Genomic DNA, 144179 nt, shown 5'->3' with positions numbered 1-144179 from the left:
CGTTTACGCGATCGTTCTCGTGTGTTATCTCCGTGATCTGTACTTGTTTAGAATTGCGAAGGGTTTAAAAAGTGGGTCGTTTTTATCGCACATTAGTATGGTTGCTATGTCCATTGTCTCAGTATAATAACTTAATAGTGACAATTTATATTGTTTAATTATGCGTGAAAGGACGTGCCCATTGACAGTAGCAGATGATGGATATAGGTCATCATAGGCGTAGGGGCTCGATGACAGTTAGGGGGGCAGAACCCGAAATGCCCGAAAAAATTTCGGGTTTACAGACAGCAGCGACCTTGTATACCACCCCCCCCCCCCCAAAGACAATTTTGGAATATTTGACGGCTGCAAACACGTTTTCCTGCTATTGCAGCCGTTGAACAAAGCAACTTCAAAGTGGTCTAATATAGCCTAATTAAGGTGGCTGACTCGGAATTCCAATCAATCGTTTACAGTCCTCGAAGACGGGACCGTTAGGAGTAAATTTTGAAAATTTAACTGCCGCAAACGCGTTTTACCGATATTTCAGCCAGTGAACAAAGCAACTTCAAGCGGTCTAATATAGCCTAATTAAGGTGGCTGACACGGAATTCCAATCAATCGTTTACAGTCCTCGAAGACGGGACCGTTAGGAGAAAATTTTGAAAATTTAACTGTCGCAAACGCGTTTTCCTGCTATTTCAGCCGGTGAACAAAGCAACTTCAAAGTGGTCGAATATATATTATAGCCTTATTAAGGTAGCTGACTCGAATTCCAATCAATCGTTTACAGTCAACGAAGACGGGACCGTTGGGAGAAAATTTTGAAAATGTAACTGCCGCAAACGCGTTTTCCTGTTATTCCAGTCTGTGAATACAGCAACTTCAATTTGGTCCAATATAGCCTACCTGGCTGACCCGAATTCCAAACAACCAATCAATCGTCGCGCGGTATATGGAGGCCTCACCCTCCCGGAGAAAAATTTGAAAATTTAATCACCTTAAATGCGTTTTCTGCTATTCTAGCCCGTGTAAGCAACTCCAAAAGTATCCAATGGTTTTGTAACTGAAATCCCACTCTGAATTCTAACCATCCAATCAGACTGTTGCATCTGCATTCACATATAATAATTGATGCCTGAAAAATGTCGCACAAAGTAGAGTGGCTCCAGACAAAATGTTTTAATCCATAGTCAATTCAGTACAAATTCGTGATATTCCATTACAAGAAAAGTAAAATTAGTGTTTTATTAGGGGTCGATGACAGTTAGGGAAGCAAAACTAGAAATGCCCGAAAAATTTCGGATTTATAGACAGCGGCGCCGGTTTTCTTTGAGAGGCGAATGACCCGCCAAGAAAATTTTGGAATATTTGACGGTCGCAAACGCGTTTTACTGCTAGTTTCCTCTGCCGATTTCCGGCCCGATGCCCTTTTTTCGGGCAATACCGTTTTTTCGGGCATACCTATCATAAGAGAGCTTCGGGCATATTTTCGGGCATATGCAGTGGACAAGAAAAAGACGAGAAAATACTTTTCGGGCAGTGTGGATCTCATAGAAATAAGTTAGTTATATTTTTTCTCTAAACGTTAATAGAAAAAAAAATTCGTCGAATTTTTCATTGCCCGAAAATAATTTTTTTGGGGGGCATCCTACGCCTATGTAGGTCATTTCGCAACCTTCGAAGGAAAATGTGCTACTAGAAAGTTGAGGTCTAGGTGTAGTCGACGCGAGCAGTGAGAGAGTCGAAGCTTTTGTTGTTTAATCGGAGATTTTACGCCCGCTTCCATCTAGTCCAGACTGTCACAGGAAAGCCATTTTATGTTATCTTGGCTGCCTAGACATGGACTGACAAGATATTGCTATTTGTGTGATATAACCAATAGATAATCTTACTGAGCTGCACCTTTGTTCCTTGTATAATAAATAGATTACATATATTGTCCCTGTAAAGGGTCGTTGGGGTTTGCAAGCATATACTTTCCACTATATTACATTCAATTGCCTTTATACAATGGTAAGTTATATAATGAAATAAAACAATGGAAAACAGTCAATGCGTGTTCCGAAGTCTAAACTTTGGTTAAACAATATAATGTACGTAATATTACCCAGGACAATAGGGAGACAATCACACAGACGGGGAATATGTAATAATAATGTTTTAATGAAAAATCTCCGAGATATGTAAGCAAGTATACTTTTAAAATATCAGTTATTTCCCCTGGGATGAGCAATAATAATAGAGGCAATTTGGTTTACTTTCAGGCCCGTAGCTAAGGGCGGGTGGGGGGCAGCTGCCGAGTGACTAAAAGAGAACGACCTGTCTTGCATCCGACCATTTCCTCGTTGGGTGACCGATTAGCACGGAGACGACCGTTTCTAAAGCGCGTAGGGTGCTTACTGGCTTGTTAGAGTGCACGGGGCAGTCATCTCCAGCAATCACCTGTTTTATTGCCGAATCCCGAATAACGTGCTGGCTCGTTATTCGTGATTCGTCAATAACGAATAACGAGCCAGCACGTTATTCGGGATTTGCCACTAAAACAGATCGACCTACGTTGCATCCGACCATTTCCTCGCTACCCCCGACCGTAGGGGTAAGTGAACGTTGGGTGACCGACTAACCAGGAGACGACCGTTTGTACCTATTATCAGTGGTGGCAACAGCCGCCGGTGGTTAGAGGGGCAAAGCTGGGGCAAAGTCCAAGTTTAAGGGGGCAAAGGCGCCAGTTTCAGCTATGGGTATCGGGGACTCCCCCAGAATTTTTTTAAAAACAGACTGCCGTGTTTCAGTATTTCAGGCATTGATCGTCGTGATAAACATAGCTTACCAGATACCACCTGTCGCCAAATCACTAGTTTATCCCACCAGAGAGGAAGTTGTCAAATGAACGAAGTGCGAGAATCAAAGTGAATGAAATTTTTGCCACGATGTTTTGAGAAATAGAGTGCCGGAATTTCAAACATTGGTCGAGCTAATAGAGCTGACCAGAAATTGTCTGTCGCCAAACGAACGGCGTGAGTGAATCAAAGTGAATGTATATTCTTGCCGTGTTGAACTTACACCCAAAAACTTTGAGGATCGTAGAAAGCACTTCTCAAGTGGTTCACTTGTTACTGCTTATAGTAGGTTTACAGCAGGAAGGATTCGGTAAGAAATCACTCGGACTCTACAACATGCAAGTTTGTGACTGGGTGGGAATGTGGGATTTAATCACCATAGAAGGTACTGATTACCGAAAGATATCACAAATATTGTTTTTATATTTTTTAAAATTATTGGGGGGAGGGAAGCAAACATATGTATTGCGTTTGAGAGAGAGGGAGAGAGAGAGAGAGGAGTTTATCGTCAACTCGACACAAACTAGGTCATTTCGGGACCTACGCATGCGCGGAAGGGTCTTTAGCAGCGGGAGAAACTGGAGGACCTGGAGAAAACACTCGACGTTGGACAGGCGACCCTACTACTTGTCACGTGCAACCGGGGAATCGAAACCACGCCAGTTGACTAAATGACAAACCGTATATACAACGCGCACCCGCTAACAATTCGGCCATCGTAGATTCGATTGTCTACCTAGCGACATTTAGCGAGTATTGCCACTGGTTGGCGGAATCTAGAGTAATGAACTCTGATTCCAATTATTTAATTCCAATCCGTTTCTCACCTTGGTATTATTATATCTACAAAAAGATAATCGGTTTCAGACGAGTTATTTGCCCCTGAGTAAGAAATTGGAATCAGACCAGTTATTTGATAATCTCGCTTACGAACACGGACGTAACAGATATTAGACATATACTTAGTCATAGTTTGAAGTTATTTTTGAAATATTGTCTACGTTGCAGGCGCCTGTGGCGTAACTTATGTTATGTGCATTCTAGAGATGCGTAGGAAATTGATACATGCTCATGCACCGTTCTTATTCCTAGATATATCGATTATATAAGTTTATTACACCACACTGTTAAACATACATTATGCTAGAGTTAATCTGCCTCTTGCAGGTCATTCTTTAGGCCTGAAATGTTATCTAAATTATTATTTAGACAGTAATTAACTTATCCAGACCATAATAACTTACGATGTCATCACTAGCCTGCGGTGTTTATTGGATTAGGTTCCGGTCTGCTGTTCGAATTCTATTCCTGATTTAATCAGGAAATGGATAATCGAGACTATGATTTTTATCGTACCGACTTTGATAATGGTGACAGAGGCTAGGCCGAAAATTCAATCGCTAAAATCTCGATTCAGAGTGGATCAGTTTCAGCAAATTCCCTTTAAATTATCTAGTTTTTAACAATTATAGTGAGAACTGCCATTCCTTTATCTAATCTCGCATAATGTATCTTTAACATGTACCGTTCAATTGTTCCCGCCCGTTCGCAAATATTGTAAGAGTATGTAATATAATATCCCAAAGATCTCGGTGTGTCCATTTTGATATTCGCGCATATCGGATCGTAACTTCCTGGATTATGGCCTCTGATTATCGGATTTAAAAGACTAACCGTTTAAATATATCATCGTTAGTGACAAAATGGCTGTATGTAATACCAAGGTTGTGGACCCTCTAAAATATGTTTACATCCCAAAGATCTCGGTTCCTTTTGATACTTGTTTAAGGACTCAATATCTTTATGATACAATAAATTCTTTAATTTAATGAAGAAAGAAAAATAGCTTCAATGCATCCTTTGACATTTATCAACCTAAAACCAAAACGACTCGGTGACTTAATATCTTTATGAAACAATAAAATCTTTAATTCAATGAACAAAGAAAAATAATTTGAATGCATCCTTTGACGTTTATCGATCTAAAACCAAACTGATGTTCCACATAAGTAGATACACTTACACATCAGAATCCTTTCTTTGAGAACAATAACCAGTATTGACTAGAAATCAAACAGGACTTGAGCAATATTTTTTAAATCTTGAAGACTTGATTTAACATGTATAAAGTGGTAGAATTGTGAACATGAAACGCAGCCTAATAATACAGTATGTCTATTAAGAACTGAGTTAAAACGAAGATTGGTGTGTCTGGTGTTTTAAAGTCAATAACAGAGAATCTATACATTTTTTTTATTATGTCTTTGTAGAGAGAGAGAGAGGGAGAGAAAGAGAGTGTGTGTGTGTGTTTTAAAGTCAATAACAGAGAATCTATACATTTTTTTTCTAATGTCTTTGTAGAGAGAGAGAGAGAGAGAGAGAGAGAGTGTGTGTGTGTGTGAGTGGGGGGGGGCGTCCACTCGACACAAACTAGGTCATTTCGGGACAAACATATGGTTCAATTTTATTTCAATAATACGATTGCGCGTAGGGGTCTTTAGCAGTGGGAGGAAATTGGAGGACCCGGAGAAAACCGGGGAATGGAAACCATGCTAATTGAATCATTGACAGACCTTATGATACAGGCATGATTGTAGGCGAATAATAAGATACGTCTTTATGTTAAAGCGATACACAATGTTAAACCCCATTTCTTTCTCTCTCACCTCATTTCGTACCCATTTCACCCCATCTCATTTGTGTCTAAGTTAACTGGACGCAATTCCCATTGCTCTTTATCATAATTCTTTATCCAATTCCCGGCGCGGATCCAAAGGGGGGGGGGGGGCTCACCCGGCGCACGCCCCCCCCCCATTTTTGCGGGGGCGAACAATTTTTTGCCCCATATATTCTCGCGGGTGAGGCGAACAAAAATACTTAACAAGCGGCTGCCAGGCAGGATACGCCCACATTTTCGAGAGATGGATAGAGAACAAGCTAAAAAGAAAGTGATTTTTCCTACAATCAAGGGCCATAATTCAGGAAATTACAATTCGATATGCGCAAATATCGAAAGGAACCGAGATCTTTGGGTTATAAACTTACATTTCAAGTTAGCCGTCCTTAGGGTGTAACGGTGATATAATAATACGTTTTTTTTAAATCGGATAAAAATTATGACCTCTATAGGGTCCAAAAGCTAAAAACGCGATTTTTCGCAAAATCAGGGGCCATAATTCAGGATATGCGCGAATATCGAAAGGAACCAAGATCTTTGGGTTATAAACTTATATTTCAAGTTTCAACAAAATCGGATAAAAATTCGAACTCAGCCGTCCTTAGGGTGTTACGGTGATATAATAATAAGAATTTTGAAATCGGATAAAAATTATGACCTCAATAGGATCCACAAGATAAAAAACGCGATTTTTGGTACAATCAGGGGCCATAATTCAGGAAGTTAAGGTCCGATATGCGCGAATATCGAAAGGAACTGAGATCTTTGGGTTATAAACTTACATTTCAAGTTTCAACAAAATCGGATACAAATTGTGACCTCTATAGGGTCCACAACCTTGATATACCATATTTTTACGCTATTTGAGAACGAACGGCGGCCATTTTGTCTGTCAATTTTGGGCCGTTTTTAAATCAGATAAAAATTATGACCTCTATAGGGTCCACAAGCTAAAAACTCGATTTTTCGTACAATCGGGGGCCATAATTCAGGAAGTTATGGTCCGATATGCGCGAATATCGAAAGGAACCGAGATCTTTGTGTTATAAACTTACATTTCAAGCTTCAACAAAATCGGATAAAAATTGTGACCTCTATAGGGTCCACAACCTTGATATACCATATTTTTACGCTATTTGAGAATGAAGGGCGGCCATTTTGTCTGTCAGTTTTGGGCCGATTTTCACGAAATTCGAACTCAGTCGTCCTTAGGGTGTAACGGTGATATAATAATACGTTTTTTTTAAATTGGATAAAAATTATGACCTCTATAGGGTCCACAAGATAAAAACGCGATTTTTCGTACAACCAGGGGCCATAATTCAGGAAAGTTACGTTCCGATATGCGCGAATAGCGAATGGAACCGAGATCATTGGGTGTAACGGTGATATAATAATACGTTTTTTTAAGTCGGATAAAAATTGTGACCTCTACAGTGTTCACAAGCTAAAAACGTGATTTTTCGTACAATCAGGGGCCATAATCCATGAAGTTACAGTCCGATACATGCCAATATCGACAGGAACCTAGATCTTAGGGTGATAAACCTATATTTCAAGTTTCGTTGAAATCGGATAAAAATTATTACCTGTAGACTGTTCACAAACAATTGTAGACGGACAGACGGGCGGACACGGGCCACGACAATATACGTCCACATGAAAATGTGGGCGTATAAAAATGATAGTGATCCCCGTCGTAATTTACTCCGAAACGAGTAGTCCGGTGGCTGAAGGGTGGGGGGGTAGGGGAATCGCCACCCGAGCTGTGAATTTATGAGACCAAGTTTTTCTAGACCAATTTTTTGCGTAGATTCGGAATTTGGGTGGTGATCAGGCGTTTGAGGGGGCGTTTTCGAGATATGGGGCGTCCAATGTCCACAATTGGCGGGGGGGGGGGGGCAATGTCATTATGTTGACATAAATGATTATTATGTTATATATTAATAAAACATAAATTTCTAGGACTGTCCATCTCTGAAGAAGTGTGTATGATGCCCCTTGACAACTGTTTTGATTTGTGGGGAGGTGGGGTTGGGGTAGCAGTGAGCATGTTTGGGGGGGGGGGGGAGTAAACTGGCGGGAAATGATGATTTTCTTAGAACTTGATAAAAACATTACTTTTTAATTCCGCTGCACACCTCTATATATGGGTGTAAGATTTCCATTGTATCGGGCGGGGCGGGGCGGGGCGAGGCGGGGCGAGGCCCGTGTGTGGCTGTGTGGGTGTGTGTGGGCGTGTGTGTGTGTGTGTGGGTGGGTGGGGGTGGGCTGGTGTGTGTGTGTGTGTGTGTGGGTGTGTGTGTGTGTGTGTGTGGGGGGGGGGTAATCTTGGGGACAGAAGGCACTTGGTTCAAAATTGTTTTCTCGTTAGCGTTTTCATTCAATCTGATTAAAACACAGATGCTATTTCGTTTCATTTTTCAGTTCAAAATTTCGTTTTACTTGTCTTCATAACACTAGGATCTGGAAGAGTTGTCATACAATAGGCGAACTAGTTGATGTGAGGAATTAGCCAATGAAGCGGTCTGTTACTGCAGGTCCTTGGCGTGCTCTGCACGAAACTATGGGAAAACCCCCAGAAACGTCAACGCTGATTAATAATGTCTGACGTCATAGGGTCAAACACCGCTCGTATGACCCCTGACGCGACCTCCAGTACAACTGGCCAGATCTTCATATAGTGTAGGCCATCGAAAGTATAAAAAAAACCGAAACGAAATGTACATCTGTCTTTTAATCAGATTGCTTTTTCGTTCAGTACGAATTTCGTCATTCCAAATATTAAATTATAATGGTACTTTTCAAGAGATCTGGAAATGTACATAAAAACACAGTAAATCAGAAACATGTTTAGATATTAGTTTATTCTTAGTCTTCATCAGAAATTCTAAATCAAAGTTCATAATATGAGCGGGATAGATATCTTCTGGATGGCTAATCAACAGCTCGCATATATCCTTTGGATATGCTTCAGATACCCATTCACATTGTAAATCTTATTCCAGCCTTGTATCGCAGGATCATCGTTTTCGATCATTGGTTTTGCAGCCTGTCTCCATATTGTTGCAACATAATGTTGCGTTTAATGTGCAGCAAAAGACTACCCAGGCAAGATGATAATAAAGAAAGAAAGGTTTGATATTTTTCATCACAATTAAAATTCCTCATGAAAATCTTTCTTCTTGTGTCATCTACTAATGTAAATCGTCTTTCGCCGGACATGGTACAAACATTTTTTTCTAAACCAGCAATTACGTCATCAGAAACATCATTTGCCTGTCCCAGCTCTTTAAAAATTGTTAGAGAGTTGGAAAAAGAAAGACAGTCATTACCACCGAAAGCATGTGCCGTAGGCCAAGATATTCTTGACACTTCAATACTAATCTTGATTGACAGTAGGTGTGTCTCCTTTTTTTTTTGTCGATAGCTGTAACTCTCGTGCATACCGTATTTATCCTTCGCACAAAGGACCCAATTTCTAACAGACCATTCTTTCAGCCCGAATGTGTTAAGAAACATTTTTTTACACACATTAATCAGGGCATCATTAATTCTTAAATTGTACTTAAAAGTCCCGGCCCTGCGCCCTCGGTGAGGAACATGATAATATGTAACAAGGGAAGCTATGTATACTTTCCTTTGTCCCCAATCCATTGTATTCCAAAATTCACCAAAACGATTTTGCCGATCTTCTTCTGAAACAGTACCACATTTTTTTGTCTTGAAATAATCCAGGTTATGATCACATCGCTTACCAAGCTTTCATTCCCCTCTCTTAGTGTCATGTTTACCGGTTTCATGATTTTTCCCTGTTTCCTTAGTAATGCTTGCCTCCCATCCGTAGTCTCTTATTTTTATTTTTTTTTAATTGTTTTCCAGTTATCTCTATCCACTATACCCTTCCTCTTCTTTGTTAGATTATCATCGGTATTAAGGTCTTCATCCATATGTTCCTGATGTCTACCATCTTCACGATGCCTCACGTCTTCATCTTCTTCTATTCCCTGCTCTCCATCTGTACCATTGTCTTTTCCATATTCATCACTTTCGTCTCCATATTCCATATGATCACTTTAATTCTGTTGTCCTTTCTGTTCTTCTTCTTTATCCCTTTTTACTCTGTAACAATTATCGCCGCGTCCTCCTTGGTCATGAGCACTTTGCAACATCTTAAAATTTCTCGCTGTGTTCTACAAATTCAACTCTCTGCTGATCAACTTCGCGGAAGGCGACTTACATCAGTAGATGACGCTAGAGGAAAGAATTTATGGGTGAAAAAATAACAGACTTTTCTTTATTACCACCTTGCCGTAGTGGTCTTTTGCTGCATTGCTGGGCGCTGTTTCACAAAGACTTAAACTAAAATCACTAAAATAGATTTTAACTAAAATCAAAATGAAATCTTAAATTTTATGCGTTTCACGAAGATCGATTGTAACTTAAAATTGCTTGCGCCCGCGCAGTACACAATTCCGGCGATGGCACTTAGGGTGTAAGCATAAGGGCTTCCACTCGGCAAACCTCGGCAGATTCCGTTACTCTACATCTAGTCTCGGCTGTATGACGGTAAGTGATATGTACCTACGCCTATACAATTGCGATGCGGCATCGGTTTACTTATTAGGAAAACTTGCCGCTTTTAAAAAGAAGTTATCAAAATTGCGTCGTTCGAAGCGTGTTTCGCATTTTCAGTGCAAAGTTGTCCTTGTTTGAAGACATTCGGATAAACTTGAAAGAACAACAGCTTCAGACTTTGAAATATTTGTATGATAAAAAATTCTTTAAAGGCGTCGTCATACAGCCGAGGCTTGATGTAGGGTATTGGAATCTGATAAGATTTGCCGAGTGAAGCGCTTCGGAACTGAAACTGTTACAAGGTTGAACAACTAACCGTTACAATACCAATGAGGAGAGTTTCATACGTTGTAGCAATATCTGCACATGGTCAGACAGTCGCAGAGAGATGAGAGAGAGAGAGAGAGAAATGGGATTTAACGTCCACTCGACACAAACTAGGTCATTTCGGGACTAACATATGGTTTAATTTTATTTACATAATTCGCTTGCGCGTAGGGGTCTTTAGCAGTGGGAGGAAACCGGAGGACCCGGAGAAAACCCACGAGGTTGGACAGGCGACCCTACTCCTTGCCACGTACAACCGGGGATTCGAAATCACGCCAGTCGACTCAATGACAGACTTTATGATACAGCGCTCGCACGCTAACCATTCAGCCATCCAACCCCCCGCAGAGAGATGAAATAAATAAGTTTATTGCGTATTATTCGTCGTGAAATGTATCAGTAAATCGGCATTTGATTTACTCGCAGGCTTCAATGGAAATAATGCGTATGTATAAACTAAATCGCTTGAATTTCGTAGTTTTATGGTATTTTGGATAACAGAAACTATTGAGAATTTTCACAAACATGTGCTATTTCTGACTCAAACCATTAATCTACACTAAAGTATTGTCGAATTTTAAAAGTACATGTATTTAACAACTTTTATACTAATATACAGAATAACCAATGTTCCGATGCCTAGATTTGAAATGTCAGTCCCATGGTCCCTTTCAATAATACTTTGATAATGTCACACTCCTTATTGGATTATGCCTATCTGTGTTACTAAATAAAATGATTTTTTCCCAATATAAAATACCCTTAGCTCCTATATAAATCATCATAATTCCCAAACCATAAATAATTTGCATGTGGCGTATCTAGTATTATAGAACTGGCGGGGTTTCGATTCCCCAGCTGTACGTGACAGGACAGGGAGTAGGGTCGACCGTCCATCCTCATGGGTTTTCCCCGGGTCCTCCGGTTTCCTCCCACTACTAAAGACCCCTACGCGCAAGCGAATTATTGAAATAAAATTGAACCATGTGTTAGTCCCGAAATGACTTTTGTCTATTAATTATCTGAAAATAGTATAATTTATACTTGAATCATATGGTAATATATAAAATAGTAACAAAGAGTTTTGTTTACTGGAGTTTTGTGGTGTTTTTTGTTCTTGGGGTTTTAATTTGGGGCGTCATATAATTGCTTATATTACCTTACAATAAAATAAACGGGAGGGCCGCAGTTTTATTTCCCATGCAATGAAAAGAAATTGAATGAAAATTATTTTTGTGAATGATAGTATGTTTAAATTATATGACCCGGGCTATTGGCAATATTATCATTATTCCAAATATAGCTATGTGCCGCAATAGACCTAACAACGCAGCTCTCTAATCAATGTTTGTTAATGTCGTGATTTTAAGTTAAGAGAGGGTTTCGGCTTTCCTAAGTTAAAATTGATTTTAGTTAAAATTGTCCCTAAAATAGTTTTGTGAAACGCCACTATTTTAAGTTAAGATAAAATTTTAACTTACAATATTATTTTAGTGGATTTTATCTAAAATGCTTAAATCGTTTTGTGAAACGCATCTATATTAAGTTAGGATGGAATTTTAGTTTAAGGCGATTTTAAGGAGATTTAAAGTTTTTGTGAAACAGAGCCCTGGAATGAAGATTTATAATGTGAATTGGTATCTGAAGCATAAGGATATATGCGAGCTGTTGGTCAGCAACCACGAAGATATTTATCCTGCTCATATTATGACCCCTGATTTTGAATCTTCTGATGAAGACTAAGAATAAACTAATATCTAAACATGTCTCTGATTTACTGTGTTTTTTATGTACATTTCCAGATCTCTTGAAAAGTACCTTTATAATTTAATATATTTAATGACGAAATAGGTACTGAACGAAAGGGCTAACGAGAAACCACTTTTAAACCTGTAAGGTCAATTTTGAACCAAATGATTTCTGTCCACAAAAACACATGCTGCCTCCGCCCCTTCTGGCACCCACCCCGGAGCCCATCACCACACAATGGGAATCTTATAAACATATTTACAGATGTTTCATCAAGCTCTAAGAAAATCATCATTTAAATCGACGTGAGCTCATTTCCCGCCAATTTTACCCCCACCCCCGCCACACACGCAAACCTGCAACCACCCACCCCACCTCGCCAAAAATCAAAACAGTTGTCCATGGTCATCATAAACACTTATTTAGAGATGGAAAGTCCTAGAAATTTATGTTTTATTAATATATAACATGGTCATCATTTATGTCAACATAATCACATTTCCCCCAATTGTAGACATATTGGACCCCCCCCCCCCCATATCCCTCAAACGCCCCCTCAAACGCATGATAACCACCCAGATTCGGAATCTACGCAAAAAACTAGTCTAGAAAAACTTGGTCTCATAAATTAACAGCTCGGGTGGCGATTCCCCCGCCCCCCTTCAGCCACCGGACTAGAGCCGGTTGGTGATTTGGTTGATTGCCCGTCAGTCCGAACACCGAGAGCCGGGCTTCGCACTCCCCCCCCCCTTCTCAAAATCCTGGATCCGTCCCTGAATACTCCCACCATCTAGCGGCAATCGAGCCCATGATGAATTGCCTCCATGCCAAAACAAAACCATGTTCCTGCAGCAACGACCGCAAGGTTTACGATAAGATGTGCGGAGTTAACGCGAGATCAACCTTCTATTGATGTGTGCTCTGTCAATTATACCGCTGTAACTTTTAATAACACGCCTTTGTCCAAATTGAACGTTTTGTTTGTCCTTCTTGACTTTCGTCACCGTTAGTCCCCTTTATAAGACTTCTTGTTCCCCAAATATCATAGAAACCGTACTAGTTGATGAGCACGTGTCGTCATTGACAATAACTTCAAGTCACAATTCGATTCTCATGTTACTCGTTGTCTTTTTCATCCAGGCCTATCCCAAGGTGATAATCCACTTTTGAAAATCTCAAAAATATTACTGGTCTTTAATTAATAAATCCCCGATACATGTTCATATGTCAAATAATAGGGGATATAAACCCAATTTCCAGCTCATGTTAAGGGTAAATTTAGGCCATGCCATTAATATGTTACATACTATAAATATTCAGGCTTGTCGTTCTGATAATAAGTGTCTGGTGGATCAAGACTGGGATAACTCCATGCTCATTACAGCGGAAAACATATAAGTTGGAAGCATGGGGTAATATGAGTATAGATTGTTTTTCACAGGAAATTATAAAACCTTTCAATAAATAAGTCCTCGTAGATGATAGAATATATGCGAGAATATTTAATATAGTGAGTGTTTTTCTTTCAAGTAAATCTATACCCAGAATGGTCAATAACTATACATGATAAAAACACCGGCTTCGTAGAAATGAAATGAAATGGGGTTTAACGTCCTACTGTTCTGCTCCTATACTGGGCTAATGAAGACGGGCATACGCCATACAGTGTGCTATGAGGGAAATTTTGCCCGAGCAGCGGCACTATCGCCTACTCTTATATCGAATTCCAATTGCCAAGGGATCTTTTACGTGCATTCCAATGTATACACGGGACCTCGGTTTTTCGTCACATCCGAAGGACTAGACAGCTGTCCTTGCCAGGCCCTCCGTTCTGCACCACTGACAAGGGGAAACCACGTCGGAAAATCGGGATGAACTTTCTCGGCCAATGCATGGATCGAACACCCGTAGAAGTCACGACAAAAACAGATCTGAGTAAACAAACCCACCGAAAATACAAACCGAAATGTAATTTTATCAGATGGTTGTATCTATAAGTATCAAACGAAATCTCTTGAGGATTACAATCAAATTAAAATTTGATCTTTCCATTCCAATCTTAATTAAGGTTAGCTTAAACCAGATCTACACCATTTCTTTTTCAATTCTCTGTTCTAATAGCAGAAACTGTTAATGGTTAAAACCATTCTAAGCCAAAGTGTCTATTCAATGGTTAAAATCATTCAGGTCAATTGGAACACACACGCTTTATAAATCGATATGAATAAAATGAATGTGGTATGTTCGCCCATCACGCTTCGTCGCCGCGATCCACCCCCCATATAATTATAACAGCATGATCCCCGGAATGTTTTATGATTATGAAAGTTATGATCGTTTATTAGTTTAACACAGCCAAGAATCAATGTTGGGGTGTGTCTGTAGTCGAACTGTTTTACTGCAATGTAAGGTTAACGTGAGATAACTCTTTTTATTATGGTAATTAAAGGAGCTAAATCGCTAATATTTGGGATCCAGTAATTGACACAAATGGGTCGCAACGCATATAATAATGTAATATTAATGTATATAAACTGATTTACATCAATCGTTTCTGGTTTTACTCTAATTTTAAATCAGTGTCAATCGAATGGAAATCCCTAGCGTCTGGTTATTCCAGTGTACACTGATAGTAATTATTATGCATGCTCTCTAGATAAGGATATGGCCTCACCGTTTGACATGAGTTGTGGAATATGTCTAGCCTCGTTCTTCGAGACCCTTGTTACAAATACGCATTATGGTACACGATCCGTGCACCAATAGTTAAAATATTTTTTTTGTCTTAAATATTGGATATCAGAAGCCCATATTTTCCCGGTAAGATCACAACATCAATGGTGATTTAAATTGACACATAATTCGTATTTTCAATGTCGAAGACTTTGGATGATATTGAGTTAGAGACTTAGCTACTTTAAGTTTAATAATAGTAACGAAAGATGTAAGCTAGCGCGAAGGCGTGCAAGAAAGGAAGATGGCGAGTAAGCAGATTTTGGGGCCTCGGACGAAGCCGGGTATCGAGCCAGTATAAAATAAATTGTGGGTGGAATTCATTAATTTTTCTCTTAATGTCTCCATCTTGAATGCTTCTGCTGCAAACTTCAATAGCTATGTTTAAATCTGTTGCAAGATTAAAGAAGCAGGATGACCAAGGCCAATGATGCATTACTGTTGATTGTGCATCGCCATTAAGAGGCATTATCACCCACGTCAAGAAAAAAAAATATACTTAGGCTTGAATAATATCATATTCAAATGATTTTTGAAAATCACGAAAAGAGACATAAATTGAAAGCTTACGTATACATCTTGACGATGATTATGCAGATCCGTCTCAAATTTGGTATACAATCTAAGTGTGTTATGAGGTTATATAACGTTAAAACGCAAGTTATTACTTTTATCAAGCGGCGAAAACATCCAAAGCGATAGTTGCTCTTTGAATTCTCTTTTCAGAAATGTATTCTGGCTTGACGTCGGATTAGAATATGTTGAACATTATAATATTAAATTGAAAATTCAAAAAGGGGGATTTTATTTTCTTGTCTCGTTAACAGCTCCTTTTAAAAATATGGTAATATCGGTGCTGAAAACCACTTGGCTTCAAATCGTTATTACTGTAGTACGGTCACGCCTTTGAAGTTATACGTTTTCAAAAGATTTCCGTAATTATAGCTTGGTACTTTTTATGACGACAAATATTAGTTTTTTTATATGTATGTCGCGGTGTTACATTTTACTTTTTATCGATTTGTTTATCCATTCGGAACGACAAAATACACTATTCTCTTGCCCTGCTTCATCGACCAGGGCCCTGTTTCTCGAAATCTTAACTAAAGATAAAATCCAAATTTTAGTAGATACTTCAATTTTGATTGGCTAAGCACTAAAATCAATCTAATATTATTCAATCAAATTACTAAAATTTGGATTTTATCTTAGTTAAAATTTCGTGAAACAGGCCCCAGATTGGAAAATCCCGACCAGCACGGAAATATATAGAACACGGGTCCAGTAAGACGATGATACGCATCTTCATTTCTAAAGTAGACACATTCGATTTTAAAAGTAATCTATGGTCACAATATTGTTAGATCATACTACCATAAAAAATAAGAGTCTTCCAGACTAGAATGAAAAAAAAGAGTGGAATTTGGACAAGCTAAGTGATAAAAATACACTGAAACAATCACGAATGACATTATAGGGGCGTGACTGGACAAAGTAGGAAAGAAATCAGGGCCAAACACTTACTAAAGCAAATAAAATTCCCTCTAAACCGGTTGTAGTCTGACATTGAATGGCTATTGAATTTTTATATACTAGTATATAAGGCCAGAAAAAGCAATTGCCGTTTTCTGCAACCTTATAGTGAACATACATGCCCATTGCCCGAAGATTATTTTTATAGTCTATTTAGTGACATGTGTCGTGAAAAAGGTGGGTATGATATATCTTTCAGCTTTTTTTTTATTAATACGGCCCATTTATGCAAGCTGTAGACAGCCATAAACATGATATATAGGCCGAAATGCATATTCCTTTGCTATGTTGCTCCGTCACCTTGCCAGTTAAGCAAGACTGGATTTGTGTGCAGTGTTTTAATTGTAAATTGATACTGAAGATGGGAACCATTCAAAGTTTCATATCAATCCAACTGTCACAACATTATTAAAAAGGGTCTGTGTGTGGATGTTAACGTTGGGAAAACAAAGGAATATCAGCTGAAGAAGTCATCCAACTGCCAAATTTTGGATCCTGAAAACTTTATGTAAAAACTTATGTACCAATGTCTCAACTTCTAAACACCTTTCTATCGCTAATATAATCCCACATTGTCAGGGTCAAGAAATACAATTATACCATCTAGAAGTGGATCAGATTGAATTAACACGAAAAAAGACAATTTTTTTTTAAGTTGAACAGAGCAACACATTTTAAATCTTAGATTCTGAACCAGTGAGGTCGATCGCAAAACGTTTGCCCTTGGTTTGGGGAAGTGTCGACATTGTCCTTCCCTACAGACATAACGATCACTCGTCTTAACATACAGAATTACAGTTCTGTAGCAATCTCTACTTTTGTGTAAGGTGCAATCAGGGCTGGATTAACCGTTAAGCAAAATAATGTGGGAGGGGGGGCACATAATTTCTGCTTTGTTAGATAACGAATTCAAAATATTAAATTTAAAAATTATTTAAGAACTTTTTTTTTATCTTTTCTTGCTTTTACTTTCTTTGTCTCAAAATATAATGACGTGTATAAAACCTCAGAAAACTTTTAACTATGGTTTATCATTGTTTACATTTTGAATTGTATACTATATGGGATGGCTGAATGGTTAGCGCGTGCGCGTTGTATTATAAGGTCTGTCATTAAGTCAATTGGCGTGGTTTCGATTCCCCGGTTGTACGTGACAAGGAGTAGGATCGCCTGTCCAACCTTGTGGGTTTTCTCGCGTGCCCCGGTTTACTTCAACTAAGTAAAGACCGCTAACGCCCAAGCGAATGATTGAAAAAATATTGAACAATATGTTAGTCCCGAAATGACCAAGTTTGTGTGTAGTAGACGTTACCCCCCCCCCCCCCTCTCTCTGTTGGACTTAATCCGGCACTGAATGGAATTTGAGGAAAGACAAGTGTCCCGTCCATGCCTCCCATAACGTGGTTCTGTCTCTTCTATAAAATGTAGACACTATAGTACACCCAGTAACACGGCGAAAGACGGGAGAGGCAAAGTATTTCTCCCTACCCACAGTAAGATCTTGCTGCGAAAAGAACGTAAACATGCTTAAAGTACATGTACAGCGGGTGATGACAATATATTCTCATACACATTCCAGTCCAGAATATGCTTTCAGTCCAAATATACATGTATCATCAAATCACACAGTTTGTACGCGGGAAAGTATCTTTAATGTGTTTCCCAATTGCTAAATGCCAATTAAGGATTATTTAAATTCTAGTTGATTGTTACATAGTTTTCCGTTTCCGTTTGATTAATTTTTATTTCCTCAATCCGTTACCATTAACATTAGTTTATTAACTCAATGTAAACATCGCCATCGGATACAATGGAAACTTTAGTAAAATTACGATTTTTCGGTACATTTGGCTTGTATTAATCATTTGTCCAAGCAAACAAATTGGGATATCTTTGATGTCAGCACAAATCATGCGATGTAATGTGTAATTAATGAGCATTCAAATTCATTAATTCTTGGGAAAGCCTTTTGCATTTTGTCAAGCATGAAAATCCATAACCACTTCCTTATAATTGTTATTTATATTGGAAATAAATTAACTCTTTTGTACCATAACCGGTATCAAAACCAAAATCGACATCTGTGTCAGACACGTACTTGTCTTGGAAATAAAAGAAAAATGCAATATAAAATGGACACAAATCAATATCAAATTTTAGAAGTCATTAAGGTAGAGTGCAGCGTAAGTACGTTATCATATGCTGCAGTGTAAAACAATGACTACGAAAACCCTATATATACTATTCAAAAAAAGTAGGGGATATTTGATTTTTAAGTGTTATTAAAGTCACCTAATGAAACTGACGAAGAAACAAATGACAAAATGAAATGAAGTTCACATTCATCGATTTATTCCAAATGATCGTTAGACTAAGTAAGGCACAGACTGACCATTATAAGGGTAAAATGATACCCGGGGTCAAACAGCAAAGTTACCACAGCATCACAACCAAGTCAGTAACGGGTAAATCCTCCTCTGTTTGCCAAACAAGCATTGATCCGACGTGGCATACTCCTAATGAGACGTCTATGGTCATTTTGGTCCAGATTGTCCCATTCCTGTTGCAACGCAGCAGCAAGTTCTTGGACATTGGCAGGACGTTGTTGACGTTGACGTAACCTCTGTCCAAGCATGTCCCAGACATGCTCGATGGGGAAGATGTTCTGTTGTTGGAGGTAACCTGTAACGATCCTGGCCCTGTGACATCTTGCGTTGTCATCCTGGAAGATGAAACGGCGGCCATGACGTCGTGCGAACGGAACAACATGGACTGCCAAGATGTTGTCCCGGTAGTACTGGCCTGTAACACGCCCTGCAACAACATGTAAAGCCGTTCTTCCAGCAACAGTGATGCCTCCCCACACCATAACAGAACCACCCCCAAATCGATCATGTCTGATGACGTTAACGTCTTGGAAGCGCTCGTTTCGACGACGCCACACCCTCCTACGTCTGTCCAAAAAATCAACAGTGAACCTTGACTCATCTGAAAACATCACATTGCTCCAGCGTCGATTATCCCAGTGTTGACGATCCCTACACCAACGACGTCTTGCCTGAATGTGATAATCTCTCAAACAAGGGATCACGCGAGGACGTCGGGCGCGAAGGTGACCCCTATGCAGTCGATTCCGAATCGTCTGGCCACTCACTCTCACACCAGTGTCTGTTTGAAGACGAGCGCTCATCTGATTTGCTGTGATGACACGATTTCTCAAGGCCAAGGTACGGATAAATCGATCCTGGGCTTGAGTTGTCGCCCTTGGTCGACCTGAGCGTGGTCTGTCCTGTACAGATTGTGTATCACGGTATCTGGACCATAGCCTGCTTATGACAGACTGAGAAACATTCATCGTCCGCGCCACAACCGCCTGTGTTGTGCCGATCTGTAGCATGCCAAGGGCACGTAACCTTTCATTTTGGGTAAGCCGACGCATATCAAAATTTGTTTTCTGGTCACTAAAACAATTAAACTGATGTTTCCACCCTGGAATTCAATGCCACAATGACTGTAACATTCAAAGTCAGAGTCGTGCAAATCTTGGGTTGGACCCCCATGATGATCCCAAGCATCACCTGCATTCCATGCGGTAGCTATTGGTGCGTTTGGGCGTCACATGTAACTGGAAATGTTTCTTCTGTTAGGTTCTATAGTGACTTTTTTCGTAGTCATTTGCATATTTTAGTATTATGCCCCCAAAATCAAATATCCCCTACTTTTTTTTAATAGTATATTATATATCACAAACTTTATCTTGCGTGGTACGCATCCATCCTAACAAGAAATTCATTTTTCGTCAAATTTTGGCGGCCATTTTGGAAATCGGAGAGACCTCAACCAAAAATGACGTCACAGAAGTGACACAGTATCAAAATCGTCTTCAGTGACAAATTTTGTCTCAGAAACAAGCGGTTCCCAAATATCGTTCCGATTGTGACAACCTTAGCTAAACGTTCACTAAGTTGGTACCCTACCTCGCCAACGTTCGACATTTTAAAATTGACAGCCTACTCAAGACTTTTGTTGAGGTTGCGGCCACCGCAGCTGTACAGAGAGGGACACTGGGCGTATTTATTTATGCCAAATGAATAATTTAAGAAGACCACATACATAATTTGGTTAAATTTACTCTGAACATGATTTGGCAGTAAAATTATAAAATAAATCTTGTAAAAAAAATTGCCAAAACTTTGCTTTTTTAAGGATAATCTGTTGATTTCGAAAATATATGATTCGTTCACCAACATGAACAGCAGATGTAGAATTTCATTACGAACACTTTGAGCCATATTCCATATCAATAGGTCAATCTGTGGAGAAGTTATGAAGGTTTCCATGACACACTCAATTTCAATAAAATAACGGCGACCATTTTTAAAGATGGTCGCCAAAATGGCATTTAGCAAAGTGACCCGGAAGTCCATCAACCAAATTTGAACACTTCAAGTACCAGGCTAACTGAAAATCATGGTTGAATTTATTCATCAAATTGGTAATGATACTCCAAAATCCGAGGTCTGTCACATGGACTAAATATAGTTTTCCAGAGAAGGTATCATATCCCCCGCCCTACCGCATGGACCCAGCAGTTAATATTGATGTGTATCTCTTGAGTGTTCCATTGGTACCGGACGCAATATAACCTGGTTGGTGATGACGTGCATGAAACACCATTTCCTGTCATTTGGTACGGTCGTGTCGCCACTTTAAGATTAAGGGTTATCTGAGAAAACCGGCATAGCCGCATCCCATATTTAGGTAGGGTTTTCACACTGCGTTATTGTTCGAATTATATCGTTCTAAGCTAATTAAAGCATAAATATATTTTGATACTTCTGTTATAGTGTAACTTTGTATATATATTTTATTATTATTATAAAGTATCAATTGATTAATGTACGAATGTGTTTATTGTTTTTCATGTATTTTTAATGCATTTTTGACGGTGCTCCCTTGTTTTAACGATTTCCTAAATCCATATATTTGCTATTTGTCGAAGTGGAAGGGTGTTGTTATGCTGTTTCTTTGTATATATATTATTATTAAATTTCAGTTAAATATTTTGTGCAAGGGGTTCTCACACCACACACAAACAATTACACAACTTACAGACACCACAAACAACAAACGCACCTTTAAATCACGTGAATGGATCCGGGGGCTAGCCGTAAAGTAGTAATTGGCCAATGCCCGAATCTGTCAAGTCTGTTCGAGTTAGTACTTATATTAATATACTCTTCGATATTAATATCGCCTCGTTACAACAGGAACCGCGACTCGTTGCTGAACCAAACTGTTCTCCAGCGTTGCTGTGGCCATACCCTGTGTGTCTGAACCCATTGAAGTCGGATTGGTCACGTACAACCAGGGATTCGAAACCACGCCAGTTGACTCAATGACAGACCTTATGATACAGCGCTCACGTGCTAACCATTCAGCCATCCAACCGCCCACAACAGCTCTGGGACGTCTGACTTGTAATACGGTTTCATGTAGGCGTTTATGGACTGTCTGGTCTGAGATCCTTTGTCGTCCAGGAATTGCTGCTGCAGTAGAGGTCGCTGTTGGGAACCGTTCCCGCAAATAACGTAACCGGATGTGACGATCCGGCTTTAGGGGGGGTGGGGGCACAGTCTACAGTAGGTATTTTAGAGCGATGGTCGGCCACTTTTTTTCGGGGGGGGGGGGGCGCACCCCCTGGCTACGGGCTTTTTGTTAGGCCTGAACTTGGGCGGTCACGTGTTTAACTTCGCTGTCGGTACCTATCCCAAAGGCGAGATATGGTACTCTGGGAAACATTCAGCAGCCTGTCTGGTATTCACCTGCTTGTAACCAACCGATAACGTTGTTGCGTTAATCTTCGTTCAGATATGGCATCACTTGGGTCGTTGCGTGTTTACATATGCGACTGATTTTGAAACCGAGAACCCTGGATTTTAAAGGCCTTAGATTTAGGTTTAATTCGAAGAGCTTGCAAAATTGTTAAACTCATGTGTCTTGGTGCAATCAAGCGAAAAACATTTCGGCAAAAGGTATGACCAGTCACAATTAGTGACCGTACATTTAAAATCAAAAATGAATTTCTTATATCCTTACATAATGACATTAAGATTTATGGAAACAACGTATCCCGTACCCCTTTGAGGTGTTCACACTTTTGTCAAGTATGTTGCAAGGCCTGGATACCTGTCAGGAAGAACTTTTCCTCAGCCACCCCAAAGGTCGAGTTTATGATCATGAAGTAACCGATGTTGAAGAAACCCTGCATGTTAAATTTAAGTCACGGCTGTTTTGATGTATATGCTATCGATCGATCAATTCCTAGTATCAGATGAATAAGATGTCGTATTTTAATTTTCTGAGGATTATGAAAGATTTTCGATCTAAATGATAAGAAACATTTTCAATGAATAATAAGCATCTTGCTTTATAAAGTAGACACATTTGGTTTTAAAAGTAATCTATGGTCATGCAATTGTTAGATTATCCTGTTCAAGGACAACAGCTTCTTCACTCTATAATTATAATCAAGCGATGTTATCGCACTTTCTCAATTTTGAAGTACGATGTCCAGACTAAGCAATGATGGCCATGTAATGTAGCGTCGGCAGCCTAAAACTCAGTCCATGTAGTGACAGGTGTTTTGAAAAGGGTGGGGTATGCTTACCCATTCTGTATTATTCGAGACCATATTGCTAACCATTTATCTTTCACTCTTACATGTTCCATTTATGACACCTATGCAGGCGCATAGGAAATCTCCCTGGCAAAATTTATTCCGTAATTACGTGCCCAGGTAATAAATAAATTGATATTGTTTTCTGTTTCAATCTACGAATAGGATAATTTATTGGTTTCATCATAACAATTTCGGTTAAAGATGACTTCCGGTGTACAAACATGGGGATGGGGCGATAATCCTTTGGTACTTTTAGGAAGCGACAGATGGCGCTTGCTCAATAACCAGTAGGTTTCGGGTACGGTCTTGACCGAGAGAGTTCTTAAGTTTTCCCTGCTCGATTTACCTTTGTTACTAGGTCAGGTCGGTGTCTGAGAAGGAAAAACGCGTTAGGGTTAAGGTTTAGATTAGCGCTAGCCCTGTTTACATCTTGTGACCTTTGACCAAACTTGAAGTTGGCCAATATTCTTCCACTCCTTTCTACTCCGCATACGGCGTAAAATTTAAAAAAAAATAAAAAACTCCCATCGCTGCAGGTATTTTTTTTCTTGTTGGTTACTGCCACGTTTAAACCACAGGCGTACGGGGGGGGGGGGGGGGTAGTGGTGGTTGGTGCCCAAAAAATGTAGTTAGGTTCTTAGTATGTTACATAATAATAATACATTCGCTGTTAAATTGGACACATTCAAGAACACAGCCCCCCAGCCCTAAAATGGCAGAATGTATAATATAGATATAATATATAATATAAATTCATTACACGTATGAAAACAATTTGTATGAAAATATCAAAGGCCAATGCCAATGAAATAATGTCAATTGCTGATAACAAACAATCAATAAAAGGATACAGTATAAAATAGAATTCAGTTACAATATTCTTTTAATCTTTGATGAATCTGATTGTTTCTTCCCTGTGTTCATGTGGCCGTCACAGCGTGATCTTCCGGCGCTTTGCATACAACACAAAAGCAATGCGGGCAAGATCGCTTTAAAATAAATTCATTAATAAAGAACCAAGGGTTGCAGTTCATGTTCCTTAGTCATTCTGCACACAGGGAAGTACGTTCTCTACTTTGGGAATAGATCTTTGCTCTAAAAGGCCGCCATATCCATCATTTAGTATATTGTTTTGTAATGCGGTCCTACTCCGGTTCACATCTGTTATACGCAAATAGATTTATTAAACCTTTTCAATTTTTATTAAATTTAAGCAGAAAATAGGCTTCTCACAATTCTTGAAATATATGTAGTATCTTGAATTAAAATCGTCGATTTAGGACTTAAAATGTAGGTGAACTAGCTTAGTGTCTGTTCTCATGTGGAGCTAATTGTAGACATACAGGGTAAGTTTAGTATAGTTGTATTATTGTAATAAAACATTTACTATTGGGGTCTATAGCCTACTGTACTAAATGGATTTAGGAAGTATGTTCCAAAGTCAAGTGACAAACTTATAAAAGATATAATGCTCTACACATTAAAGGGGTCTATTTTGGGGTGAAACTAATTAAAATTAAGCTTCAGATCCCTAAATCCCATAGAGACCCCAGAACTAGCTTTGTTGAAAATGTTAGATCAACTGTAGTGATTGGACCTTGGATAACTACCATACTAGAATACTTGGTGTCCTATTAAAATCCCAGATATAATCACGATTTAGGAACCAATTTCCTGTTGAACTGGAGGAATAGATAATTTTTGTATTAATCTCGATTGTTTTCCTTCTTTCACGGAACACCTACATTAATAAAGATTATAATAGTTAACAGGACATCGTTAGTGGTTACAATACCCCACAGCTCCAGAAATGTAGGTCCGTCAGTTGGTTTCATAACAGATGTTAAGCATTGTTTAGCCTGTACTCATACTTAAATGGGGAGATATCCGAACTAACGTGACTAGTGTCCTGTGAGAATAAAGGTACAGTTACTTACTGTAACAATTCTCGCTATAATAGATAAAAACTAGATAATGGGACGGGAATATCTTGAAAATTTCAATCAAATTACTTCATTTTGAGCGACGTTAGGGCTGCTTGGAAAATAGCCGAGTCTCGGTTGTCATTGATACCGTTGTTACGATAATAAACTAAGTGTCGATTATTCATTCTGCAAATTTATCATCAACCGCCAGTCTTTGTTTAAATCCGTTGGAAATCTAGGGCATCCGGTGTCATTGAAGGTTGATTATGGTCTTGGCAAGTTATTAAATGGCTAATGAATAATTCATATAACATTTCAGACCTAAAGAAAGACCTGCAATGGTAGATATAGTCTTGCATAATACATCTTTAATAGTAGATGTCTGAGAACATTAATGTCGCTCATCAAATACTCATTCGGTGTATTCTAGCTCCTTTAACACACAATCAATGTACTATTTAGGTCCGGATACATATGCACGCCCATCATCAACTAGAGAACGATTGTGGAATGATTCACTTATATTTCCTGTTAGCACTGAGTGACGCGTATTAGTGGACAAGAATTTATTCTATATCTATCATTAAATTGAATCACTGCAGCCTGATAACGCTCATTCATATTTCGCATGCATGTACTGGGTGTCTGGCTTTGTTTTTCAATTTCGGTTATAGTTTCTGGTGGAACGAAGCTCCTCCGATCCTCGGATGCTTCACTGAAACTGGATACATCGTCTGGAGGAATCCATCTCTGTCCAGATTCAGAATCGGTACTACGGATGTCGTCCGGCGGAACGAAACTATCTCCATCGAGACCATTACAAGTCTCTATGTCGTGCGTATCACCTAACATGGAACCAAGTCCGGAGTCTCGTTTTAGTTTAAATCTCTCTGAAAACCATGTAACGTTACTCTTCTCGTATTTGGCTGCTTTATACACGGCATCTTTCAGGTTTCTTCCAGCATCGAAACCATCGAGTGTTTTATAAAAAGATCTTGTAACTGGGAATACCTGTCTAACTTTGGTGTTTGATGATAGATATATTTAACTAAATCTGGAATTTGTTGAATTATTTTGTAACAATGGCTGGTGGGTATATCTGATAAATAAAATTCTGATGATGTATGATCTAAAGATACCATGATGTATCTATCGAGGGATTCTGTATTCCTAGATTCCTTAATAACTTCTTTCATAAAATCAGTAAATAAATTACCCGTTGACGTGATTGGGTGATAATTATAGCTGTCATTCTTACAGGCTGCTTTCATCAGATAATAAGATGCTTCTGAATTAACAATCATGACATAATCAACCGTGTCTAAAGTCTTCAACGTCCAGTCCTTGTGGTTCATTTGACCAATTTCTTTGAGACAAAATGGTGGATAGATAGGTAGGCAATGACATTCATCTTGAAGAAAGAGAACGAGTTGTTTTACAGATTCTACATGATGTTGGTGATCATCAGCATTTAATATCAAAATAGACTTCTTTTGTAAGTGATCCACTGTCACTGAAATAATAAAAAAGAATTCCTTAAAGACACAAAAGACCCTTCCACAATTCCTTCCACGCATACTGAAAGTTTCCAGGTACATGGCAACTATTGTTTCGGGTAACACGAAGCACAACGTTAAGTTAACTCACCAGTTTTGTTTGTTTTCTTTCTGTAGAGTAAGTATACAAGGAAGATAATACCAGCGGCACACAGCAATGTTACCCCAACTGATACAACTATCTTTACCGGAATGTCAATATTCACCTGTGGAACATCTGTGGACGGAACTGTAGTTTGGCGCACAACTGACGAAGTTATATCAACGGGAGTTTCATGCGTCACCTGTGGATCATCTGTGGGCGGAACTGTCGTTTGGCTCACAACTGACGAAGTTATATGAACGGGAGTTTCATGCGTCACCTGTGGATCATCTGTGGGCGGAACTGTCGTTTGACGCGCAACTGATGGAGTTATATCAATGGGAAGTTCAGGCGTCACTTGTCGATCCTTTATCCTGGCTATAATATAATAATGGCATATGTTGTAATCATCAGTTTTCATCTTATACATCTTATGCCCCCCTTTGAATATTGATGGACTAGTCTCCTTGGAGTCTGAGATCAAACCATCGGCATTCCCTTCCCCTAAACCCCTGTAAACCAGTTCATATTTCAGCAAATAGAGAGGGTAGGATTATGATTTTCCAACATATAGGGTTTTTCGATCAAATAGGGAGTTGAAGGGGGAAATAAACATATAAAAAAGTTGATTTAATAACTAGTTATTTAGATAATGTGTTAAAAGTATAAAAAGTGTTTATATTTCAGAATTTTTTTAATCATAAAAAATCAACTGAGCGCAGTAACTAAACAAAACAGTTACAGTATGCAAAGGTGGGGGGGGGGGCGCTTTTAAACTTTACCCTGGGGCATCACATATGCTTGTGATGGCCCTGTCTACAAACGATTTATACTGTCGTTGTTTTAAAGATGCAATATGTAAGATTTAGATAATGACTGGTCGCTGTGGGTATAATAGTTCAAAAATAGATAATAATTGAATGTATTAAATTTCATTCCAATTACTTTTGAAGTTTTCACATGACGTGGCATAGATTGTCTATTATCGTAGCAACGGTACATGCTATTCTAGACTAAGCCTCGATCCACCATTTTAAATTAAATCATTAAATGGCGATCGTGTTTCTATCCGTTTACATCTCCGTCATCCGATGTTCTAGAGTGTTGATTACAGACTTTTCGAGTGACTACATGTTTTTTTTTTATAATAGTTTATGTAACTTTTGAAGCGAAATTAGAGACCTGAAATAGGCAGATTTACCTCTGACATAATAAGTTTATATTATTTGTTTATATTATTTATATTATCCGTATTTGTTTCAATAAAGAGTATGATCAAGGTCAGGATTTATGTTAACAGTACTCAATACTCATGAATCACGAATTCCAATGCTTTTGACTTCTGAGATGTGGGTGAATCAGGCACATACCTGAGCCGTCGCGCAAAAGATTGTACGCCATTACACTACCATGCTGAGATTGGCCCATGCCTGGTAGGCAACGCATGGCAACGTGTCGACTAGACCCACACATTATCCGGTAACACCTGACAGTCACTTCTAATGTGTGATATGGTCATAGATTTATTAGTGCCGACACCATTATCGTCTATGCTTTTCTGGACTGCGTACCCGACTGCCTATGTTAGAACAGTTCTAAATCAACGCCGTTACCGACTTAATATGATTTTTACCACCCATGCCCCGGTTTCACTGAAAAGTAAGGATGGTATATCTTCTGTGGTTGTTGTTTATTTTATTGTGTTGGTAAATTGAGAAAGCACTGAATATTGATTCTTGGGGCTTAGCTATATAGCATGACTCACCTGCCCCCCTGATATCTAGTATCTGTGTTACAGCTTCTGCCTTTAGTAGAGATTCTAATTTAGGTAAACTATATAATTCGAACTGAAACGCAGTAAAGCTGATATTCAGAGGAGGAGTTTTCCATTTAAACGTCAACTGAAATGAACGAGACAGACAAATATTTTATGAGAGAGAGAAAGAGAGAGAGAGATCTTGTGGCTAAACAACAAGGCCTAAAATTTCTCTCCGAGACATAATTTTGGTGTATATTACGCAAACGATCCCACCATTTGTTAAAGCCGAAGTGAGAGAATGGGATGGAGAGTAGGCCCTTGCTTTGATGGTAACTAAACCCCATTCTTTTCGTCTTTCCATCTCTTTTCTGGCAATGCAACCCTAACCCACTAAAACTAAACTTTGTAATAATATCTTTTGTGTGTCAATGTGAATAAGTTATATACCGAAAGATGTTTATATTGAAAGGAAGACAACGAACAACAGACTCGCAGATTCTTTGTAATAGGCGGTTATTCGGTTGAATTTGTCATCCAGAAATCGTGGGGCCCCTAAAGGCAAGCTGACCAGGCGTATAGTGTAATCAACCAACCACCTCTGTGGACTATTGGGTAACTACTGGCCTCAATGATCTATAGGCCGAAATAGACTATTGAATAATCCGTCACTGGTTGCTATACAGTCTTGCGCCGTGGGTCTGAAGCGGTCGACGCCACCACACAACATTCACACGCATTTAGTGAGGTTGACATATGAATTAAGATAACTTACATTTCTGTCTTGAAGTTTGAAACTGTTATCATGTCGCAAAGCAAACATGATACAAAACCACGCCGCCTCGGAACATCGTGCACTATGTAAACAGTCGGCATTTATTAGGAACCCCTTTAAGCTGCTTAGGGAACTACCTAAAAAACATACCCATAAACGATTCCATCGACATTTGGTATGAAACTATCATCTTACACGAATTGTTTTACCTGATTAGGTAAAGAGTTGACATTTCTCGTTATGATACTATTGATTGTTAAAAAACGATAACGTAAATAGAATATGCCGAAAATTTAAGTCAAATTGCTCCAAACTGAACCGTGATAATAGCGATTGAATTATTAAAGTCGGTACCATAAAAAACAAAATCTTAATTATCTAATATGACTTTGAATCATCCATCAAAAATTGTATTCAAATCTAGTAAATATCGCAGGCTAGCGATGGCATCGAGAGTTGATTATGGTCTGGATAAGTTAATTAATGTCTAATTAATAATTTAGATAACATTTCAGGTCTAAAGAAAGACCTGCAATAGGTAGTTTAGCTCTTGCATAATGTATGTTGAATACATTCTTATCGATATGGATTTCAAACTACAAGACTCGAGGACCATCAAAAACAACGACTGAAAATGTTTTTTGGGATTGACCTGGTTGGATAAAACCCTAATTATTTGCATGGATTAAAGCAGAATTCCAATATATATTTTAGTGGATAAAACAGATTAATAAATTTTGAACCTAAGTTGTAAGTGATTATCTCGAATCTCAACTCACCCATGTGATTGAAGATACGGGACCTCGTTTTTCGTCCAATTCGAATGACCACATTTCCCATGCCAACACTACAGACCCCATTCGGACAAAATGAGAACCGAGCTTGAAAAATCATAAAGGTTCGACTCGGCAAATACCGGGAAACGAAACCTGGAAAACAGTCATATCGAAAAGTGTCTGTCGAAAAAGTCATTTAGTGCCGTATATATTTGTATTGTTAATACCTGACTCTGGCGGCGTCCATGTAAATTCTATCTGTGGCATCTGCCATTCACTTCCACTGATATTAACCCTAACTACCTCTACCTTAAATGTTCTAGGTTTATCAACAGGGTTATCATCATATGGAATTGGTAAACTTGACGACTGACAATCTGAAACAGAATTTGTGACTAAAATGTGGATGAATAAATTGAAAAAAGTATTTTAAACATGCTTACCTCCTGATAAAAGGCTTTGTTTAGACAAAAATGTTTCTAAAACAGGCTTACCACCTTGTGTAAAATATTCCATCCTGTGTTTGTTTTGGGTAAAACCGTTGTTTAAACATTCTAACCCCTTCCCCTGTGTTTGTTTTGGGTAAAACCGTTGTTTAAACATTCTAAACCCTTCCCCTGTGTTTGTTTTGGGTAAAACCGTTGTTTAAACATTCTAACCCCTTCCCCTGTGTTTGTTTTGGGTAAAACCGTTGTTTAAACATTCTAACCCCTTCCCCTGTGTTTGTTTTGGGTAAAACCGTTGTTTAAACATTCTAACCCCTTCCCCTGTGTTTGTTTTGGGTAAAACCGTTGTTTTAACATATGCTTACCTCCTGGTAAAAAACGAGGTGTGTAACATATTCCATCTTGTGTTTGTTTTGGGTAAAGTGTTATTTAAACATGCTTACCTTTAGCAAAACTGCTATACTGTAGACAGTGGATATCTTTTCTCTAAAGACAAAAAGTAAGAAATAAAAAATCATAATTAGTTTGAGTTTTATGTAATATTATAAACCCACAACAGTAAATCTCTTTGATCTTTGAGGTATATTCTATGCCCGGAATAATTTGCGGTTTGAAAGTCCGGGGCAGCTTTGGATATATACGGGGGAATTTGGGGTTAGTCTTTCAACCTGTATAGGGTTATTTATTCTTCGACGATATAAGTTTTTCCTTACAGGAATTCTGGGATATTCTCGTTTAGCGTACATGTAAATATTGGCGGTTTATAAGCAAGATAAAGACATCGGTTATGCTGGGAAGAAAGACTTCAGTAAAAAAAAAACCCTTCGACAGAAAAACCTCGGTCTTCCGGCCTCGGGTTTTCCTTTTCTCGGGTTATTTTCTTCAGTCTTTCTTTCCCTAGCATAACCTCAGTCTCGTGCTTTAACCTACACGTAACGTATTTTAACTGATACTGATTCCCCCCTCCTAGAAACAAAATCCCTAGACACCACTACGCTGCTTGTTTTCGTTCGTAATATAGCAGATGTGACACTATCCTGTGTCGCGGCACCAAAAAGGAATTAGATGTGATGCAAGCTACTTCATTACCCTAGTTTTTGTCACACATCATGTAGGTAAAGATTTCTATATTAAACAGAAACTTTTCTTAGACCTAAAATAAACCAATAGGGTCTGTCCACCATAAACCTAACAAGCATTCTTCACACCAGCATAAATGAAAGCATATCTCTGCATTGGATTCGTGGGGGGGGGGGTATGCACCAGAGATTAATCCGATAAGTATGTGGTCGAAACATTTTTTGTGGACCCATGACCAATCCCTGAAAATATTTAAAAAAGAAAACACTAAATATATGACATATAAATTAAGATAATTTGGCCTTTAAACAGTCACATGCGCTCGTAACATGGTAATTCTTTTTCAAAAATATCATTTAACTAAGGCAAAGAATCATGTCTAACGTTTATTTACCGATCACACTTTTTCAGAATCAGCAGGAATCAAGCAGACCATACGAAATTGACTAAAATTCTTAACAACGTTGTAAGAATGCCGTTCGAATATTTACATATTCCGGCCGGGTATATTAGCTTTCGAATGCAGCTCAAATGTAATTGGCGCAAAGTAGAAATATTTACAAGGCAGTTAGAATGCAGTCATAATATCTAGAATGTACATCGAGTGCCGTGCGAGTGCGGTTCGATTGATGGCCAAATGCTGTACTGATTGAGTGCAGTCAGAACGCTCAAGGAATAGCCGCCGATATGGTTCGAACGTCTAAGAATTCAAACAGAATGCAGCTAGAATACTTAGAATGTACGAATTTCCGAGTGTATCGCGAATGCCGACTTTTGGTCCTCGATAGGGTATAAAATGATGCCGATTTCTTTTCTGGTGCTGGATTCTTCCTTCAGAAAACCAATAACAAAAGGAACGAACAACAGAAACAAAGATGAAATCAACTACCATACCGGACAAGAAAACCAAATGGAAGGAAGAATGGACCAGGCCCCACACTCACCAACAAACACCAAGGAAGAGTTGCACCGCCCTGCCATTCAACCGGACAAATCGACCAGACAGACGGAAACGACTTCTATAAATATATACTCTTAAAAAAAGTAGGGGATATTGAAATGCAAATACCTATGCAGGTTTTGATATGATAAATAGTCATGGACACTTGACATGCTTTGAGAGTATGTTCACAGATGAAGAACTCATCGCCCCAACAGAACCACTGAGCTGCATGTGCGACACGCAATAGCGCTATACACGTGGGAGGGGTTGATGAAAACAGCCGCTTGCTGGGTTATCCTATCCATGTTTGCTTTCCTATCGGTTCTTGCATAAGATTTACTGTTTAGCTTTAGTGTGTTACGTTTAATTTGATTGGGAGACGTGTTAGTCTACGTCAACGTCAACCGACAACACTGCAAGAATTGGCCGTGGCACTGCAAGAGGAGTGGGTCAGATGGCCCCAAATTGTGATTGGACGGTTGATTAGGAGCATGCCACGACGAATTGCTCAATGTCTGAGGATTGGTGGAGTATTTACTCATTATTAAGACAAAAATCAAAAACGTCCATTTTCACTTTTGACAGTGTATCTCTTTGCGAGTGAAATGGGGCCGTCAGATAAGCCGCCCATATGAACTGTTTATGTTCATGTGTAGGCAATTGGTCTGTTATTAACATACACTGTTTATCTCATCAGTCGCAGCCCATCCACCACGGAGTACGGACCCTCTGGTCCATGTTGCTTTACTCCCCATTGCTGTCCTTCAGAAAGATCTATTTAAAAACGACGCGGAGGAGACGACTGAGAACACATAAGACCCAACCATGGCTGACAGAAGTGAGTAGGGGGACATTAGGCCTCACCATTTCGCCTCTAGTATGACTAGGGCTTCACATTCATAATTAAACTCGGGTGCATCAAAGTCCAAACAAAACGAGAGCATCACTAACGCTGCAATATACGTCCACATCCCTGCTTTGATTGATATGGTACTTTTTAAAATGAAGAGAATGAAATATGAAATGGTTGAAATATGACAAGAGGCAAAGAAGGCTAGAGGTTTGTTTTGCTAAATTTATAGACAAAATATTAACATCAATAGTTGCCGTCATTAGGGTATAAGGAATAAGTATAACAAGTTCCAAGATAATCCATTCAGAATTGTGGCAAAAATTGGGCGTGGCTCTGCCCCTTGCGGTCGGGACATTCACAAAAATCAATAGTTGACGCCCTTAGACTATAAGGAATACATATGCCAAGTACCAAGTTGATCCATTCAGAATTGCGGCCTGTAAATGATAAACACAAACATTGGACGTGGCTCTGCCCCTGGGGGTCGGGACATGCAGTTAGGCATATAAGGAATACATATCCCAAGTTCAAAGACGACCCATTAAGAATCGTGGCCTGTAGGCAACTCACAGAGACACAAAGGAAAATGGGTTGGGCTCTGTCCCTGGGGGTTAGGCAATCACCAAAAAACAATAGGGGTCATCCTTAGGGTATAAGAAATAGGTATGCAAAGTTTCAATAGGATCTGTTAGGAATGGCGGCCTGTAGGCGAAACACAAGACACACAAACATTGGGCGTGGCTCTGTCCCAAGGGGTCGGGCATGAACCAAAAATAATAATAGAGGTCAGCCTTAGGGTATAAGGAATAAGTATAAAAAAGTTTTCAAGACGATCAATTAAGAATTGCGGGCTGTAAGTGACACACAGACACGCAAAAAGAAAATGGGCTTCACCACAAACAATAGGGATGTTCCTGAGGATAGAAGGAAAACGTATGCAAAGTTTCAAGATGATACATTAAGAAATGCGGCCTGTAGACGAAAAACAAACAAATACAAGAAATGGGCCTGGTTCTGCCCATGGGGGTCGGGCATGCACCAAAAACAATTATTGATCATTCTTAGGGTATAAGGAATTCATACGAAGATTTTTCAAGACGATTGATTAAAAATTGTGGCCTGTAGGCAACACACAGACATACAAAAAGAAAATTGGCGTGGCTCTGCCCCTGGGGGGTTGGACATGCGCCCAAACGATAGGGGTGTCCCTTAGGGTACAAAGAATAAGTATGCAAAGTTTCACGATAATACTTTAAGAAATGCGGCCTGTAGACGACAAACAAATACAAGAAATGGGCGTGGCTCTGCCCCTGGGGGTCGGGCATGCACCAAAAACAATAGAGATCATCCTTGAGGTATAAGGAATAAGTATGTAAAGTTTCAAGATGATCACTTAAGAATTGTGGCCTGTAGGCGACACACACATACAGACAGGGGCGACGGCGTATAAAAAAGTAAGAACAAATTTACTATTAATTTCGCTTTTTGCTTAAAAATCGTTCGATAATATACAAATTCTCCGAATCTAGGGAGGCAGAAATTTGAATGTAGAGAAAAGCTTATCTCAACAAATAAATAGTTCAAATCAATTCGACTATTTGTCTTTCACACGCATCAATCCAGGTAGATGCACAATGGGATTGACCCAATCGAAAGATAAGATATGAGGGAAATAACACAAGGGTATATTATCACATAGAATGCTTAAGCCATCTTGAAATGATTTAGGTCACAGTAAAACAAACAAATCGTACTTTTGTCCTCTTTTTTTTATAAAAAAGACAGCTGGGGCCCACTTGGTGGTGGGGGGGGGGGGAGAGATAAACATGCTTTTTTAAATACCACAAATGGCGTATATCCGTTTTCATTAATGATGCATTGTAAGTTTTCGATAGAGATTTTGCAGTTCTTGATATAATAGTTCACAAATTGGTAATCGATAATGAATATATTGAACATTTCAGTCAAAAATCTCGATTGGCAAGAGCTGTTGTTACGATCGTGTTTCAATCCATTGAAATCGCGACAATCTAGAGAGTTGATTATTGACTTGTCATGTGATTAAATGTCTTATTAATAATTTATATAACATTTGAGGCCAACAGAATAACGTGCAGTAGGCAGATTTAGTTCTTAAATAATGCATCTATAAAGCCCGGATGGTGCAGCGAGCAAACCCTTTTCCCAAAAACTGTACAAAAGATGAATGGAGATGTAATAATGGAGAATGTATAATTCAACCAAAGGTGCAACGTGGTGATCAACTGCAAGGATGGATCTGATGAACAGATGTGGTGTGTATAACCCCTCCCCCCAACTCCTTCTACCACTAGTCTTCACAGCCATCTCTTTAGTTAGCCGAGAAGTCATGCACGATACATCCAGCATGTGTTTCCTCTTCTTTTAACACATAATACCATCTATTATTTCGACAACCCGTTTCTTTTTGTGAAATAAATTAATTCAATTTGCATTACATTTGAGTGGCTAAGTGGGTAAGGCGCTGGCTCGCTAGCCTGGAGGTCGGGCCTTCGATCCCGGTGCATTGGCCGAGAATGTTCATCCAGATTTTCCGGCGTGGTTCCCCCTTGTCAGTGATACAGGACGGGGGCGGGGGCTGACCAGGAAAGTTGTCTAGTCGTTCGGATGGGACGGAAAAACCGAGGTCCCGTGTACACATTGGCGTGCACATAAAAGGTCCCTTGACAGTTGGAATTCGTTATAAGAGTAGGCCGTAGTGCCGCTATCCGGGAAAAACTTTCCCTCATAGCCTACTGTATGTCGTATGCCCGTCTTCATTAACCCAGTTCGGAGGAGAACAGTAGGACGTTAAACCCTATTTCATTTCATTTTTCCATTTCTTTTCCTAATGAAGTCTACATGCTTGTGCACAGTGTACAGTCTATATGTAAATTCGTTATCGCATGATGATTAAATACTGTTCCTATAAAATATGATAGTACCATCGATCGTTATGGGAGTTCAAAATCCATAATTAGAAAATATCACAAAGATGGATATCACCATGACACGCGTTTGTCTGATAGTAGGCTATCTAGTACGGGATGTATGCAGGCGCGGATCCACGATTTTTTGCAGGGGGGGGGGCGTCTAGGTCGGATAATTGCTTAACTTATTGCGGTGGGCGTAGCCCAACGCCGCGAGCGCCGAAGGCGCTAAACGTTGTAATGGGGGGGGGGGGGTCTGGGGGCCCTCCCCCTGAAAAATTTGGTGAATTAGATTCAATTCAATTTAGAAAAATTTGGTGAATTAGATTCAATTTGGTGCATTCTGACGTATTTCCGGAAGGTAAATTCCAAAATTACAGGTCTAAAAATCGCCAATAAAATTGCATTAAATGTCCTTAAAATGTTGACGGGGGATGCTCCCTTCACAGGTGAGGAACAAAATATCTTCAGATACCATTATATTATGGTTGTTCTTAACAAGCTTTATTAGCAGTATCAATTGACTATTAGAGTAACCAGTCCATTTAAGTATAGGAACGTTGGTCGGGGTTTTCCAGAGCACAAACTTTCACAGACGAAAAGTCTATAGACTTGGTTTACTTTCAGCGCATAAAAATAAATAATATAGCTTGCAATAGTTGCACAGGCTTAATCATAAATGTAGAGGTTTACAGGGAATTTTAACACATAAATGACCAGTTTTTTTTCTTATCAACGCTGCCGAAAAATTAAAAAGCAAACACAACAATATTCAACGTCAACAGGCGAACAGCGTTAATAAAACTCTTTAAATTTCAATCAACTTATATTTTCATGCAGTACGGTATTAAAAAATTGCCGTCGTCAATAGGCGATTTTCCGTGGGGTCAATTGGTCCCGACGTCAATTTATGCTGTCGACGTTTTTGGCTAATTACCAGACCTGTATGTGACCATTTGTGTTTGCCCACAATGGAATGAAAGTCATTCTGGATCCGCGCCTGCTATGTGAACTGCAGTTACTACTGTATTAAGTTGCCCTGTTAGCTTCGTGGGTTTGCTCTGGGATCCCCACGTGGTCTCCCCTGACAAATGTTTGAAATTAAGTAGTATACAAAATTAGCTTTGTGAAATACTCTCCCTCTATGCGAACCGGACGTTTGAAACCAGGCCTACTTCAGATAGATGTCTGAAACTTGAATAAATGGTTTTTAAGAACCATGTGCATGCACTGAATTAAACAGTTTTATTCACGGAAATATATCTGGTGTTTCTCTTTTTAGTTTAGTTAGATTCCCGATCTTTTCTATACCTTAAAAGTTACAAAATCGGTAACAAAATTTTTATCGATTGATATCGGGGTTGTTCAAATTAGAATACTTGCAAATTCCTCAAAACGCTGAGGTGTGCATTATAGCCTTTGGGGTTTTCAAAATTCAGCGGAGCTCTCATGAATGAAATTTAATGGGGTTTTACGTACTTGCTACTGTTTTCTGCAACTCCTCTGAAAATAATAGGCAGTTCGGCTGGTTCGTGGCTTTTCAATAAATAGCAATGTGAACTTAGTTTCATTTATTGACATGTTGAATGTTCTCGAGCCTTTTTAAACACCATATTTTGGGTTTCTGTGATTGTTAATTTAGGGAAAGATACTACCTACCTCAACCTGATCATCGTCTGTAATAATCCACGAACAGTTATGTATATCATGCGCAACGGTTAAATTACACAAAAGTAAGAAAACTAAAAGAAAACTTATAGAACAATATAAATACATGTTTTTACTGTTCTAGTTTCATATCTTAACTCAACGAGTAATCTACACAATTAGAAATGATAACACTAACGTGATAGGCATTCAGATGCATTGTAAGGTATGGCGCAACATTTTTATCAACAAACATCAAAGCACATTCTTTTTATAGTCACATGGGGCTGTGGGTTGGCCTTGGGGTTATCAGTGGTGTGGTGCGACGGTCTCAGCAAGGGGGATGGGGGTATGTTTATGTAACAGCGCCCCAATGGGGTTAACTATCAACCACAGGAAGCACCAAACCAGATGGCCGTTTCGTTCAATGACTGACTACATATTATTAAACGTACAATACGAATTAAGACAACTACTATCCCCCTCCCCCGCCCCCTGACTTCGATATCAGCAACGATTACCGCAAAAATAATGGATCTGTATTTTGATTAAAGAATATTACTAAACTGTACATGAACTAATGTTATTTTGATTGTGTTTTATTATAAAAATAATTTTTATTTCATATAAAATAAACAAATATGATATTTGATGGACAAATAATATGGTATTTATTATAAAAATGAATTAAATGAATGAATGATTAGAAAAACACCAGTTTAAAAAGATGGCTACAATATTTGTATATAGATAGTCTGAAAGTTCAATGTTTGTTAGACTGTCAATACAAATTGTTAGTTATACGAAAGTGAAGCATTATTTGTGTCAATATTTAACTGACAAAATGCATTGCAAATAAATTTTCAGAACTTGGTAAAACTAATTAGAAACTCAAGCCACATTTCTTAGAAAGAAAACTGCTCAAAATCATATGTAAGGCAGGTAGAATAATAAAAGGAATATAGAAAATTCAGTTGTACACACCGGGATAAAAAAAAATATATATATATAACTAAAGTCAATGAGCAATATAATATACATAAGATCATTAACTGCATATCAAAATATCATTTACTGCTGATATTACAAGTTAAATTATTTTTTGATATGATAAAAAATATGAAAAACTCTAGCTTTACAAAAATGGGCATCACTTATTTACGTTAAATACAAGTTTCTTAAAGCCATTAAATAATATCTGATACAAGTATTTTGAGTTTGAGCATAAAAAAATAAAGAAACCTATATCTCATATCACAGGGTCATTTATTACTCCTAGTCTATCAGATCTATGACTCAGCGTTCCAGAAAAAAAATATATTAAATAATTTAAAGTAATTCTAGCTTTATAAATAGGTGTAATAATAATTAGACCATACACAAAATATAGGGTTTCAGATACTCCCGTCTCACATAAAAAGGGTTGCATGAGCAGTTTCTATTTCAAAAAATAAAAACAATCTCATCCATTACCTCATGTAAATAACAATTACATGAATTAGCTTTTGAATGAAACATGAAGTATGTTACCGCAATTTATGAATGAAACAGGACAATCATACTTTCTTATAGACAACATGATGAGATAAATGTGGTGTCTTGAATTGAGAGAGAGAGAGAGAGAGAGAGAGAGAGAGAGAAATGGGGTTTAACGTCCACTCGACACAAACTAGGTCATTTCGGGACTTACATATGGTTTAATTTTATTTCAAGAATTCGCTTGCGCGTAGGGGTCTTTAGCAGTGGGAGGAAACCGGAGGTCCCGGAGAAAACCCACGAGGTTGGACAGGCGACCCTTCTCCTTGTCACGTACAGACTTTATGATACAGCGCGCACGCTAACCATTCAGTCATCCAACAACCCCCCCCCCCCCCCTTGCCTTGAATTGTGATGTTTATGAGAAGTCATTTAGTCCAGTAGTGATCCTTTAAAAAAATACCCCCCCCCCCCCTCCTGTATCTAATTCTATGGATGGATTGTCTGAGAACCATATTATTTTTTGGGTATGGTCTTAATTGAACTCTCAGATAAATCAAAATTATTGCATAGATATCGGTTAGACATTTATTATACACTAATAGACAGACATGTCCTGTGTTTTTTATGGGACTATATTAAAGGTGGTTTGACTCATTACAATGACAATACAAAATTAGAAATCCTTGCCTGTAGGGGTGTAAGCCACCAGGCTATTTGTGTATGCGTCTGGTCATTTCCTATACAACGTTTGCCGCCAGTTTATTTCTCTAAGCCAGTAATTTCGTATAATGAAATATAATCTTACATATAAACTCTAAACATATTTTAAATGGATTTTTGTATTACTACATACCTTATGGCTAGACCTCTTTGATTTGAGCAAAATAAAATTGTTGATTCTATATGTTGGCTTGTTTTAGAAATATAAAATTTGTCTAGAGACAAAAACAGCGTTGAAATATTACTGATTTTGTGTTCTACTTTTGACAAAGTAAGCCAAACTTCTAACAAAAATTAGTAAACATTAATTGTATAAATCATGTTATCACAAATTGAAATATAACATCAGAGATCAGCACAATGAAATATTACTACAAAACTGTAATAAAAATGCTTCAATAAATTTTATAAACAGTATGTCCATACAGGTATTTACCTTGACTGGGCAACAGTACAGGGGTTTTATATTGGTTAAATTACAGTTCAGGCTGTCCAACCCGTATGTAATAATTCAGATGAAATGAACAAAAAGTAATCTAAAGCTCCCTAATCTTCACATTTCAATATCTTATATAGCCTATACATTTGTATATGAACAATATTTACATCAAATGATTCTTATGAACAACAACAATATAAGTTCTATAACGAAACAATATCTACATATCAATAAAGACCAGGCCACTGCACATCATGTTTTTTTCAGTAAACTTTTGTTTTGTCTTAACATTTAGATAGTAATTTGTTAATGTTAGCGGAAAAAAAATCTACTCAAAATATTTGCAATGATCTAAAAAAAAACCAATGTAGATTCAAGGGATATTTATGAAAAATTGTCTGGCCGATTGTCATAAATTTTTGGTGACTGCTGTCAAATGAAATTATAGTTATACAGCTATTCCATACGAAAAAGTCAAATAAAGTAACGGATCTAGTCCGACCAAAACACATAACATTAAACGTAATCTCTCTGTATACAGAAGTACAAGCATAATGAATGTTATGTTTATGAAACTGAATATAGATAAAAATTGGAATAGTCCACTTTTTCAAGATACAGATCTTAGAATGGTCCACTTATATTTGTTAACACCTAGTGGTATCTTTCAGATTAGAATAATAGTCTGTTTCATCTTTTTCATTAAAATGATTTAAAGCAGAATAGGTGTTTTCATCTTTTTCGTTCATACCATTTACAGCAGCCTCATAACGTGCATTCATGTTTCTCATGTAAGTGCTCGGTGACAAGCTTTTAGTTTCCATTTCAGACAGAGTGTCTGGTGGAAAAAAGCTATTCCGGTCTGCAGTTGCTTCACTATAACTAGATACAGTGTCTGGGGGGAACCATCCATGTTCATCTACCTCTGCTCTCGGTGAGTCATTGGCTTGATTAAATTTCATTCCCCAACCACTAGATTCCTCGCCAACATCAGTTTGAAACTGGGGTTCAGAATTGGTACTACGGATGTCTTCTGGTGGCAAAAATCCATTCTCGTCCCTGTTGCTTGGGAAGTCAAGGTTGCCCTTCTGCTGTGGAGAGGCTGCATCATGTTCATGCCCGATGAATGAACCGATACCAGAATCGTGTTTTTCGTAAACACGGCCATAAGGTTCTCCAAATGTATCTAAAAACCATGTAACATTACTCTTCTCAAATTTAGCTGCTTTATACACAGCATCTTTTAGGCTTTTTCCAGCGTCAAAATCATCCATAGATTTTGTGAAGACATCTTGTAATTGGGGATACGTGTCTGACTCTGGTGTTTGATGATGGATATATTTAACTAAATCGGGAATTTGTTGAATTATTTTGTAACAATGGCTGGTGGGTATATCTGATAAATAAAATTCTGATGACTTATGATCAAAAGATACCATGATGTATCTATCGAGGGATTCCGTATTCTTAGATTCCTTAATAACTTCTTTCATAAAATCAGTAAATAAATTACCCGTTGACGTGATTGGACGATAATTATAGCTGCCATTCTGACTGGCTGCTTTCATCAGATAATAAGATGCTTCTGAATTAACAATCATGACATAATCAACCGTGTCTAAAGTCTTTAACGTCCAGTCCTTGTGGTTCATTTGACCAATTTCTTTGAGACAAAATGGTGGATAGATAGGTTGGCAATGACATTCATCTTGAAGAAAGAGAACAAGTTGTTTTACAGATTCTACATGATGTTGGTGATCTTCAGCATTTAATATAAAAATGGACCTTTTCTGTAAGGGAGCCACTGTCACTGAAACAAAAGTGTTTAAAAATAAGCGAATATATTTATCATTAACTGAAACCAGGCCACTGACCTGGTAATAAATCAGATCCATGTATGTAATCATAATCGAATCAAAAGACTGTTGTGTATGGTTCCACAACTCCTGTGTTTCTCCAAGAATCAAACTGTGTGTAATTTGGTAAATAATCCTAATGCAAAGTGGTTGTTAGTGAATTAAACTCAATAGAATTAAGGACAAAGTGAATGCTCGATTGTCTGCAGTCCTGAAAATCCTCAATTGACAGAATTGCAATTGAAGCTGAATACAGCAGTACCACCACGGTTCTATCAGTTCTTACAACTGAGGTGGTGTGAGTAGAATTGTAACGTAATTTAACACAACGACTATGTTAAAGATGTCATGGTTGATTGAGATAATTTCTTATGCAGTCGACGCATGGGTTGCCACCCGAAATCTGTCTTTCATTCCATTGTCACTATTTTCAGGAATGAGACAGTTCAATTCTTGTATGTTCAATCAAGTATCCCCAAAGAGAAAACATCCGTATAAGGGGCAATAACTCTAAAAAACAATCAGGTGATCGAACGCCTTCAGATTGTAGATTGTAATCATACCTGTATGTCCATTATTGCTATTAGTTAGATTCTCGAGATTTACTTGGTTACCTGCTACACAACTAGCCTTCCTAATATCACAAATATACCCCATACCTACAATTACAAAGGAACCGTCATTTTGAATACAGACACAACAAAGATTAAAACATCATGTTATACCTTCAGTTCATTCTGTGTCTGTAGGGGTGTATGTCACCAGGCTATTTGTGTAGACATGTCTTGAAAATAACTGTTTTTTTCCATTGTCTAAGAGTGGGTATCTAGACAAGAGTTTTCTCTAAAGCACAGCAAAATCTGAGAAAAAATTCATCCTGTGTGGGCCATCTATAAGACCAAGCATGTTTGATTTATAAGCAAAGTCTCTTTCGAAGATCTCCCCAAACAAGTTATTGTAATTATAATATTCACATATCGCAATATGAACCAATTTGTTGCCTTGAGTGACAGAATACAGAATACAAATGTCTCGAAATAAATTGTGAGGAAAACCTTAAATTTAATCTTCAAAGACTGATGTGTAAAGTATAGCTGGTGAAGCTGGTCGTTTTTTCTATTAACATTGTCTGCACCATCCTCAATAAATCAGATCAAAGACCACTTAACACATTCAAAGACTATGCACACCTCAAATAGACTTACCACATTTGATGCATTTCCTTCTCAATAATAAAATGACCACGGCGATAACAAGAATGACAAGCAGAGTGATTCCCATAATTATTAAACCTATATCTGTATTTGAAAGTTGGACCGATTTTCCAGTATTTGGACCATCACTTGGATTATCTGACGTTGGTTTAACTGGATTATCTGACGTTGGTCTATCTGACGTTGGTTTAACTGGATTATCTGACGTTGGTTTAACTGGATTATCTGACGTTGGTTTAACTGGATTATCTGACGTTGGTTTATCTGACGTTGGTTTAACTGGATTATCTGACGTTGGTTTAACTGGATTATCTGACGTTGGTTTAACTGGATTATCTGACGTTGGTTTAACTGGATTATCTGTAGTTGTAGAAACAAGATTAATTTATATTCAAGCGCCATTCTCACTCTCAAGAAAGCTATAAAAGTAATCAATATTACACAATATTGCCATCACATTAATAATAGCTAACCTAATCTCTGAGAATATCGAGAGGATCCGAGATCTTTATATTATAAACATACATTTCAATCGAATAAAAATTGTGACTTCTAGAGGGTCCACAATCATGGTATTACATACTTTTACACTATTTGAGTTCAAGGAGCAGCCATTTTGTCGGATTTTCACGAAATTCGAACTCAACCATCATTAAGGTATAACGCTGATATATTTAAACGCTTTTTGAAACTGAATAGAAATTGTGACCTATAGAGGTTCAGAAATCAGGGGCCATAATCAAGGAAGTTAAAGACAGATATTCGCCAATATCAAAAGGGTCCGAGATCTTTGTGATATAAACATAAATTTAATGTTTCGTCCAAATCGGATCAAAATTGTGACCTCTAGAGAGTACTAAACCTTGATATACCATATTTTTACATTATTTGCGTTTGAGGAGCGGTCATTTTGTCGGGTAGTTTCGGTCCGATTCGCACTCAAACATCATTATAGTGTAACGGTGATATATTTGAAAGTTGTTTTTACATCAGATAAAAACTCTGACCTCTAGGGAGACCACAAGCTAAAAACGTGATTTTTCGTACAATCAGGGGCCATAATCCAGGAAGATGCTGTTTTATATGCGCAAATATCGAAAGGAACCGAGATCCTTATAAACATACATTTCAAGTTTCATCTAAATCGGATAAAAATTGTGACATCTAGAGTGTCTATAAGCTAAAAACGTGATTTTTCGTACAATCACATTTCATATAATACTTTTATTTTTCCCCATTCCAACTAACTTATATGGCCCTTATTCTAGCCTTAACCCAAGGTGCCTATAGCCTTCACTGAATCATCTCTTCTTTTGATTTCTGTTTATAACACCCATTCTAGAAAAAGGATCTCACAAGATTACACATGTGGCTATTGCCAGATTAAGCGTTCGGTACTGATTGCTTTACAAGACAAAGGACATTACGTAATCGGGACAGCTGTAATAGCTAATGACTTGGATATGGTTATGCCCATAGTGGTGTCACTATATGTTAAGGATGTCTTAATCAATTTCATGTCCCAAGGGGGTTAAGTGACATTTTCCTAAATAATCTCCAATTTTGTAACATATCGAATTCCAACTGTCAAGGAATCTTTTATGTGCACGCCAAGGTGTGCACAGGACCTTGGGTTTTCGTCGACGTCCCATCCGAACAACTAGATAGCTGTACTTGTCCCCTTGTCCCCTTTTCTGCACCATACCGCTAATTCCTAGGAACTGTCTCGGTCAACTCCGAGGGCCAACCCACAACCTCCAAGGTAGCGAGTCAGCGTCTTACTCACTTAGCCACCATGGCTCCCAGAATAAAACCAAGCATTTCATATAACCCATTTCAATACATTTTGCATGAAGGTTAGCTGAACTCCTTGAAAACCTCAATACATAATTATAATTCCCATGTCTTACTTATTTATTTCATATGTTCTTTTAGTTTCTCATCTTTATACAGATTATGTTCGGGAAAGCCCTGTTATTGCTGTGTAAAGATCGTTAGGCGTGGGGGCATTTTTTGTATTTTTTCTTCTTTATATATGATTATGTGACCAGTCTTTTCACGTTTTTATGTATTTATAGACATACCTTAAAAGATTGTTCTTTGCTTGAATTAGTTATTTATAAAAAGAGAATATTACCTGAATAACCACCAATAAAAAAGGGTGCCTGCGTTTCTGTAAGTCTACATGAAGTACAATCTCGTTTATCAGGATGGTTTCTATACCCACGATAACACAGACATTTGGAATCTTCATTAAATTCGTCATCTATAGGCTTAATCTGTTTATAAAAACAAAACCCATTATAGAGACATCACAACCAGTATACCACGTCCCGGTTCTATGTGCATGGGACTTTATTTGGAAAGGATGTCACAATTTGCTATTTTCATGTGGAAGTATATTCTCGTTGCCCTCGTCCGTCTGCGTGTCCGTCCGTTCGTTCACACTTTGTTTGTGGACACTCTACAGGTCATAATTTTTATCGGATTTTAAGGAAACTTGAAATATAGGTGTATCTCCAAAAGATCTCGGTTCCTTTCACCATAAAGAAGGTTGAGTTCGAATTTCGTCAAAATCAGACCGAAACTGCCGGACAAAATGGCCACTCCCCGAACGCAAATAGTGTACACGTATGTCATATCAAGGTTGTGGGCTCTCTAGAGGTCACAATTTTTATCTGATTTTTAACCAGTGGTTGCCAGGCAAGATACGCCCTCATTTTGCAAGAGATGGATAGAGTACAAGCTAAAAAACCCAGCGATCTTTCGTACAAGCAGGGGCCATAATCCTGGAAGTTATAGTTTGACATGCGCGAATATCAAAAGGGACTAAGATATTTGTGATATAAACATAAATTTCAAGTTTCATCAAACTCGGATAAACATTGTGACTTCTAGAGGGTCCATAACCTTGATATTACATACTTTTACACTATTTGCGAACAAGAAGCGGCCGTATTGTCCGGCGGTTTCGGTCAGATTTTTCCGAAATTCGAACTTAACCTTCATTGATGTGTAACGGTGATATATTTATCACAACCAATCTATGAACCATTTTGTAACAGTCGAGAATTTGATCTGTCACATTGCTTCACTAGTCTTTTTACAACCAATCTGTATATTATTAGTATAAATCCCTAGATTTTGTGGTGCATTTCTGTGCCGGATTAAGACGGTGTTTACAGGAAGAATTGTGGAGGGACAAGGGTGACGACAATATACATTATCTATACATACCAGGTTGGGGTATATAAAAAGTTATACTATATCAGAAATCAGATTGTCTAAAATAATTTGAAAGTTCTTTTACTTACCGCTATAGTGTAATTGCCTCTTGAAACATTCTTGAAAGTATGAATCCCTTCCACCTGACCAGCTAACTAAAAAAGAAGGAACAAAATCAAATTTTTATTTAATGCATCATCGAGAATATATATCAAAGTATTGTATCAGGTGAATGAAAATTATCTTTTGAGAATATAATTATGTCTTTTAGGGTAAATTGAACCCTCATATGATAAATAGTGTTGCAGTCACTATACAATGCGTATTGCTATTCTGGTGCTACGATACGATCCGTATCACGATTCATAACCAGGTCAATATTTATCAAGAAAACAACAGGATACATGAATAATTGATACTTTATTGGTGTCCAGGGTTTGAAATGTTACTTTGTCTACTCATGGCCGACAGATCAAAATAAGGTCCAAAACAATTTAAGGGAGTTTGTGGATAATGTGTGATGTGGATAATTAAGAGTGACAGTTTAGTTACTAAAGCGACAAAAAACCCATAAAATAGAATCACGATACATCGATTCAGCGTCTCATGATTCAATACGCGTATCGTAAGAAGGTCAATCGCGATGCATCGATTCAACGATATCTGGGTTTTCTGTTCGACTGTCATGGGTGATGCCTTAGTGTCTAACAAGTGTTGTCCTGTCATTGTGTGTCTAGATTGGTGTGCTTGTAAAACAATCCTTTACAGTTGGAAATCATGGAAGAGTAGGCAGAAACACCACTGTCTGGGCAAAATTCGCCTATCTTGTATTGCATACATTATAAGAACAGATATTACCATTTTTAAGTTTATCTCAAAAATGTTTTTCTAAATAATGCTTACAAATATATATATATATATATATATATATATATAGATAGAGAGAGAGAGAGAGAGAGAAATGGGGTTTAACGTCCACTCGACACAAACTAGATCATTTCGGGACTAACACGTGGTTCAATTTTATTTCAATAATTCGCTTGCGCGGAGGGGTCTTTAGCAGTGGGAGGAAACCGGAGGACCCGGAGAAAACCCACGTTGTTGGACAGGCGACCCTACTCCTTGTCACGTACAACCGGGGAATCGAAACCCCGCCAGTTGACTCAATGACAGACCGTATGATACACCGCAGCACGCACGTGCTAACCATTCGGCCATCCAACCCCCCCACTTACAAATATAAATTATTACCCTTGGCAGTTCCACTTTTTCTACTTGTATATCAGTATTGTTATACTTTAAGCGCAAATATATAGTATAATGTATAAATGGAAATTCAGAGAACTTAAATCTGACTTCTACATTATTACCCTTGAGAGTACATAAACTTGTATATCAGTATTGTTATCCTTTAAGTGCAAATATATAGTATAATGTATAAATGGAAATTCAGAGAACTTGAATCTGACTTCTACATCGTTTTTGTTTATCTTATATCCAATATTTGCAGCCCAGTCAGCAGAGTGGTTAGCTGTTGAATCTAAAATTAATGGATATTGAAAAAAGAAAACAATTAATAACAATGTCAAAACATATACACCAAGGGAATAAACTAAAAGTTAGTCTATCCATATAAACTATGTCTATAAGCTAAAGGTTAATATTTCCATATAAATCATGTCTATAAACTACAAACTAAAAGTTAGTCTATCCATATAAACTATGTCTATAAGCTAACGGTTAATATTTCCATATAAATTATGTCTATAAACTATAAACTAAAAGTTAGTCTATCCATATAAAATATGTCTATATGTCTATACCCTAATAGTTAGCCTATCCATATAAACCATGCCTACAAGTTAAAAGTTAATCTATCCATATATATTATGTCTATACTAATAGTTAATATATCCATACAAACTCAGGCTATAAGCCAAAAGTTAGCCTATCCATATAAATTATGTCTATAAGCTAAAGGTTAATATATCCATACAAACTATTTCTATAAGCTAAAGGTTAATCTATCCATACAAACTATGTCTATAAGCTAAAAGTTAATCTGTCCCTATAAATTATGTCGTCTAAGTTAGCCTATCCATATAAATTATATCTATAAGCTAAAGGTTAATCTATCCATATAAACTATGTCTATAAGCTAAAGTTAATCAGTCCCTATAAATTATGTCGTTTAAGCTAAAAGTTACCCTATCCATGTAATTTATGTCTGTAAGCTACGGCCGCTGTTAATTAATTGTTTATTTCTCATGACCTGTGTTTGTGAAATATACATGCTACATGGGGTAATTAATAATCATTGGGATGGAATTTAAAATTTTTGAGTTTAATGCTGTTTCTATTTCAGCAATAACTAATGTCGGTTACTTGGTCATTGAAAACCCAACGGTGACCGCCGTCCGCGATTTATTCCCATTTAATAATGTATACAAATTATGTCTATATGCTAAAACTATGTGTATAAGCTAAAATGCCGAAAAGTTAGTTTGACCGTACAAACTATTTCTATTAGCTGAATGCCAGAAATTAGTTAATTTAAAGTCAATCGAATAATAACGGTGGTCTTGAGAGCATCGACAACATTTTTTGAAGTGATCAAGGGCCATGACTCTGGCAGTAATTATCGGAAATTATTGAAAATCAGTGGGGTTCTTCGTCTCGGGACCTTATTCACTGTGCATAAATTTGAAGTCAATCAGGTTACAACTTTCGTCTCTTGTAGAGCATCTAAAAGATTTTTCTAAGTGATCAAGGGCCATACCCTCACAGTAATTGTTCGTCTCATGATCTTATTCACTTTGTATAAATTTAAAGTCAATCAGATATGAACTTTAGCCTCCCAAGCTTCCACAAGATTTTTAAAGTGATCAAGGGCCATAACTCTAGCAGTTATTATCTGAAATCGGCTTCTTCGTCTCATGACCGTATTCACTGTGTATAAATTTAAGTCAATCGGATATTAACTTTAAAATTCTAGAGTGTCGACAAGATGGTGGATGGGTAAAATGAACTGTTGCATCATAGTTATAAAATAAATTACAATGGCTGCTCAAGGGACAGAACTCGATTCCATGTTTACAAATCCACCCCCAGTACACCAGTTTATGATGTAACCTACACCTAATTTAATAACATCTACACCAGCCCAAGCAATATGTACAACAATCTAAAAGTCCAACAAACCAGTCTGGTGTGCTGTTTTGGTCCCCATGAACTGTTAAATTATGTTCAACAACTTCTATACAGAATAGTTGAAACAAATAATAAATTAGAAGAATCACAGCATGTTTTGAGATGTGAAATGTCACAGATCAGCCTAGAAACCAAGCACATAGAAATTATAATCTACCATTGTACAGATGGAAGATGCTTATATACAGTTCAAAGAGGAAATTGTAAATATTAAAGCTAGATCTATGAGCAATAATTTGATATTTACTAATACTCTAGAAGATGAGAATGGGAACCCATTAGACACAGGTGGTTTATGACAGAGATTATGAAGGTACCTGCAAAAATGGTTAGTGAATTTCAGCTGGAGAGAGTAAACTGATTTGGGGATAGAGGGGAGTAGTTGAATAGAAAAAACAAAGATGGATGAGGTTAGATATAATGCCACGAATCACTTTGTGTATGAACAATTTCCTATGGAAATAGAAGATCAGAATTTTCTACAGAAATAGAAGACCAGAGAAGAAAGTTAAAGTGATGAAACAAAAAAGGTTAAAAGAGCCAGGTGTTAAAATGAAGGCCTGAAATGTTATTTAAATTATTAATTAGACATTAATTAACTTATACAAACCATAATCAACTCTCGATGCCATCGCTAACCTGCGATATTTAGCGAAGTTGAATACATTTTGTGAATGATAATGAACCTTAAAAACGGATAATCGAGACTTTTTTTTATCGTACTGACTTTAGTAACGGTGATTGAGGCTTGCCTAAAATTCAAAAGCTAATATCTCGGTTCAGAGTAGAGCAATTTGAATGCAATTTTCAGCATATTATTCTATTTACGTTATCTATTTTTCAACTATTATACCAAGAAATGTCAACTCTATCTAATCTCACATAATGCCCCTTTAAGAGAAACGTGTTATAGGATTGTCTGGTTTCAGTTCACATGTTATAAAGAGAGTACAAAGTAAAGGGGGTTGGGATGGCCTAGTGGTTTAGAGTGCCGCGTTTCGTTCACCTCTGGCTTGCGGCTGTGGTTTCGATCCCTGGTGTGAGCGTATGTGGCTTGGAGGTGGCTTGGAGATAGGGATGGCCTAGTGGTTTAGAGTGCCGCGTTTCGGTCACCTCTGGCTTGCGGCTGTGGTTTCGATCCCTGGTGTGAGCGTATGTGGCTTGGAGGTGGCTTGGAGATAGGGGCGCTTTCTCAACCTCGTGGATTTACTCCGGGTACCCCGGTTTCCTCACACAGGAAAGAACCCTGCGCGTGCGCTAAAATAAAAATAAAAAATAAGACTTGTCTGCGATATCACCTTCGGTGGAAGCGGGCGTTAAAACCTAAGAACAACAACAAAGGGGGTCATTGTATTGTATCAATTAAAAAGTGGATTGAAAAATTTGTGAAAACTGAGAAAGTTGTTGAAAACCATCGTATGGTTGAAAATGGATAACAACGTAGAAGAAATTCTATTGTCTATATTATTATTATAATTGTTCGATTTATATAGCGCTTCATTACACGTGAAGTGTTTCTAAGCGCATATCACAAACATATACTTCAAACACACAGAAACAATCAAAATCAGGAGAACATAATTAAACACAGCTGCCTGTTAGGCGCTATTATTCAAAGGTTTTATATCAACAAATCAACCGGCTAATCTCTATATTGAACTCAGTCGAGGTATTACCTGATGAACACCTACACCAAGTAGAGTTCAAAAATAAAAACGAAGTTTAAAAGAATCAACTTCATTAACAAAAATTAAACAATCAAAAACTAAACAGATAAATCAAATTCAAACGAAACAAATAAAACAAAGAAAATGAAAAGCGCAGTTCATTACCATTCTACATTAACAAAATAAAGGAAATCAACTTGTGAAAATTTTTTCAAAAAAATAAGAGCAAAATAACACTAATGTTAATACTTTTTTAACGACCCTACTGAATGAATGTTGGGCTTAACAAAATGATCATGAAATGGCCCAATATAGTAATGATGAATAACATTATAGTATACATGGCAATACAATGATGAATAACATTATACATGGCAATACACAATAACAATAATAATTATTTATTAATGAAATAGCCCCTTTTGGCTATTTAAATAGGTGTTATTATCGAAATTTCTTCTTTGGTTAAAGAATAACAATTGTGATAACAATCTATGGGCAGGACGATTTACCCAATACTAATTAAATACTACCTCATTATTGTGGGCAGGATGACTGATCCAGTACTACCCCAAACCACCAAATACTAATTAAATACTACCTCATTATTATGGGCAGGATGACTGATCCAGTACTATCCAAAACCACCTAATACTAATTAAATACTACCTCATTATTGGGACAAACATGCAAAAAAATATACCGATGTTTACTCATTTCAAATACATGTAAGCTCACATGTACTTAAAAACGATCACAATGTCACAGTTGATCAATTAATAGTTTTTCATATTCAAGCAGTTATTTTTATTCTTAGAAACTACATTTGTGTTTTTAAGTAAACCAAAAATTCTATTATTTATCATGAAATTTCAGTATAAGTATAGTACTTACCAGTAGCTCTGCGGACATCTTGTAATAATTTCTGACGTGCAGAGTCTATGTGAGATTTTGGTCTAGGTAAACTATATAATCTGAATTCAAAAGCTGTAGCCATAGTAATATTCAGTGGGGGAGTTTTCCATTCAAACTTCAACTGGAAAATACATAAATAGAGATACATTCAATCAAGTAATAAACTTTATTGTCCAAATTAAACATTTGGTCTAATTTTAAATATCTATAATGAAAACTTCTGATACCAAAGCTGCGAAACCGAATATAACAGACATTTATATGAAAAAAAATGCCATGCAGTCGGCAAGTGGAAAGGACTGATTACAAGGCCAAATTTCACTTTTGCGACCTCTTTGAATTTTCAATCAATCAATTACTATGATTGTTAAAAATCACATTTATGAGTAGCTATCAAGTAATCAAACAATCACCAGACCACGACTGACATATTTGTTAATCGAGTTAACCTTAAAATGGGGAAAGCTCTTATGTCAGGCATATAACACTACTCTTTTACTGGTGCAAACAGTGGATTTTGGGTGGCAGAAAATCGGCTAAGCTTGGTAAAAAAAGACACACTTGTGATCGCCCCCCCCCCCCCCAAATTTATTACAGATTCTTTAAACATACATCTAAATCTGTCTATTGCAGGCCTTTCTTTAGGCCTGAAATGTTATCTAAATTATTAATTAGACATTAATTAACCTATCCAGACCATAATCAACTCTAGATGGCATCGCTAGCCTACGATCTTAAGTGGATTATGAGCCGATTTACTGCATAACTTTCCTTCACGATTTAACGATTAAATGAATAATCGAGACTGTACTGACTTTAGTAATGATGATAGAGGCTAGGCGGAAATTTCAAACGCTTAGTTCTCGGTTCATAGTGGATCAATTTGAATGACATTTTCAGCAAATTGCCTTTACATTATCTAGTTTTTAACTATTATAGTGCGAATTGCCAACTCGTTATCGAATCTCCCATAATGTATCTTTAACATTTTATTCATTATCTACATCGGAAATTGTTCCAACCATTCTCTATTGCTCCACAAATCATTTTGTCCCTAACGATTAAATGCCGGCTGTGAACCATTTAAAATCAACAATAACCCATGAACTATAAAATAATCGTCGATCCAACAACCATGTTTAAGTCTACAGAGTATGAACAGTAGGTATTAAAGCACAAGCACATTGTACTGTGTTTTTAAACAATGTCTGGCAATTACCCTGATGACCTGAAAGTTGAAACCATTTTAATGCTAGAGAGGGAGAAATGGGGTTTGACGTCCACTGGACACAGACTACGTCATATCTACACTAATACATGGTTTAATTTAATAATTCCCTTGCGCATAGGGGTCTTTAGCAGTGAGAGAAAACCCATGAGCTTGGACAAGCAAGCGACCCCCCCCCCATTTTAATACTAGATAATGAATAAAACAGAATCTACAATGACTGTATATCACAATAACTGTTTATAAATACCACATTTCTTCCATTACTTACCCTACTGTCAATAATGGACAAATTATTCTGTCTCAGATCAAACATGACACAGAACGATGTTTTTAAACATTTATCACCATGTAAACATAGTGCATTTAATAAAAACCCTTTTAAATACGACAGAGATAAACCTGAAAAAGATAGGTTGACAGGTAAGACTATTGCGTTTACGCTCGTGTTATCAAATACAGATGTTAACCCCATGATGGAAATTGAAAACATTTGTCGCAAGAGCTTTTCGTTTCTTGTCCCATCAAAATATTTACTCTTTCTAGAACACTAGATACCACTTCTATATATATATTGTTATTTCATATACCGAAGAAGCTAACTATATAATTAAAGGGCGTATGGCTCTAATTCGTGTTTTAAATTTCAAATATTATGGAAAATCTTTCGTAGAGCCAGACTGTGTTTTGGACAAGGTCTCTAGTTTAGCTACCGCATTTAAAGTTTGAGCCAACATCAACAAGATATTTACCAGCTTGTGGTGGGTTCCAAGAAAACCCAATCACAGGCACCAGCCATTCAATTCCGCTACTACTATTGACCTTGACCTTGGTGACATCTGACACAAAGTTAATGGGTATGTCAACTGATTTGTCATCATCTTGAATTGGTAAATCCCTTCCAGATAACTCGCATTCTGAAATATACAAAATACTGAATATACCCCAAAACATTCAGTTCTTTATTGAAAACAAACATACGTAGCGCCCCCCCCCCCCCCCCAAAAAAAAACCGCCGAAAACAAACATGCAGCGATGAAATATCAGTAGAAACAATAATAATAAATAACCAGTTGGACTTGTTATTGTGAAAATATATGTTAAGATTCTATATTTGACTTTTATTCCAGATCGCTACATCATAAAAGAAATTAAAATTATCGATTGTCTCGTATATATTATCTATTGTTTAGACCCAATGTTGCACATGGGACGAATTGTAAAACTCCATCTCATTTTATTTCTGCACAGGGGCAAATTCTACTTTATTCAAACATCCATGATTACACAATAATGATCATTAACTTTTAATATCATTAAATATTGCACCCAATACAAAACAAGTAGCAGCATTACACTTCTTGTAAAAACTGGTTATTATGTAGTTATTTTAAAAATTGTAAGTATAATCATTTGGTTTCCAATAGCGGCAAGCAGACATGAAGCATTGTGTCTGCTGTTGAGCAATTATGTTATTAAGCAATGGGTATATACAGTATATTTTACGATGGTTCAGACAGTAACATATATATGTTACTGTCTGAACCATCGTAAAATGTAACGGATTTCTTCGATTATGAACAAACTACTTAAACATACATTATGCAAAAGCTAAATCTGCATATTGCCGGTCTTTCTCTGGGTCCGAAATGTTATATACTCTATTAATTAGTTATTAACATGAAAAGACCTTAACCAACTCTCGATGTCATCACATGTGTCGGATTTTCACTGGATTTGAATCCGAGTTGCTGCTCAATGCTCATTGATGATTTCATCCAAAAATGGATAATTGAGACTATGTTTTTTATCGTATCGATTTTAGTAATGATGATCGAGACTGGGTCTAAAATTCAAACGCTAAAATCTCGATTCAGAGTGGGGCAATTTGACTGAAATTTTCATCATATTCCCTTTACATTATCTAGTTTTTAACCATTATAGTGAGAACTGCCATTATCTAATCTTTCATAATGCCCCTTTAACTTTGGTTATTATACACTTACCTGCGTGATTTAAATCACTCCCGTTAAATAAAATCCATTGTACAATGAAATGTTCTAACGAATAAAAAAGTTCTCTCTTGAAAAATCTGAAGTTATTACTTGTATTTTTGACAGAGTTCAAGACAACATGGCTTTCGTCACGTGTTGGACGAAGCCAGTGAATCTTTTGCGGGGCCGTGGTTTAACTTTGACAGAGATTTTGACATCCACGTGTTGCAATCAAAACAAAGCGCGATCATTTCGATCGTTTGAGTTTGGGCAACGAAAAATATCAACTGAAGACAATTACAAGTTTCCGAGTGTATCATAATTTGATATCATTCTTTCAATCCAAAAATAACCGTTTCAATGACATCTAATATAAGCGTATTGCGACAGCCCTCAAAGTGCTTTTTGGGTGGGTTTATAATGCTAAAAAACAACATGCAAGACCTCGTAAGAAGCGCGCCATCATATCTAGATTCTACGGTTTTGGCCGAACTGTGATATGGTGCAGTTTTTATTGTTCATAATGTAAACACATTATTTATCATCAACTATCTTTTAATTTATAGTAAATAAAACTTAAATCACACCATAACCCCATAACTGTAAATTCCCTGTACAAATACGTTAAATCTATCAAGTTATATATCATATTAAAAATATTAATCGGTAAAATTTAATGCTCGTAAAACGAATGTCATTGTTTTTGTGCCGCATATGTGTTCAAAAGAAAATTCATTCATCCGACTCTCTAATCAAAACTATGATTAAAAAAAATATTTCAAAAGGTAAAACTATAAACTTTGCAGTGATTTTACTAGAATGTAAAGATGGTAACAAAATAAAGGAATACGGGCAGTTATGTGTTTGAACGCCCAAATTCAATACCGAGCCGAAACTTGAATTGTCGTAAAAGTACCGCAAACCGTGGCATGCTGTAACCCCATTATATGAAATGATCTTTCCCAAAGAGGGACGTAATCAGCTTCCATTTTTGCAATTTTCAATGTCAAAAGTTTGTGGGAATTCAATTCTTCAAGCGAGAACTTTTTTCATTCGTTGAGATATTGAATCATGTAATGGATTTTATTTAACGGCAGGTGATTTCAAACACACGGGTAAGTTTATAATAACCGAAGTTAATTAGTTTGTTCATAATCGAAGAAATCCGTTTAAAATTTACGATGGTTCAGACAGTAATAAGCAATAGGTATGTTTTTAAGCAATAGACATGTATGTATGTTATTAAAGGACAATAAACAGGCGCCAGTAACGTGGACAATATTTAAAAAAAAATAACATCAAACTATGACATGTATATGTCTAAAATCTGTTACGTCGATGTTCGTAAGCGAGATTGCCAAATAACTGGTCTGATTCCAATTTCTTACTCAGGAGCAAATAACTCGTCTGAAACCGATTCTTTTTCAGTAGATATAATAATACCAAGGTGAGAATGGCGTGCACGTAAAAGATCCCTTGACAGTTGGAATTCGATATAAGAGTAGGCCGTAGTGCCGCTGTCCGGGCAAAATTACCCTCATAGCACACTGTATGGCGTATGCCCGTCTTCATTAGCCCAGTTCGGAGCAAAACAGTAGGACGTTAAACCCCATTTCATTTCATTTCATTTCACCAAGGTGAGAAACGAATTATAATTAAATAATTAGGATCAAAGTTCACTACACAATATCCCGTCAACCAATGAGTAGTCGTAACTTTCTGTCAGTATGTAATTTTAGTCCTTCTGCCCATATTCTATTCTAATCTATATTTCTATGAGCAGAAGGACTAAAATTACATCACGGAGAACGGCGGAAATCGCTAACGTTGAAATTTACCTGTGGTTGGTAACATTGACATTCGGGATATTGTTATACTTATGGAAAGGATATGTTGACATAATTACTTGCATTATTTTTTAAAAAAAAATTGTGAAGCTTTTCCGCTGATCTTAAACACTTTCCCCAATATAATTGTAATGTAAAAATCTATGGTATGGCTGAAATGCACATTCCGGATGTGACACAAATACATGGGCACAGTTACTAACAACAGTAGAGAGTGATAACAGCTACATTTGGTAAACTTGTTATTCCCTCCTTACCTCTTGATGGGAGATCATACTGCAAACACTGGATGTCATGTCTCTGAATTAAATAATAATAGAAATCCTTAATTTATCTCTATAAAAAAATACATTTAGATAGACACCCAGTGAGTAGAAACCAATTTATAGTCCGACTCTCATCCTTACTTGTATACCCTTTTTTGGTCTTGTGGGGGAAAGCGTCATGACATTTTAAGAACAAAAAAACTAATGATATTATCTTCAATCCCTAATGATTCAAAATATAATTTCATAATGAGAGGGCTATCAGTGAAGCATGGATATTTTGTGAAATTATCCGTTGTCAAGTCATCATGACACTTTAAAAGACAAAAGATAATATTACCGCATGTAAAGATGCCATTACTCCTGTTATAATGCCAAGAATTCTAAATTGAATAACCTTCGTCTTAGATTGATTGAATTGTAGTTTCCATTATTGAGACTATCTAAAGGTTTTTGTAGCTTAATTTCACCAGGAGCAAATAGAACAATGCCATCGGCATAGAGGAATGCGGATATCATAGTATCGTTAATATTAATACCACAATTTGCATCTTTTAGAACATTTACCAAATCAATGACATATATTGAGAACAAAGTGGGTGAAAGAACACAACCTTGTTTGACGCCTTATGAAACTGAAAACCATTCAGTCATGTGACTATTCACTATGATTGAGTACGTAACGTTATCGTACAAGAAAGATATACTTTTCAGAAATTTACTAGAGACCACCCAGGCCCGTAACTAAGGGGTAGGGGAGGGCAAGGTCCCCTCCACCCACAAAAAGTTTCGCCCCCCCACCCCATGAAAAAATCATCAGTAGTTGATATTGGATTCCCAGTGTTTCCACTTACACTGATTTTATCTAGATTTCTGGATTTTTCACCTTTTTCAGATCTTCAAATGAGGGGTATTTGGGGGTTTTCTGGTCAAAGTTTCTTCAAATGAGGGTCCGCCTAGACTACGTCACCATAGTCGAATAACACTAATATAAATGCTTAAACGATACTTTAAACTTCTGAAACAATCTATAAATTTAATAACTTCGATTACAGTGTAATTAATATAAGCAGTTAAATTGCATAATGTCCTAGATGCTTATGTTTGTTGCTATCAGTTAGTGTTGTTCTATCAAAGTACATATTAAAAAGAGTAGGGTTTTGTTTTCATGAGAATGTAATAGTCTTTGTGCGCATTAAAGTTAATTTTCCAACTTTTTGACCAGTTACTAATTTAGAAGGGATGGGCATCCTATTTGATCATCGATTAGCATGTGTAGATGGCGTATCGTCCGCAAAAAGATAAATTTTTGCATTTATTCCACGCGTAATATTGTTTACATAAATCGATTATGACTACGGATTATAGCAACTTTCCCCGGTTTCCAAAAGAGTTTAATTTATAGATGAGACACTTGTGCCAAACACGATCGAATGCCTTATTAACATCACAGAATATGGACCTTGCTTCATTCCCGTGGTCACGCGAACGACAGATTTGGTCATATAAATCAACCAATTGGAATATTGTTGAGTCAATACTTCTGCAACCAGATTGAAGCGGGGTCAAAATATCATGACTAATAAGACAAGCGGTTGCCATACAAGATACGCCCACAATTTTGCAAGAGATGGAAAGAGACCAAACTAAACAAGCCAACAGTGAGGCTGATGTCCCCCGCCGAAATAGGAAAATAATTAGAGGACACATATAAATTTATCACAAATTATCTTTTACAAAGTATTGAACAATCAAACAGTATATCTTTACTTATAGTCTAAGCATACAATGTTTTTGATGGAATAATTATAGCATATTAAGGGGAAAACATGCTCTATGCCTACAGATCTAGAGTTTGGTTGTATCAACGGGTCTATTTTCCATCTTGCTGCAAGTTGTGCAAAGTTCACTGTTTTCTTTCTGTCATTAAATGTCAATTCATTATTGCATACTACATATTTAATTAATTTATAATAGTTTCTTTTTCAATTTGTTTTTTCCATTTATTTGTTTATTTACCTTGCCTATATTCATTGTATTGGATTGTATTGGAATTGCTCAATTGATGCTTTTATCAATACCTGGTTATAATATTATGACATGTAATGTGGCACGTTGATTCGGGACATGTAGGCTATAATGTAACCTAAATGTATACATAAGTGGATTTCGTTTCATTTTTTTCGAAAATATTGTACAGATAAAAGAGGAGGAATTACAGGGGTAATACATTGGAAAGCTTCTTCAAGAACTAAAGCATAAACTATATAAACGAGCTTATAAAAAGGAAAAGTTTGTATAAAGACGTTTCGTTTGCACAACTGGGTTATGACACCAATTTTGAACATTTTAACTCAATTCGAAGGAGTGTGACGGACAGACAGACAAACAGACGACGGACGAACCCATTTTAATAGTCCCCTGCTTTCTTCGAAAGGCGGGGGACAATAAGCATACACACCAATTTTGAACATTTTAACTCAATTCGAAGGAGAGTTATTGTGTTCCAAAGTCTCAGCAAATCAAATTGCTTATCGCTCTGCTTAATCTGAGCAGAAAATGCTCATTATCGATCTTAGTCAAGGTATTACTGTAATGAAACTATACACCAAGTTTCATCACTCTCACTTAATTAGAACTAAAGTTATAGTGTCCCAAAGCATCAACCAATCAAATTGTTTATCTACTTAATTAGAACTAAAGTTATAGTGTCCCAAAGCATCAACCAATCAAATTGTTTATCTCTGCTTACCCTAAGCGGAACGGACAGACAAACAGACAGACGGACGAACCCATTTTAATAGTTCCCTGCTTTCTTCGAAAGGCGGGGGACAATAAGCATGAACATTTACTCAATTCGAAGATCAACCAATCAAATTGTTTATCTCTGCTTACCATAAGCGGAACGGACAGACAGACAAACAGACAGACGGACGAACCCATTTTAATAGTTCCCTGCTTTCTTCGAAAGGCGGGGGACAATCAAAGTAGGAGAGTTATTGTTTTCCAAAGTCTCGACCAATCAAATTGTGTATCGCTCTGCTTACCCTGAGCAGAAAATGCTCATTATCAAACTTAGTCAAGGTATTACTGTAATGAAACTATACACCAAGTTTCATCAATCTCACTTAATTAGAACTAAAGTTATCGTGTCCCAAAGCATCAACCAATCAAATTGCTTATCTCTGCTTACCCTAAGCGGAAAATGCTCATCTTCGAACTCCATCAAGGCATTGACCTAATCAACACATACACCAAGTTTGAACATTCTAGCTCAATTAGGAAGAGAGTTATCGTGCCCCAAAGTATCAACCAATCAAATTGCTTATCTCTGCTTACCCTAAGCGGAAAATGCTCATCTTCAAACTCCATCAAGGCATTGACCTAATAAACACATACACCAAGTTTGAACATTCTAGCTCAATTAAAAGTTATCGTGTCCCAAAGCATCAACCAATCAAATTGCTTATCTCTGCTTACCCTAAGCGGAAAATGCTCATCTTCGAACTCCATCAAGGCATTGACCTAATCAACACATACACCAAGTTTGAACATTCTAGCCCAATTAGGAAGAGAGTTATCGTGTCCCAAAGCATCAACCAATCAAATTGCTTATCTCTGCTTACCCTAAGCGGAAAATGCTCATCTTCGAACTCCATCAAGGCATTAAACTAATAAACACATACACCAAGTTTGAACATTCTAGCTCAATTAGGAAGAGAGTTATTGTGTCCCAAAAAGTGTGACGGACAGACAGACAGACAGACAGACAGACGGACGAACCCATTTTAATAGTCCCCTGCTTTCTTCGAAAGGCGGGGGACAAAAAAGAAGTGATTTTTTCATACAATCGGGGGCCATAATCCAGGAGGATAAGCGTGATATGCGTGAATATCTACAGGAGCCGAGATCTTCGGGATATAAAGATGTGTTTAAAGTCTCATCAAAATCGCATAAAGATTGTGACCTCTAGATGCACAACCTTGGTATTACATACTTTTACATTATTTACGTATGTGGAACGGCCATTTTGTCAGACAGTTTCAGTCCGATTTTCACGAAATTCGTACTCAACCGTCAATAGATTGTAACGTTGATATATTTAAACGGATTTTTTTAAATGGGATAAAAATTGTGACTTCTAAGAGGTCCACAAGCTAAAACGTGATTTTCATACATTCAGGGGCAAATAATCCACGAGGTTACGCGTGATATGGCCACAGATCACTAATGATTTCCTTATTGACTTTAATGTTAATTCTCGTCTTTTAGACCGGCTCTAAAGTTTTCCCAAAGTTTCGTTGGGTAGAACGCTTTATGCCACAGATGGAGCAACATGTGGCAAACTCTTGCCCAAAAGCATGTATGAGGTTCGCCATGAAAAACTTGAGATGCACATGCTGGAAGTAGAGACAAGGAAACATGCCCTACATTTCAACCTAACCACCCTCTCAACTCTTGTATCCTTCCGCCTCAAAAGCATGAATATTCACCAAAACCTGGCAGAAAATGTATTTTCAAACCCTTTTCTTCGGTTCTACACCAAAAAGTCAATAAAAATCGCCATGCAAAGGGGGAAATAGGGAAAAGGAGCGAAAGACTAAAAATAACTTTCGCCCTTAATTATTTGGTGATCTGTGTCCATATGCGTGAATATCTACAGGAATCGGGTACAAATTGAGACTTCTAGAGGGTCCACAAGCTAAAACGTGATTTTCATACATTCAGGGGCCATTATCCACGAGGTTAGGCGGGTATGCGTGAATATGTACAGGAACCGAGATCTACGGGATATAAACATATACTTTAAGTTTCATCAAAATCGCATAAATTTCATGACTAATAAGACAAGCGGTTGCCATGCTAGATAAGCCCACATTTTAGATGAGATGGAGAGAGAACAAACTCAAAAAAGAATTGATTTTTCATAAAACTTTGGGTCATTATCCAGGAGGTAACGTAGCCCTATATTCTATAACTTGTATGTCACAACCCACAGTCGGAAAATGCACATAAAAGTCTATTAATCCATAGTATTACTTTCTTATCTTGGAGATTGGTTAAGATCTTAATTATTTTCAACATTTATTAACTTATAATATAAATAATACTTTATCAATTATATATTATAATTGTTTTGGAGGTTTCTTTTCAGAATGCATATTAAAGACTGACAGTCATATCAATGACCTTTCACTGAAATATCAATGAGACGTCAGTGAAATTTCACTGGGATTTCAGTGAAATGTTAAGTAAATGTCAGCGAAACATCAATGAACACACAGTAAGAGGTTTGGTAAAAATATTATTGAAGTTTTTGTCAGATTTCAGTGGAATCTCAATAAAATGTCAGCGGGATCTTAATAAAATTTGGGATTTCACAGAGATTTGAGTAAAATTTCACTGAGATTTCAATGTAAAAGAATGATCAACTGTAAACAGATTAGGCTACATGTAACTGTATCACTGTCTGTAAACCTATCACATGGGTCTTGTTGAGGTATGTATTTGGAATTTTTGCTTTAGTTTTAAAAAAAAAAACATATATGCATTCAGTGATCATTTTAGGCTGGATGCATTGATTTCTATAGATTAATTTATTTGTTTTTACAATAATCAATTAAATTGAACCAACGAAAGGGGTTGCTTTTTACTGTATCTCAGATTTATGTGTGTATTGTCTTATTTTATAGATTTCGTTCATTTCATATTTCTTACACAGCCCTAATTAACAATGCATGTAAGTCCGACAATTATTGAGGAGCTATTGGCTGCTGTTTTGCATTTTACTCAGTTCATATTTTGATTTTGTTTTCTTAATTAAATGTTAAATAATTAATCTGAGTACATATTAGTGTGGATTAAGCCTTGAGCAATTTGATGTTTTTCCGGAAAATGCTTATCTTGCACTTTACTTTAAAGAAATTGGCGTAGATGTATATCTAAGATACTTCACACAAAACTAACCAGTTCTATTCACTAAAATATACCTGGGATAGCTTCGTTCATATTAAAATATGTATCTGACAATCACCACACGCCATATCACTCAATTAACATAAATAATATAACAAGCATTGTGCTCACTGCATAATTCACTTAGTTCTTTATTGTGTGCATCGACTTGTGTTATTCTGTTTCATCTACTTGTTTTTTTTTTAATAACTTTGTTATTGTTATTACACAAATTTGAAATGTAATTGTGATAGGGCATATTGTAGATGTACTAACCAGGAAGTTTGTATTAGTAATTGTCCGCGATAAATAGAGTGAGAAAGATATTTTAGAGCTTTGTGAGGTGTATGGTGTGTCATATAGTATTGAGAGAGAGAGAGAGAGAGAGAGAGAGAGACCTGCTGGGTCACTTTGGGTCTAGTAAATTTTTATTTCGTTAAATCAACTACACTTTAGAAGTGTGAGGAAACCTGGGTACTCCGTAAAAATTCCCGAGTGATGTGACCCTTCTAAAAGGGTGGCATTACGTGCATACAGATCTTATGATCTACAACTCCTGCTTTAGACCAATTAACTATTCTTCATTATACTGTAATTGTATACAATTTAATGTCAAAATATATACTCTTCAAAAAAAGTAGGGGATATTGAAATGCAAATACCTATGCAGGTTGTGATATGATAAATAGTCATGGACACTTGACACGCTTTGAGAGTATGTTCACAGATGAAGAACTTGTCGCCCCAACAGAACCACTGGGCTGCACATGCGCCATACACGCGGGAGGGGTTCATTGTCAAATTTGACACCTCAAGGAATGGTTGATGAAAACTGCCGCGTGCTGGTTTATCCTATCCATGTTTGCTTTCCTATCGGTTCTTGCATGAGACTTACTGTTTAGCGTATCTTTGCTTTAGTGTGTTACGTTTACTTTGATCGGGAGAAGTGTTCGTCGACGTCAACGTCCACCGACAACACTGCAAGAATTGGCCGTGGAACTGCAAGAGGAGTGGGTCAGACTGCCCCAAATCGTGATTTGACGGTTGATTAGGATCATGCCACGACGAATTGCTGAATGTCTGAGGATTGGTGGAGCAATTTTTATTAAGACAAAAATCAAAAATGTCCATTTTCACTTTTGACGGTGTATCTCTTTGCGAGTGAAACAAGGCCGTCAGATAAGCCGCCCATATGAACTGTTTATGTTCATGTGTAGGCAATTGACCTGTCATTATTATACACTGGTTACCTCTAATAAAAACAGCAGTGCATTTCCGCAGTTTTGTATTGTTTCTGAATATCCCTACTTTTTTTGAAGAGTATATTATATCAAATGCCTTTAGCTGTAGTGTAAGAGATATACAAACAAACCTTTCCAAATAGGTCTCCTTGATAATGAAAAAAAAAAAAAAATTAAATAAGTAAAAAAAAGATTCAAGGCCTCTTGCATTCTCCATATGGTCAAATTTGAAAAGCTAAACTATCACATATTTTCTGCACTCTCCTTCACCGATTATTTTACATAAACGTAAGGAACCGAACGGACTGTATCACCGTGTCAACATGACCTTCCGGGACGCGGGTCATCGCCAAGGCGCTCACTCTCTCTTGATCTCTCGCTCTCTCTTTCGATCTCTCTCTCTCCCTCTCGATCTCTCTCTCTCTCTCTCGCACTTAAATGGTGCAGCCCAATTATTTACTGTGGAATAGGAAGGGGAATCATCTCCTAAAGTGGAGACCATGTCGGCGTGTATCTGTGTTGGGATTAGTCCTTTCAGTTGCAGGTACTGGATAACTACCAGTTTGTCTATTTCTGGTAATTTCAATGGGTGAACCTACCCATTGAAATTACCAGAAAAAGACAAAACTGGTCTGCTGTAGCTGTAGTCCAGATGTCTATGATTTGTTCAATGATTGTACTTGTTGGTGGCAAAAGTTTGTTTCAGCCCAATTGATCTATCCTTATCGAGCTTTGGACTTTTCAGCCAGCCCTCGTACCAAAGCCAGACCTCTGATTTGGAGGATAAATAGTTTACCTACCTCAACTTTATTTTCTGTTATAATCCATGAACAGTTATTTAAACCATGTACAAATGTTACATTACACAGAAGTAAAAAAACTAAGAGAAAAATTAAAGAATAATATAGATTCATGTTTTTTGCTCTACTCCCGTATCTTATCACGGCCACTGATCTACACGCTCTGATCAACTTTTTCATTTACCAAGAATTTCTCTTTTATACCGGAACTACGACCTATATACGCATGCGTTTAACCTTGAATTGTAGAATGTGCAGTGTAACTTTTTTTTATATTTTACCCAAACAGGGTGTAATTCTATCCATTTAATATAAAGATTTGCTTGTTTATGTTTGTATTCGTCTTCTTTAGTAGTTCATGTACACTGAATTTGTTTTCTGTGACTATAAAGCCTTTATTTTGTACAGGTGTTAAAAGTATTGTTCTGTTAGTTTTATGAGTATTATTCTTTATAGAATGAACATTTTAAACGTTCATAAATCTCGGATTTATAATCTCGACCATTTTTCACTAACTACATTTATGAAATCCTTACACGGCATTTAGTAATTGAACACGTACCCAAATTCTTCGCCCCCTGGTAGATCTGGTTGTATCCGTAACCACTCTCCCACCCACCATCTCACACGGCAGAGTGGGGAACAAAGAGGCTTGATTTTTACATAGAAGTGAGACTTCTAGAACGTAGACTTTCAAAAGAAGAAAACCCTGCTATGCTCTATACCGATCCATGGTTTCGAGGGTCGCCATTAGATAACTGAACAGCCGATCTTTATTTGCTAATCAATTATGTTCGGTGAAATACGTTTACGCCTGCTTTGTGCATTTTACACGTTTTTATTTTCTCGTTTATGGATCAGCATTTACTAATTACTTCCACATTGTGTTGTATGATATGTTTTTATTTGTTCATTACAAATAGCACCCGAAACCATAGGGTACACGACTCGTGTACTGATTATAAAATGTTAATTGTCTTAAATATTGGATATTAGGATCCTATAGTTTCATAGCAAGATAACAACACCAATATTGATTGAAATTAATCAATATTGAATTCTATTTCGTGTTTTTAATTTCGAATATTTGTAACACTATTTTAGTGATAACAAATATCAGTTTCGTAGATATATGGTTTATTAACATTGGAACAGAATATAACACAACTACATCAATACTACAGAAACTAGACTATACAGGATCTAAACTACATCGGAAACTAAACTACGACAGGAACCCATCAGGACGGTACATAAGTATATTAAATCTACCATTTTTCGACTCTAGTGTACAATAATCGCTATCGTCCAATCAGCATTTTGTAGACGTTAGTGCATATTAAAATGAAACTGATTGTCAGTCACACAGATCATTTATATCATTTAGTTCAAAACATCCTGACAGATGTATTCGTTGACAATATAGTAGATTGTAGTCGATATTAAATATTGTTGTCACTTGGATATATATTCTCATAGGCGTCGGAGCCCCCAGACTGGGTAAACCGTCCATTTTTCGGGCAATGTATTTCCGTTTTTCGGACACAAACATCAGAGAATGAGGAACATTAAGCTATCGTTTGCATAACATATTGTAAATTTATATTGTTGTGTAATTAATAAAAAATAAACAACCCCAGGCCTGTAGCTAGCCCAACGGCGAGGGATCGTCATTTGACGGTCGAGGGGGCGCCTCATATAAAGAGAGAGAGAGAGAGAGAGAGAGAGATGTGGTTTAACGTCCACTCGCCACAGACTAGGTCATTTCGGGACTAACATATGGTTTAATTTTATTTCAATAATTCGCTTGCGTGTAGGAGGAAATAAAAAAGAAAAAAGAGAAAGAAAAAAAGAAAAAAGAAAAAAAGAAAAGAGAAAGAAAGGGGGGGGGGTGGAGAAAGAAGGAAGGAGAGGACAGGACACATGACACGAGAAAGAAAAGATAGGAAAAAAATGACTGACAAACAACACACAAAAAAAAGAAGTGTACTACAAGGAAAGAACTTTTTGAGTTTTACCTCATTATACTGAGAACCGCTTAATTCATCTTTTAACCTCTACTTAGTTCTTCATAAGTCATTATCGCAGAAATAATCGCCAAAAACTTGCCAGATGATGATATTCGTTTATTTCTGTGAGTTCGAAGATTCTCGCTATATTCTGTGATGTGCGTCAACAGAACTGTCAAATACTGTACGTGTACTGTATGTATATTATAATTTGCATAATTTTCATCACCGAGAATAAAAGGTTTTTGACACCGAAGAGAATTCTCAAATTCATCTAATGATAGTGCTCTTAGGTCATTCTGTTATCTAATTGTATCAGGAAATCAAAAATTTGCCTTCTTCTGCTTTGGTCTGAAATGCTTGGAAAATTGGTTTGCGGTTGTCAAATGTTAGGTTGGCGAGTAATCGTTTTTCATAAGGGATGCCCAACTTTGGAATAAATTAACCAGAGACACACGAGACTGTACTAAACCATTTCACTTTAAATCTATAAACAATTGTTAAGCGAATCATATACCGTAAATAGAAATCTGCCTGATCAGAAATATATTGGTATCTAAAGTAGGACTATTGAACTGTAATTAGAATAATTTTAATCATTTCGGAACAAATAATATGCTGCGTTTAATTGTGCTTGGTCTGAAAGTCTATCTTTGTCTTTTGGTCTGGGATGTTGTATCTTTAAAGAAGATCTGAACTTAATTACGAAAACAAAATAATATTTATGTTTTACTTTTGGACATATCTGATAAAAGTGAACCCAACCCGGTCGTTACGATCATTAGGATAACCGACAAAACCAATGACGCCTTTTATTATTAAGGAATGTTAAGTATACGGATATCCATTGTTGAATACGGTTTTCTTGTAGGTTGTCTCTATAGCTCGCTTTGAAATGCTTTACATGATAACTTGTAAATCTAGTTACTTTCTGTGTGTGTAAATGACTAATACAATCTACGAATATATTCGATTGCATTAATTTGGGGTTATTATAGTATTATATTACTATGTTACAGGGACAGTGACAATGACAGTTTATGGGCATCCATTCAAACATTGTTCGTTTATAGAGAAACGGGATCTGATTAAGCATTTGTTTGTTCAACCGACTGAAATATGTTGTTCCTTTATATAAGATCTAAATTTACACAGTAGAATCAACATTAAAAAGTCCCTTTGAAACCCCTACAACAAAAACTAAAACGGGCCAGTGGCGTGCATAGGTTTGTTGTATCTTTGTTTTCTTGACATTGGTTTTGAAAGATTGGTATTTGGTATTTGTAGATTAATTTGTATTTGGAAATAAATGTAAATGTAATTCTTTGATACTAAAAGAAATTTTATCATTAATTAAAATTCAATTAAATTAAACAAAAATACAATTTACAAATCTGATATGAAAAATTTCTGATTTGTAAAGTAAATATCGATTTTAAAATACAAATGTTAATTTTAGTAAACAGATGTCACAACAAATGATGAAAAAAGAATTAAGGAATACATATGAATTAGGAACTAGGAATTAAGGGCTGTTCGGTAGGTTCTATACCCCCTCCCCCCCCCCCCACACACACACACCACCACCACCACCACCCCTACCCCCAAGACTCCACTAAAAGGCCCAATACTGAGAAATGTGATAGATTAAGGTTTGTAAGGACCTTTCTCAACGAATTAATTAGGTTTAATCACTAAAACATATCTACGACATGTCTGTTTATTATAATAAAGGATTTAGTCGGGTGTCTTTCCTGGTGAAAATTGTTTAGGTAATAAACTTGAAACTGGTTTTGTAGATCAAAGTGTTTTTAGTAATATCATATGTGTCATGAGTAATTGTGATATGCACCACTGATCCTGTAAACATTTATAAGGAGGAAAGTCCCGACGAAACACGCAATACTTTTTTTATGCATATAACTACATTAAGTAGGTAAAAAAACAATTTTTTATCAAACGGTTAAAAAGAAAATTAGATAAAATAGTTTTCCAAGAAATCTATTATTAGTTGCCACCTTTGTGTAGATTGGGTAGGTTGCGATAATAGGGGAGTTTTGTTATTTTCAAATGGATACGATTTCTTTGATAAATGATTAACCACTAAAGAAGAGAGACACACACACCATGCAGTATAGTGGCAATATTAGTCATTCCAGATACTTTTGTTTACAAAGATGAGAGAGACGAAAGTCTCTTGAATAAAATAATTATTTCTTTCAAACCCTTGTTAGGTAAGATGTCTATATATCAGTGTGACGGGCACACATCTACGGGATAGAGTGCGCAACCATTGACGGGATTGCAATATTGAAATGGGCCCTTATTTGTAGACATATCTTTAGATGTCAGAACACCTACAATTAAAAGTCCAAATGTTCCCGTTGTATAAAATGAAAGCCGATGACAAGGAAAGGAAATTAATAAGTAACAATTGGCCATAAACTTCATTAATTGTCTTTAATCTATCCCGGGATTGTCAACCACTCATTTTTCCTAAATTGTACCCAGATACAACAGATTACACGCGTGTGTACATGTTCTCTGTAAGTTACCGATATACTATGTAACCATATAGACAGTGGTAACTATAGCCGACTAAAACCACAGTGTTACTATATGTAAATATGTACTGTCTATCTTTATAGAATGACATTATTTATGAATAGTTCCAAGACGGACGAAAAGTACTTTAAAATATTCAAATTTTATTAAAGATACATTATGGGAGATAAGATAACGAGATGGCAGTTCTCGCTATAATAGTTAAAAACAAGATAGTGTAAAGGTAATTTGCTGAAAATTTCAGTCAAATTGATCCACTATGAGCCGAGAAAGAAATTTTGGCATAGTCTCGGTCATCATTACTAAAATCATTAATATAAACAGCTTAGTCTCGATTATCCACTTTTATTGATTTAATTATCCACGGCCGTTAGCGGCATATAGGAATCTAATCCAGCCAACATCGAAGGCTAGCCTTGACATCGAGAGTTTATTATGGTCTGGATAAGTTAATTAATGTCTAATTGATAATTTAGATAACATTTCAGGCCTAAAGAAAGACCTGTAATAAGCAGATTTTGCTCTTGCATAATGCATGTTTAAACCAGTCAAATAACTATGGAAGCATATAACTACCATTCATAATTTCTACTTTTCTACTATTCTAAACACGAAAGTCGAAAAGTAGAAGTTAAGACAAAATGTGAGGCGACAGCACGCTAAACAAGCCAAAATCGACTCGAAAATAGGAAATTAAGAAATAATACACTGCGATAGCGCCCCTCGTTTTTCCAAATTTCTTATTTTCGACTTGCATTCTGGGTTGTGTTACGTATTTTCGACTTTAGACTTAGTCATATTTTGGTATTTACTGATGTCAGTAAGAAGGCGCCAACACGCATACCAAACCATAATGCAACTCGAAAAGTAGAAGTTAGGAAATAACACATCGCACTATTAGCTTGCTGTCGATATATTACGCAATGTCTTAAGCTCAAGACCATTAAACAACTTAAAATACAGACTAGTTACACTTGGCACATTGCCCGTCCGATTATTTGAAATAATGGTACACCAACATCAAAGGATGACGTCACATCTGTATTTTAATATGTTTTATTTCACTGCGACGTCACTCGGCAAACCTCGGCAGATTCCGTTACTCTACATCTAGCCTCGGCTGTATAACAGTAAGTGAAATGTACCTACGCCTAAACAATTGCGATGCGGCACTCATTAGGAAAACTTGGCGCCGCTTTTAAAAAGAAGTTATCAAAATTGCGTCGTTCGAAGCGTGTGTAGAATTTTCACTGCAAAGTTATCCTTGTTTAAAGAAGATCGGATAAACTTGGAAAAAAAAACAGTTTCAGGCTTTGAAATATTTGTATGATAAAACATTCTTCAAAGGCGTCATCATGGGCAACGCCGTTGGTAATTCAGGAACTTGAAAATAGTTCCAATGGCGGACTTCCTCATACAGCCGAGGCTACATGTTGGGTACTGGAATCTGCTGAGGTTTGCCGAATGACTGCGACGTTTTAACAAGATTTCATGCATTAACAAGCATATAATTCTAGAAAAAAAATCAGATGGAAAATTTCTATAATAAAACATCTGATATATTGCGAGGACAAATGGTAATGTGGAATCTATAATTAAATCTTGACTATATCACTCACGCCCGTTTAATTGTATAAGACCCGCCAACATTTTTTATTTAAGCGACCGTGTTTAGTTACTGTAAATCATGTACCCGGCTATTGGTATATATTATTTCAACTATTGTGATCTGCATGTATACTGTTCGAGAAAAACACGAAAATTTCATATTGCAATGTCAGTAAGTAATATGAATCTTATGACCCACGGCTTCATACCAATAAATAAGTTTTCGGAAGGTTTGGTGGGCGGTGATCTCCAGGACGCTGAAAATAAGTAGGGTGCATCATCGCATAACTTCAATGCTTTAAATAAAATTTGAAAAAGATGTATTAAAACTGATTTGTCTCTATCGCGTTAACTAGGTTTTCGACAATGGGAAGGTAACATGACCCTATGCTGTGCCGCGTTAACAAGCCATAATGAGACATTTTTAAAATAATGTTTTGAATACCACCATATTAAATAAAAAGTTTCATTATTTTATGACCAATAACCAAAGAGAGGAATTGTTGTAACTATTTAAAAATAGATAAGCTCTTTTTTTAAGAACATTAAGATATTCCGTTTTCTTCGAGGTTTTTTGAAGATTCATAACTTTGAGGTGAAATAGATTCCTTTGATTAGGCCTTTAGAAATCGAAACGGTCACGGGTTTAAGATTATCGGAATGTTCAAAAAACTGTTATATAGGCTGATTATTGACGTAAATGGAGAAGGAATTACTGGTCTGAATCCACCAAGAAACCAAAATAGTTACCTCCCTTACAAAATTCATAGAAATTTACGTCTGCATAGTAAGCGGGTGTCATTTTTAGCAAACCTTTGCCAGACAAGGATGATAATAGGTTTTGACTAGGTTCTGAAAAAAGATTCAACCAACTGAGATGCATTAAGGTCTATGTAAAGGCCAACGAAGGTATATATGTCCAAGCTTCTCTTTATATTATTGTAATACTATACCGGTAGGCCCGACCGGTGTCTGAGTCTCCCAAAAACGGCAAATGCGGAACGCCAAAAAAATAGGAATTGATGGTTCAAGATTTCCTCATTTCCCGCGTATTTTTCATTCTGCGCAAAAATACAGAAATTTCAGAAAATTACAACGAAACGAATAAATACTCTGTGCTGATATTACGAGAAGGCGTCCATTTTTAATGTCATTTATTCCATTGCTCCACAATACCAATGTCACAGTGTTAAAATATAGAATACACTACTCAATAATACAAAATACAGTATAATAGTCAGGCCCGTAGCCAGCTTGCTGGCGCAGGGGGGGGGGGGGCGGGCAGCCCCGGTGGTAGGGGGGTCCGGGGGGGGGGGGTCTCTTTTGCCGGGGGTACGGGGGTCTCCCCCCCCCCCCACGGAAAATTTTGAAAATTGAGTAGCTGTAAACGAGTATCTAGGCATAGAAATCGACTATTATATGTTCTAAGAACGAACTATTCTGAGTGTTTTTCAAGAAATATATACAAATCATACATAGGTAATTTATAAAAAATTTCACAGGTTGATGGTTGGAAATATTCCTACTTATTCAATATTCCTAACTGGTTAATCAAATGGTCAAAATTTTCTCAACTAGTCCCATTTTTTAACCAGTTAAATTCTCTTGACTCTTGACGATACAATGATAATTCGTTAATTAATAATATGACGATATGATAATTTCACAGGTTGATGGTTGGAAATTACTTGCAGGTCGGGGTTTTGGCCTAAATTAATCGATTTATGAGATATATTATTTGACAGAGATTATAATCAGATATGCCATCAAATCGCATATTTGGGGTTCATTTTTCAAAATTTTCAAGGTGGGAGAGCCCCCCGGACCCGCTCCGACACGGGAGCCCGGGTCAGTTCGCGGCCCCAATCCGCCCCTGACCATGCCTATTGAAGCACGCGACGAATTTATTTAAAAAAATGATTCAAATAATGAAATACAGATGGATACTAAGTATCGCCTATTTGTAAGATATGCAGTAATGCAGTGAACCGTTAGGCCACCCTATTCCCCAAAATAACGGATATTGCAGGCTTTTATATATGGAAAGTAGAAACATCCAATCTTACCAGAATAATGCAGGATTCCCTGAAAATCACCCTACCCGTCAACACGATGATTGGGGATGTCTGCTCGAGTGACATCAAACTTGATGTTCATAAACTTGGTGGTGAGCGGACTAGGAAAAAGGGAGAGACTTAAAGGTCTTCATAGTATGGGAGGCCATTATTTGAGGGCAGCCATTTTGCAAAAATATTCCAACTTATTTTTTTATAATTTTCACCATATTTTTAATGTTATCGACATATCAACTGTGATTTGGCAATGTATTAATATTAGCCGGGGTCGTGACTATATTCAGATCTTTTTTCCATCATTTTATGGAGATATTTCCAAGATGGCGACCACTTTTGACGGGAAAATTGGATGATATGGATTAAGTAGTAGTGTTTAGTGTCGTTATATGTTTTTAGGGGAACAGATTCCATTTCTACCGGTTACAACTGTGTAAAATGATCACATGTTCACATGTAGTATATTTCTTAAATATGGCTGTCATTTGTAGCGGGAAAATGGGACATGTGTTGATTTTGATTAAGTAGTCGTGTTTTGTGTCAATATATGCTTTCGATTTCTGCCATTTACAGATGTGTGAAATGATGGTATGTTCACCCATTTATCATATTTCTAAGATGACCGCCGTTTGTGGCAGGACGTTTTTCTAAATACATTACTGAAAATGTTTCTGAATCCAGTTCTGCTATAATATGTATTACTAGCTTGTAGCATGTTCCTGGAAGACTGCAGTGCCCCGTTTGCCAAATTTTTATATTATCCAACGATAAAAATTCATCATTTTTGGATTTAGCTGCACTAAGTTACAAAAAGCAGGTAATTTCGGGGCTAACATATGGTTCAACTTTATTTCAATAATTCACTTATGCGTAGGGGTCTTTAACAGTGGGAGGAAACCGGAGAACCTGGAGAAACCCCACGCGGTTGGACAGGCGACCCTATTCTTTGTCACGTACAACCGGGGAATCGAAACCACGCCAATTGATTCAATGACAAACCTTATGATACAGCGCGCACATGCTAACCATTCGGCCGTCCACCCCAACCCCTAAAGTCAATGGAATGGTCACTTTGTGAGCATCCACAAGATATTTCAAAGTGATCAAGGGCCATACCTCTGACAATGACTGTATACATTTTAAGTCAATCGAATGTTAACTTTAGCCTCTAGAGCGTCCCCAAGATTTTTCAAAGTGATCAAGGGCCATAACTCTTGCAGTAATTATCGGGGAAATCATTGAAAATCAATAGAATTCTTCATCTCATGACCTTCAACTCTGTGTATAAATCTAAAGTCAATCGGGTGTTAACTTTAGCCTCTAGATCGAGAGTGTCCACAAGATATTCAGTAGCGGATTATCAGTGAGGCTGATGAGGCTGCAGCCTCAGGCCCAAAGATTTGTAAAAAAAAATTATTTAGACTTGTCTGATACGATTAAAAACGCATAGACAATGAATGTTAGGGGGGTGGGGTTTAGGCCCAACGGGAATCAACATAGGCCCTCACCCGAAATTAATTAGACCCACGCCATTTTAAATAGGCCCTATTGTTTGGAGATCTGATCTTATTTTTTAAATGTAGGCCTACAATGTACGTCAAATCCTTGTAAGTTTTCAGTTATGTCTTGCTTAATATATTGTATCCACGTGACGTCATTTATGGGCATATAAAGATACATTACTAATATCAAACGACTTTGGCTTAAGAAAAAATATCTAGCAAAAGATCTTGCGCTAGTTTCGATGTAAACACCCCATCATGAGGAAATATTATACTTGAAAATAGGTGTATGTACAGTTGGTTTCCGGTGACGTTTCTGCTGTCAAAGCATTTTGTACGACAAATTTCAATAGTTATAACTAATATTTTAATAATATTATAACCTCAGTAACGAATCCCGTTTTTAATGTTAGCAACTACCTTAGCTCTAACTTTAAAAACTAAATAGGCCCTTCAGCAACTGCCGCCTCAGGCCTTGGTGGAGCTTAATCCGCCACTGAAGATATTTCAAAGTGATCAAGGGTCATAACGGTACTCTGGCAGTAATTATCGGAAATCGTTGAAAATCAATAGGCTTCTTGGTCTCATGACCTTAAACTAGTTAAACAATGTATACATTTCAAGTCAATCAGATATTAACTTTAGGCTCTAGAGCATCCATCGACGAAGGGGCAGACCTACACATGGACGGGGGGGGGGGGGGGGGGGGGGTGCGACAATATATGACCATATTTCAATGTGGGCATATAAAAACATTACTACTAAAACAAATAAGCACATGGAGTGATAGGTTGGCCTTGGAAATATCAATGGTGTGGTTCAACGGTCTTAGAAAGCGGGTAAGATTATATAGCGGCGCCCCAATGAGGTTTACTAGCTGCCGCAGGAAGCGCCAAACCAAACGACCATTTCACTCAATAAATGACTACATATTAAACCTACCATAGGTATATTAAGCCATTCACCCCCAACTCCCATATCAGCTACGATTACAGCCAAAATGTAATCTGTATTTTGATTAAAGACTATCACTAAATAATAATATAAATGTTATTTTGAATGTGTTAATATGTTATAAAAATAGTATTTATTTTATATGAAATATGATCTTATGTACAATTTGATAGTCGAATATGGTATTTATTATAACAACGAATTAATGTAAACTATAAATGAATAAAAAAATACAATATTTGTATATAGATAGTCTGAAAGTTCAATGTTTGTTAGACTGTCAATACAAATTTTTAGTTATATTACAACTATGAGCATAACTTGTGTCAATATTTGACTGACAAATAAAATGCATTGAAAATAAATTTTCAGAACTAGGTAAACAAATTAGAAACTCAAGCCACATTTCTTAGAAAGAAATGAAATGAAATCAAATGGGGTTTAACGTCCTACTGTTTTGCTCCGAACTGGGCTGATCTGGGCTAATGAAGACTGGCATATGCCATACAGTTTGCTATGAGGGAAATTTTGCCCGGACAGCGGCACTACGACCTACTCTTATATCGAATTCCAACTGTCAAGGGATCTTTTACGTGCACGTCAATGTGTACACGGGACCTCGGTTTTTTGTCTCATCCGAATGACTAGACAGCTGTCCTTGCCAGCTGTCCTGCATCACTGACAAGGGGGAACCACGCCGGAAATCTGTATGAACTTTCTCGGCCAATGCAGGGATCAAACACCCGACCTCCAGGCTAGAGAGCCAGCGTCTTATCCACTTAGCCACCGTGATACCCCTTCTTAGAAAAAAAAACTGCTTAAAATCATATGTAAGGCAGGTAGAATAATAATAGGTATATAGAAAATTCAGTTGTACACACCGGGATAAACATATATATATATATATAACTAAAGTCAATGAGCAATATAATATACATAATATCATTAACTACAATATGGTATTTTGAGGAAAATATTTTTAACTTCTCTGTCTTTTCACGATTCCAATGTCATGTCATGTTCATGTCATTTTGCTTTGTTCAGAAGACTGAAAACGGCACAGTCTAGGGTAGAGGCATGCATTTCACCCAACTCTTCTGATTAAACCGTTATAGGTTCAGAGACTACAAAAAACCCCAATGAAAATGAAATGGAGTAATATCTTACTTTTTGTGCATGCCCCTATGCCCTAACCACGGCATCCAGCCTACTCTTAAATTTCAATTTCCTGTCAGGGGATCTTTAACATGCTGCCAATAATATAAACAGGAACTTTGATTTTTCATCCCAACTGAATGACTAGTACTTTTCATAGCACGGTCCTCTGGAAATACCAGACTGGAAGATCCCTGGAAACTTTTTTGGCCAGTACCGGGTTTAGAGTGCCAGCAACGTAATCACAAAGCCTCTAAAAAAGCAATGAGAAGTGATTGAAATACAGTTTCCTGTTTATTAAAGTACAGTTTAACTCAACTTATTAGTTTATTGGTCAAATGATCGTCGGACCCCGAATAACCAAAACAATTCATCTGCCTTCAGTATCATTTAAACATGTTAACAGTTTATAGTACCGGTATACATGTGTGTGTTTTACCCTTATGTTAATAATATGTGTTTATCTCTACTATATTAATTAATTGTTTTTAAGTTACTTAAATCCATTAAAGTAATTGACATAAATATTTTGATTTCAAGCAAAAGAAAACAAATAAGAAGAGTTGCATATCCTCCATATCACAATATCAATTGCTGATGTCCTAGTTAAATTAATTTTGATTTAAAGACAAAATGTACATCACAGGAAAATATATAAAATATCTCAATGGATTATTTCTAGCTTTATAGATTATGTGAAATTCAGAAGCAAACATATACAAGTTTTTCAAAGCCATTAAATCATACTGTCATAAATATTTTGATTTTGTGCATAAAAAAATTAAGAAACTTGTCTCCTGTATCACAATGTCACTTGTTACACCCTAGTTTATAAGATCTATGACTAAATATTCCAGAAAAATATATCAAATAATTCAAAGTAATTCTAACTTTATAAATGGGTGTACTTATAATTAGGCCATACCAAAAAAATAGGTTTTCAGATACTTCCACCTCACTTAAAAACTAAAAACAATGTCAACCATTATCTCATGTCTTTTTATGGGACTATATTAAAGGTGGTTTAACTCACTACAATAACAATACAAAATTAGAATTCCTTGCCTGTAGGGGTGTATGCCAGCAGGCTATTCGTGTAAGCATCTGGTCATTTCTGATCAAGCTGGTCATTTCCGATCAAGCGTTTGCCTTCAGTTCATTCCTCTAATAATACTACATGAGAGTCATTGAATTCAGTTAGATTTCATACAATGAAATATTATCTTATATTATAAACTCTAATCATAATTATTTTAAATGGATTTCTGTATGATACACTAATACTATTCAGGGGCAATCCAGCTACATAAATTTTTTGTAAAACACCACTTTTATGAGAAAAGTGTCATGGTTGTGGACTTTATCCTTTATCGTCAGATTGTGGGATGGGATGGGCATTCAAAGCGTGAGATATTGATATAGACACATGTGATATCACAATTAATGCTTTGCATCAATGAAAATGTAGCGCAATGTCATTGTATAAATTCATACTAAAAATTGAAGTCAAACAGGGTGTTGGATTTCTCTCTTTAAAAAGCTCAGTGTGTATGTATCTACGCCAAAATAACGATAGAGACCATGTATTTCTCAAAATATTTCAAGGCCGCCCCCCACCCCCTACAAAGATACATTGTCTCGGGAACCTAGCCAACCCCCTCCTGCAAGACTTCCTGGATCTGCCCCTGCTATTACTACATACCTTATGGCTAGACCTCTTTGATTTGATCAAAATAAAATTGTTGATTCTATATGTTGGCTGGTTTTGTAAAAATAAAATTTGTCTATAGCATATAAAACAGTGTTGAGATGTAACTGATTTTGTGCTCTACTGTTGACAAAGTAAGCCAAACATCTAACAAAAATTAGTAAACAAGCTGACTTCCGCTTAATTTTTCCAAACAAAAATTCAATTGTATAGATCATTTCATCACTAATTTCATCAATATAATTCAACACTTCTTTTTGACCGAAATCAAAGAGCAGTAACAATGAAATCTTACTATAAAAATACTACACTAGAAAGTATGGCCATACTTCTTTACTGGTGATTATCTTGACTGGCCAACAGTAAAGAGGTTTTATATTGGTTAAACTACAGTTCAAGCTGTCCATCCTGTAATTTAAATAATATAAACCTCCCTAATCTTCACATTTCAATATCTAATATAGCCTATACATTTGTATATGAACAATATTTACATCAAATGATTCTTATGAACAAGAACAATATAAGTTCTATAACAAAACAATATTTACATATCAATAATGACCAGACAACTGCACATCATGTTTTTTTCAGTAAACTTTTGTTTGGTCCTAACATTTAGATAGTAATTTGTAAGCGGCAAAATATTTACAAAGTCTGCAAATGGTCTCAAAAAAAATGTAGATTCAAAGGATATTTATGAAAATTGTATGGCTGATTGTCATGAATTTTGGGTGACTGCTGTCTAATGAAATTATGGTTATACAGCTATTCAAAGCTTTTCGTTTGTTTCTGTTCCATTGGAGAAAGTCAAGTAAACACACATAACATTAAACGTAATCTGTCTGTATACAGAAGTACAAGCATGATGAATAGTATGTTTATGAAACTGCATAGAGATCAAAGTTGGAATTGTCTACTTTATCGAGATACAGATCTTAGAATGGTCCACTTATATTTGTTAACACCTAGTGGTATCTTTCAGATTAGAATAATAGTCTGTTTCATCTTTTTCATTAAAATGATTTAAAGCAGAATAGGTGTTGTTATCTTTTTCGTTCATACCATTTACAGCAGCCTCATAACGTGCATTCATGTTTCTCATGTAAGTGCTCGGTGACAAGCTTTTAGTTTCCATTTCAGACAGAGTGTCTGGTGGAACAAAGCTATTTCGGTCCACAGTTGCTTCACTATAACTGGATACAATGTCTGGGGGAAACCATCCATGTTCATCAACCTCTGCTCTTGGTGAGTCATTGACTCGATTAAATTTCATTCCCCAGTCATTAGATTCCTCGTCCACATCAGTTCGAAACTGGGGTTCAGAATTGGTACTTCTGACGTCTTCTGGTGGCAAAAATCCATTCTCGTCCCTCAAGCTTGGGAAGGCAAAGCGGCCCTTCTGATGTGGAGAGTCTACATCATGCTCATGCCCGATGAATGAACCGATACCAGAATCGTGTTTTTCGTAAACACGGCCATAAGGTTCTCCAAATGTATCTAAAAACCATGTAACATTACTCTTCTCAAATTTAGCTGCTTTATACACAGCATCTTTTAGGCTTTTTCCAGCGTCAAAATCATCCATAGATTTTGTGAAGACATCTTGTAATTGGGGATACGTGTCTGACTCTGGTGTTTGATGATGGATATATTTAACTAAATCTGGAATTTGTTGAATTATTTTGTAACAATGGCTGGTGGGTATATCTGATAAATAAAATTCTGATGATGTATGATCTAAAGATACCATGATGTATTTATCGTGGGATTCTGTATTCCTAGATTCCTTAATAACTTCTTTCATAAAATCAGTAAATAAATTACCCGTTGACGTGATTGGACGATAATTATAGCTGCCATTCTGACTGGCTGCTTCCATCAGATAATAAGATGCTTCTGAATTAACAATCATGACATAATCAACCGTGTCTAAAGTCTTTAACGTCCAGTCCTTGTGGTTCAATTGGCCAATTTCTTTGAGACAAAATGGTGGATAGATAGGTTGGCAATGACATTCATCTTGAAGAAAGAGAACGAGTTGTTTTACAAATTCTACATGATGTTGATGGTCGTCAGCATTTAATATCAAAATGGACTTTTTCTGTAAGGGAGCCACTGTCACTGAAACAAAAGTGTTTAAAATTAAGGGAATATATTTATCATTAATGGAAACCAGCTAGGTCATTGAAATCTTAATAAATCTGATCAATGTATGTAATCATGATTGTTTTTTGTTTGTTTGTTTGTTTCATTACAAGTAAGTTCGAAACTAAAGACTGCATGTCACGGATGGGGAGACAACCCCTGTGTTTGTCCAAGAATCAAACTGCATGCAGTCATAGAATCAATGATGGTCGATTATCAGTCCAGAACATCCCGAACTGACACAATTGCAATTGAAGCAGAATACAGTACCCACAGTTCCATCAGTCCTTACAACTGAGGTTGTGTGAGTAGAATTGTGACATAATAAACACAACGAATATGATAACTCTAAATAACAATCAGGTGATGCCTCCAGATATCTGTATAATATTGTAATCATACCTGCATGTCCATTAAAGGTGTTAGTTGGATTCTCAGGATTTCCGTCTTTACCTGCTACACCACCGGCCTTCCAAATATCACAGATATATCTCTTACCTACAATTACACAGGGACGGTCATTTTGAATATTGACATAAAGAAGATTAAAAATATCATGATAGGCCTCTATAGGCTATTTGTTACAGGAAAAGAAATTGCTTTCATGCTGGGTTTCTTTAAGTCAATCAAAAAAAAGTAGACTTGTCCTGAAAATAGCTGGGTTTTTTTTTTACATTTTCTAAGGGTGGGTATCTAGACAAGAGTTTTCTCTAAAGAACAGCAAAATCTGTGAGAAAAAATTCACCCTGTGTAGGCCATCTATAAGACCAAGCATGTTTGATTTTTAAGTAAAGTCTCTTTTGAAGATCTCCCCAAAACAAGTTATTCACATATCGCAATAAGAACCAATTTGTTGCCTTGAGTGAGAGAATACAGATTACAGATGCCTCAAAATAAATTTGTTGCCCTGAGTAAGAGAATACAGATGACTGGAAATACATTGTAAGGAGACATTAACCTTCCATTTTCAAAGACTGATATGTTCTAGTAGGTGATTATATCTTGTCTGTATCAACAGAGTATAGCTGGTACCGAAGCTGATATTTTTTTACTACTCACATTGTCTGCAATATCCTAAATAAATCAGACCAAAGACCATTTAACACAACCAAGGAGTTTGCATACCTCCAATAAACTTACCACATTTGATGTATTTTCTTCTTAATAATGAAATGGTGACCACGATAACAACAATGACAACCAGAATGATTCCCATAACCATTAAACCTATTTCTGTATCTGTAAGTTGGATTCTATTATCCCATTGTGGTAACGTTGCACCAGTACGTGGGGGATCAACGGGATTGTCGGTTGTCTGCTTGGTTGGCTTGTCTGATGTTGGTTTAACTGGATTGTCTGTAGTTGGGTCTAGAAACAGAAACAAGATTAATTTACATTCAAGCGTCATTCTCACTTTCAAGAAGACAAAGGTATGAATGCAATCCATATTACAAAATTACACAGTAATAAATGGCTGACCTAGATACAGAAAAAAACAATCATTTGCTATTAGAACAAAGCATTTTGCACGAACATTCATTGAACACCTTGAAAGGGGTCTGACATAGGCATTTTACCTGTTTCCCGATCTCCCATTCATTTATAGTGATAAAATATCTTTAAAAAAAAACTGCTTGAAAATCACAATATATAATTCCCAATTCTTGCTTATTTACTTATATATTGTTTTAGTTTTTTATCTTTTGAAGGGTTTGGTTGTGAGAGCCCGGTTATTGCAGTGTAAAGGTCATGGTGGGCGGGGGTGTGGGGGGGATTAGGTATTTAATATGGAGGCGATCTTTGGCACCAGAGTCGATTATTCCGAAAAGTGTGCCAAGATATTCGGCTAAGAAATTTGCCGTCATGATTATGCTAATTAGCATTGACTCAAGGCTCCTAACCTTTTATTTTTTTTCACCCCTCGTGGTTTCCCCTTGTCAGTGATGCAGGACGAAGGGCCTGACAAGGACAGCTGTCTAGTCATTCGGATGAGACGAAAAACCGAGATCCCGTGTATACATTGAAATGCACGTAAAAGATCCCTTGGCAGTTGGAATTTGATATAAGAGTAGGCGATAGTGCCGCTGCCCAGGCAAAATTTCCCTCATAGCACACTGTATGGCGTATGCCCGTCTTTATTAGCCCAGTATAGGAGCAGAACAGTAGGACGTTAAACCCCATTTCATTTCATTTCATTTCTTTTCCTAACCCTTTTGAACTTTAAGTTTAAAGTTTTCTAAACTACCGAAGGCTTAAAAATAACTCTGTTGGGTTATGGGTGTGTATGCACTAATTTTTTTATTAGATATCGCCGTGGGGAAACCACAGCTAAATTAATTGGGAACTCGTCCTTGTTTTTCATATTCTGCCTTGAGTTAGGCTGAGAATTATGCTACTATTTCGCATACTTTGAAAAGTGGCTCTAGGAAAGTCTTTTTTGAATTCAACAAGGAGCTCACAGAGTTGTTTTTGCGTTTCTCGATTGAAACGTTGTAAAAATACCCAGTCTTCTTTGCTGATGTTTGATTCTGCCAAATCATCGCGATTCAATGTGCGAAAAACTGGCCAGGCCTCTAGTTCGAGACAAGGATCGACTCCTTCATGGTTGGGAATGGTATAGGACAAGGCAATCTGTCATATTTTACCTCTGGTGTTTTGGAGACATTGCCCGTAATAGTAGCATCCCGGTTTTTGATGCTATTATTTGAACAACTTTCCTCACATTGAGGGGAAAGATGACCGATGCTTTGTTTCACAGCGGTGTCCAAGATATCGACTTGGTGTTTAGTTTTCTGGTGACGGGTGAGATCCTCCAACCTTTTATAATTTTGGTTGCACGATTTGCACCAGAACTTAAGCTGGGTATGAAAGCTACGGTAGTGCCGCTTCAAGTTGTATGAGCGCGTGAAAATCTCCCTGCAAATTCCACAGATGTGCTTCATTTTCGAAAGTAGGAATAGTAGTGAACGTCCCTATTGTGACGTCACAGGATATCTCTAAGGCTTAGTGATGGCAGTGTGCCAAGTATTTTGAGCGGAGTCGATAATACGAGTCTACCTATTAACATGCTCCCTCTGCAAAAAACAATACGTAAGGGAAAGCAAACGTGCCTTTTCAAAACGAATAAAGGAACACTATGCAGATATTAGACACAGTAGGCTGAAGCCGGTCGCGCTACACTTCAACTTAGATAAACATACGAGTAGGAATGTTATGATTAAAATAATACAGCTTTTTAAGACTGATGGGTCCCCCACTTTATTGTTTACTCATATTTTTAATATTCATCAAAATCGGATAAAAATTGTTACTTCTAGAGAGTCCACAACAATGTACTACATACTTTTATACTACTTGCATACAAATGGCAGCCATTTTGTCGGGCAATTCAGTCTGATTTCCACGAAATTCAAACTCACTCATCATAAGGGTGTAATTGTGATACACTTGCGTACATTTCAGTCTGATTTTCATGAAACCGAGATCTTTGTGATATCAACATAAATTTTAAGTTTCATCAAAATCGGATCAAAAGTGTGATCTCTTGAGGGTCCACAACCTTGATATACCATACTTTTACACTCGTACAATCGGGGGCCATAATCCAGGATGTTACAGTCCAATATATGCAAATATTGAAAGGAACCGAGATCTTTCGGTTATAAACATATATTTCAAGTTTCATATAAATCGGTTAAAAATTGTGACCTCTGGAGAGTCCACAAGCTAAAAAATTGATTTTTCGTACAATCAGGGGTCATAATCCATGAAGTTACGGTCCGGTATGCGCGAATATTGAAAGGTAACAACATCTTTGGGCGATAAACGTATGTTTCAAGTTTCGTCAAAATCGGATAAAAATTGTGACCTGCAGAGTGTCCACAAACAAATTGTGGATGGACATAGGGACAGCCAGACAGGGGCGATGACAATATCATGTTGACGTATAAAAATATATTACCTGGATTACCATCAACAAAAAAGGGAACCTGCGTTTCTGTAAGTTTACATCGTTTACACCTTCGTTTATCACTAGGACTGTTAAAATATCCACGATAACACAGACATTTGTAATCATCATTCGAATGGTCATCTTTAGGCTCAATCTGTGTATAAAAACAAAACCTATTATAGAAACATAACAACCAGTATACCCCAGCCCGGTTCTATATGCATTGGATTCTAATGAGAAAAAGTATTTATTTAGTTCCATGTTAAAGTCCTGGTGCACCATTTTATTTGGAAGGGTCTCATATTTTGCTTTTTATACGCCCACATTTTCATGTGGACGTATTATGCCGTCGCCCATGTCCGTCCGGACGTCTGTCTGTCCGTCCGTCCACAATTGTTTGTGGACTCTCTACAGGTCACAATTCTTATCCGATTTTGACGAAACTTGAAATATAGGTTTATCCCCAAAAGATCTCGACTGCTTTCGATATTGGCATGTATTGGATCGAAAATTCATGGATTATGGCCCCTGATTGTACGAAAAATCACGTTTTTAGCTTGTGGACCCTATAGAGGTCACAATTTTTATCCAATTTTGTTGACACTTGAAATGGAAGTTTATAACCCAAAGATCTCGGTTCCTTTCGATATTCGCGCATATCGGACCGTAACTTCCTGAATTATGGCCCCTGATTGTACGAAAAATCATGTTTTTAGCTTGTGGACCCTATAGAGGTCATAATTTTTATCCGATTTAAAAAATCGTATTATTATATCACAGTTACACCATAAGGACGGCCGAGTTCGAATTTCGTGAAAATCGGCCCAAAACTTACAAGACAAAATGGCTACCCTTCGTTCTCCAGGGTTCCCGCGGCTTCGTCAAACATTTTTTCAAGGATATTCAGGGATAAATATACGTCAAATTCAAGGATTTTCAAGGACATTTTTTAGCCTAAAGTTACAATTTTTCATCTTAAAAATAACCAAAACATTACCAACTATCGTTATAAAACTTCTAATCTAAACGGGATTTTCATATCAACTTACTATTATTACCAAAATTTGAAACAAAATTAAGGATCTCAACTGAAATTCAAGGATATTTTCCTATTTCTGCGAAATTCAAGGATATTCAAGACCTTGAAAATGAAATTTTAAATTTAAGGATATTCAAGGATTTTCAAGGACCGCGGGAACCCTGTTCTCAAATAGCGTAAAAATATGGTATATCAAGGTTGTGGTTCCTATGGAGGTCACAATTTTTATTCGATTTTGTTGAAACTTGAAATGTAAGTTTATAACACAAAGATCTCGGTTCCTTTCGATATTTGCACATATCGAATTGTAATTTCCTGAATTATGGCCCTTGATTGTAGGAAAAATCGCGTTTTTAGCTTGTGGACCCTATAGAGGTCATAATTTTTATCCGATTTAAAAAAACGTATTATTATATCACCGTTACACCATAAGGACGGCTGAGTTTGAATTTCATGAAAATCGGCCTAAAACTTACAAGACAAAATGGCTACCCTTCGTTCTCCAGGGTTCCCGCGGCTTCGTCAAACATTTTTTCAAGGATATTCAAGGATAAATATACGTCAAATTCAAGGATTTTCAAGGACATTTTTTAGCCTAAAGTTACAATTTTTCATCTTAAAAATAACCAAAACATTACCAACTATAGTTATAAAACTTCTAATCTAAACGGGATTTTCATATCACCTTACTATTATTACCAATTTGAAACAAAATTAAGGATCTCAACTGAAATTCAAGGATATTTTCCTATTTCCGCGAAATTCAAGGATATTCAAGACCTTGAAAATGAAATTTTAAATTTAAGGATATTCAAGGATTTTCAAGGACCGCGGGAACCCTGTTCTCAAATAGCGTAAAAATGGTATATCAAGGTTGTGGTTCCTATGGAGGTCACAATTTTTATCCGATTTTGTTTAAACTTGAAATGTAAGTTTATAACACAAAGATCTCGGTTCCTTTCGATATTTGCACATATCGAATTGTAATTTCCTGAATTATGGCCCTTGATTGTAGGAAAAATCACTTTCTTTTTAGCTTGTTCTCTATCCATCTCTCGAAAATGTGGGCGTATCCTGCCTGGCAGCCGCTGGTTTTTAAAGATAGGATCATTATCATAAACTATAGATATCAGGAACAATTATATTTGTGGCAGGAGGGACAAGGATGACTACAATATACATAACTATACATCGACTGTTGGGGTATAAAAATAGTTATACAACCACAGATATCTGATTATCGTAAAATCTGGGAATCAAGAATGAACAATTTGAAAGTTCTTTTACTTACTGCTATAGTGTAATTGCCTGTTATAACATTCTTGAAAATATGAATCCCTTCCACCACACCAGCATACTAAAAAAACCAACAGTTAAATTTTTTTTATGCATCATCAGAAATATATATCAAAGTATTGTATCAGGTGAATAAAAATTCTCTTTTGAGAATTTGATTATGTCTTCTAGAGAAAATTTAAAAATAATTTCATAACATTGTCTTTGGTATTGAAACCTTATATGATAAAAACAAAATTCGCAAAGATATGAATGATGTTATTAAAATCAATTTAAGAGACAATTTTCTGGGTTTTCTGTTCGACTGTCATGGGTGATGCCTTTGTATCTAACAAGAGTTGTCCTGTCATTGTGTGTCTAGATTGGTGTGCTTGTAAAACAATCCTTTACAGTTGAAAATCATGGAAGAGTAGGCAGAAACACCACTGTCTGGGCAAAATTAGTCTATCTTGTATTGCAGACATAACCATAAAAATAGATATTACCATTTTTAAATTGGTGTTTTGTGGTGACAGATATTTAACACAATTCTGTTCCTATTCAGAACTTTTTTTTTTAAATAATGCTTACAAATTAAATTATTACCCTTGACAGTACATAAACTTGTATATCAGTATTGTTATCCTCTAAGTGCAAATATATAGTATAATGTATAAATGGAAATTCAGAGAACTTGAATCTGACTTCTACATCGTTTTTGATTATCTTATATCCAATATTTGCGGCCCAGTCAGCAGAGTGGTTAGCTGTTGAATCTAAAATTAATGGATAATGAAAAAAAAACAATTAATAACAATGTCAAAACATATACACCAAGGGAATAAACTAAAAGTTAGTCTATCCATATAAATGATGCCTACAAGCTAAATGTTAAGCTATTTATATAAATTATAAACTTTAAGTTAGCCTATCCATACAAATTATGTCTTTAAGCTAAAAGTTAGTGTATCCCTACAATTTTTATCCATATAAATGATGCCTACAAGCTAAATGTTAAGCTATTTATATAAATTATAAACTTTAAGTTAGCCTATCCATACAAATTATGTCTTTAAGCTAAAAGTTAGTGTATCCCTACAATGTCTTTAAGCTAAAAGTTAGTCTGTCCATACAAACTATGTCTTTAAGATAAAATGCTAAAAAGTTAGTCTAGCCAAACAAACTATGTCTTTAAGCTATAATAGTTAGTTAGTCTATCCATATAAGGGAGTCACAGTGGGTTAGTGCTTCTTCCTTGTCAGTAGTGCAGGACTAAGGGCCTGGCAAGGACAACGTATATTCAGATGGAAGAAAAACCGAGATCCTGTGTACACATTGGCATGCACGTTAAAGATCCCTTGACATTTGGAATTTGATATAAGAGGAGGCCGTAGCACCTATGTCCTGGCAAAATTTCCCTCATACCACACTATGGCATATGCCCGTCTTCATTAGCCCAGTCAGAACAGAAAACTAGGACGTTAATCCCCATTTCATTTCATTTCATTTCTATCCATATAAATTATGTATTTAGCTAAAAGTTAATCAATCCATGCAAATTATGTCTACAATATAAGATAGGTTGCCAGGCAACAAAACATACGCCCACAGCAGCTAAATAGTCCGAGCGGTCGTCAAGAGTTGTCGCATATTTATTCCTTTGTAGGTAATTGGGGGCCTTTACAAGACAGTTCCATACAGATCAGATTATAAATTTTGTCGTTTGAGGGTTTACAAGGTTCTACAAACTGAAACAAGGGTCTCAACTCTGGAAGTAATCTACAGAAATTGTTGAAATTTGACAGGCTTTTTCGTTTTACTAATTTAAATAATGCATATATATTTCATACAGATCACATGATCACTTTTGTCATTCAAACGTTCACAATCGCCATAACTCTAGAAATTATTGACGGAAATTGCTGAAATTCAATAGAGAGAGACTAACATATGGTTTAATTTTATTTCAATAATTTGCTTGCGCATAGGGGTCTTTAGCAGTGGGAGGAAACCGGAGGACCCCGAGAAAACCCACGAGGTTGGACAGGCGACCCTACTCCTTGTCACGTACAACCGGGGATTCGAAACCACGCCAGTCAACTCGATGACAGACTTTATGATACAGCGCCCGCACGCTAACCATTCAGCCATCCAACCCCCCAAATTCAATAGAACTGTTTCACAAATTTAAATGATGCATATAAATTTCATACATATCGGATGATAACTTTCATCAATAGAGCATTAAACATACATTATACAAGAGCTAAATCTGATTATTGCAAGTCTTTATTTAGGCTTCAGATGTCATAGAAATTATAAATTAGATCTTTATTTACACAACAAGCACAAAATCAACTCTGTAAACCCACGGATGGCTTGGATTCAGCTTGGATTTAAACGGGATTTCGTTGACTGATTTAATTTTAAATGGCATCGTGAGCGGAGATTAACCGTTACGTTGACGTCATACTCCCGGGTCGAGGCTAAATGATAGAGTGTACGAAGCAAGGCCCCTGTTGAGCAAATGACATCTAAACTATTTAAAGTGCAATAAACTAAACACAGATAATGACAAATTATACAATTCCTGGAGACCGTGTGATGACTAATACAGACGGACAGGTCTTCTGTCTTAATAATATCAATAAAAATATTTTTATTTCCCCAATTATATAGGCACGACGCCACTGGTGTATACCTATAGATTTATCATAATTGTATTATAATATTATGTCCTATATTCAATTGATTCAATGCATGCCCAAAATACAAGTAAGAATGAAAATTTACCCTCTCACTCATTTTGTCTAATTGTTATAAAATCCAAAAAGTTAAAACACTTTATTCAGATATGAAGACAGCAGAGATTATGTAGGTGGAGTTAACGCCTGTCAATCAAACGATCGGCTATACTAAGAATCGGTGAAGATGGAATTCAATCCCATTTCTAGTCAAAAATTACACTGGTGATAACTATGTTCAGAATAAAGTAATTTGACTGAAATTTTCAATATATTCTTCTTTCATCATCTATTTTTGAACTGTTATAGCAAGAATGGCTAACTCCTTATAAAAATCTCCCATAATGTATCTTTAACAAGGTTTAACAAAGTGAAACAAGGGCAATAACTCTAGAAGTAATTATTGTAAATTGCTGAAATTCAATAGGCTTTTTCGTTTCACTAATTTAAATCATGCATATACATTTCACAAAGATCGGGTGATAACTTTTTGCGTTAGAGCGTTCACAAGGATCAATAAAGTGAAACAAGGGCCATAACTCTAGACGTAATAAACGGAAATTGCTGAAATTCAATAGGCTACTCCGTTTCACTAATCTAAATAATGAATATAAATTTCACAAAGATCAAATGATAACTTTTGGCGTTGGAGCATTCACAAGGTTCAATAAAGTGAAACAAGGGCCATAACTCTAGACGTAATAAATGGAAATTGCTGAAATTCAATAGGCTTCACTAATTTAAATAATGCATATAATTTTCAGAAAGATCGGATGATAACGTTTGGCGTTAAGAGTGTTCACAAGGTATAAATAAAGTGAAACAAGGGTCATAACTCTAGACGTAATAAATGGAAATTGCTGAAATTCAATAGGATTCTTCGTTGCACTAATTTAAATAATGCATATAAATTTCACAAAGATCGGATGATAACTTTTGGAGTTAGAGCGTTCACAAGGTTCAATAAAGTGAAACAAGGGCCATAACTCTAGACATAATAAACAGAAATTGTTGAAATTCAATAGACTTCTTCGTTTCACTAACTTAAATATTGCATATAAATTTCACAAAAATCGTATGTTAACTTTTGGCACTAGAGCGTTCACAAGGTTCAACAAAGTGAAACAAGGGCCATAACTCTAGACGTAATAAACGGAAATTATTGAAATTAAATAGGCTTCTTCATCTCACTAATGTAAACAACATATATCAATTTTAAAACAATTGGATGATAACTTTTGGCGTTAGAGCGTTCACAAGAAATCGTGGACGATTGACGGACGGATTGACCGATGGACGGACCGACCAACAGACGAACGGACCGACCGACAGATGGACGGACGGGGGCGAAGGCAATATATATACGTCCACATTTCAATGTGGGCGTATAAAAATGCTGAAAAGTTAGTCTGTCCGTGCAAACTATGTCTATTAACTAAAATGCTAGGCGTTAGAGCGTTCACAAGAAATCGTGGACGATTGACGGACGGATTGACCGATGGACGGACCGACCAACAGACGAACGGACCGACCGACAGATGGACGGACGGGGGCGAAGGCAATATATATACGTCCACATTTCAATGTGGGCGTATAAAAATGCTGAAAAGTTAGTCTGTCCGTGCAAACTATGTCTATTAACTAAAATGCTAGAAGTTAGTCTATCCATATAAACTGTGAATTAACTGAATATTAGTACCAATCCATACTTTGTGAGTAAACTTAAGATAAGTTGTTTGGCAACGAAACATACACCCACAGCAGCTAAAAAACAAAACACAATATGGGGGAAAAGTCTAATTATCGTTTCATTTAAAGTCAATCGGATGATAACTGTAGTCTTGAAAGCATCAACAACATTTTTCAAAGTGATCAAGGGCCATAACTCTGGCAGTAATTATTGAAAATCAATAAAGTTCAGCATCTCAGGACCTTAAACACTATGTATGAATTTAAAATCAATTTGATGAGAAAGAGGTCAAGGGCCATAACTGTGGCAGTAGTTATCAGAAATCGGCTTCTACATAGTTATTAGTCAATCGGATGATAACTTTTGTCTCTAGAACATCCAAAAATTTTTTCTATGATCAAGGGCCATAACTCTGGCAGTAATTATCAGAAATCTGCTTCTTCGTATCATGACCTTATTCATGGTGTATAAACTTAAAGCCAATCAGATATTAACATTAGTCTCAAGAGCTTCAACAAGATTTTTCGAAGTCTATATATTCTTAGAAACTGTATTTGTGCTCTAAGTTTCACCTGATAAACGAAACTCAAATTTTATTATTTATCCAAGATGGTGTATCATGACATTTCAGTAGACTTACCAACAGCACTGGGGACATCTTGGTATAATTTCTGACGTGCAGAGTCTATGTGAGATTTTGGTCTAGGTAAACTATATAATCTGAATTCAAAAGCTGTAGCCATAGTTATATTCAGTGGGGGAGTTTTATATTCAAACTTCAACTGGAAAATACATAAATAGAGATACATTCAATAATAATTTGTTAATGAATATCACTAAACATCCTTCAACTTTGGGTCCTTGTTTCTATTTTAAACTTTATTGTCCAAGTTAAAGATTTGGTATAATTTTATAATTAATATCTATAATGAAAACTTCTGTGCAGGTGTTGGATACCACAGCTGTGGAACTGATACACAGATATTTCAATAAACAAACTGCATGCAGTCCGCAAGAAGAAAGGAATGATTACAAAGACCAATTTCACAGGCACTTTGGAAACCCTTTTGAATTTTAATCAACCAATTACATGTTTGTTGTAAACCACATTTATGAGTAGCTATCAAGTAATCAAACAATCACCAGACTTCCACATCTGCACTGACATATTTATTAATCGAGTTCACCGTAAAATGGAGAAAGCTCTTAATTAGGCATATACATTGTAACATCAATCTTTTACTGCGTAAACATTGGGACAGGGGTGGCAATAAAAGACAAATTGTTTCAACCATGCTCTACGTACATTATATAATAATCTTCAATCCAACAGCCTTGTGTTAAGTCTGCAGAGTATGAATAATAGCTATTAAAGCACATTAGCTCTGTTTATAAACAATGACTGGCAATTGAACTGTTGACATGAAAGTTGAAACTAGTTTAAAGGTCACCGGAAAAGGTTCATAAATTTTTTAAATAATGCAAGTAATTAATTATGTCAACATATCCTTTCCATAAGTATAACACGTACCCGAATGTCAATATTACCTGCAACAGGTACATTTCAACATTAGTAATTTCCGCCATTCTCCGTGGGTAGTCGTAATTTTCCGTAAATAAACAATCTGTGACGTCATTTTAGTTCTTCGAACTGCTCATATTCTAGTCTATATTTCTATGTGCAGAAGGACTAAAATTACTAATGTTGAAATTTACCTGTTGCAGGTAATATTGACATTCGGGTTCGGGTTATACTTATGGAAAGGATATGTTGACATAATTACTTGCATTATTTAAAAAAAAATTGATGCTTTTCCGGTGACCTTAGTACCAGAGAGAGAGATATGGGGTTTATAGTCCACTACAGCTAGGTAGTAAATGTATACGCTCTAATATAAGATTCAATTTTATTTCAATAATTCATTTGCACATAACGTTCTTTAGCAGTGGGAGAAAACCCAGGAGCTTCGACAAGCGACCTCCCCTATTTTAATACTGGATAATGAATAAAACAGAATCTACAAAGACTGCATATCACATAACTGTTTATAAATACCACATTTCTTCCATTACTCACCATTCTATCATCAATAGACAAATTATTCTGTCTAAGATCAAACATGACACAGAACGATGTTTTTAAACAATTATCACCAGCTAAACATAGTGCATTTAATAAAAACCCTTTTAAATTCTTCAGAGATATACCTGAAAAATGATAGGTTAGAAAACATGAGCTTACATTAGCTAATTATAATGGTCATTGCAATCTGATGATCACTTTAATACTTAGCCTCTAGAGCCATCACAGTAATTAACAGGACTGTTTGTCAGATGCACACAATCACTGTGTATAAATTTTTATCGGAACGTCTTTTGCTTTGTGAACATGAACATTGTGTACATTTCAATTCAGTCAGAGGACTGAACTTTTAGCTGCTAGAGCATTAACAAGATTTTTCAAATCAAGAGCAATAACTCTGGAAGCAGATTTTGATAAATTATTGCAAATTAAGTCTCCTCTACTGGATATAAACACATAGCATCCACAAAGAAGTGTGGATGAGGAACGGACAGAAGGTGGCGAAAATATACAAATACATTTAAAAATCATAAAGCAATTTATCTGATTTCCATTCAAAATTAGTGTAATAAACGTGCCATAGTTGTTTCACAGCAGGAAGCAGTGCTATGGTTGACTACAGCAACTAGTCACTGCATGATTTGTGCAAAACATATCTGACTGTTGACACAACTGTATTCAAAATAAGATAAATATATATATATGTATAATTGTATATTTCACATGTTACGCAAATATTGTATATAAATCTTTACATTGGATGTGAATACAGGAAAAGGATTGATTTCGAAATACTCTTAAGGACCTATCAATGTGTTTAACCTAGCACCCACCTAATATTTAACTGATTTAATTCAAAGTTAAAGCTTTCCCAGAGATTACACTCACAAGATCAAATACAGATGTAAACCCCATGATGGAAATGAAAGCGTTGGTTCAAGAGCTTTTAGCTTGTTGCTATACTAAACTACTTACTTTCTTGAATACTTGATACCAATATATATACATGTATTGTAATTTCACATACCGTATTATCTATCTGAATATTAATCTTTTGTACACCCAGACTATGCTTTAGACAAGGATGCTAGTTTAGCTATTTAAAGTTAGAGCAAAGATATTTACCAGATTGTGGTGGGTACCAAGAAAACCCAATCACAGGTATAATCCATTCACTTCCGCTACTACCATTGACCCTGACCTTGGTGACATCTGACATAAAGTTAATGGGCCTATCAATTGAATTGTCATCGTCTTGAATTGGTAATTCCGTACCAGATAACTCACATTCTGAAATATATAAAATACTGAATATACCCCAAATCATTCAGTTGAATATAGAAATCAAAGAGGAAAACATTCCCCCCCCCCACCAAAAAAAAAAAGTGCAGCGATGCAATATCAGTAGTATTTACTAACTTGAATAATAATCAAACAATTGGACTTGTTTTTGTGAATACATCGGTTAATATTCTATATCTGATTTATTTTATTACATACTGCACTGAATACAAAATGAATAGCACCATTACATTTCTTGCAAAAATGGGTTATGACGTAGTTATTTTAAAAACTGTAAGTTCAATCATTTATTTAAAATGGTTTCCAATAACGACAAACAGACATTAAACATTGTGTCTCCTGTTTAGCAATAGGATATGTTAATAAGCAACAGGTATGTTATCAAGCAATGGGTATGTTATCAAGCAATATAGGTATGTTATTATTAAGCAATAAGTACTTTATTAAGCTCCAGGTCTGATCTGTTATTGTAATGCCAAAATCTATGCTATGGTTGAAATGCACATTCCGGATGTGACAAAAATACATGGGCACAGTTACTGACAACAGTGTAGAGAGTGGTAACAGCTACATTTGGCAAAATTGTTATTTCCTGCTTACCTCTTGATGGGAGATCATACTGCAAACATTGGAAGTCATGTCTCTGAAATAAGAGAATAAAAATCATTTATTTATCTCTAAAAAAAATACATTTAGTCAGACACCCAGTGAGCAGAAACCAATTTATTGTCTGACTTTCATCCAAATTTGTATTATGGATATTCAATATTTTGATGGTCGACTGGTAGTTTTAGTTTTCAGTAGGCTAGTTATTAACATCTGATCTAAAACTTTTATGCTACAGATTCTCTCCTAAACAATATTTGTGAAATATATATGAACAACATGGCTTAATCTTGTGCCTTTTATATTGAATTAGAGTATTGTAACCAGCTTGGTTCTTAGTACTGTTGGCTATTCATCATAGATCATAACACTTGATTCAGTTAGTTGTAGAACTTTATGTAGATACAGTAATAACAATTATAACAGACATTACACAGAACTAATTTATAACTATATAGAATTATGCACAACTAAGAGGTATAATTTCAAGAGTTGGCCTAAGTTAAATGTAGCCTGTTACCTGTGTAGCCCCTAGATACCTATATTAAACTTAACATACACACAACAATTTAGACACAGATTAAAATATTAAAAGAATACAAAGAAGATTATAGACATAGAAGATAGGCTTATAATATTAATTATATACATGTATTAAAATATTACCAGTAGGACACATTATTCCATTCAGTCTCATTCTTATTAGAATACATACTCGTTAAGAGGACTATGCTCTACGATGTCATATCAATGTTAAGGTAACCCATAATTAACTAAACCATAGAGAGGGAATTGTAGGGTCTTGACAGATCGTGGTGACAGTATGCTTTAAACAAACAACCGATGGAAGAGTATGTTTTTCTTACTCTAACATCTGATATCATTTGAGGGTTCAAAAACTAACTGTTTTTTCATCCTGTGATCATAAAGTATTTTGGAAAGATATCTTATGATATTGTAATTCAATCCTATGATTCACAATATAACTTCATAATGACAAAGATATCAGTGAAGCATGGACATTTAGTAAAATTATCCATGATACAAGTCACCATGACCTTTTTAAAGATAAAATATAATCTTTCACATGTGTTATAGAATATGTAGATGCCTAAAATTTAAAGAGAGACGAGAGAGACAACAAGAATAGTATCCACTCCAATCAATGCAAAAAAAGACATTTCGAGACTAACATACATATATCTTTTTTTCAAGTAGAAGAACAACAAGATGAGAAGCACTTGGCGCTTAATTGCTGGTCCAAAAATCTCCACAAACTGGTCTTATTTACAGTAAAATAAACACTTAAACATACATTATGCAAGAGCTAAATCTGCCTATTGCAAGACTTTATTTAGGCTTCAGATGTTATAGAAATTATAAATTAGACCTTTACATGACAAGCTCAAAATCAACTCTATAGACCCTTGGATGGTTTAGATTTAAACAGTCTTCCATTTAAAATTAAATCAAGAAATGGCTGACAAAGCTAACATTTACCGTTAGTCACTGACGTCAATATTGGAAACTGGTGATGAAAGGCCTACCAAGCGAGGGTACCATAGCCATTGAAAATGTTACTTGATAATCAAGAATATGTGGGTGGAGTTATCATCTGTCAATCAAACGTTTGGCAGTTCTCGTAGACGGTGCGGACACAGTTGATGCCTATTTCTAGTCGAAACTTCAACAGTGACAACTCCGTTCAGAATAAAGTAATTTGACTTAAATTTTCAATGTTTTCTTTTTTTATCATCTATTTTTGAATTATTATAGCAAGAATGGCCAACTCTTTAACTTTAATGGAAATTGTTTAATACTTTTCAAGACTTCTCAAGCATTAACTATTCCAAGCCCTGAATAATGTAAACCTTATAAGGATTTGCATAAAACATTTTAAATAGTGAACTCGAAATTAATTTAGTTAGATATTAAAATGATTTATTCTAACAGGTTTAAACAATTGTTTGCTGCAGGGAGTTTGATATTTTATTGTTGAGTAATTTATATAACATATTTCAACACAAGTTACAGCTGTTGGATTTTCAATTTTATGCCCTTTTTTTATGAGATTTAGGTGAATAGTAGGAGATGTTTTTTTTTGCACCAACCAGACAGTTCTACCTAATCTTCATCAAATTTCACCCGTCAATGATTCTTTTACGTGCACAGGAACAATATATGGGTGGGTCACATTTTTTTTCCCATTGAAATGACCAGATTCGAGGCTTTCCACCCTGCATCACTAACACGAGAGAGATAGAAATGGAGTTTAACGTCCACATGACACAAATTAGTTCATTTCAGGACTAACATATTTTTCAATTTTATTTCAATAAATCACTTTTGTGCGCAGGGGTCTTTAGCAGTGGGGGGAAACTCACGTGGTTGGACTGATGACCCTACTCCTTGTCACATATCACTAACATGAGAAAACCTTCACAAACAAAGTGGGATCAACAAAGGAGGGAGGGGGCTAGGGCGGGTATCCTGACTATGATTATTGCATGTTCATATTGCACTACTTAGGTTTAGCAGGTACGATATTTTTAACAAGCACACTAATCAGTATAGTAACAAGCATGCTAAACAAATGAGCAGACAAATTTTGCAACCACCCTCACCAGTTGCAAAATTTGTCTGCTCAAATTTTGTTTATCATGCTTCCAAAACCAGAGAGTGATATACTGATTATTAATGTGCTTGTTAAATATAACGTACTTGCTACACCTAGTGTATTTTATTGTCAAAATCATCTGTCTTGATTGTTTCTATAAAGTGTTTATATTACTGACTCCGAAACTAAAGAGTCTTAAAGGAAAAACACAAAGGCCTATTATCCCCCTTGCTATAAAGCGGCTTCTACTTCGAACTAGTTCGATTGTTACATGTATATTTTTATCGGTTGTACTGTATAAATGTAATTTATATAATTGTATGCTGCTCCCCATGGGTGTTTTTATGTAATAAAATTTATCTTATCTTATCACCCTTCTTGAGCAAAAATTGTCTAAAATAAATAACAAATCATGTTTTATGTCACCTATCAAAGATTTAAAAGAGTCTTTGGCAATATAATTTATCCAATTTTGACACTGTGTGGTGGCTCTAAAAGGTGGCAAAATAAAGAACTTAAATATATAAACAAAACACAACCTTTATGAACAAGCTACTGAATTTAATAGAAGTAACCTTTGAACAATGATTCTCTTGACATATCAAGCACAATGAGGTGCTTTAAGATTAAAATGATAATAAAACAAGATGCATTTCACTGAAAAAGGGCTACGTTATTATTTTGGAAAATTATGTGATTTTAAATCTAAATATACTGAATAATAAAAAGCAAATTTAAGTTTGTATTAGGATTAAATCATATCATTTCATTGTTTATGTTTCCTAAGTTTCAAACAAACTTGAACAACTAAAATTAGTCTATTCTTTGTAAAATAAGGATGATTTATTTTTTAAATTACATTGCATGAATCTGCAGGAGATGACAATTGTATGAATCTGCAGGGGATACAATTGCATGATACAGCTGTTTTGCACAGGCACTTGAAGGGATTAAAATAAAACGTCTTACTACTCTTTGACTATATATTACAGTAATGGTGTATTGACCTTATCTCAAAATTTCAGCTCAATATTTTGAGTCGTTTGGACGTGACCGTCAAAACTGCTTATCTGGACACGTAACCCTTTTAAGATTTTGGGTCAATTTTTTCGCTGGGAGACCTGATAATCGATTGCCGTTCCTTTAGAGGTCTATACAGTGAATGAACCAAATGCTGTACTTGATAACGAAAGGCAAATGTCACCTACACATTTTTTTTATACAAAAAATGTCTGGTTTTATCTAGACACCGCATAATACAGCTTGGGACACTGGTCTCCATTAACAGATGAAGACTGACGGGTTTCAGATATTTGAAAACTTATCACAAATATTGAGTTAGTTGCTCGATCCTTAGGAAGAGGACTTTCAGGGATTTTAAAACAAAATTAAACAGTTTTATTCTCCAAAAAATTATCGGGATTAGCCCTTTAATCCCTTCAAGTGTCTGTGCTGTTTTGATTTTTATTGGCCAAATTAAGTAGTACAAATTAGGGTTTTGAAGAAGTTCAGCAGAAAATTTGGATTTTCGATAGTTATTTTTAATATATTAAATAAAATTAATTACATTGAATAAACTGCTTATTTAAAGTTAGATTTTAAATTTGATCTGATCTGAATTCACTCCTTACTGTTATTTTTTCCTTATTGCTTTTGTGGATGTAAGCTAGGTCACAAAAGAAGGCTCCATCAATATCTCGACACCAATTAATATCAATGAGCCTGATGCTAGATGTATATACATGTAAACATATAAACCATTTTTTAATTTGATATTTTAGCGACAAATGTCAATGGTGCATCCTTACTTTAATTAAATGTCAAATAATCAATTTGAGTCCATTAAGTGTGGATTCAGCCATACAAAATTAGATGTTATCCGAAAAATGCAAATGGTATATTCCTGCAAAACAATTGCCAAAATGCTACCAACATTATCACACCTATTATTGTTAAAAAAAAACCCCACTGAAAATTGGATAAATTACACAAAACACATACCAGTATTTGGCCATTTTCAAAATCTGTCCAAGAATTACTAGTTTAAAAAATTATCAAAATTGATTTGTACTACCCAGGGAGGGGTATCTCGTCATTTAAGCCCCTTCTGGAACCTTGGCCAAAATCGTATCAGAAAAAGTGTCATTTCAAAGAGCTTTTCAATAGATACAGTTGACAAAAATTCAATTGAGATAATATGTTACCTGGTGTTAACTTGTAATGTTATCCTAACCTGACTTATCAGACACACACATGATATGTATTTTTATAACCCAACACCACCTAATCTTATCATGCACCCCACCCAAGCTGTAGAATGCCACCATCAATCCCCTCATATATCCTTCAATTCCTAACTCAAGACTATTTGTTAAGAAACAGGAATACATCCATTGCCCCTTGACTGCATTATTTTTTTTATGCTTAACTATGTAAAGTTTTATATAACACTATTAAATCAAAACATTTGTCATAGTATGTCCATGGTAGAACGTGTCTTATCTCTAATTGCAAACTCATTTTTACAAAAAGTAATGTAGGCTAGTAAGGGGATATTAAAATTACCCTTGTTCAATACATTAGGGAAGTGTTAGACTCTTGCTTGACAAACAATATTTCTTGAGATTAAATAATGTATTTTAGATAAGAAAATTTATAGATCCTTAACAACACCTGATATGTGCATATGTGTCTAAAATCTGTCTTTTTTTGTAGATATTTTCTAACACCATTAAAAATAAGACATGGTGTAAAGTACATCATTGTTAAATTTTAAAACCATTGTTTAAACTCGATTTTGAGATCATAGAGAAAGAAGAAGAGGGATTATCTTCCACATTATACATTTTGGAACTAAGATATGATATATCTTTTTATTTCAGTAACTTGACTGTGCAAGGAACTGGAGTACCAAGACAGATCCCATGAGTTTAGGCAGCCGACGTTACCAATTTGAAACATATAACTTGTATAGATGATACAAACCTTATAATCTACAGTTAGACCACGTATTACTAGTAACTGGATTTGGGGATCATAACAGGTACAAATGACTGGTAGATTGCAAAACACAAAAGTCTCCTAGAATCTAGGACCTAGATTGCATAAGACTGTAACTGAATTTTTTAGCTATTATAACAACCTCCCCTAATACACTATAGTGGCTCAGGTGTTTTAGAAGAATCAGGACACCCCAATGTCTATTTCTCATCATCAAGACCACAGATTTCATTGCATAGAATTTTAGAATATACTGAATTAAGAAAAAATAAGAATCAGATATACTAAGACCTATTCCAGATTTTGATGCACTATTTATCAAAAATTACATTAAAGTGTCATTTATTAACAGACTCAGTCTCAAACATGACACAAATTAGGTTGCTAAATATTTTCTTTTATTGTTTGCAAGAGTTGAGGTTATTGCGGTACAAGATTAAGTTATGTGAGTGGCTTTGTGAACACAGACCCTTTGTACCTATTTGAAAGTACAATTCAAGATACTAAACAGAATTGGCAATTGAAGCAAAGTAAATAGACAGGGACAACACTTCAGGAAACCTGCAGTTAAATTGCAATAAAAATATATAATACAACTGATTATTTAAATATAATTTTATATACTGTTCGTCCAAGTTCAATGTACTTAAAACTTTGCGTGTTTGATTTTATCACTTGAACACTTAGATCAACAAAGATAGGCAATTAGGCAATGCAATAAGAGATGACAGTTATCGCTATAATAGCTAAAAATAAATAACCAGCGGCTGCCAGGCAGGATACGCCCACATTTTTGAGAGATGGATAGAGAACAAGCTAAAATGAAAGTGATTTTTCCTACAATCATGGGCCATAATTCAGGAAATTACAATATCGAAAGGAACCAAAATCTTTAGGTTGTAAACTTACATTTCAAGTTTCAACAAAATCGGATAAAAATTGTGACCTCTATAGGGTCCACAACCTTGATATACCATATTTTTACGCTATTTGAGAACGAAGGGCGGCCATTTTGTCTGTCAGTTTTGGGTCGATTTTCACAAAATTCAAACTCAGCCATCCTTAGGGAGTAACGGTGATATAATAATATGTTTTTATAAATCGGATAAAAATTATGACCTCTATAGGGTTCACAAGCTAAAAACGTGATTTTTCATACAATCAGGTGCCATAATTCAGGAATTTACGAAGTGATATGCTCGAATATCGAAAGGAACCGAAATCTTTGGGTTATAAACTTACATTTCAAGTTTAAAAAAAAAATCGGATAAAAATTGTGAGCTCTATAGGGTCCACAACCTTGATATACCATATTTTTATGCTATTTGAGAATGAAGGACGGCAATTTTGTCTGTCAATTTTGGGCCGATTTTTGGGTGTCCTTAGGGTGTAACGGTGATATAATAATACGTTTTTTTCAATCGGATAAAAATTATGACCTCTATAGGGTCCACAAGCTAAAAATGCGATTTTTCATACAATCAGGGTCCATAATTCAGGAAGTTATGATCCAATATGCATGAATATCGTTAGGAACCGAGATCTTTGGGTTATAAACTTACATTTCAAGTTTCAACAAAATCGGATAAAAATTGTGACCTCTATAGGGTCCACAAGCTAAAAACGTGATTTTTCGTACAAACAGGGACCATAATCCATGAAATTTCGATCCGATACATGCCAATATCGAAATCAACCGAGATCTTTTGGAGATAAACCTACATGTATATTTCAAGTTTCGTCAAAATCGGATAAGAATTGTGAACTGTAGAGTGTCCACAAACAAATTGTGGACGGACAGGGGCGACGACAATATACGTCCACATGAAAATGTGGGCGTATAAAGAAAAAAGAATTTGCTGAAAATTTCAGTCAAACTGCTTCACTCTGAACCTAGATTCAATTTTAGGCTAGCCTTGATCGTCATTAACCTACTACCGTTGTTACGATAATAACTAAGTCTCGACTATCTAATTTTACATTTTTTTCATCCATCACAAAACATATTCAAATCCACAAAATATTGCAGGCTACGATTATATCAAGAGTTGATTATGGTCTTGATAAGTTAATTAATGTCTAATTAATAATTTAGATAACATTTAAGGCCTAAAGACCGGCAATAGACAGATTTAGCTCTTGCATAATGCATGTTTAAATTGTTTGTAGCTAAGAGGCCAACTGGTTGTTGAATTGTGAATCTTTATAGGTAAATAAAAAACAAAATTTGCATACTGTATAACATGACTGATTCTATATTACTCTGAAAGTAATCACCAAGGATTGTAGAAATAAAATTGTTATTCATCTGAATAATCAAAACAAAGAACATAAATTGAAAGTAGACCATATGATGACTCGACTTCTACAAAGTGAGAAAAGGTCTAAATTTTGTAATGGACCATCTTTTTGTCATTAAAAAAACCCCAACATAATCATACATTATTTTAAAAAGTAGGATGTCATAATTCTTACATGAGTCTTAACAATCACATACATGCGAAGGTCCAACAATTCTGGAGGTTTCGATCGTTTATAATTTGATTTTGTTTTCTTAATTGAATGTTAAATAATTAATCCAAATACATATTTAGTGTGGATTAAGCTGATGAAAAATTTGATGTTTTTCAAAAAATGCAAATCATTCGCATTTATCTTAAAAGATTTTGAGGTAGGTGTATATCTAAGATACTTCACACAAAATTAACAATCTGGGATAGCTTCTTTCATATTAACACAGTCATATGTATCTCACCATCACCACATGCCATATCACTCAGTTAACATAAAAATTTAACAAGCCTAATTGTATTTACTGCATAATTTACATAATTCTTTATTGTGTTCATCAACTGGTGTTATAATTTTTCATTAAAAATGCTTCTTTGTTACAGCTATTTCACAATTTTGAAGTGTAATTAATTATTGTGAGAGAGCCTGTTGCAGGTAATCAGGAAGTTTGGTTTAGTATTTGGCTACGATTAAAAAGAGTAACAAAGATATTTTAGAGATTTGTGGGGTGCAGGTACACCTGCCACTGTGAATGGAATATTTAGGACAATGCTGATAATTGTGTGGGACATCATAGAGCCTAGCAAATTTTTATTTGGATTTGAATTTGTACTTCAGAATTTAGAAGTGGGAGTAAACCTGAGTGCTCTGTAAAACTTCACGGGTGCATGATGCGTCCCTAATATTGAACCCATGACTTGCATAGAAAACAGATCTTATGATCTGCAACTCCTGTTTTAGACCACTAAATTAACGTTCATTCATTATACCATATTTTCAATTTAAAGTCAAAATATATATCAAATGTCTTTAGCTGTAAAGTATGACATAGCCTATACATGTACAAGCAACTCCAAATAGGTCTTCTTGATAATGATGTTGCGTGGGTTCTCTAATAAAATCAAGTATAATCTGATCGTATAATATTTTATTAATATACATGGTTGATTTGTGATTGAAAATATAAATAAAATTTACACTTGATTAAAATCTTTATAAGCCTGTTTACGTCATGAATAGTATCCATGTGTTTTTATTTGCGTACAAAATACAATGAAAAATAAAACTTTGTGTCATTTTTCTACATAATAGATTTATATTTGATGAGGGTCTAAATGTGCTTGACTTTTGAATAGAACTTAACGATAAAGGGTACATAAAGTCATTTAATGATTTCTTATTTTCATTGACCAACATTGTATATTAATAATATATGTACATGACATACACCGACAAAAAAATACCATAAAAAAACCCATAAACAATCTGAATTTACACTTATTTTCATTCAAAATTCTCTGTAATATTATTATTATAAGACAGTACGTATACACTGCTATATAATCAAATTACAAAAAAAACACTGCCATATTGATAAGCCCTACAAAACCTCATAATTGACAAGACCCACTATCGCTTACCCACCCCTATAAAACCTTAATATAGACCAAGCCCAATTATCCCTTACCCATCCCTACAAAAACCTCCATATAGAAAAGCCCATCCAAACACTCCACATAATTAAACAAGTCCCAACATCCCATACCTACAAAAATTCCAACACCTTTTTTGTGATCCTTTGCTACGACGTATCTAAGCATTTATCATCTCCTACTCAGCAGTAGGCATACTTCAAACTGTATCGTTTACAAATCTCTACCCCATGTGTAGCAGATTATATTTTTAAAAAGGGGGTGGGCTCAATTGATATCACATCTTTCCAAAAATTTACTAGTTACTGGTTTATTTATCTGCTGTGGGTTTTCCATGGTTACTCTCATTTCACACACTTGTACATAATTGTATTACAGTAAAAATATCAATCTGTTTCAAAGAGATGCAGGACGGAGGGCCTGACACGGACGGCTGTCTAGTCCTTCGGATGAGACGAAAAACCGAGGCCCCGTGTATACATTGGAATGCACATAAAAGATCCCTTGGCAGTTGGAATTCGATATAAGAGTGGGCAATAGTGCCGCTGCCCGGGCAAAATTTCCCTCATCGCACACTGTATGGCATATGCCCGTCTTCATTAGCACAGCATAGGAGCAGAACAGTAGGACGTTAAACCCCATTTCATTTCATTTCATTTCTGTTTCAAAGATGTATTGAAAAGACTTCTAATAACTTTGTAAAAGATGACTGCGCTTTCAACATGTGTCACATCACGCAAATAATTTACCCAAATGAAAGGGATGAATATAGTTAGTCATTTAAGTAAACACATTTAAAAAAGAAATCTTGGCTGGCCATGGAATTTTTTTTTTTCCATTTGACATAATTTAACTATACAGAAATAAGCTTCTGAAATTAGATTGTATGCAAAATTTGAGTCAAAAAGGTCAAACATTTTTACTGTCTATTTAGCAGTTATGAAATTTGTTTAGTTGTTTTTGTAGAAGTTAATTAAAGTTAGTATATACACAAGTATAAATATGTCGGTCAGGGTTATATATAATTGCTGACACTCTTATATAGATCAACATCTCTGTTTTCCTGGTGAACAGTCTTATACTAATTGTTGTTAACAGGATCTATCTAGTTAGAAGTGTCTTACACATATTTCAAGTAAGTGGCAGACCTTTACTGTCATTGGCTAGTAACACACAGATCATAAAACCCACTTGTGTCGTATATACCCACAATGGGTGATTTAAACTCCCAAAATTACAGGATAAAGGTCAAATGTAAATTTTAATTAATCAAAAGTTCTTATTGCACCATCTTTGTCTCTCTTGGACAAAAAAAACCATAGCAATAATAATAATTTGTCCTAGGATATGTTTTAAATTTATATAATAATAAAAACGTTTTAATTTTGAAATTTATGTGAAAGATCTGATTTGTTGTGTTTTCAACCGAGGCTTAGTTCCTCAAAAACATTTTCCAAAAATTTTACATAAAAGTAAGGAACTGAACGAACTGTATTAGTATTGAGTTTAACATATGGCTACTTATTTACAGATGTCAAGCAAATACAATTTTATATTTTTTGAAATACACTTTACATATATCTTACATAAATAACCATAAGGTCGTCATTGAGTCAACTGGCGTGGTTTCGATTTTCGGTTGTATGTGACAAGGAGTAGGGTCGCCTGTCCAACCTCGTGGGTTTTCTCCGGGTCCTCCGGTTTCCTCCCACTGCTAAAGACCCCTATGCGCAAACAAAATAAAGAGATAAAATTGAACCATGTTAGTCCTGAAATGACCTAGTTTGTGTCGAGTGGACATTAAATCCCATTTCTCTCTCTCCATTTTTACACAAATAATAAGGGTTGAAGTCTATAGTAATCATGCATATCTACAATAAATAAAACTTTAATAAAGAAACTGATATGATCTTTTTGATGTCAAGGATCTAAAAAAGAAGAATATGTTTGGTTTTGATGACAATTAAGTGTTCGGATAAAACTCATACATTATTACATTTTCATCTTCAAGCATTAAAGTATTTTAAGTGGAAATTTGCCTGTTGTACATAATCTGCCCCCCCCCACTCCCCACAAAAAATAGGCTATATCTGGGTATTAGTTTAATCTATGAAAATACATTTTTGTGGTTACATCCATAAAAATCAATTATGGACAAAAACAACATTATTAGACAGGAATAACAATAGAAAAAAATCAAAAACATGTTTGGTCATTGTGCTTGAGCAACAGTTGCAATGTAAATATCATTTTATATTAGATCATGACAATTGATCAAGAAATATCGTTTACAGAGGAAATTGTTTTATTATGTTATTTAATGGGTGCACAATAATCAATAATGACATCAGTCTGTGAAAGAAAATAACCCAAGTACATTGTATACAGAATTAATCAACTAACTGCAAGAAGTAGCAGTAGTTGAGTTAAAGCCACTGATCGTCATTAACAGTATTTCAGTTGAATTAAAGTGCCATCCATAGATTTTAATGAAGATTATCGATGGTGCTGGGAGATTCTGTAAATTTGATCTTTGTAAATACTGATATTCCTTTCACAATATTGTTCTTTGCACTGGATTTAAAATCAAACCCTAAAATGATGACCAGCAGTTTTAAGGATAGAATGTTTAGCAGACATTTTTGGGTAATGAAATTATCACCGAATAGTGATACTAAATTCTACTTCTTTTTCAAATTTTATTTTAAGGATATACAGAATTTATTTCTGAAAGTATATAGACAATATAGCTAATAGTAAGGTTATCATTTGGTCTTTCTTTACTTTTAGTGGTAATATTTTGACAAAGGACAATGATTTCAACAAATCAAATTAAAGATAAAAATATTGTAACACATCAAATGAAAAGAAGTTAAATAAATATATAAATTTCATTGGTTGAAAGTTTCATAGTGAAATATAATTTATAGGATCTAATAAGCTTTAAGCCATAAAGAATTAAAAAGCATTGACACTTGATTGGCATTGATCAGACTGCATTGTTAACTGTATAAATCTTTGCTCAAGGTTTCTCTTAATAAGCCCACTGGCATCCAAAGATTATAAAACAGTCAAAGCCAATCATGCTTTTAGGCAATTACTTTTTATAGACTTTAAATCAAAATATTACTACTAAAAGTAAAGAAAGACCAAATGATAACCTTACTATTAGCTATATTGTCTATATACTTTAAGAAATAAATTCTGTATATCCTTAAAATAAAATTTGAAAAAGAAGTAGAATTTAGTATCACTATTCGGTGATAAATGCCCCCGTCCTGAAAAATTCATGCGTCCTCGCATGATATATATATACACAATATACTTGATGAAATTATTAATAATTATATAAAAGAAAAACATATGCTTATAATTAAATATTTGTATAAAATTTTGTATCACAATATATTGAGTGAATTATACTGTTATATGATTATACAGGCTAAAGTCCCTTAGGTAATCCTTTGTTGTCGCCTTATGTATAATACATTGTTGTCACATACATAAATATCACTTGCAATAATTATGAAAAAAAAAGTGTTGCCTACCACAAATACTGAGTAATCAATTGTTATAACTATACAAAATTCTCAAGAACTGGATGAATTCAATCGTTTCACTAATATTTACTTTCAACCTAATAAAATGCGTTATACGGAATCCAAGCAAACATGATTGAATAGAATGCTCATTCTCAACGACATATTATATAATATTTGAAAGGTCTATACAAAAGTTGGAGTATGGACTCTTCATGAATAAAGAGAAAGAGAGTAATGGGGTTAAACATCCACTCAACACAAGCTAGGTCATTTCAGGACTAACATATATGGTTCAATTTTTTATTTCAATAATTTGCCAGCTCGTACAGGTGTCTTTAGCAGTGGGAGGAAACCTGGGGACCTGGAGAAAACACACAAGGTTGGACAGATGACCCTTCTCTTTGTCATGACTAAGTGTCGAATCGAAACCATGCCACTTGATTCAATGGCAGACCTTGTGACCAAACGCCCATGCATTAACCATTTGGCCACCCAATCGTCCTCCCCAAGACCAATGCCAGACCCATGGGGTGGGGGGTCAAAGTGGATGAGTATAAGATTCTGAATTGTTACGACTGACTGGGGTTTGTAACTTGTTGACTTTTTCCTAAAGATTTCTCATTATATAGCCATTTATTAGTAAATGTTTGCCTATTAGTACTTTGACTGAAGTCCGAAACTTATATGTTCTAATACAAAAAATGTTCAAATTTATATTTTATTAAACTTATGTTATCCGTCCAGAATGCACCAAATCAAATCTTTTTTCACACCTTTTTTTTAGATCCTACACATTTTTTCTTGATTCAGCCCCTCTCTCTCTTTCTCTCTCTGATTACAATATTCACTTTGAATCAGCAAACTGGACAAGCTCAAAATTGAGCATAACATACAACTTGATGATTGAGATTAACAGGCTGTTTAGGATAAATTTTAATTCACACATATGCTTGTTCAGTGTCAGATATTGTAATATAACGCTTCATATATTCCCTGGGGTTGATCACACGAATTTAATGCAGGCTCAAATGAAATATGAAAATATTAAATTCAGTTATAAAATGAAGTGGATATTTTGCTTAAAGGTGCACGGTATTTTAATTTTTAACAAAAGGCCCACACGAGTTACCAACTGTATTTATTGAATACTCTCTACTACTTGTAATAAAATAATAATAATATATTTGTTTGGTATATTTCACTACTTTATTGTTGTCTAGTGTAACTGTAGAGTAATCTGTACAATCAAAGTTTTGAAATGACCATTTAAATAACAAAACACTCAGAATTTATTTGAATTTAATAAATCATTGAATGAAATAGCTATTAGAAATGGAATAATAAGTCAAGCAGAAATCAGAGCATTATCACTTCCAATTCAATTTCAGTTTTGATTGTATAAGGATCATCTATCATCATCAGGTGAGAATAGATTGTACTATATATGAATACTATTTAGACTCCTACACACAAGCTAATTTGGCACTGTGCATTAAATGATATACTCAACCTACCACATGCTTTTTCGATGAGTATACACTTAACTAGTGTACGCATGATTTCACTATTAAATAATTATTCACAGATTGGTAGATACTATTCATATATCTCAACAGATAAATTTGTTTGGTTAATAAAGTAGTGAGGGAGTGGTATTTTTATGTGAATACAGGAGCAGGGAAAAACACTTAACTTAATACTATTCAATTCAAATTTTAGTCCTGACTGGCCCGAACAAGACTACACATAATCAGAAAATGTTTCAACATCATAAATTGACTAGACATTTAGACAAGATTATTGAACAAATGACTCATTCTTGCACAATTTAAACCAAAAACAATTAAAATGGTCTTGTAATCCTGTAACAAGATCTTTAAGGAGATATTGTTGCTCTTACAAACAAAAACAGAATGTAGGCTAATATAATATTCAATATATATAGATGCTTAATTATCCATTATCTAAGCACTGACCAAGTATGGTATTTTTCCCTTACTAAGACACCCTGAAAAGCACTAAAAATTGTACAGTTCATAAAATTCAGGTTAAACTTTAACTTAAAGTCTCTGAGCATGATTTGAGCAATATAAGAGATACCTATAGCATTGATATTTAAATTTTGTTTTCTTAATTAAATTGTAAAAAATCTATCTGAACACATATTGATCCATACAAAAATTGATGTTTTCCGAAATATTCAAATCACACACAGTCACTTTAATTAGATTATCTCTTGGATGGCTTGGCAGATTTATCTCAATGTTTGCATAGCATCTAATCAAAACATGCAGTGTAGGTTACAACTACACAATCAGATAAGGTTGTATACCACCGTATTGCTTTTAATGTCAAAACATGCTTGAAATTTAACTAAAAATCTTTATCCATCCAAGAATATGTGTAGCCTACTTGTTTTTCACTGTAAATGAATTGACTTGCACAGTACGTTGAGTGATTGACTTGCACATCTTGCATACTTGACATACTATGCCACCATAGACGACCTAGTAACCAATTCTATTCTTATATTGCAGTCAATGAAACTGGAAACGTTTATCTTTGATTTTCATTTTATCTTACGAACTAATTGGATTTCTTGTAACTAAATAAGCTCGATTTGCGGATGGCGAAAGTTGGGAAAATAGAACTTGATGATCGAGATGAACCGGCTGTTTATTTCCCGCTTATTTCTTTTAATTCCGCTCTAAAAATATGAACTACCGGACACCTTCCTTCATATGGAAACAGATCTTTAAGTAATGAAAGCATAATTTTGTGGTCATTTGTACAATGGATAAGTAAGTAAATATGTGTATCTATAAAACGAAATTTAAGGAACCACGATATACAGTATACGCGTGTGTATTGGAACGGACTAGGTGCACAGATATTGTTTATGTCTTTTTTGTTCAATAACTGATGCAATAAATACCTTTAATAATAACCCCATTCCGCTTAGAATAGTTATCAAAATCACGCGACAAAAACATGTCCAAATCAGATGACTAAACATACGCAAACTTTCATTGTGAATCCTGAAATAAAATAACGAATTCAACACTTGATATAACACGTGTTGACTGTAGGGATTGCATTTAGGCGATATTCCCGCAAACAGTAAAATACACGACGGTGTCGCACGTTATATTGGTTCAATTCTATTACTCCTCATTCTAGATCCTTTTTCTTTTTTTTTTAAATTTCTTTACCTCGCATTAAAATGTTAATGTGCGGTTCGTGATTCATAAACAGAGTTTGTGGAATGCCGCGAAATGGTGCCAGAAGATATTAGCCAGTTTTTCCTTCTAGATAGATTCAAATAAGTGTGGGTATATTTAAAACAAACACATGAAAGTTATGATGGAGTTTGTTATCTTGTTTCGACAAATGTAACAAATATGACAGACAGTATGCCAATAGTATTTTGTATGGCTAAAGTCAGTCAAAAACGGTCCGAAAACGGCATTAATACAAACAATGTAATTAACAATTAAATTAAATATAAGCAACTATTTTTAAATTCAGTCCAAGTTTATAGTCCTAAAGAAAATGCGCCATTTTAGCGCTATGTTAATCATTTGCAAACGACAATATTGTGGAAGATGAATCCCCAAGTCCAAAAATTGTCCAATTCCGTTCAGCGTTACAAGGGGGGGGGGGGGGGGTGGATGGCGGAATGGTTAGCACGTGCGCGCTGTATCATAAGGTATGCCACTGAGTCAACTGGCGTGGTTTCGATTCCCCGGTTGTACATGACAAGGAGTAGGGTCGCCTGTCCAACCTCGTGGGTTTTTCTCCATGCCATCCGGTTTATTCCCACTGCTAAAGACCCCTACGCGCAAGCGAAATAGTGAAATAAAATTGAACAATGTGTTAGTCCCAAAATGACCTAGTTTGTGTCGAGTGGACGTTAAACCACATTTCCCTCTCCTTCTCGCTAAAGTATCAAATTTCTCACGGCTTCATCCATGCTAATGTGCGCTCAGATTGATTATTTGACATTTAATTGCAAAAAAATTAAAATACCAACGTTAGATAATGTCCGAGTCAATCGGTTTTACAAAGATATGTAAAATTGAAATTTCAACGATCTATGCTGCTCGCTATGTAACAAGCCCACCACCGCCTGTTTTAAAACCGACTCTATGCTCGGACATTATCTACTTTAGCATCGTTACTTTAAAAATGTGTTGTTCGAGTAAAAGGATGTGTTATTCGCTGATCGGAAATGCGGTGTATTGGGTTCGATTTTATTCACATGCGGCAAAATAGCTAGACACTTATTTTAATGTTTCAGGGCTCGAATGCCCGAAAGCTCATAAAACCATATTGAATGTATCTAAATCTCAGCTCGAATGCCCGAGAACCCACTGACGTTAAGCTCGGACTATGTAAAAATGAATTAAACCAATCGATGTCTATATTAAATGTCAAAATTTAAATGATGGCAAAAAAAATCATTGTACACACAAGCTGTGTCTGGAATTACTGACATTTATTTAAATCGCGTATTGGATCGTATTCTCAGTGTCCCGCAAGAAAAACCTTATACCATGTTTTCTCATGAAAAAAAACCTACCCTGGAAGAATAACCCGTTACAGGTTTAAAGAAAAACTTTCCGAAGAATAACCCCAAATTTCTTGTATATATCCAATGACTTTCAGACCGCAAGTTATTTCGGGCATAGAATATACCTCAAAGATCAACGAGATTTACCGTTACAGGTTTTTAATTGTCTGTAGTGCCCCAATAAAAGTGTAATCTCAAAGAAAAAAGAAACTACATGTTTTATAATTCAATCTTACAAATTTACATAATAGGGCGTAATTTAACCCGTGATGTCACACAACACTTATATACTATCTTGTAAATTCACGCCAAAATAATTGTAGTTCTTCACTTGCTGTTCTGAAACATTGATTCATATAAACTACATAAAGTACAAAAAAAGGTTTTTGTGTTAATTTTAACATTCAAGTGCAAATTAAATGTTACGACACCATGCTATTTGTCTGAACTTTCAGCGTTGTATTCGCCTAGCTTACGTATTTTCGGCTTGCTTACGTATTGTCAGGGATTATTTTGAATATTAATTTATTTTGATATAAAAACAGTCTTGCTTCACATGTCCATTTCTCTTTTTATTTTCAAACAGAAAGGAACGAAAAACCACCAAGACAATTATTGTGATTAAAATAGATTTTATTCGGTCCTACACGATAGTTCTGTATTGGATGGTATTATATTGGGCAGTATGGGATGGACCGTCCTAATCGGCGGCCTACATGAATGTTTATTGCAATAATGACATTAATGCAACTGTTGGCTGTTCCCCTTGGACGTTTCTATGCAATAAACCTTATCGTATCTTATCTTACACAAAACCCAGGTTTTGACGAAATCTACCCGATAAGTTAATAGTTACGATAATATTATTTGATACTAACCTCACTCACATATTTTTGTTTACGTTTTTTATTTGTCTTTGTGACCTTACCAAAGAAAGTCTGATTTTGATACCGGTAGTGGCCTTTACGCCATGTTTTATGTAATAATGCTAACAGTAGCATGGATACACGTGTTCACATTGGCCGCATCTGATTATGTTGACAGCTTATTATTTTCTTCCGCTCGCGATTAGCACAAAATTATTCGTAGGATAACATACAGATAATGGAACCTATATAAAATTACTTTGAAAAATAGAAATAAACACTTGTTTTTGGCGAACGTTTTCAATTCTCTTGAACCTATTTAGGCGATAATGATCTTACCGGTTGTAGTGGGAGATCGCGTCGGGGGTCATACGGACGGCTTTTGACCCTATGACATCAGACATTTGATTAACCAATCAGCATTGATGTTTCTAGTGGTCCACCCACAATATCGTGCACCCCGCGCGCCAATTGTCACTATAATATAGAGCGTTTCATGGGCTAATCCCCCACATCAACTAGAACGCGGGTTATATAATAAAAATCTTCCAGATGGCTAGATCTATTTGTTAAGGTCAGCTCAATTTTCGTCAAGGTCGCTAAGATGTAAATAAGGTTAGGGCACGTGATTGTTGGTGAGATTGTGGATTATTTTGTCTTATTAAGAAATTTCTTAATTCACTAAGTCTGGAGTATTTAACTTTAGATACTATAGAACATACTCCTAAAGGCATACATTAAATCATTCTGACATAAATTAAAATATATATAGATACATAAATTGTGTTAATATATAAAGTTTTTATAAATATTATTTCTAACTTCTTGTCCGCAATCTTAGAAAATAAGTTATATGGTGATACAGTAAAACCAGAGTGTTTCACAAACTGCTAGTTAAAATGATTCACGCTGGTTGAGTGTGTGTTGACTTCATTATAATATATAGGTCTCGTTTTGTGTACCTATATTCGAGACGAGACCTCTGATTTGGAGGCTAAATAGTAATAGTTTATAGGCTACCTACCTTGTCCTCACTCCCAATTTTTTCTGTCACAAGCCATGAGCAGTTATTTATACCATGTACAACTGTTAAATTACACAGGAGTAAGAAATTTAAGAGAAAACTTAAAGCATAATATAGATTCATGTTTACTGTTCTACTCCCATATCTTATAACGCCACTGGTCTATATACACACAAGTGCTTCAGTTACCACGAATTTTCCCTTTAACCGGAACTACGATCTATGTACGCATGCGTTTAACCTGGATTTATCGAATTGTGTAAATATTTAGGCTACTATATGCTCTTGGTAACTTTTCTATATTCTACCTAAACGGTTAAGGGGCGGGGGTGGGGTGTGTGTGTGTGGGGGGGGGGGGGGGTAATTCTAGTCATTTAATATAAAGATTAACTTCATTGTGTTTATATTCCATATATATATTTATCTTCTTTAGTTTCATTTTTCGATAACATATTCGTCTTCGTTATTAGTTCATGCATTTACATTGAACGCGTGAACGCGTATTGTGCGGCGAATTTTATGAGTAGGCCTATTAATAAATTATTCTTTATAAATTAATGATTAATGTACATTTTATACGTTTATAAGTCTTGGATTTATATCTCACTCATTTTCTACTTGCTATATTCATATGTATCCAGTAGAACAAAAGTCTATTGGAAAATATTGCTGAAAAGTTTTTCTTGTGAATGTATATTCGTTTGTCAATCGTATGTTTCTCGTAAACCAGGGCCGATGCCACGGTAGGGGGTCAAGTCAAACTGGCTGAGGGCTAAATCAAGAAAAAAGAGCGTAGGGACCCGAAAATATAAAAAAAAATATTTGATTGGTTCATTCTGGGATATATTCTGAGCGAGCAACACCAGCTACACCAGTATCAGAACATAAGATTCAAACTTCTATCAAAGTACGAATCCCAGCCTGTCCTTTTTAGAGTCAAACAGTCACCTATAAAAGAGAAACCTTTAGCCAAAAGTCGATCAAGTTTCGAATCCTAGTCAATCGTACGGTGGCTGGGGTTCGTAACTTGATCGACATGCTCATCACCACCACGATTGAGAAGGCAACTGTCAAATACGCTCATACCAGGGCCCGAACCCAGAACTACAATCTCGAGGTAGCTGGTCAGCTATAGTTTGAAGCGCAACAACCCCTCCCACATCCCAGATTACTCACACCTTAATTTGGAAGGGGATACACCCGGTGTAATGTTCAAAATCTACATATGGCAATATAATGTGTCTGTGCATACATGCAGTATATTAAGTTAAATGTGAGTTAATCGAGTCTAATTGCATATTGTAGGATAGTATCTAGTGTCTTGAAAATCGAGTCAGTTGCTTAGCAACCGAGCGGATGTTGTGAACATGTGCGATGAAAGTAAAGATGAAAGTGCGTGATGTGAGCTGGTGACAGCGTACTGTTTTCTACCGCAAGTTAACACGAGCCAAAACGCTAAGATTATCTATGTATGTATCTATCAGAATATGACTTGTAACCAGTGAACCTTTGTGAAATAACTAATGTGATGGTGAATAAATAGTTGTTATGTTGCAGTTTCATATTTCTTATGGACACATCATGGGGTTTTATCAAAGCGGTGACGCGCGTATGTAACGATATGCTGAAAAGGGACTAGCTTAGATTTGTAGCGGTGTCATGTGAATAATTTAGTGGGGTGAACTTCATCGAACTAGTCTTCACCAGCTCGGCATCCACATAATCAAGTAGAAAACATCTGAAATTGACATTTCGATGAAAACATCGTGTTGTGCGACTTTCACTTTTGTGACATTAATTTGTGTTTTTCTGATGTCTGGAATGAAGAAACGTGAAGCGGGAAACATAACCCCTCCTCCGCCTGTCTTGGAGCCACACATAGAAATTGTAAGTACAAATTCTAGTCGTGAAACTGTCTCGGATCCTGGATTGATTTCCGATGATGTGATACAAAATGACATTGAAGTAACTGAGAATGACGACAGGCCGACTGGCCTGCACGGGGCCGGTATTCATGACGAACAAGTGACAGCAGCACGTGCGCCACATGGGGCCGGTACTATGTCTATGGTTGATGATAAACCCACTGTGAATCCCGAAGATAGTATCTCGAATATTAGTAGTAAAGGGAGTAAAATTTCTTCAGCCTCTAGAGCCAAAATGCGTGCAATTAAACTAAAAGAGGAATTGTTTGCTTTGGAAGAGTCCAATCAACTAGAAAAACAAAAACTTGAAATGCAACGAGCCATGGAAGGAGCCATGGAAGAAATCAACAGAAAACAAAAAGAAATACGTCTGCGAGCACAACTTAAAGCAGCAACAGAAATAGCAACAGTGTTAGAAAATAAAAGTAGAGTGTCAGATTCAGAACTAACATTGAAACAAAAACCTATAATTCCTGAACATTCTCCCAGCAGTGTTTCTAATCATGTGACTGAACCTGAAAGTTGTGTGAATATTGAACCGGAAATCCCTGTGAGTTCTGATAGTTGCCCTAAAACGGCTGTGAATAATGTTGACATATCCGATATATTGGCTAAACTTGTTGAAAATCAGAGGGACCAAGTACTTCCTAGTCAGGAATTACATTATTTTGATGGAACTGATGTGTTATCTTATCAAACATTTGTGAAGAATTTTCAATTTATTATTGAACGGAACACTAGTGACCCTGCCAGACTTTTAGAATTTATGTTAAAATACACAAAGGGTGAAGCACACGAACTGATCAAATTCTGCCCTTTGATAGAACCGCCTGTTGATGCGTATCGTGAAGCAAGAAGACTGTTAGACAGGGACTATGGTAATTCGCAACTCATAGCCTCTGCATTTGCATCAAAAGCTGAACATTGGTCGAAAATTCAGAATGGTGATAAAGTGGGGTTAAGAAAGTTTTCAATATTCTTAACCAATTGTGTTAATTCAAAACAAAATAATAAAGACATGAACTTTCTTGATGGTTTTGAATTTATTAAGACATTGTGTAGTAAACTGCCTATAGCCATACAACAAAAGTGGATTTCGGAAGTTGGTCGACTCCGTGAAAAGGAGAATCGTTCTCCTACTTTAATTGACTTTGAAAACTTTGTGGGTGTTTTATCAAGGAACGAGAACGATCCGAGAGTTAGTGAATTGGGTTACCAACAGAGATCAAATTATCAGTCATTCAGCGTTCAACCAAAAATCCCACAAAGGAGAGTGAACGCAACAAACATTCAACCTGTGGTACAACATGGTACGAAACGTGAAAATCTAGCAGCAAAGTCGCCATGCCTTTATTGTGGACAGCAAACGTATCATTCTTTATTGCAGTGTAGACGATTTGCTGGAATCACTCAATCTGATCGTGATATGTCAGTAAGAAAACTTGGTTTGTGTTATGCATGCCTAAATCCTGGTCATATGAAGGATACATGTCCAAATCCTGAATGGTCAAAATGTGACAAGTGTACGAGAACTCACCAAACTGTTATGCATGATCCTGCAAGGGACAGGAAAAACTTTAATAATAATAGTGAAACCAGTGTCAAGAAAAGTATTGATAATACGAACTACAAAATAACTTCAGGTTGTGTTAAAGCTGAAATTATGGGTGGAAACCCTTTAATGGCAATTGTTCCTATCTGCCTAAAACCAAAAGTGAATGACGATATAGTTTCAACCTATGCCTTCGTAGATAATGGCTCGGGTGTGTTATTTTTTAACAATGAGATTTCATATCATCTGAAACTCAGATGTAAACAAACTCAAGTTGTGTTAAAAACCATTAATTTGGAAGAGACTATAAACACTAGTATAGTGACTGATCTTGTACAAGTTAGTGATGTTTGTGGTAAAGCATTTTATGATTTGCCTCCAGCGTACATAAGGGATGAAATTCCAGTTACTATGAAGGATGCACCTCAACAGTCCGATATCAATAAATGGGAACATTTTAAGGACATTAAATTACCTGATTTGGGTGGTAACTGTATACCCAAAGTGACAGTGATGATTGGTGTGAACTTTCCATTGGCGACACAGCCACTCGAGATTCGTACAGGCAACCTCGGTGAACCGTATGCTGTAAGATCACCTTTGGGTTGGTTGTTCTACGGTCTTAACGGGAAATTTGAAAATCATATTAGTGTTAATTATTGTCATGTTGACCATAATTTAGAGCTACAAGTTAAAAGGTACTTTAATCTCGAATTCGGTGAAAGGCTATGTGATGACCGACAATTCATGTCAGTAGAAGATAAACGGTTCATCAATATTATGGACAATTCTATAAAATTAAAAGATGGACATTATGAAACCAATCTGCCTTTAAGAAATCGTGATGTTGTGATGCCAAATAACAGGCTTCAAGCCGAAGTGTTCGCTTATAAACTGAGAAAGAGATTAAGTGTCAATGAATTTCTTCATAAACAATATACCGATTTCATGAATAATTTAGAATCGAAAAACTATGCCGAAAAAGTGCCAAAAGGTGAATTGGTGAAACTAGATGGTAAAGTATGGTATTTAAATCATCATAATGTTGTGCATCCAAGAAAACCCAATAAGGTGAGAGTGGTATTTAACTGCCCTTTGATGTATGATAATACATCTCTCAATGAACAATTATTGTCAGGCCCTGACTTGACAAATAAATTACTCGGTGTGCTTTTAAGATGGCGACAAGACTATTTTGCTGTCATGAGAGCATGTTTTATCAAGTCAGAGTTAGTAAATCTGATGTAGACTTTATGAGATTTTTATGGTGGCCAAAAGGGGACATAAATCAAGCATTAACTGAATATCGTATGTTAGTCCATTTATTTGGAGCTGTCAGTTCTCCGAGCTGTTCCAATTTCGCTCTCAAACGTGTAGCAAGCGACAATATAGGTAAAGTAGATCAAAGTGTCATTGACTCAATCAACAATGATTTTTACGTGGATGACTTTTTAAAATCGTTGCCGAGTGAACCTGAAGCCATTTCCTTAGTGAAAGATATTCGTACTGTATTAAGATCCGGTGGTTTTAATTTGACAAAATGGGTCAGTAACAGTCGCAATTTGATGAAAACTATCCCGGCATCTGATAGAGTTGATGAAACCAAAAACTTGGATTTCGACAATATCAATGACAATTTACCAGTGCAACGTGCATTGGGTGTGAAATGGGGTGTCGAAGACGATAAAATTGAATTTAGTGTGAGCTCTATGAATCCAAAAGCAACTCGTCGTAACATTTTATCGGTTATGAGTTCTGTGTACGACCCGTTTGGGTTCGCTTCTCCGTTCGTTCTCCGTGCTAAGTTAATCATTCAAGACTTATGTCGCGAAAAACTTGGTTGGGATCAAGAAATACCCGAAAAACATGAACGCGATTGGAGAAACTGGGTAAATGATTTACCGAACTTAGAAAACGTGTCAATTGATCGCTGTTTAAAGCCGAAGTCTTTTGGTAATATTGTGAATACACAATTGCATCATTTCGCAGATTCATCGCAAAATGCATACGCAATGGTTACTTATGTAAGATTTGAAAGTGACCGTGGTGAAGTACATGTGTCATTTGTGATAGGGAGATCACGTGTTGCGCCTATTAAACCGCACACAATTGTAAAGTTGGAATTATCAGCTGCTACGTCAGTTGTAAGAATTAACAATATGTTGAATATGGAATTGACTATACCAGTGAACCAAGTGTACTTCTGGACAGACAGCCAGACGGTACTGAAGTATATCGCGAATGAGAAAGCGCGTTATCAGGTGTTCGTGTCTAATCGCTTAGCAGTAATACGTGATGGATCGGAAATTGATCAATGGAGGTATGTTCCGTCTAAGCAGAACCCCGCTGATCATGCCTCTCGAGGTCTTAGTGCAGATGCCCTTAAATCTGTCAACTGGATAACGGGTCCAGGTTTTCTGTATGAGTCATCTGAGAAATGGCCGCCTATGCCAGTATTTAGTGAAAAACTTGACAATGAAACTGTGAGTGAAATAAACGTCGGGTGTATCAAGGTAAATCAAGACGATGTAAACAAGTTATTTAATCATTATTCGAACTGGAATCGTCTTAAACGCGGTATATCGTGGTGGTTAAGACTAAAGGCTATTTTAAAATTGAAAAGCCAAAAACTCGAAATTCCTGACAGTTTACGGAATGGAATCTTGACCGTGGATGAAGTATCAAGTGCTGAGAAATCTATCATTCAGTGTATTCAGAAATCTGTTTTTTCTGAAGATTATAAAATAATCTCTGGTGACAAAAATAATTCTGTTAAGTCCAATAGTGCTTTGTCAAATTTGGATCCTGTATTTTTAAATGGTCTAATCTGTGTCGGTGGCAGATTAAGAAATGCTGACATTCCTAGTGATGCTAAACATCAAATTATTCTCCCAAAGAATAATCATGTGTCGATCTTAATTGTTAAATACTTTCATCATAAAGTAGGTCACCAGGGTCGTAATCATACGACTGCTGAGATACGTCAGAAATTCTGGATCATAAGATCTGGTGTTTTAGTGAAAGAGATAATCCGTAACTGTGTCATATGCCGTAAGATAAATTCTCGTGCTGGTCAGCAAAAGATGGCTGATTTGCCTAAAACTCGTGTTCAAGCTGATCTTAAAGCATTTACCAGTGTAGGCATCGACTACTTTGGTCATTTTGAGATTAAAGTAGGTCGATCGGTGAAAAAGCGGTATGGAGTGATATTTACATGTTTTACTACCCGTGCCATCCATATAGAGGTGTCAACTTCTTTAGATACTAGTTCTTGTGTTAGTGCTATCCGTCGGTTTATTGCTAGAAGGGGTGTGCCAAAGGACATATTTTCTGACAATGGAACTAATTTAGTAAGTGCAAGTAAAGAACTACGCGATGGTGTGAAAGAACTTAATCAAGCTGATCTTAACAGATTTGCTGTAGAACTTAACTTTAAGTGGCATTTTAACCCTCCTACTGCCTCTCACCACGGTGGTGTATGGGAGAGACAAATACGCACAATACGCAAAATATTACAATCACTGTTGAGTGAACAATATTTGAAAACCAGTCAAACTGAAGAACAATTACAAACATTTCTTTGTGAGGTGGAATCGATTATAAACAGTCGTCCTTTAACTCGTGTCTCTGAAGATCCGAATGATTTGGAAGTAATTACTCCAAACTCATTATTATTGTTGCAACCTGTGACGTCATTTCCTACAGGTGTATTCTGTGAACGTGACATTTACTCAAAACGTAGATGGCGGCAAATACAATATCTAGCCGAGTTATTTTGGAAACGGTGGACTAGGGAATATCTCCCAATGTTGCAACAAAGACAAAAGTGGCTAAAACCAAATAGGAACTTTAAAATAGGTGACGTAGTTTTGATAGTGGACGATAATGCACCTAGATGTTCGTGGCTTATGGGTGTTATTATTGATGTATATCCAAATAAACAAGGTCTAGTGAGAAGTGTACAGCTAAGGACAAAGACCACTACATTGGTCAGACCTATAACTAAATTATGCTTTTTATTAGAGCAAGATGCGTGAAATGCGAATCGTGATGAACTGTGAATCGTGCTGAACTGTGAACCCGTGAACTTTCTAAATACTTTAGAATGTCATAACTTTAAGTTTAAAGGTAACTTTCATTTGTGAAATCTGTACAACTAGTATCTTTTCTTTATATGTGAATCATGTAATCTTTAACTTAATTGTGAACTTCAGTAAACTTGTGAATTTGTAGATTGTGACATCATTCTTTATAACATTATTGTTTATTTTGTTGTAAATTACAGTTTTATTCATTTGTTTAGTTTGATTATAATTGTAAAAGTCGTGAAGTGTGAGTGCTGAATTGTGAAACAGTATTTGTGAAGTGAGTTAGCTTGGTGAATTAGCTCTAGTTAAGAGTTTCTTGTTTATTTTGATCTTTGAACATTGTAATGTTGTATATCTTATTCTTTGTTATCATAAGATAGGGGCCGGAATGTAATGTTCAAAATCTACATATGGCAATATAATGTGTCTGTGCATACATGCAGTATATTAAGTTAAATGTGAGTTAATCGAGTCTAATTGCATATTGTAGGATAGTATCTAGTGTCTTGAAAATCGAGTCAGTTGCTTAGCAACCGAGCGGATGTTGTGAACATGTGCGATGAAAGTAAAGATGAAAGTGCGTGATGTGAGCTGGTGACAGCGTACTGTTTTCTACCGCAAGTTAACACGAGCCAAAACGCTAAGATTATCTATGTATGTATCTATCAGAATATGACTTGTAACCAGTGAACCTTTGTGAAATAACTAATGTGATGGTGAATAAATAGTTGTTATGTTGCAGTTTCATATTTCTTATGGACACATCATGGGGTTTTATCAAAGCGGTGACGCGCGTATGTAACGATATGCTGAAAAGGGACTAGCTTAGATTTGTAGCGGTGTCATGTGAATAATTTAGTGGGGTGAACTTCATCGAACTAGTCTTCACCAGCTCGGCATCCACACCCGGGATACACCCCCCCCCCCCGCCCCGAATCCATCCCATACTCTTCACCACCGCTAAATATTTCCCATTATATCTACCCCCTTCCAAGTTAATAAGATGCCTTCTCAATCGTGTGGTTTTACTCTGTGTCCTTAGGTTTCCTCACACAGCAGGGACTCCGAATTTTATAAGATAAAGGTTCCCCGGAGAGTGGAAGATGACGTTGAATCCCCAGTTAGAACAAGGTGTCAGTCTCTCCTAGCAAAACTTTGTAAACTCGATATCAACAATTATTGATTCATATAATAAAGCTTGCGATATACTCCCCACTTGGAAGGGGGTAGATATAATGGGAAATATTCAGTGGTAGTGATGAGCATGGGATGGAGTCGGAGGGGTCCGCTCCGTCACTACAGCTTTGGATGGGCTGTAAAAACGAACAAATGAATATCTTTAATCCGCAAGTTTATCATTGAAATAGAATAATGCAGAAAGTTATAAAGATTGAGACGTGCTCGATTGTATTATCTCGGGCGCTGGACTTAGTATCTCGAGCGCTCGACTTAGTATCTCAAGCACTCGACTTAGTATCTCAAGCGCTCGACTTTGTATCTGGAACGCTCGCGGTATTATTTTTTTTTGCGTGTCCTAAATCAGCCAATTCAGAAGCTTTTGTCGCGATTTGAGTGTGACCTTCATATTTTCAAATCTAAATTAAAATCTATCGGTTATCCGATGGAATTTTGATCTTGTACTCAACTCAAAACGTATCCCGATTTGAGGATGACCTTCATATTTTCAAATTTAAATTAAAATCTATCGGTGATCAAATAAAACTTTTGATCATGCTCTCAATCCAAATTGTATTCTACTTGTATTTAACTGACAAATCAACAGTTCAAATGTAATTTGTGTTGGCCTCTGTCATGTCTCAACCAAGAATGTAAACCAGAAAGCTAAAAGAATTAGTTTAACATTCAGATTAAAATGTGTTTTTGCTAGTATTTATTCGCCACCATAACTCCATTAACCTGTCATGCTGTGTCAAAATGGCGGGCTGAAAAGTTCTATGCCTATCCGAGAAAGACCTGTACAAAGTCGATGGTTTCCATTTATTTTTCTACATAGTCCCCATCAATGTTTACACACTTTGCGAACGATGTTGCAAGGCATGGATGCCGATCAGGAACAGATTTGATAGGACCAAAACATGAGGATCTGCTTAAAAGCGGCGCAGATTGTCACGGGACGCCAGGAACCTGATACGTTTCTGATCCGAAGTCAAGAGCTTTGGCACTCATCTTGCAGAAACGTTTGTTATCCCTAACTCGTTGGCGATAACGTGCTCAACCCCCTCATGAGAGAAGCTCACAGAGCTGGCAATGTGTCGAGTAGTCAATCGATCAGCCTTCAATATGTCATGCAACCGCGTAAAGATGATCTGGTACGAAGATGGCCTTCCGGGAGGCGGGTCATCGTCAAGGCTCTCTCAGCATCGCTTAAGATCCGCAGCTCACTTCTCTACCGCCCTATAGTCATTCTTGTCCATTTCTGGTGGGTAGGTCCACAAAAGTGTGTGCAATACCTTTAATTAACGTCCGCTTAATGTGATATCGCAGACAACATGATCTGGTACGAAGATGGCCTTCCAGGACGCGGGTTATCTGCAGGGCTCTGTCTACCACGCTTAAATTCCACAGTCGGCGGCTTTACTGTGGAAAAGGAAGGGGCGCCATCCCTAAAGAGGTGACCGCATCAGCATGTGTTAGGATTAGTCCTTTCAGTTGCAGGTACTTTCTAACTGCCATATAGCCAGTTTTGTTTATTTCTGATGATTTCAATGGGTAGGTTCACAGGACAATCTAGTACGAAGACAGTAATAACACTACAGTTGCAGTTCTTATGTCTATGATTAATTGAATGATTGTACTTGCTGGTGGCAAAAGTTTGTGTTTCAAACCAATTGATCTATCCTTTTCAGGTTTAGAACTTTTCAACCAGCCCTTGTATTGTCACAACACATTGTCTCACTAGATAACCGAGTTGTTGTTGCGTCGCATATTTGTTTACGGACAACATGAGATCCAAGGTAAAAAAAAACCCATCAAATAATTAGGTTACTATAAGAGACAGTTTCTTTCTTTTAGACACTAATGTACATTTCCTTATATTTATCTTATGCAATAATCGCGGTCGTCCAATCAGCATTTTGTTGACGTTAATATTAAAACTCATGGTCAGTCACGCAGATAATTTATATCATTTAGTTCAAAACATCCTGACAGATGTATTCGTTGACAATATAGTAGATTGTAGTCGATATTAAATATTGTTGTCACTTGGATATATATACAGTCGTGCGATTAAGGTTTTGATTAATGGCAAACCGGACCGTTCACATATGTGTCTCACAAGTCAAACATGTACTATATATTTTCGCGTAAAGTCGTGCGAAATGGGATCGGTCACATGTATCTCACGTACAGACTTATAATATTATATACCGACAAATAGGCGTGTTAAATCAATATAAACTTTTGATAACTGAAATGAAATGGGGTTTAAAGTCCATCTTATCTGCACCGACTGGACTAATTAAGACAGGCATACGCAATACAGTGTCCTATAAGGGAAATCCTACTTTTATATCCACGCCAACGTGTACACGGGACTGTCTCACCCGAACGACTAGACGCTCTCCTAGACCCTACGTCTTGCACCAAGGGCATTGAACCCCGGACCTTGGCCAGTCCCTTACCCACACTTACGGTTGATCCGTAAACACGATTCAAATATTAATTCGACGCAAAATAGGAAATCCATTGCAGCTGCTAACCTTAAGGATAGCAATAGCTGTAGCCAACAAACGAATTTCTTTGAATTCGAAGGGTTATTAAGTGAGACTGTAAGATAATATCATTTTGAACCTGAATATTAATAAGAAGAACTGACTGCCACGAGATCAATCAGATAGCGATGATTTTCATTTTAAAATTTTATTTGGAATCTATGAACGTGTAATTTGCAGATGTATTATCAATTCGGAGATCTTCGACCATTCGATTTGGCGTAATTTGTAATAAACAAAGAAGACATATCTTACAGGATAATTCAGAAATGATAATTATTTAACGGACAAAAATACGGTTAACTATTCATGACAAAACACAACACAAGGTATATCTAGAAATATAAATTACTTCTCACTTGAAAACGCGACCTGCATGTGGATGACGAAACGTCGTTATTAAATAACTGTGAAATAGTTATATCCACATAAAATAGGCCTATCGTGTCTTGCGTTTTTTATGAACAAATTATTTTTAAAAACGTGTAGAATGGACTTAAAAACGTTCAATTTTGACTGTCCACCGAACATAATTAATTAGAAATTATAATAAACTGTTTTAAAATATGAATATATATCACTTTATTATATATATTTATATTAGATTACATTAATATGAGCTTTTAGACACATTTACGCCTACTTCAAGGGTCCAAATAATAGTGTCATGCCATCCGCCCTTTAAAATCAAGCACAATCGATCCAACAGAAATTCAGATCTAAGTTGGTAAATATCCTTGTTGAGATAGATCTGTGTATGATATCAAAATATTTATTATTACGTATCTTCAATATGTTGTCGTATCGTTACAATCCCACATTTGTATACCGAAACCTTATTAACTTTATCCTGTTAACCTCGTTATCTTAGAAGATTAACGGTAGTTTTGTCAATTCTGACATAGTAAAATCCTGGACAAGAGACATCACATACGTACATTAAAAGAATAAATAATAAAGGGACTGTCAAGTCAACTGATGAATGTAAACGTCCTCTACAGTATATAGATGAACTGAAATGGGATTTAACGTCCTACTGCTCTGACCCGACTGGACTAATGAAGGACTTTTGTAAGGACATTTCTCATGGTGGTATAAATATGATTGATATTCACACATAATATTTTATATTGTAAATCCTTGTTTTGGATTAAAATATTCACAGGCAATACTAGTCCATGGTTTAAAATATTTCCATTTTGCATTTCACTATATAACCCTCTACTGTTATCTGGAAGTAACTATAACCCTAAATATGAACCAGCGGCTGCCAGACAGGGTACGCCCACATTTTCGAGATTTTCCTACAATCAAGGGCCATAATTCAGGAAATTACAATCCGATATGCGCAAATATCGAAAGGAATCGGGATCTTTGGGTTATAAACTTACAATTCAAGTTTCAACAAAATCGGATAAAAATTGTGACCTCTATAGGGTCCACAACCTTGATATACCATATTTTTACGCTATTTGAGAACGAGGGGCGGCCATTTTGACTGTCAGTTTTGGGCTGATTTTCACAAAATTCGAACTCGGCCGACCTTAGGGTGTAACGGTGATATAATAATACGTTTTTTTTAAATCGGATAAAAGTTATGACCTCTATAGGGTCCACAAGCTAAAAACGCGATTTTTCGTACAATCAGGGGCCATAATTCAGGAAGTTGAGGTCTGATATGTACACATATCGAAAGGAACCGAGATCTTTGGGTTATAAACTTACATTTCAAGTTTCAACAAAATCGGACAAAAATTGTGACCTCTATAGGGTACACAACCTTGATATACCATATTTTTACGCTATTTGAGAACGAAGGGCGGCCATTTTGTCTGACAGTTTTGGGCCGATTATCACGAAATTCGAACTCAGCCGTCCTTAGGGTGTAACGGTGATATAATAATACGTTTTTTTAAATCGGATAAAAGTTATGACCTCTATAGGGTCCACAAGCTAAAAACGCGATTTTTCGTACAATCAGGGGCCATAATTCAGGAAGTTGAGGTCTGATATGTACACATATCGAAAGGATCCGAGATCTTTGGGTTATAAACTTACATTTCAAGTTTCAACAAAATCGGACAAAAATTGTGACCTCTATAGGGTACACAACCTTGATATACCATATTTTTACGCTATTTGAGAACGAAGGGCGGCCATTTTGTCTGTCAGTTTTGGGCAGATTATCACGAAATTCGAACTCAGCCGTCCTTAGGGTGTAACGGTGATATAATAATACGTTTTTTTTTAAATCGGATAAAAGTTATGACCTCTATAGGGTCCACAAGTTAAAAACGCGATTTTTTCGTACAATCAGGGGCCATAATTCAGGAAGTTAAGGTCCGATATGTACACATGTCGACAGAAACCGAGATCTTTGGGTTATAAACTTACATTTCAAGTTTCAACAAAATCGGATAAAAATTGTGACCTCTATAGGGTTCACAATCTAAAAACGTGATTTTTCGTACAATCAGGGGTCATAATCCATGAAGTTTCGATCCGATACATGCCAATATCGAAAGCAGCCGAGATCTTTTGGGGATAAACCTATATTTCAAGTTTCGTCAAAATAGGATAAGAATTGTGACCTGTAGAGAGTCCACAAACAATTGTGGACGGACGGACGGACGGACAGGGGCGACGGCATAATACGTCCACATGAAAATGTGGGCGTATAAAAATGTAGTATTCAATTCTATGGACAACTCTTCACTAACTGGTATACAAACATTTTTTTTAAAAAAAAAACGAAGTTATAGAGTTCAAACACCAAACCAAGTAACGTTTATAAATGAAAATTTGAATAACAAAACAACCTTGAGTAGAAATTTAATATTCATACAAGGCTTCATTAACTATCCAATCAAGGCACTTATATCCAACCGAAACATTTCTTATTGGAGGTTTGAAACTTTACAATAAGCAAATTATGCAAAGATCACCAATTAAATATTGAAAAGGAATTACTAGATATCTTGTGTGCCAGTAAAGATGATTATTGATTAAGAATATATACTTATATAATAAATGATTTGAATTTATTCTATAATGTTCATTCAGATGCTTTAAAGTCAAATTTTAAAAGAATTAATATAAAGTTTATTTAACCATGTACTATACTATTCAAAAAAAGTAGGGGATATTTTGATTTTTAAGTGTTATTAAAGTCACCTAATGAAACTGACGAAGAAACAAATGACAAAATGAAATGAAGTTCACATTCATCGATTTATTCCAAATGATCGTTAGACTAAGTAAGGCACAGACTGACCATTATAAGGGTAAAATGATACCCGGGGTCAAACAGCAAAGTTACCACAGCATCACAACCAAGTCAGTAACGGGTAAATCCTCCTCTGTTTGCCAAACAAGCATTGATCCGACGTGGCATACTCCTAATGAGACGTCTAAGGTCATTTTGGTCCAGATTGTCCCATTCCTGTTGCAACGCAGCAGCAAGTTCTTGGACATTGGCAAGACGTTGTTGACGTTGACGTAACCTCTGTCCAAGCATGTCCCAGACATGCTCGATGGGGGAGAGGTCGGGACTCAGTGCTGGCCAAGGTAATGTGGTGATGTTCTGTTGTTGGAGGTAACCTGTAACGATCCTGGCCCTGTGACATCTTGCGTTGTCATCCTGGAAGATGAAACGGCGGCCATGACGTCGTGCGAACGGCACAACATGGACTGCCAAGATGTTGTCCCGGTAGTACTGGCCTGTAACACGCCCTGCAACAACATGTAAAGCCGTTCTTCCAGCAACAGTGATGCCTCCCCACACCATAACAGAACCACCCCCAAATCGATCATGTCTGATGACGTTAACGTCTTGGAAGCGCTCGTTTCGACGACGCCACACCCTCCTACGTCTGTCCAAAAAATCAACAGTGAACCTTGACTCATCTGAAAACATCACATTGCTCCAGCGTCGATTATCCCAGTGTTGACGATCCCTACACCAACGACGTCTTGCCTGAATGTGATGATCTCTCAAACAAGGGATCACGCGTGGACGTCGGGCGCGAAGGTGACCCCTATGCAGTCGATTCCGAATCGTCTGGCCACTCACTCTCACACCAGTGTCTGTTTGAAGACGAGCGCTGATCTGATTTGCTGTGATGACACGATTTCTCAAGGCCAAGGTACGGATAAATCGATCCTGGGCTTGAGTTGTCGCCCTTGGTCGACCTGAGCGTGGTCTGTCCTGTACAGATTGTGTATCACGGTATCTGGACCATAGCCTGCTTATGACAGACTGAGAAACATTCATCGTCCGCGCCACAACCGCCTGTGTTGTGCCGATCTGTAGCATGCCAAGGGCACGTAACCTTTCATTTTGGGTAAGCCGACGCATATCAAAATTTGTTTTCTGGTCACTAAAACAATTAAACTGATGTTTCCACCCTGGAATTCAATGCCACAATGACTGTAACATTCAAAGTCAGAGTCGTGCAAATCTTGGGTTGGACCCCCGTGATGATCCCAAGCATCACCTGCATTCCATGCGGTAGCTATTGGTGCGTTTGGGCGTCACATGTAACTGGAAATGTTTCTTCTGTTAGGTTCTATAGTGACTTTTTTCGTAGTCATTTGCATATTTTAGTATTATGCCCCCAAAATCAAATATCCCCTACTTTTTTTGAATAGTATATATTAAAATGGGGAGTCTATTTAGGTAGACAAATAGATTAAAAACTATAACATCCATATTCAATTTAAAGTCATAATATTTGTACACAAATGATCGATTACATGTATTCAAATTTGGAAAAGTGGATTTGGGTCTATGTGATTTCTGTGACAGATCTCCTGAAAATGAAGAGTGCGTATTTATGAAATGCCCGTATTCTCAAAGCCTGTAGAATGCTCTTAATGACATCTTGATTAAAAATAGAATATACAGTAATCGACCCCCCCCCCCCCTCTGTCATACATTTTGGATTTTACAATTTACATGATGATATTAAGAAATTTGAAAACAATTCCCAGTTAGAATTCATAAATCATTTAAATAGTCTTACAAAATAGTTCATTTTTAAATTATATGTATAGGGTAAAACTCCAACTACGTACATTTTACAATCTGATTGGACACAGAACCTATTTCGTGCCATGCACGGAACTGTGGGTAAATCACTAGAAACGTCAACGCTGATTGATTAATCAATGTCTGACGTCATAGGGTCAAACGCCGCTCGTGCGACCCGTGACGCGACCTTCCAGTACAACTGGTCAGATCTTAATGTAGTGTAGGCCATCGAAAGTATAAAAAAAAACCGAAATACAGATCTGTATTTTAATCAGATTGTACATTTTAAGACTTATTTAAGAAACGATGTAATACAATATCATTTGGGATCTAAATTTCAATATTGTATTCTTAATTCATATTTTATTTGTAACTCAATTTTAGACATATATTAAGTGACAGATTAATTGTAAGATTTAATCTATATCAGGTGTAGGTTGTTGAAATAATATTATGTAAGATTTAATGGATTGTACAAACATGTATGTTCCGAATACTGAACACAAAAGTTATTAGATGATCTATTTATTTTTCGATAAACATCATAAAAGTACACAGCTATTATTTTTCTATCTATACATTCTACTGTAATTATAAGCGCGAAATAACAATCAACTATATCCTTCGATTCCCCAGGCACTCTCTCCCCCCTCTCTCTTTTTGGCAGCTAAAAAAACTGTCACCCCTGGCTGTTGCCATGACTACGTCACGTACAAAAAAGATATCAACATTTTTTTAGATAAAAACTCTAGGATGGACATTCATTCTGACCACATCCCCCTCCTTGATGTGACCCAGCATCAATAAACAAAACTAAAACGTAAAATAATGAATGAATGGACAAAATGAAGATAATTAATAATATAAACTATAAACTATTAAAATACTATTACTGTCTACTTATTGAATACAAAGTTCCAAACACTGATTAACAATGGTTGCCATGCAACTTAATATCAAATCTAAAGTTCGACTATCAAAATGTTCAAATACTCAATGACTATACGTAACACATCTATAGTCAGATATCTAAAGGGCACAAACGATTAATAGAACGCTTATAGATCTTTTCTCCAACTTTAACTTCCACAACTCGTGTGTGGTTATCACTTCCCGGGAAGGTGCGAACAATACGACCAAGCGGCCATTTACCACGTGGAGTCTGTGGATGGATTACAATCACTAAATCACCAACTATGAAATCCCGATGAACTATATTCCACTTTCTTCTGGCATTCAATGTGGGCAGGATTTCCTTCAACCACCGTTGCCAAAACTGTCGAATCAAGTCCTGAATACGTCTCCAACGATTTCTGGGATTAAATGTAGTTTCGTCCACTGATTCTGGTGCGAACTGTCCTCCGACTTGACCATGTAGAAAATGATTAGGTGTTAGAACTGGATCATCTTGAGGATCGTCTCCTTGATATCCCAATGGCCTCGAGTTAATTAGACCTTCGGCATTAACGAATGCTGTTTCGAGCTCTTCATCTGTTATATCAGCATTACCGATGACAGCTTTTATTGCCCTTTTTGCCGACTTTATCATCGATTCAAACACACCACCGAAATGCGGCGAGAGTGGCGGATTGAATTTCCACTCAATTTGACGATTGGCTAACGAATTTCCAATTCTAGTTTGATCTAGCTGATTTAAAAGCTCTTTCAGCTCACGATTCGCGCTAATAAAATTCGAACCATTGTCAGATAGTACCTGAATCGGTTTCCCTCGACGACTAACGAATCTTGAGAAGGCTGAAAGAAAGCTGTCCGTATCCAACCCCCAGGCCATCTCAAGGTGAATGGCCCTTGATGCGAGGCAGGTAAATAAACACAAATAACGTTTTGTGTGGATTCTCCCACGGCCATGTTTAGTTAGAAATGGCCCTCCGTAATCTAAACCTACTCTCGAAAATGCACGTAACGGTGTACCGAGTCTCATAATCGGTAACGGGGCCATAATTTGTTGAGCCGGCTTATTTCTTCGACGCTTACACTCATTACACGATGCTCCAACAGACTTTACTACCTCGCGTCCTCTAAGTATCCAATATTTAGAACGAAGTTCTGACAAAACATACGAAACACCAGTTTCATGATTTCCACGATCATGATAAGATTTAACGATAAGACGAGTAATATCATGCTTAGGTGGTAATATGATTGGGTATCTTGTATCATACGCTAAGTGTTCGGCTTTGTCCAATCGACCTTTAACACGTAAAGTTCCGGATTCATCCAAACAGGGATTAAGACACAACAATTTAGAGTCATTACGAACTAGATTATTCTTTTGAAGAGCTCTGATTTCGGCTTCGAATGATTCTCTTTGTGTGTATCTATACCAAAATGATTCTGATTTCTCTAGCTCCTCTAATACTAAGTTCTGACTATACACTCGATCATTTGGCTTGCGACAGTTATTAATAAATCGAAACACTAAAGCAGTTATTCTTAATAAATGAATCCAACTAGAGTATCTAGAAGGACAAAGTCTACCTAAATCTTGTACGGCAGGAGTGATTACAAAAGCTTTTGAACAATGACTTCGAACTTCTTCTTGGGTCTCTACAGAATTTGACACTATGGGAACATCTGGCCACGACGACGAATCTTCATGAAGAAAGTCAGGCCCGTACCACCAAATATCGCTACGAATAAGATCTTCTGCACATATCCCGCGGGTTGCTAAATCCGCACTATTAAATTTTGTCGGACAATACCGCCACTGATTCGGATCCGAATTCTCCTGAATCTCTCCGACTCGATGCGAAACAAAAGGCTTATAAGTGCGGGATTCGCCTTTTAACCAATATAAGACATTTTGGCTGTCACACCAAAATGTCACTTCGTCTTTCGAAATGTTTAATACTTCACATGCTGTAATAGTAAGACGAAGACCTAAGACAGCGCCACATAATTCTAATTTAGGAATCGAAATCGCCTTTAATGGTGCGACACGCGTTTTAGCAACGATCAAAACAACAGAAATGCTACTATCTTCATATTCACAACGTAAATAACAAGCCGCTGCGTACGCCATTTCAGACGCGTCTACAAAAGTGTGAATTGATTTACGAGTAATTTTCGAATGCGACTTTACTAAGCACCTCGGAAATTTGACTTCGCTCAGTTTAGGTAGTTCGCGAAACCATTTCTCCCATGGCTTTGCTAATTCTTCAGGTAATTCGTCATCCCAATGAAGGCCTTGGATCCATGTCTTTTGGATGCCGATTTTTGCCCGAATAGTGAAGGGCGAAAGAAAACTTAATGGGTCAAATAAAGTCGCAGCTCGACTTACTACAAGTCTCTTAGTTAAAGTTACATTATTAGGCTCTTGAATTTCGAAAGTAAAAACGTCGCTCTCTGCATTCCACAAAATGCCCAAAGTCTTTAGTGAAGGTAAACTGCTATCTTCAATCGAAAGATGCCCCACGCGGTCTTGAATTGGTATTTCGTCTAACACCCTAGGGTCATTGCATAACCATTTACGAATCTGGAACCCCGCACTTAGTAATACTGCAGATATTTCTCGGCGCAACTCTATGGCTGTAGATACATCATCAACACTATCTAATAAATCATCGATGTACATTGAGTTAAGAACGGAGTTAGCACCAGCTGGATATTTATCAATGTTCAATGTACAATGTTCTCTAACAACGGCTTGTGATAAATATGGCGACGAAGAATTGCCAAATACTAGTCGCTTATATTGATAATCAACTTCTGGTCGATGACCGGATACTCAAGGAAACGGAATGCCTTGAAGATGAGGCCAGTTATTCGAGTGTTTCAACCAATCGACTATTTTCATATCTCCAGTGACGTTTGATACTGTAAAAGCCTCGAGTTGTAAATGCAACCTATCGTCGATACTACTAAGATTAACCCTAACGCTTGTCGTATCAAGTGTGTCCTTTTTCCCCCCTAAAACACTGACATTCAGTCGCGTTAAGTTTCCCCGAAGTCCTAATTCTGCAGCGATATTTTCGTTAATGTAGCTATCGGTTGAACATTCATCCAGCAATGCGTTGCATGAAAGCTTTCTATTACCATTCTGAAGGATAACTGGAATAATACGCATAGCTATTCTGTCGTGTTCGTTAAATTGTGTATGAGTACGCGCGGTTGGATAATGACAACGTGCATCGTCCGTATTTTGCTTGCTGGGTAGTTTGACCGAAGTGGCTATGTCTTGAGCAAACGATGATTGTCGTGCATTCTCATATTCTTGTGGAGCGTTATTTGTGTAGTATCCCCCTCCGTGCAATAAAAAGTGATGGTTCTTGGGACATCCGTCGACAGCACATATCTTTGAATTAAGACACTTCCAACCTCGATGCGTAGGACTTAGACATCTAAAACATAGTCGTCTCTCTTTAGCGCAATTCCAACGCTGATGTACGGTGAGCGATTTAAACATCTGACAGTTATTAAGACCAAGGGTATGATTCTGATCGCATACGATACAACAATTACGACGAGGAGTATTGAACCGACTGGAATCCGAATGATAAGTTCTGGCTCTACTGTTTGGCTGAGGATATTTCGTTCTATAATTAAATGACGGCGAATACGATGACGAAGAAGCTCTATTGCCCGACTGAAAACCATCTATCTCTTCCTGGGCTTCGATGCGATATCTAATTTCTCCCGCTAACCATGTGTGTAGATTCATTAAAGTTTCTTCTTTTTTCTCTAAAGCGGCCCATCGTTTGAATTGGGTTACGTTTACAGGCGAAAGTTTCGATCTTGCTACACAGAAAAACATTGAATTTTCTTCAAATTCTTCCGTTCGACCATTCTCTTGAAGTGCGATTATACTAAGTTCTAATTTCTCAACAAAATTTTCAAAGTTCTTCAAATCATTAAAATTAACCGTACGCATTTGACGAATTGTGTCCAAATGTATCAATACTGAGCGACGTTGACCTCCAAATTTGTCATCTAAACGTTTGACGGCTGCATCATACCCGATTTCTGAAGCGGGAAATCCTTCTATGGCTTTTAAGGCATCTCCCTCTAAATGTTGGCGTAGCTGTAGCATTTTGTATGATTTCGAACACGAAGATTTGTCTATACATTCTGTGAAAGCGTCTTTAAAAAGTTGGTAATCTAGCTTTGAACCACTAAATTTGGGGATCGAAACTTTATTAAGTTGTTGAAATATGTCTCTATCAACTTGACGAATAAGGTTTTCCTTATTATTATTATTATTCGTCGAAGAACTATTTTTAAGCGATGGTTGAACCGATGTATTTATATGATCTGCTGGATGCGACGATGCTTGTTCTTGTTGCGGTGACGATGGCCGTTGATCTGATGATGGCATGTCATTATTAATTTCGAACTCTGTCGCAGCCTCCCTTGACTGTGTGTTAGTCGATCGTGGATTGGCTAAGAACTGGGTGGCCTGTGTAACTAATTCACTAATTTGTTTATGGTCTTCTACGTGTTCCAATTCTGATTCGAAACTATCACTATCTATACTAGTAAGTTCTGTTAACACACAAATTGCCTCCTCTTGACTAGCCATTAAAAATCGCAATGCAGATCTTATGTCGTCTTCGTTTATGTCATACACATTGCATGCTAAAGCCAAAGTTAAATTTATTCGCGCCTTTGCCAGCTGGCTGTTGGCCATTCGTCTCTTTTTCAAAAGCGCTGTTAATATTTCGTTTTCGTTGGGATTATTTGTATTCTTCGAATCTGCCATTTCTGAATTTGATTGTTAACACTAATTAAGTTCAAATAAGCACATATAATAATAGAGTCTATAACCACGCACGAAATGAAAATAGTGTACTTACAGTTCTAATAAGTCCTATATAAAACCACGCTCTGCTACCAAAACATGTTCCGAATACTGAACACAAAAGTTATTAGATGATCTATTTATTTTTCGATAAACATCATAAAAGTACACAGCTATTATTTTTCTATCTATACATTCTACTGTAATTATAAGCGCGAAATAACAATCAACTATATCCTTCGATTCCCCAGGCATTCTCTCCCCCCTCTCTCTTTTTGGCAGCTAAAAAAACTGTCACCCCTGGCTGTTGCCATGACTACGTCACGTACAAAAAAGATATCAACATTTTTTAGATAAAAACTCTAGGATGGACATTCATTCTGACCAATGTATACTCGGAGTGTCTATATGGTATAAGATTCAGGCTTAACACGTATTGACACCTTTTGTCTTGAGCTAAGATGTGTGAATCTTAATAATTACTTTTCATTGTTCTGATTACGAATGGTATTAACTATGGCGTGCCTTAACCGATATAAAAAGCCTAGTTTACAATCAGGCAGAGAAGGGTACAAAGGAGGGACAAGAGAGGCCCGTAGAGGCTGAGAGGTCTCCCGGACCTCGGGAGAGGGTCTGCCCTCGACACCGGGCAGAGGGGTCCTGTGAGACCGAGGGGAAGCAGCTATAGCTAGACGTAACTTCACCCAACCAAATGATGTTATTATGTACCTGTAAATATGTTGTCCAGTATTAAAATATCTTTTTAATAAATAAGAGTTATGTATTCTATCACAACAAGGCTGAACTTGAAATACAAGTTAAAATATGGTTGCATAGTAATTCGAAAGAACTATTTGTATGATAATGTAGGGCTGTAGAAAAACAAAAATATAATAATATTCTTAATTTAGGGACAAATAATATGCTACATGTACGTTTCGTTGTGCTAGACGACTAGAGAGCTGTCCTTGTCAGGCCCTCCGTCCTGCATCACTGACCAGGGGGAACCACGCCGGAAAATCTGGATGAATGCAAGGATCGAACACCCGAACTCCAGTCTAGCGAGCCAGCGTCTTATCAATTTAGCCACCGTGATCCTCCCGTTTCTGCAGCAACGCGGTTTCTGGTACATATATTCAACTTATATACGAAAAATGAAATCAGGTTTAATACTTTAGTAGTTATCATTTCTACGTGTACAACGCAGTGTTTCGGCCTACCCCTCTTCAATTTCCAATTCGTTCATATACGACAAAGTTTACACTTAGTCCTATCCGAACTACAAGGCACACTTTCCTCGTCAGCCCGATCCCCAGCCGCGTACTGTAGACGGTAAAGGATCACAGTTTATAGTTTCTGAAGTAACAAGGACAGTGACAATGATAGTTTTAGGGTGTATATTTATGGGCATCCATTCAACCATGGTTCATTTTTCGAGAAAAAGGATCTGATTAAGCATAAACTTGTTTATACAACCAACTAAAATATGCTGTTCCGTTAAGATCTATCAGATTACATACAGTAAAAAATGTCCCACGTCTATCCTGGTTCATGTGACAACCCTTACAATTGTGCATCAGAATGTAGGGGGCAAATTAAATAAAATGTTCAGTCTTCAACTAATGCGCGACCACAGTTTATTTCACCGATGTGGTTACTTGTATAGGTAATTTTTACTTCAATGTGCTTACTTATATTTCTTGTAACATATGGCAGATCATGATTCATGCTGGCATTACACAATGATTTCTCTGGGTTATATTCCTGATTGTTTTCAAATTTGAGTGAAGTCTGTATCACTACAGGCCCGAGACTATACAGCGCAATGGACGCTTACGGCTAGCTCCTGAATCCATTCCCTTAATTTGAATTGTTCGTTTGTTTGTGATTTCTGCGTATTGTGTCTTGTCCCTGTATTTGTTTTTTGTGTAAATTATACGTGGTGCAGTCCCCTGCACTTAACTATTAGATGTAATCGCCAAAAGTGTCGGGTGTTTTTATATCAGGATAAAATTGGTGGATGTCTTTAGAAACTTGAAACTGCTTTTGCACATCAAAATAAAAAATAAATTATTAACCAGATACATGAGCTGTTTTTAGTAATATTATACGTGTCATGAGTAATTTTGTTATGCGCCACTAGTCTCGTCAACATTTGTAAAGAAGATCTGGTCCCGACAAAGAACGAAATTCTTTTTTGTACATATAATTATATTAAACATACATTATGCAAGAGCTAAATCTGCCTATTGCAGATCTTTCTTTATGCCTGAAATGTTATCTAAATTATGAATTTGGTTTTTTTAAGAAATGTGTTGAATGTGTACATTACGCATAGGTTTTGTTAGTTTCCAATGGATAGGATTTCATTAATAGCTTACCTTTGATAACCACTAACATTGTTGCACTAACTGGGCTAATGAAGAGAGGCACGCACCATGCACTGTATATAGAGGCAATTTTAATCTGAACAAATATCTTTTACGTGCATAGGCCTACAAATTCGTATCCCAGTTGACGAGTGTTTTCCGTCCATCCCAACGACCAGTTTAATATGCATATCCATAACATATATTTCCTTGTCTGTCACTTTGCAATACAGAACAGTAGGACGTTAAACCCCATTTCATTTTATTTCTTTTCAATACATTTGACACTATTTACAAAAGAAACAAAAAAAAAACCCACTCTAATTTATATGCTTATGCGTGGAAGATATGGCCATGCTGTGTTGGATAATGTCTGTTTGAGTGAAGCAAATACTAATCCCCTGTTGATATGAAATCCATTCCTCAATGCTGCACCATATGCATAGACCAAAGTACGACGTTGACATGCAAGACAAAGTGTACCAACACATTAATTAATTATTTCGTTAATGTAAAAACTTTTACTTTATTTTGCTATCTTGGAAATACACACTAAAGTTATATTATTTATTCTATAAAGCGCATTTGTTTACAAAGATGCGGGAAAGGGAATAATTACCACTTAGAAATATGAAATTCGTGAATGGATGAGTGAATAGTAAACTCTAGACAAAATTAGATGGATTTTTTTAAAAGACATCTGTATTTTAAATATTGCATGGACAAATAGTGTTGGTTATGTTGAATGATATCCTGAGAGAGTCGAGGCGAGCGTATAGACTCCCCGAGTTCAGTCGGTGCTTTGGCTGAATGGTTGTCTTAAAGTAGTGATATGTTCTTGTTTATGTTCCTGTTGTATTTATGTTCCTGTTTCATATTCTGTTCCCGATGTAATTACATTCTAAATTTATGAACCTGGTATCATGTCGATAGTATAACATTTGACAAAGTACAACAAAAGATGTTTTATTGAAGCTCCCGTGTTTAATTAATCTAAATCACATGCTCGGCTTTTACTGATGTGATCTGCATGTGTACTGTTTGAGATAATCACGCCGAGATGCAAATTATTTGCAAAGTTGAACATTGCAATGTCAGTAAATAATATGACTCTTATGACCCCAATGCCCACACTAGTAAATCCGTTTTCGGAAAAGAACGCTAAAAAATAGATAGGGCTCATCATCTCATAACCACAATGCTGCACACCAAATTTGAAAACAATTTGTTAAAAACTTACAGGCTTAATCACGTTAACAGGGTTTTCGGCAAAGGGAAGCTAACCCGTGAGCGAAAGGTCGCGAAACAATGCACATATTATTACTAGTCTGAATCCACCAAGAAACCAAAATAGTTACCTCCCTTACAAAATTGACGTCTGTAATTATTTTGCCAACTTTGCCAGGTAAGGGTGACTAGAGGTTACGACTAGGTTCTGAAGAAAATTGAATGAATTGAGATGCATCCAGTTATATGTAAAGGCAAGCACAGGTATATGTCCAAGTTTCTCTTTGTCTAATAGTAGGCTAGAGCCTAATACCCGTAGGCCCTAATATTAAATTTCAGTAGGCCTGGAATCAAACCTTTGGACTAAAGTAAAATTATAAATTATAAATAAAATCAAAGTGCTGTGTATGTATGTGTGATGGGTGAGAATATGCTTGTTTTCGCGCTCCAGTCCCACATGACGTGGTATCAAATTAACCAGCATGACCCTGTGAATGTTTTATGCCATTGAATTTAGGCTCCGGTCGAATTAGGCTTGGGGCGCATGATGAATCGCGCGCGGTCGCCGATCTGCATACATGACCCCGTGAATGTTTTGGGCCCCGGGCGAATTGAGACCGGGACGAATTTGGGTCCATGGAGAATTTGGGCATCGGGCAAATTTGCGCCTCTGGCTAAGCCGTTTGTCCAGCTAGTTTCTAATAATAAGCATCTCAGATTTTTTTTATCTGTCATCCGAACTAATGCACTACTCGAATATTTGCTTAATATTCGCCGAATATGAAAAAAATATTCGAATAGCATTGGAATAGCTGTTATTACGAGAAACCAGAACTTCATATGAATACATAGTATTCTTCAACTATCTATAATACCATAAAAGGGGCCCTGCGACTACTCGTTGAGTCGCTTCCCTGGAGGTCCCGTGTTCCATCCCAGTATTGGCATAGAAAGTTCATCGAGATTTTCCGGCGTGGTTTCAACATTTATCGCGTATGCCCGTCTTCATTAGTAGTAGTTAAACCCCATTCCATTCATTTAATTTCACATAATACCATAACCACATACAATTTCAGAGATCTTAAATATTCTTCTGGTTTTAGACTGTTTCTCCCGGTCCTACTATAAACACCGACAAGAACCGATAATAACGTTTTCTCGCCAATAGCAACCAAAGTATTGCAAAAAAGAAATGGGGTTTAACGTCCACTCGACACAAACCAGGTCATTTCGGGACTAACATATGATTCAATTTTATTTAAATAATTCGCTTTCGTCTAGGGGTATTTCTTTAGCAGTGGGAGGAAACCGGGGGTCCCGGAGAAAACCCACGAGGTTGGACAGGCCACCCTACTCCTTGTCACGTACAACCGGGAAATCGAAACGACGCCAGTTGACTAAATGACAGTTATCATTTGGTCTTTCTGAAATTTATATGCATCATTTAAAATAGCGAAACCACGAAGCCTATTGAATTTCAACAATTTACAATAATTACTTCTAGAGTTATGGCCCTTGTTTCAATTTGTTCAACCTTGTTAATGCTCGATTGATGAAAGTTATCATCCAATATGTATGAAATTAATATGCATCATTAAAATTTGTGAAACAGAGGTCTATTGAATTTCAGCAATTTCCGTCAATTATTTCTAGAGTTATGGCTTTTGTTTGAATGACAAAAGTGATCATCCAATCTGTATGAAATTTATGTGCATTTTTTAAATTAGTAAAACTAAAAAAGCCTGTCAAATTTAAACAATTTCTGTAAACTACTTCCAAAGTAGAGGCCCTTGTTTCAGTTTGCAAAACCTTGTGAACCCTCAAACGACAAAAATTATAATCTGATCTGCATGGAACTGTCTTGTAAAGGTCCCAATTACTACAAAGGAATACATATGTGACAACCCTAGTCGACCGCCGGACGATTTAGCTGCTATGGACGTATGTTTCGTTGTCTAGAAACCTATCTTTATAATAGGTGACCAGTGTATGTTAATAAGAGTCCAAATGCCTACACATGAACATAAACAGTTCATATGAGCGGCTTATGTGACGGCCCCATTTCACTCACAAAGCGATACACTGTCAAAAGTGAAAAACGGACGTTTTTGAGTTTTGTCTTAATAATGAGTAATTGCTCTACCAATCCTCAGACATTCAGCAATTCGACGTGGCATGCTCCTAATCAACAGTCCAATCACGATTTGGGGCAATATGCCCCACTACTCTTGCTGTGCCACGGCCAATTCTTGCAGTGTTGTCGGTTGACTTTGACGTCAACGAACAGTCTCCCGATCAAATTAAACGTAACACACGAAAGCAAAAATACGCTATACAGGCAAGAACCGATTGAAAAGCAAACATGGACAGGTTAAACCAGCATGTGGCAGTTTTCATCAACCCCTCCTTGAAGTGTCAAATTTGACAATGAACCCCTCCCACGTGTATGGCGCTATTGCGTGTCACATGTGCAGCTCAGTGATTCTGTTGGGGCGATAAGTTCTTCATCTGTGAGCATGCTCTCAAAGCATGTCAAGTGTCCATGACTATTTATCATATCACAACCTGCATA

At 36.4% G+C, this 144179-nt stretch overlaps 1 protein-coding gene across 7 annotated transcripts; it reads right to left on the bottom strand.

Moving 5' to 3' along the window:
• Positions 1-38471: 38471 nt before the first annotated feature.
• Positions 38472-116099, bottom strand: LOC126827456 (uncharacterized). Of its 7 annotated transcripts, none has more exons than XM_050556784.2 (11): positions 115923-116099; positions 96351-96393; positions 95574-95738; positions 94443-94573; positions 52593-52734; positions 48192-48361; positions 46911-46976; positions 45734-45875; positions 43588-43956; positions 42946-43041; positions 38472-42336 (listed from the first exon to the last, which is right to left on the bottom strand). In XM_050556784.2, exons 1-11 carry the CDS (start codon positions 116043-116045, stop codon positions 41174-41176), a joined length of 2610 nt encoding a protein of 869 aa, XP_050412741.2. In that variant the 5' UTR covers positions 116046-116099; the 3' UTR covers positions 38472-41173. The 7 variants fall into 7 exon arrangements, with proteins under 7 accessions (XP_050412741.2, XP_055958110.1, XP_055958111.1 ...); XM_056102135.1 differs by having other exon boundaries at positions 43588-43932; XM_056102136.1 differs by lacking the exon at positions 115923-116099 and adding an exon at positions 97223-97340.
• Between the last annotated feature and the right edge of the window lie 28080 nt (positions 116100-144179).

The sequence above is a fragment of the Patella vulgata genome, chromosome 7, assembly GCF_932274485.2.
Source record: "Patella vulgata chromosome 7, xgPatVulg1.2, whole genome shotgun sequence".
Taxonomy (NCBI): domain Eukaryota; kingdom Metazoa; phylum Mollusca; class Gastropoda; family Patellidae; genus Patella; species Patella vulgata.
Note: the sequence above shows the minus strand (reverse complement) of the source record. Positions and strands in the feature narration are given on the sequence as shown.

Bases quoted from the DNA above. Each gene is read 5' to 3' on its own strand.
- LOC126827456 (XM_050556784.2), bottom strand. From the start codon at position 116,045: ATGAATCTATATTATGCTTTAAGTTTTCTCTTAAATTTCTTACTCCTG. The intron at 46,977-48,191 runs GTAATAATGTAG...CTTCTTTTTTAG, and splicing joins AAGTTTATGTACTCTCAAGG to TTAGCTGGTCAGGTGGAAGG. The intron at 43,042-43,587 runs GTAAGTCTATTT...TTGTAATTGTAG, and splicing joins AAGGAAATGCATCAAATGTG to GTATGGGGTATATTTGTGAT.